The 142,508-nt window shown below is 31.6% G+C and overlaps 16 protein-coding genes, 1 long non-coding RNA gene, 1 other non-coding gene and 1 pseudogene across 46 annotated transcripts; 14 read left to right on the top strand and 5 right to left on the bottom strand.

Annotated features, from left to right (window-relative positions):
• Window positions 1–2,909: 2,909 nt before the first annotated feature.
• Window positions 2,910–6,372, top strand: LOC100810992 (pterin-4-alpha-carbinolamine dehydratase 2, mitochondrial). Of its 5 annotated transcripts, none has more exons than XM_006597403.3 (7): window positions 2,910–3,168; window positions 3,246–3,316; window positions 3,402–3,487; window positions 3,882–4,005; window positions 4,108–4,176; window positions 5,700–5,824; window positions 6,138–6,372. In XM_006597403.3, exons 1-6 carry the CDS (start codon window positions 3,065–3,067, stop codon window positions 5,786–5,788), a joined length of 543 nt encoding a protein of 180 aa, XP_006597466.1. In that variant the 5' UTR covers window positions 2,910–3,064; the 3' UTR covers window positions 5,789–5,824; window positions 6,138–6,372. The 5 variants fall into 5 exon arrangements, with proteins under 5 accessions (XP_006597466.1, XP_006597464.1, XP_006597465.1 ...); XM_006597401.3 differs by having other exon boundaries at window positions 5,964–6,372; XM_006597402.3 differs by having other exon boundaries at window positions 5,950–6,372.
• A 733-nt stretch (window positions 6,373–7,105) lies between these two features.
• LOC100777502 (uncharacterized) lies at window positions 7,106–9,311 on the top strand. Its single transcript, XR_005888863.1, has 3 exons — window positions 7,106–7,142; window positions 8,530–8,681; window positions 8,772–9,311. It is a non-coding gene; the product is annotated as an uncharacterized protein (transcript).
• Window positions 9,312–24,797: 15,486 nt separating this feature from the next.
• On the top strand, window positions 24,798–30,515 carry LOC100810458 (auxin response factor 3). Its single transcript, XM_041009939.1, has 11 exons — window positions 24,798–26,233; window positions 26,571–26,627; window positions 26,980–27,162; window positions 27,387–27,471; window positions 27,565–27,655; window positions 27,745–27,909; window positions 28,340–28,459; window positions 28,540–28,615; window positions 28,854–29,013; window positions 29,119–30,056; window positions 30,154–30,515. Exons 1-11 carry the CDS (start codon window positions 25,940–25,942, stop codon window positions 30,169–30,171), a joined length of 2,187 nt encoding a protein of 728 aa, XP_040865873.1. The 5' UTR covers window positions 24,798–25,939; the 3' UTR covers window positions 30,172–30,515.
• A 1,676-nt stretch (window positions 30,516–32,191) lies between these two features.
• On the top strand, window positions 32,192–36,937 carry LOC102668281 (MLO-like protein 2). Of its 14 annotated transcripts, none has more exons than XM_041009934.1 (10): window positions 32,192–32,531; window positions 32,650–32,800; window positions 33,563–33,648; window positions 34,066–34,154; window positions 34,257–34,331; window positions 34,448–34,536; window positions 34,634–34,683; window positions 34,778–34,850; window positions 34,941–35,036; window positions 35,983–36,937. In XM_041009934.1, coding segments are annotated over exons 2-9 (609 nt in total). In that variant the 5' UTR covers window positions 32,192–32,531; window positions 32,650–32,654; the 3' UTR covers window positions 34,942–35,036; window positions 35,983–36,937. The 14 variants fall into 14 exon arrangements, 10 of the variants coding, with proteins under 10 accessions (XP_040865868.1, XP_040865865.1, XP_040865867.1 ...); XM_041009931.1 differs by having other exon boundaries at window positions 34,941–35,122; window positions 35,983–36,929; XM_041009933.1 differs by lacking the exon at window positions 35,983–36,937 and adding an exon at window positions 35,654–35,941 and having other exon boundaries at window positions 34,941–35,122.
• Window positions 36,938–42,719: 5,782 nt separating this feature from the next.
• Window positions 42,720–44,046, top strand: LOC100809924 (glutaredoxin-C9). The gene has a single exon (XM_003545961.5). It carries the CDS (start codon window positions 43,354–43,356, stop codon window positions 43,753–43,755), a length of 402 nt encoding a protein of 133 aa, XP_003546009.1. The 5' UTR covers window positions 42,720–43,353; the 3' UTR covers window positions 43,756–44,046.
• Window positions 44,047–47,966: 3,920 nt separating this feature from the next.
• LOC100776442 (chromosome partition protein Smc-like) lies at window positions 47,967–53,553 on the top strand (annotated as a pseudogene).
• A 1,985-nt stretch (window positions 53,554–55,538) lies between these two features.
• Window positions 55,539–58,926, bottom strand: LOC100809389 (NAC domain-containing protein 73). The gene is made up of 4 exons (XM_003545960.4): window positions 58,774–58,926; window positions 58,378–58,632; window positions 58,027–58,216; window positions 55,539–56,723 (listed from the first exon to the last, which is right to left on the bottom strand). The coding sequence occupies exons 2-4, from the start codon at window positions 58,531–58,533 to the stop codon at window positions 56,101–56,103; spliced, it is 969 nt and encodes a 322-aa protein (XP_003546008.1). The 5' UTR covers window positions 58,534–58,632; window positions 58,774–58,926; the 3' UTR covers window positions 55,539–56,100.
• A 7,355-nt stretch (window positions 58,927–66,281) lies between these two features.
• Window positions 66,282–67,977, bottom strand: LOC100808319 (serine/threonine-protein kinase-like protein ACR4). The gene has a single exon (XM_014768343.3). The coding sequence runs from the start codon at window positions 67,881–67,883 to the stop codon at window positions 66,870–66,872; it is 1,014 nt and encodes a 337-aa protein (XP_014623829.1). The 5' UTR covers window positions 67,884–67,977; the 3' UTR covers window positions 66,282–66,869.
• A 7,222-nt stretch (window positions 67,978–75,199) lies between these two features.
• Window positions 75,200–77,748, top strand: LOC102665775 (tRNA (adenine(58)-N(1))-methyltransferase catalytic subunit TRMT61A). 2 transcript variants are annotated; one of them, XM_006597399.4, is made up of 4 exons: window positions 75,242–75,692; window positions 75,783–76,278; window positions 76,855–77,099; window positions 77,247–77,748. In XM_006597399.4, exons 2-4 carry the CDS (start codon window positions 75,830–75,832, stop codon window positions 77,477–77,479), a joined length of 927 nt encoding a protein of 308 aa, XP_006597462.1. In that variant the 5' UTR covers window positions 75,242–75,692; window positions 75,783–75,829; the 3' UTR covers window positions 77,480–77,748. The 2 variants fall into 2 exon arrangements, with proteins under 2 accessions (XP_006597461.1, XP_006597462.1); XM_006597398.4 differs by having other exon boundaries at window positions 75,200–76,278.
• Window positions 77,749–79,998: 2,250 nt separating this feature from the next.
• On the top strand, window positions 79,999–83,229 carry LOC100804763 (dnaJ protein homolog 1). The gene is made up of 3 exons (XM_003545952.5): window positions 79,999–80,322; window positions 80,969–81,411; window positions 82,590–83,229. Exons 1-3 carry the CDS (start codon window positions 80,164–80,166, stop codon window positions 82,996–82,998), a joined length of 1,011 nt encoding a protein of 336 aa, XP_003546000.1. The 5' UTR covers window positions 79,999–80,163; the 3' UTR covers window positions 82,999–83,229.
• Window positions 83,230–83,406: 177 nt separating this feature from the next.
• LOC102665424 (homeobox-DDT domain protein RLT1-like) lies at window positions 83,407–85,214 on the bottom strand. Of its 2 annotated transcripts, XR_418302.4 has the most exons (5): window positions 85,121–85,213; window positions 84,873–84,977; window positions 84,670–84,777; window positions 84,510–84,598; window positions 83,407–84,221 (listed from the first exon to the last, which is right to left on the bottom strand). XR_418302.4 is itself a non-coding variant. In XM_006597397.4 (4 exons), exons 1-3 carry the CDS (start codon window positions 85,124–85,126, stop codon window positions 84,535–84,537), a joined length of 354 nt encoding a protein of 117 aa, XP_006597460.1. In that variant the 5' UTR covers window positions 85,127–85,214; the 3' UTR covers window positions 83,407–84,221; window positions 84,510–84,534. The 2 variants fall into 2 exon arrangements, 1 of the variants encoding a protein (XP_006597460.1); XM_006597397.4 differs by having other exon boundaries at window positions 84,510–84,777; window positions 85,121–85,214.
• A 1,656-nt stretch (window positions 85,215–86,870) lies between these two features.
• LOC100804236 (glutamic acid-rich protein) lies at window positions 86,871–91,343 on the top strand. 3 transcript variants are annotated; one of them, XM_006597396.4, is made up of 10 exons: window positions 86,880–87,022; window positions 87,154–87,299; window positions 87,679–87,827; window positions 87,910–88,039; window positions 88,124–88,237; window positions 88,346–88,399; window positions 88,799–88,845; window positions 89,768–89,878; window positions 90,882–90,936; window positions 91,074–91,343. In XM_006597396.4, the coding sequence occupies exons 3-10, from the start codon at window positions 87,729–87,731 to the stop codon at window positions 91,088–91,090; spliced, it is 627 nt and encodes a 208-aa protein (XP_006597459.1). In that variant the 5' UTR covers window positions 86,880–87,022; window positions 87,154–87,299; window positions 87,679–87,728; the 3' UTR covers window positions 91,091–91,343. The 3 variants fall into 3 exon arrangements, with proteins under 3 accessions (XP_014623587.1, XP_014623588.1, XP_006597459.1); XM_014768101.3 differs by lacking the exons at window positions 90,882–90,936; window positions 91,074–91,343 and having other exon boundaries at window positions 86,871–87,022; window positions 89,361–89,781; XM_014768102.3 differs by lacking the exons at window positions 90,882–90,936; window positions 91,074–91,343 and having other exon boundaries at window positions 86,871–87,022; window positions 87,154–87,412; window positions 89,361–89,781.
• Window positions 91,344–91,565: 222 nt separating this feature from the next.
• On the bottom strand, window positions 91,566–93,579 carry LOC100775897 (dnaJ protein homolog 1). Its single transcript, XM_003547110.5, has 3 exons — window positions 93,201–93,579; window positions 92,533–92,948; window positions 91,566–92,145 (listed from the first exon to the last, which is right to left on the bottom strand). The coding sequence occupies exons 1-3, from the start codon at window positions 93,363–93,365 to the stop codon at window positions 91,707–91,709; spliced, it is 1,020 nt and encodes a 339-aa protein (XP_003547158.1). The 5' UTR covers window positions 93,366–93,579; the 3' UTR covers window positions 91,566–91,706.
• Window positions 93,580–103,497: 9,918 nt separating this feature from the next.
• On the top strand, window positions 103,498–104,693 carry LOC100805659 (protein E6). The gene has a single exon (XM_014768100.3). The coding sequence runs from the start codon at window positions 103,595–103,597 to the stop codon at window positions 104,405–104,407; it is 813 nt and encodes a 270-aa protein (XP_014623586.1). The 5' UTR covers window positions 103,498–103,594; the 3' UTR covers window positions 104,408–104,693.
• Window positions 104,694–111,040: 6,347 nt separating this feature from the next.
• On the top strand, window positions 111,041–115,251 carry LOC100807787 (uncharacterized). Of its 2 annotated transcripts, XM_003545958.5 has the most exons (4): window positions 111,041–111,117; window positions 111,794–111,822; window positions 114,140–114,298; window positions 114,774–115,251. In XM_003545958.5, the coding sequence occupies exons 2-4, from the start codon at window positions 111,811–111,813 to the stop codon at window positions 115,008–115,010; spliced, it is 408 nt and encodes a 135-aa protein (XP_003546006.1). In that variant the 5' UTR covers window positions 111,041–111,117; window positions 111,794–111,810; the 3' UTR covers window positions 115,011–115,251. The 2 variants fall into 2 exon arrangements, with proteins under 2 accessions (XP_003546006.1, XP_006597458.1); XM_006597395.4 differs by lacking the exons at window positions 111,041–111,117; window positions 111,794–111,822 and adding an exon at window positions 113,351–113,544.
• Window positions 115,252–116,042: 791 nt separating this feature from the next.
• LOC100806196 (protein NUCLEAR FUSION DEFECTIVE 6, mitochondrial) lies at window positions 116,043–118,811 on the top strand. Of its 7 annotated transcripts, XR_418301.4 has the most exons (5): window positions 116,093–116,343; window positions 116,414–116,535; window positions 117,589–117,659; window positions 118,332–118,377; window positions 118,569–118,694. XR_418301.4 is itself a non-coding variant. In XM_026125888.2 (4 exons), the coding sequence occupies exons 1-3, from the start codon at window positions 116,201–116,203 to the stop codon at window positions 117,164–117,166; spliced, it is 285 nt and encodes a 94-aa protein (XP_025981673.1). In that variant the 5' UTR covers window positions 116,091–116,200; the 3' UTR covers window positions 117,167–117,214; window positions 117,253–117,417. The 7 variants fall into 7 exon arrangements, 6 of the variants coding, with proteins under 6 accessions (XP_003546003.1, XP_025981673.1, XP_006597457.1 ...); XM_026125888.2 differs by lacking the exons at window positions 117,589–117,659; window positions 118,332–118,377; window positions 118,569–118,694 and adding exons at window positions 117,147–117,214; window positions 117,253–117,417 and having other exon boundaries at window positions 116,091–116,343; XM_006597394.4 differs by lacking the exon at window positions 117,589–117,659.
• Window positions 118,812–120,966: 2,155 nt separating this feature from the next.
• On the bottom strand, window positions 120,967–123,596 carry LOC100305527 (uncharacterized). The gene is made up of 2 exons (NM_001249680.2): window positions 123,168–123,596; window positions 120,967–121,435 (listed from the first exon to the last, which is right to left on the bottom strand). The coding sequence occupies exons 1-2, from the start codon at window positions 123,415–123,417 to the stop codon at window positions 121,245–121,247; spliced, it is 441 nt and encodes a 146-aa protein (NP_001236609.1). The 5' UTR covers window positions 123,418–123,596; the 3' UTR covers window positions 120,967–121,244.
• A 3,662-nt stretch (window positions 123,597–127,258) lies between these two features.
• On the top strand, window positions 127,259–127,879 carry LOC100803709 (uncharacterized). The gene is made up of 2 exons (XR_418299.4): window positions 127,259–127,622; window positions 127,701–127,879. It is a non-coding gene; the product is annotated as an uncharacterized lncRNA (long non-coding RNA).
• A 12,517-nt stretch (window positions 127,880–140,396) lies between these two features.
• Window positions 140,397–141,496, top strand: LOC100803173 (ethylene-responsive transcription factor 4). Its single transcript, XM_003545949.5, has one exon. The coding sequence runs from the start codon at window positions 140,528–140,530 to the stop codon at window positions 141,185–141,187; it is 660 nt and encodes a 219-aa protein (XP_003545997.1). The 5' UTR covers window positions 140,397–140,527; the 3' UTR covers window positions 141,188–141,496.
• The last annotated feature ends 1,012 nt before the right edge of the window (window positions 141,497–142,508 follow it).

The following is a 142,508-nucleotide window of genomic DNA, read 5'->3' as shown; positions in this document are numbered from 1 at the left end:
TCAAAAAAAAAAAAACACCTCACCACTTGTTATCTCTCCTTTCCTTTCAATTAAATGTCCCATAAAAAAAGTGTGTCAAAAATTCTTTATCCTATGTGAAATTGTATAAGATTACTTGTTAGTGAAATTTATCCGATGCATGGTGAATATCCTAAAATTCCTCGGATGTTCTACACCGATTGGCCTTCATTTTGTGCGTGATTTTGTGGCTAAAGATGTCTCATTTCCGTAACTTACTTCGACAGGTAATGCCGTAATGGACTTGTAACCTTACACAGAGCACAATTTCAATTCTAATGATTTTTTATTATCTACTATGTTACCAATTTGAATTTATCTGTTATGTTACCAATTTGAATTTATCTTCATATTTCTAGACAGAATAACAGGATCTCAAAGATCATGTGCCATCAATTGTAACAGATTATCTATTACTATCCATGTTAACATATACTCATTTCTACTGATTAAATAAAAACGCATCTCTTACTAAGTCTCAACTTTCTTGAATAAAAAGACAATCATCCACTTCTAAATTTTTGTACATCACTAGTTAATCTAATGAGTTCTTTTGCACTACTGCAAAATCAACCTGCTGGCCAGTGGCTAGGGCTGGAAAAGAGGGGTTATAGAGAAGAAGAAAACACAAGTTTTCATAGACATATCCAACCTTAGCAAACAATATAGCATTGAAAGTGTAAAAATCTTTTATATTCTCATTTAATTACAAATTATTGTATAAAAACTATTTATGATGGATTAATAGTGTAATTTCTTTTATAATGATGATACATTTGTAATATACTCTATAAGCATTTTCCTCCTCCATCGAATTTAGATCTTCTATATTGTTTTCTTCACTACTCAAGAGGTTTTTGTCTAAAATGAAATTAAAGTGAAAAAAATGCTGAGAAAAACAAAGTATGAGACATTGAGTTCTTAATCTACGCATAAAATTAAGTTACTTTCTAATTGTATATGAAGTGAAGAAGTTACAAAGACATGCATATATACAAATTCCAAATAAGTAAAATTTAAAAGAAAAATTAAAATACTTTTCGTACTTTTGTTTTTGGTTCTAAGGTTTCGGCCTGCCTTCCAAGCAAAAAGAAATGGAAATAAAAATTAGGGGTTGTTGTTGGCTCCAACCACATTATTTTGATCTCTTACCAACATTCTCAAATTCTAAATATAACCTTCTCCACAACGTACAATGAAAACACACTTCTTGCTACACTAGTGAAAGTGAGAAAAACTTTATACAATGGAATTACGATTTCAATGTGTAATGTATAATAAAATTCTGGTTTTGTTGTATTATTTTTTTCCTACCCCACTTGTTCATCGGAAGTGCATTTCACTATGTAGCTAGGTGTTTTAAAAAAGTATGCAGCAAAATCACAATTTTATTGTGCAAATAAGATCAATTAAGAAAATACAATGAAAGTATCATTCCACTGTACATTTTTTTTTTAAAAAAAAAAACACAACAGAAAGTATGATTCGAGATTACATAAATTGTTACACAATGAAATCATGATTTTATTATGTTATAATTTAGTAACACAACGGAATTATGACACAATAAATTTGTAATTCTATTGATTTGTTAGAAAGGGTGGGATAGGTGCAAATATGGGAGAGGAAGTAGCAAAACAACATTTTGATATTTGCCCATTCATAATAAGGGCCCAAACAATTTTAAACGAACCACCACCAATTCTCAAAAAAATTGAACCTAATATGTTGGCCCATAAACTGAAGCCATTAACCCATAGCTCATACCCAAGGAGGGTTGAATTCCCATACAAAGAGTAGTCTCCGGCTTCTTCTTTGTTCTTTCTTTCTTTTTCTTTTTCTTTTTTTAACAAAACCAAAGCATATACACAATTATAGAATTATTTGAAGATGTCAACATGTATCAATTGCAATCGTTTTACCTTCAATTTTTACACTTGTGAATTTGGTTTACTCTTTCCAAATTAGTTCTTTTTTTATCTGAATAATTTTCCCAGTAATTAACTAGTGATGCCAAAAACAGAGTATAGCCAGTGATTAAACTTAATTAATTAAGCATTACACTTATAAAGTCTATCTCAATTTCCATTCTTAAAGATTTAATCCCTCACACGCCATGAAAAAATAGATCTAATTCCTTGAGAACTTGCCAAGAAAACCTTCAACTTGGCCATGGTTACAACTTACTTACAAGAGATACTACAAACACTATAAGATAAATTTCACCTAATTCTTTCTAGTAGTATTTGCCACTTCCAATGCTATACCATATTGCTTAATGCAAAAACTTTATAAGTTATTTTATATTTACCATTGTGTTGGGAAGTAAGGAGCTTGTTGCTATATTATAGGGAAGGAATAAGGTAATATTATAATTGGATAAAAATGTAAAATTAATTTAAGATTATATTTTGTAAGAAATTTTAATTAATTTTTAATTTATTTTATTAGCTGAAAAAATTATTTAATTGTTTGATAAACAAGTTTTTTTTATAATTTTTAGTATGTTTTGAAATACTAAATGAGATAGATCTTTTAAAATGATAATTTTTAGCATTTTATATTTTCTTTTCTTTTATTCTTAGTATATTTATTGAATTTATTGATTATCTTTAAAAAATAATTATTTTTTTGTTTTATATTATTTTAAACATTTTAATTATTTCAATATTAATTTTACCAAACACTTATTGATTAATATTCTCAATAAGATATTAGATTTTATCAGTATTAAAAGATTTAATAATATAGCTTAAGAGGTCTATCTCAATTAACTGGACACTAAGTGAGTTAAAATAGATTTTCATCTCTAATTTTCAATTGATAAAAAAAAGTTAATAATATATTTATTGAAATTAAAAAAATATATTTTAATAAAATTGTTCGTAACAAAATGCTTTTGTATTTTCTATTGAAAACTCTCCCGAGAATGAGAAAAAATGCAGCGCTTCAACTCATACGGAGTCCTCAGCTCAAAACATAGTGGGACACAACTGAATACTTCAAAATTCAAATTAGGCCTCCTTCTCTGTGCAGCTTCCACCAAATGAATCGCCTTCTTCTTGTTCGTCACCCTCTACTAGCTTTATCCAAGCTACCACCACTATCACCCTTTTCCCAAACCTATTATTATTCATACACACCCACACGGTAATTTCCTCTATATCTGTTTCTTCGCTTTCTATCATTGTTCCCTTCATTCACTGATTTCACTCTGTTGCATTTAGGATAAATTCTCAAATATATAAGATTAAGGACCCTCCTCGCACAAGCGCTGCATTTTGCACTACCAACAAAGGTGCGTCTACCTACAACATCTTTCACTGTAGGCGTTTGATAAAACTTATTCCTACTATCAATTTTTTTCTTTCTTTCTATTTTAGAGTTGTCATCTAAGAAGTGTGTACCGTGCAATACAAAGGACTTGCAACCCATGACTGAGGATGCAGCAGGCACTCTGCTTTCCCAGGTTTATGTTATCTTTAAAAATAATCAACTCAGATGTTTTAAGTCCCGGATAGCAGCGAGTCCAAAAACACTATAGCGGGATAGCAGAATAGCAGCTATTTTTTAATTTTTTTTTTGCATTTTAAATAATGTATACTATATATATGTACAAATTCTCAAATGATAAAAATTACTCAAAATTAATGACTTTTATATGTATACATAGCTCTGCTCACGGTCCTAATTATTCAGCCCGCTATATGGTTTGCTATGACCGCCACAGTAAACCACTCTGCTACGGCAGCCCCTGTTTCGGATAGGGGTGGCTAGGCTGCTATAGTGCACTATTTAAAACCCTGATTCAACTTATGTCTATTTAAGAATCGGTGTTTTTGCTATTAACATTAACTGATCAGATTGCCCAGTGGAATTTGGTAAACGAGGGTGGTGTGTTGAAATTGAGGAGATCATGGAAAGTAAAGACTTTTACCAAAGGATTGGAATTTTTCAGGATAATAGCTGATCTTGCTGATGCGGAAGGTATTATTTTCTGCTTGTGTTTCTACTTCTTTCACCCCCACCCCCCTATCTATTGATGTTATGGGAAAAATAGAAAGTATAACAAAGATGTTTATAACGTAGGTCATCATCCTGATCTTCACCTTGTTGCCTGGAATAATGTTACTATAGAGATTTGTACACATTCTGTAGGTATGAATATTTCATTATTCAAATTATTTAATCATAGTTGGTTTTATCAGAAGATTATGTTTTAGCCAAAATTGATCTATAATGAAATGAAAAGCTTTTTATGGGCTTAAACAAGCCCCCAGGTCTTGTTTTTCAGTAACTGTGCCCTGCTCTTCATTCTTTTGACTTTATAGCAGCCAAGAGTGACCCTTCTCTCTTCATCCTATACAGCTCTACATTCGTGACATTCATTTTATGTTGACAATATTGTAACTGGAAGTTCCAGTTTAGAAATCTGTCAACTTATCTTGCAGCTTCATTCCAAATTTGCATTAAAATACCTTGGACCTCTACACTACTTGGGTATTGAGGTCATTCCTACATCTATGGATGGTCTCCTACTATTGTAGACCAAATACATTTGTGAATTGCTTCAAAGAGATAATATGGCTGATTCTAAGCCCCTGCCTACACCCATGGTTCCTGGTCTATAGCTATTAGCTTAGGGTACAAATGCAGTGCCTGATCCTTCTCTTTACTGATTTATTGTTGATCTCTCTAAAATGTTACAATCACTTGACCTAGCGTATACTTCTCTGTTAGCTTAATCAAGTAACTGCTTCATATTATGGTATCTTCAAGGAACTGCTTCATATGGTGTCCAGATTGATTCCATTTTATTTGTCATTATACACCCATGTATCAAATTAAGTTCAATATATAGTATATTTTAGCCCATATATTTAAGGGATAGACAAAAAGTACTTAAGGGGTTCTGATGTTACTGTTTAGTTTCTCTGGAAAGCCAAAGAATTTCATTTCTTACCTTTTTGGAGAGAAAAGAAAACTGCAAGCTCCTTGACTTTTATAGAGATTGTCTCGATTTTTAAGTTTGGGCACAAACTATTTTTTTTTTTTGGGGGGAGTGGGGGTGAATTCAAGCTGTGTATTATATCATTTACATGGGTCCCTCCAGCAGCCTCCACCCACCATATTCACATCAGTTGGTATTGTGGTACTGCTAGGAAAAGTAGTGCAGAAGAGGAATGGTCGTCTTAGGTTTCAGATTATGATTGACTGGATAGAAATTACGAAGAAATAAATACTCTCTCTGGGTATTGTGTGTTAAATCTTTTAATTAAATAGTTTATTAGTTAATCACAGTCATTTTGTTGGTCCACTGCATTTCCTTCTCAGTTTTTTATATGCATGCACATATTAAAGAAAAAAAAGGGCTTAGCTACATATTCAACCTTATTTGCATCTGTCTTAAAAAAAAGAAATTGCATCTGTAATATTAGTAGCATGTATAGTATTTTTTTTAGTAGTATAAGTTAACCAACAATATTTCATGATTCACGGTGAATCGCGCTGGCTGAGTCTAGCTTGGACAGCATCATTGCTTCTTTCCTACTGTGTTTAACTTCGCCCTAAGTTCCCCCTTCGTTGGTATTTAATGTTATTTTTCTTGATTTTTTTACATCATACTTCATTTGTTTATATCCACATATGGGCATTAACTGAAGTAATCCATGTTTTTGTAGGTGGGCTGACGCAGAATGACTTCATTCTAGCTGCTAAGATCAATGAGCTTAATTTGCATGACTTGCTAAGACGGAAGGCTTCTGACTGAATTATCAAACAAGAAATTGAAGAAATCCAAGTGTTGGTAAGGTTTTTTGTTTTCCTTTATAACTAGGCCATGAGCTATCCTTCTAATGATTTGGAAGCTCTAGTTCGATCTATTAATTTTCTTCTACCATCATCTGAGATTTCAATAACATCCAACATTAGCATGAAATCTACAGAATGGTAATTGTCAAAGAGAACCATTGACCAAAGTAAGGTATTCCAAGCTTCTGTTGGGCATGAACTCGTAAACAAGTATTTCTCTTTTTGCTGAATGCAACAGCCAAGAAGCTTTACATGATTGGTGCTGAAATTTGGCTATTATCTGAACTTCAGTTTTGAACCTCCTGCAGCCCTTGCTCAGAGTTCTTGGAAAGCCTCTTAACAGTGATCTCTGTCCCATTGGAAATTACACTTTGTTTGGATTATAGAGAATGTGAACAATATAATACTTTGGTGTAAAATAATCATGTCAGTAACACAGTTTCAAAGCCATCTTCTCCCAATTTGTTGTGTCTGTAAGAGCCATTAGTGGCATAAAATACGGTTGATTAATCAATTACTGGAATGTCAATGTCTTCCATCTCCCTTCTGCGAATGCATTCCTTCACACAGATTATTTTCAATATCCCTGGAAAAAAATTTACTGGGAATGATTAAAAATATATCAGAATTCCAAGCATTTGGAGGGAATTCTCATCAGCAGTGGGATAAGTACCTAGACTGATTAGGTTACCTGGGTAGAATAGGTTTTCCAAGTCTCTCAATGAGGCACATTTAAATCTTATTGTGAGGTTCGTCTTGGAATTGAGGTTTTTTTTTATATGTGGTTGGTGCCTGTTTGAACTCCAGTAAGGAATTGAGGTTTTTTTTTATTGGCAAATGTTAGTTTATTAGTTTTGTTAAAAATATCAATCGGGAAATTTGAACCCACAACCTCTCCCCCTACCTTCTCCCTTTATCCTTCTCCAACCACTGGACTAACCTTATATCTCCTTGAGGTGTTTTGTTGACCTCACTGGGGTTCCAGTTGCTAGTACTTTTATGGGTCTAGGTGTTTATCCCACTCCACTGCTGATGAGAATTACCTCCAAATGCTTTGGATGCATGGAACTGTTTATGCTAATTATGCTGTGCATAGGTGTGTTCTTTTGCTTGTATTTGAGCTAAGGTTTGATGACTGTCACTGAGAAGGTTGAGGCTTTTGCTAGTAGAGCTATTTTGTTCACACTGATATTGATTCAGCTGAGATTTGTACGATCAAGCAACCACACGTGTCGGGTTGTGCAGATTTGAAGTTTTGAAACGGAGTAATCATATAATGGAGAGCGGAGGGATTGGGGTTAAAATAGCACACGGTGTGCATGAAACATTTAATTGTGAATATGTTGATAAGTGAAGTAACTAAAATGGGAAACATGCTTTCAAGATATAGGGTGGATCATGCCATCCCTTCCTCCAATTCCCTAGACAGAAAGGGGATTATGAATAAGTTGTAGACCGTTTGATTGAAGACGGTGAGCCTCTAATTCTTAAGCCCTAATACATTAGTTTTGAGAGGGTATAATCATTGAATAGGCGTGGTAAGTCTTTTAACATGCCATAGAAGTTCATCAGTGTTTCTTAACTTCGTATCAAACTTTTGGACTCTCCGTTCTCTAATGTGAACATGTTGACATGTTATTAATCATGAGTATAAAGAATCACTTCATTCTACGGAGAAATCCTCCCAGTGGTTACGAGAGTGGAGAGACCCCTCCTCTCAAATAGTTTTCACTATGGGTTTGTTCTATTTTCAGTACCAAAACTGTCAACTTTATTACTAAATTTAGAATGGTAGCATTTATTCTAATTTGTTTTAGTAGGTTTTACCTCCGTGCTCCATCATATACTTCCTTATTTTTAACACTCCTACAACCTGGGATTGGGGCAAAGAGGTGTGGCCGTGTGGGCTGAGGAACAGGACCCAACTTGTGTAAATATCAATCATGGAATTTTTCGTGATGTCTTGATCAAATAATTTGTTATACTGTTGTATTCGAATAAAATTTTGTAAATGATTAGCAATTCAACCCATCTTAAACCAATCTGGCTTCAGGGGCACAAGGTGATCAATTGTATATCTTATTGTTCATATTGGATTAAGTGTTATTCAATTGAGTTTTATGTAGTATTTTTTTTTAATCACGTTATTTAATTTTTAAATTTAAGTAGAAAAATTTTTTTTATGCTGGTAGTTAAAAAAAATACTGCGTAGTTATAAGAATTAATGAAGTTCATATTCAAATAATAATAATAATATACTTATAATAATATATTTAATTTAATTATATATTACATGTTGCCTCCGCTATTTAGGCAGCCCTTGTGCAGATCAATGGTTTATCCTTTTCAGATTCGAACATTTTGGAATAAAAAACTTGTTTCTTCTTGGCAACGCCTTTTGTTCCCCTTAAGTCATTTTCTTTCTTCCTTTTATTAGTGTTGGAGCTGTACTAATCAATAACTCCAAGGATTTCTAATAAAATAGGGTGGGAAAATTTAGCAAGTTGCTATTGGTTGTCAAATCACTGAAAGGTCAATGATCCCTTGAAGCAAATTCAATGCTAATTGGAAAGATGGCCAAGGAATTCCACCTAGTGTAGTTGTTTATAACTGAAGGCTTTGATAATAAAAACCCAATCCTCCACAACTTCTTAATTAGGACTCCTAGAAAGGAACAACATAAATATGAAGTTCCATAAGGAGTAGCTGGACTTGATATTGATCACTTCCGGATTGCTGATCATGTTTGCTTATCACCTCTTCCTGCTTTACAAATATGTCATCAGCCTCACACTACAGTCATGGGCTTTGAGAACAATGATAAAAGAATTTGGGTTGAAAGAATTATGCAGGCAAGTATAATATCCATATGATCCTTTCTTTTATTTGATTGAAAACCCCTTTTAATTATTTTCCTTGTTTTTAACATTGCTTATGACCAGGCATACAAAAGGGATGTTAGCATAGCTCTGTCTGTTATTCAATCCAACACTACAACTGCTACATTCTTGGCCTCAGTCTCTTTAACTCTTTGTTCCCTTATTGGAGCTTGGATTGCCAATATATCCAACATTTTCTTCCAGAGTCAATTAATCTATTGTGACACTAGTCCAAACACTATTTCCATCAAGTACATTTGTCTTCTAACCAGCTTCCTCGTTGCTTTCTCATGCTTTGTTCAATCAGCAAGGCACTTTGTTCATGCAAACTATTTGATAAGCACCCCAGATAGTTTTATCCCTGTGAGTAGTGTGGAAATAGCAGTCATAAGGGGAGGTGATTTTTGGTCACTTGGTCGTCGTGCCCTCTATTTTGCTCTTGATTTGCTGCTTTGGTTCTTTGGGCCAATACCCATGTTTATTTGTTCAGTGGTTATGGTGCTGGTCTTCCATTATCTTGATTCCGATTCAAGGCCTTTGCATTCTAATCAGTATCGGTGAAACCAGTTTCAGATGGGAAAGAGAGGAGGCTATAATTTGTGAAGGAATACTTAAGCTAGCAAGGAACAAAGAATGGTTGATAATGAAGCAAAAAAATCAATTTGATGTATGAATGCAATTTAGCTTCAGAGTAAATATACACCCTTTTTCTTGGTATTATGTGGGTGGAAAGAAAAAAAAAACAAAGAGAAAATAATAAACGTGACAAATGATAATGATTAAAAAATAGAATGAAAGTAAGATGAAAGAAAAAGTGAATATATGTCAAATATTTTGCTTATCTTCATGATGAAGTAGCGCCTATTGTAGAGAGATGGTGGAAAATAGACTTAGGTGGTTTGGGCATGTAGAGGAAGACCCAAAAAGACTATAAGAGAGGTTATCAAGAAGGATCTCGAACTTAATGATTTGGATAGAAATATGTTACTTTATAGAACATTATGGCGGAAGTTGATCCATGTAGCCGACCCCACCTAGCAGGATAAGGCGTTGTTGTTGTTGTATCTTCATGATGAAGTAATATATAATACTAGATTAGCAAAAAAAAAAAAAGGAAAAGTGACTGGAATTATGTTACAAATTATATAACTACAATCCTAAAATACCAAATACTAAATAGTCTAAATCACATTTTAAAAACCAGTGGAGAATATATCAGATGAGTGCAATTTATATGTACACAAATTTACACCGACTATCAATCGGAAATATAGTATGGTTTTTAAGATAATTAGACTAAAAACTAACCAGCTCATCATGTATACCAATTAACAATATAAAGCTCTTTTATACTATTTGATGTACAATTTATTCTATACACAATTCAAATTCAAAAGATATATGTTAACCTGAAGTGCAAGAAGGAATGTGCAACGCATGCTAGGTTGTAACAAAATTGGTTGGTTTACCTAATCAGATGGTTATCCAACATTAATTGGTAAAGATAGAAATAGATTGCTACTCAAGCAAACTTTACACAACCCTAAGAATTCAACAATAATTCCAAGCTTTTTAAGGACTTTATCTAATTATTATCCTCTATTTTAACTTATATGAGCAATTATGATTTTTTTCCAAAGAAAAAAAATGCCAATCAGACTCAGACAGTTGAATAACAAGGAATAGTTTTCTTACAAGCAATGCTTTGTTTTTGACTTATAATTTGCAAATGACAATAGCGTGTGGCAGCTGGATCTAAAGTCCTGAATGCCACATATATGTCTAATTGCCTAATTGTTTTTGTGCGTGTTTGGATATGGGTTTGTAGAATTGATTTTAAATTAATGTGATATTATAAAATTGATTTTAAAGAAACGTGATTATAAAAAATTGTGGTTTTTGTTTGGATATTTGTATTTAAAAATTGATTTCCATATTTAATATTGTTTGAAAACTTGTTTTCAAAATTAATTTTGAATGTGTAAATTACTAAAATTGACATTAATTGTTTGAAAAAGTATTTTGTATTAAATATATTTTAAATAGTTAAAAATAAAACATAATTGGGGATATTTTGTATTAGATACATAAAAATTGAACACTAAATATATATATATATATATATATATATTAATAATTTAAAAATAAATAATTAAATTTATATCATATTTAAGTAAAATTTAAGTTGATATTCTTTTTTTGGGATAAAGTGCAGCACGTTTCCTAATAATAACTTATTGTTATATTTATTAGTGAAAGAGTATTTAGTGCATGGGTAGGTTGGTGAGAGAGGTATAAATGCTAAAATGAAAATATATTATTTTTGTTGACTATTCAAAAGCAAAAGAAAGAAGGATAAAATCAGAAATAATAAAAAATATTCACAAAAATTGATTTTGTTGGATCCATAAGCTACTTTGAACAGCTTCAACATGAACGCACGTCTCTCGAACATAATCAATTACGATGCAAAATTCAAACATCTTGGTCAACATCAATATTCATGTTTGACCAATATTAACGTAAGTGAAAACTAACGCGATTCCAAACATACACTATTAGCGTGTCTCTTGTTGCGTCTTACCGTCTAACTCAATGACGGTGTAATTAATTAATTATAATAAGCTTAGGTTAGTTATATTTATTAAATCTAAACTGATTTATTTGAGTTTACTTAATTAGAAAGTTGAGGCTTTAAGCTGTTGAAAATCTTTTAACTTTATTAAGTCAACTTATATAAGTAAATAATAATAATAGTGATAAATTGAAAATGATGAATATATCTATAATAATATAATTATTGTTGTATTAAATTTATATTATAATGTATTGAAATAAATTATATATTCAGTACTCTATTTAAATACTTAAGTTTGTTAACCTACACATAATTTTAGGTCATTAGTTTATTTGTAACTTTTTTTACCTATTTAAGAGATTTCACTATTAAATAGATTTTTAGGCTATGTTGAACTTTTAAAGATCTTTATCTGATAAAAAAAAAAAGGCATGAGATTTAGATTAAAAAAGCAGATCTGGCTCAAACTTTATATAGTCTAACCACCCTTTATGTTTTAAAATAGCATGTTTGGTTATCACTGTGTCACAAATATTAGAGTTTAAATAGTCACATATAAAAATGTCGGTACAAGAAATTTAATATTTAGATTTTTTGACTAAGGTTTAGAGTTTAACTCTTTACTTAGAAATAGAACTGTAACTAGAAACTAGAAGTATTATTTTATTCAAAAAAATAGGTCAACCTAACAGGAGGAAGACTTATCGATTACACACACACAAAAAATACATTAAACTTACATGCATTACTGTATTAGTTTTTCTTATTTTTTTCAATTTTGACTGTCAAATCAATTTCTTAAACATCTACAAGATCATTACATCAACTTTTAAATAATTTAAGTGGAAAATTAGTTTTTCAAAAATTTAAAATGATCATATTCATTATTGTAAGAGAAGTAAAGTATAGTCACACAAAAATGACAAATTTGATAACACAATATATTGAATTTAGTGATGAAATAAATTTTCCAGGACCAAATTTTATGGTCACAACTTTTTAAAATAATGCAAGAGGAAATATAATGTATGATAAATTTATTTAATTTTATAATAATTATTTTAAAAATTATATAAATAAAGATTTATGATTAAACGATAATATGAAATTACTATATACTTACCGTCCATGACTATCAAACTCATAATTAAAAATATTTATTTGCGTGTTATAAATATAGATAAGTTGGACTATATAACCCATACCAAAATAAACTAGACCTATATATTATTAGGTTTCTTTGGGTGTTTAAGAATGGGTTTTAATCCAAAAATTGTCCTTATCAAAATTTAAAGTCAAGTAAGAGACGAGTATAATTCATCTTACAAACGTCCACACCCATTTAAAGTCAAGGACAAATTAAGACAGGTTTTGAAAAGATAAAACTCTCTCACAGCCTATTTTTTATTCTCAAGACTTAAATTAAAGAAAATTTTAAGTTATTTATCATTTGGACCACCCAACATTAATGACATTAATTTATGTTAAACAAACATGACACCACATTTAATCAGAAATGTAGAACAAAACTATGGTATTTCCACCCATAATTGCGCTGTGGAACTCCTTCTAAAGTCTAAACCAAATACCCCATTGAGTCCTTGCCTGCCTAGCTAGTGCCTAGTCATTATGGGCCTTGTCTCTCTATTCTGCAGTTCAAATGTCATCTCACTGGCTTTCACAGTTTGGGCTAAATGAGTAATGTAATATTGACCTGCTTTTCCAAGTAACCGGATTAATACTATATTTGATTTAGCTTAAACTTAACCATTTATGCTCTTTTAAAAATTACTATCCCATAAAATTAACAAAAACAAGTGATAGTTTTCTAAAATAAATCCAGCCAAACACACGTTATCATGAAAGAAGTCGTTATCACTCTAAAATAATTTTGATAAGAACAAGCATGCATTTGGTATAGTGACTCCAGCCATTTTTTTCCATGTTTAAACTTTGAGATGTTTTGGTGTCTAAAATTTTTCTTGTTTAACACGATGTTCCGATACCGAGTCATGTATAACAATTTTCCTTTCGTAGCTAAATGTCTTCTTAAGAATGAACGATTACATGCACGAGTAAGATAACTTATTCATTAATTAAAGGATATAATTATTTTCGAATATTCGATTTGTCTTAAGATTGACAATTCTTTACTAGCTAGAGACATAACTAATATAAGATTTTTTACATATTTAATGTACAATATCTAGGAGGAAGATAATGGGTAAGATACGGTGATGATACTCTTTATATTTAGAAAAAATATCACGTACTTCATTTATAAGCCAATACTTCCATGGTCCATAGCTTCGAAAGAAGTGAGGCAGCCTATGATCATATAGAACCCCTATCCAGACATGCGTGTGACGTAGACTACTCAAGTTCCACAAACACAAATTAATAATTATAGTTCTGATGACTGCAAAAGCTCAACGAGTCCATTGAAAACGACATATTCTGTTCCTCAGAAAAATTTAACAACATAACAATAACACAAGTGCCACTGCGAGGGGGACCAGCACCACAAACCAATTGGGAGAAAAACTGAGATTCGAGGGTGGGGCAAAAGAAAGAAAAGAAATGCAACAACGTCATATGATCATTTTTTTTATACGGTTAAGCTATGAATCAATCCATGAGTTCATAAAATTCAAGCAGCAAAATGGACTGAACATAATTAAAATTCCCCAAAAGACATATATCTGTTTGTAACTTCACAAAAACTTTACCAGCAATTTTTTTCTCAATTTTATTGGCCTAAATCAATTTGTACGTCGCAGACCATCTCATGTAAAGTGTATGAAGAAAAAATCATGCACGTTTATATAAAAAATAATAATTCATTCTCTGATCTGACGCAGTACTTTACAAAACGGAAACTGGATTATGTTTTCAATCTCGATCAATTTTATCCTCCATTACTTTCTTCGGCACCCCACATCACTGTAAATTTATGAGTGTGTTTAATTTAGAGGAAAGAAATAGAATAAATAAAAGTAAAAGAGACATAATTCAAAAAGAGATAAATAAAATAGAAATGAAAAGATGTTTTATTATATGGTTCAAGAGAAATAGGGTAGGAATATTTTGTGTAAAAAAAAAATCAATTTTTACAGTTGAAGATAATTTTTGTGAAGACAGAATTTGAAAAGTTAAACTCTTTTAAATCTTTGGACTCTCAATTTCGTCCGTGGAAACAAACACAACCTATATTCTTATCTATCACCAAAAATGAAAATGAATGAAATGTACGATAAAGTGAAATGAAATTTATATTTTTACATTTTATTTTGATTTAAAATTTTCATCTTAATTAACTTTCATTTTGTTCTATTTTAACAAACGCATTCTAACAAAAGGATATATATATACTCATTCTTTTCATCATCATTAATTTGAATGGAATTCACGTATTTTTAACTAGTCTAAAGTTCAAGTCTTATAAATCAATAAAAAATTAATTAAGAAAAAAAGATTCTATTAAATATGCTCAATTACTTTCTTATAATGAAAATTAATCACTAACAGAATTCATGATTATTTACATCAATAGCATAATGATCTAAATTAAAGAAGATAGGCTCACCTAGGTTATATGTTGAGTGATATTTTTGTTTACCTTATTGATTTATTAAAATAACTCATAAACTTACTTATTAATCACTAAGGTTGATCGGCTTAGTGGCAGGATTGAGATTGATGTATGGAGATTTAGATTTGATTCTTAGTGTTATCATTGTAAAAAAAAAAAAAACCTTATCATCGCGAACCCATAAATAAAATTAAAGAAGTAATAATTTGGAAGAGATATATGCATAGTTAATATAAATAAATAATATAGATTTAAGAATAAAAATAGGTTTTAATAAGTTAAAAAAATGAAATATAAGATACTGAGATTTTACATGAAAAATAGTATATAAAAAACTAGAAGTACTTAATTTGATAAAAATAAGATATTAAAATAATAACACAAAAATCAAATTGAATAATGATTTACTTTTTGAAATAAGTATTAAATAATAAAAAAGTTATGTCTTAAGAAAAATAAAGTAAAATAAAAACTATCTTTAAGGTTAAGATGGAAAGTTCAATTCATAATATAAATAAATACATAAATTTATTAATTAATGGATACTATGCATTACATATTCTCCATGAAATTCTCAGAAAAAAAAAAAGTAGATTTTTGTTGACTCTATAAGGACACTGACACATACTGTACATTAGTCAGAGATTCCAAAACTTGTTAAGAAATAGTGTTTGCCCTTTGTAAATCATGTTTTTCCAATTCAAGAGAAGAGAAAGATGAAGGCATTTGCTGTTTCTGCTTAACACAGGAACGAAACTGGCATTTTTTTTTCACAAAAAGGAATGCTAATTTTTCTTAAAATTTAACTGAATTATGTGAAGGAATTTTCTTATTTTAAAAGTTAATTCACTCTCTTTAAGGAAGTTTGTTTTAATTTTAATCACTTCTTCTAAAAAGAGGTCCCACCTATGCCGCTAGACCCCTAGCTGAGCCTTTGCATTGCAGTGTACTTCACTCTATTTTCCCTATTTGAACCAGCATTCAATCTTCTAAGACCAAAAGAAGAATATAACAGTCAAGAAAGAAATAAAAAAAATTCGTATATAATGAACCTCCTACTATTAGAATAGTAGTAATAAATTTTAAACACTGAATCTAGCGATAATAGCAAATATTTTAAATTTATCTTAATAAATTAATGAAATCAAATAGTTTTTCTAAAAAATAAAATAAATCAAATTCACACTAACAACTTCATACACACTAATGTTTTGCATGAAATAAAATAGAGGTAAAAATATGAATAAATAAACAAAAGAAGAAAAATATATATTATTTAGATGGATAGAAATTAAAAAAATGAATTCAAAAAACTTCTCTCTACTTGTATAGATGAATAAAAAAGAAAGTTAAAAGAAATAAATAAATTATACAAATATTTTTGTATTCACTAAAAAATATTTTTTTTATCTTTTTATTTTACTTAATATAAAATTATTTTTTATTTTATTTATAGATTTAAAAAAGTTAAATAAAAAAATAAAAAAAAGATAAATGTCATTTTTCTTCCCTTTTATGTTAATTTGGAGAAAAATAAGTCTTCCTTTTCCTATTTTCCTCTCATACAAACGGTGAAAATTAACTATTTTTAATTTATCTCATTTCTCTCATCAAATAGATAAGCAATAGCCCTTTATTTTCTACAACTGAAAAATAGAAGAAATTTTGAGTGGAATAAAAAGTTTGGAATATAGATCCCTTTTGTCATTTGGTTTATTTGATAACATGAGATGAAAGAAAGTTTTAGTTGGTTCTCAATAATTTTGGTTTCCCCCAATTAGAAGGAAAATAATAAAAAGAAGACTTTTCCTTTTCTAATGTCTAAGTTAATATTTTTTTTATCTTATTTCTCTTTTTTTTAGAATATTTAAATCAATATTGGTAAAAAAAATTCTTTTCATTGTTTATACATAAAAAATATTTTAATTTTCTTATTAAATAACTTAAAAGTTATTCCATTTCTATTTTTTTCTTCTACTTTCTCTTCTCACTTTCCTTTTTAAACCAAACATACAATTAAATATATGTTTAATTCACATTTTACATACCCATCCAATTAAACATTAAAAGCCTTCTATAGGTCTGGGTTGTAATAAATATTGATACAAGTTATGGCTTATATCTTTTGTGATATAAAAATTGAAATTTGATTAGCATTTAGATATAAAATAAATTATATTAAAAAAATATAGTTTCTAACAAAAATTAATGACAATTTTTAATAAAATTATCATTAAAAAAAACAACACAAAAGGATAAAAGAGGAGCAATGTGAAGCTGTATGAAGCAGAGGATACAGTGTCACGTAGCACAAAAAAAATCCATCCTTGGGGGGGGGGGTCTCTAGATTCCAGGTATCACAGAGAGATAAAGAGTGGGTGGGTCTCTTGGGCGAATCGTGACCGTCCAATCCAAACCCACTTGACGGTAGCTGACAGCCTCTGATGGAGACAAAGACCGGTCTAGTTCCTTTTGGTAACCCTCCAGCGGGGCCCACCCCCATTCAAAGTCCCGAAATGACGAAAGTAGCCTCTCTCTGACCGTTGGGGCGCGTGCAGAAGAGACGGATGACATGACTAAAGTACGATGAAAGGGGTGAGAGAGAGCACCCGCGTAAAAGTCGAGGGTTTCTGTACCCCCCAACCCCTGCAACTCTTTCTAAACTCTCTGCCCCTTTCCATCATGCCCTTCCTTTCTCTCCCCACCGCAGCATGTAGCGCGTGCGCTTCACGCGCCCCTCAAATTGTTGGGTGGTGGGCCTAAGGCCCTGTTTGGGTAGGATAAGAAAATCAAGTAGATTTTGGATGTTATATTATGGTCTAGGACTGCTTGGGAACCACACATATATATTAGGTGATGTGTTGTAATATCTTGCAGCCTTGCATTGATGGAGGAGCTAGTGGGGGTGGGGGTGGGGGTGTTTGCATTTGGATCATGTGTGTAATGTAGGAGACTTTTGGTTATCATGATGAGGGGCAATTTATATGGCATCACCCACATGCTCGGATAAAACAAGATTTATACTGATACATATATGGAATATCTATTCCCGGATTTAAAAGGATAGTTTTTAACATAGTGTTGAAATATCTATTCCAGAAAAGTCTGGTCCTTAAATTTGAAAAACTGCCAAGCCTTGCTCAATATTTTTTTTTACTATGGGTGTGAAATTTTTTCTATATGATAGTGAGCATAATGTTTTCGAGAATGTGTGTGAATTTTTTGGTATATGACAATGAGTTGATTGAATTTACCATTTGAAATGATTTTTATTTATGTTTAAAAGTTATCGATGACATAAATTAACATAACCCTCTCATGTTAAATTTCTTAGAGCGCATCCTTCTCCTTATATGCCGTTTAGGCCATATATTAATTTATTAAAGCCAATTGTAACGAAGTACTTGGGTCTTAAAACTCTAGACTTTTTTTATGACTTTCAAACTTTAAAGTTTTTTTTCCATGAAGGGTTTGTTAACAATTAACTCATAACTTGTAAGTCTTAAGTCTTTATTTTTCTATAATAGTATAAACTTTGGTTGTTTTTTTTTATGCAAGACACACTTCCTCATTTGGTGATAATTTCAAAATTTTCATATCGAATCAAATTAATGTTATGAAAGATAATATTGCAAAATTATAAATATTTACTACTTTCACCCTTTATAATTAAAAAAATAATATTGGTTATGAAAATCGTATACTGATGAACAAATTCAAATTCAGTCCTTATGGAAAATGAGCAAATAACCCAACTAATTAATGGTTGGTAGGGAACTGTTTTCTTGAACAATTTGATCAATAATGGAATAGATGGGCTGATGTTGATGCTTCAAATGAATCTTTTTTTTATACCCAAAATCAATTCTCACGTTCCTTTCTTTTATGGATTAGTAATGCCAAACAAAAAGTAAAATTTTAAAAATGTCAATTTATTGGAGTTCATACTATTTAGAGTGTGACATGATCAACATAGAGAAAAGTACCCTGTCCTAAGGAATACTCATGCGTACTTTTTCTATAAAAAAATTGTCATCCATACTTTCTTAGACATGTATAATTGATAGGATGTTAATGATTCATTTTCATCTTTATAACTGGAATTGTCCAAAAAATTTAATTGATATATATTGTAAAATTAAATTAATATTTTGAGAATGGATTCAGATCACATAATTCCGGCCTAATTTAATATCCTATATTTTTTAAGTAGTATATATGTTAAATTTATATATTAATATTAAGAAATTTTAACTTAATAAATACTTACATAATATTGTATTATATTATCTTACATGAATATATATATATATATATATATATATATATATATATATATATATATAAATGAAGCATTTTCCGACTTACAGATATTAAATAATACAATTTTAAAAAATTGTCTCAAGAAAATATCCAATCATACTACAGACTAAACATCTGCTAATCTTAGAATTATTTATTTATACTACACTCACTCGTATTAGTGTTTGTTAAACTATATATTCTAGGTTTTTAACAAGTTGTTTTTCTTACATAGTGGATATGCCACTAAAGCACGGCCTAGTAGCTACCAAGAAAAAACCAAAAAAAATACAGCCCAGTAGAGCAATCCAACTTACTAAATTAATTGGCTGTGTGGATCTAAGTTGTAGATATGGAACTATTTTTACAAGTTTCACTATAAAATGGAGAACGAATTTGAAAATAAAATCAAAAAATAAACTAATTACTTATTTTAATTTAAAAGTGTTTTAAATTTAATTCTGTTTGAACTAAACAAAATGTATATTTAAAAATTAAATGCAGAATCATTGCAAAAATTACTTAGTTTGATTTTTTGAATACTCTGGCTTGATGCAAACTAATATTAACGGACACTGGTTAGGTATGAAAAGGGTTATTATTTCTGACATGATTGAGTCTGATTGTTGAGGACAGGGAAATCTAGAAACGATAGAGCACATAATTAAGTTATTAATCTAAGGAGGAAGCAACACGTATGGAACATGGCTCTCTCTATTTTTGTCACCTTCCCAGTCCATTATTTTGCACCACCACCTAGAGAGGAGCGTGGAGTAGAAGGGGTTTGCAGTTTCCAGATTGGAAAAGTATTCATGGACATCTAATATATTATTTTACATCTAGTAAAAGAGAGAAAAAGTATTGACCAAGTATTTACAAAGTACGAGTGTATGAGTATTATTACTCTTTCATATTTGGATAAAGTAAGAGAGGCAATGGATTAACCGGATAGACAGTAGGTGGGGTTATCCAAGTGCTGCCTCTATTCTGCTGTGCTTGTGTTTGTGCCCGTGGGGTTGGCTTGGTTTTGTTTTGGGTTCTTCGCAATTGATGGTCACCTTCTGAAAAAGACTTTACCCTTTTCAGAACTGTCACTTTTAGGGTATAAGTGAAGTGATCTGAGTTTAATTTGATGAAAACTTTATCGAATCTACTTGAATCACTTGATTTGAGTTAGTTTTTAAACAAAAATATTTAAATTTTAAATCCAAATCAATATATTTGTGAATGATTTTGGTTTGATTAATAGGTTAAAATATTTATATTTTTATATTTTTTTTAAATTTAATATTTTTTATAAACTAAGATCTTTATTAAATAGAATACTAAATATATTATTGATAATTATTATACCGAATTAAATAGTAAAATAAAAGGCTAGGAAATAAATTATATTGTTGTTATATAATCAGATAAGCTAATATATTATGTTAAATATAATTAAAAAATTGAAATATAATAAATAAGTTCAAAAATCACACCTACAAAGTCTAAAAATTTAAAAATTAATATTATTGTAATATTTGAAAATTTTAATATTCTCAAATAGTCAAATGACTAATACAAATGAAAATTCAATTAAGTTTAAAATAGTTTAAAACAAAATAGATGTTATACAACATAGTTGAAACTCTAATTTTATAAGTGATTAAATGAAAGGGTGAGAATTGAGAACAAAAGAAATGATCTCTCTTAGTTATTAAATTTGATAATCATAATTAATATTTTAAATTTAAAAATATATATGTTATATATATATATATATATAATTTAATATAAATTAATAAGTCAACAAATCATATTAACATATCAACAAGTTCATATATTAAAATTTGTCACCCAGTCTAAAATTTAATAAATTTGAATGAATTGGATCAAGTTTGATCCAATCATAAAAAATATCTAACATACATTATATGTGTTGTTTGGGTTAACTTGAATTCAGAGATGATATATATCCCTGAACACTCCTAGCCACACGAACTACACACTCACCAATTTATGGATTTGCCCTCTCTTTTTCTATTTCTCCAAGGGAAAGTACCCAAACACTCAAGGACATTATGATAAATTTGCCAAATACCAACCATGCAATTCAATTTCTCTCCTCAGTTCGCTATTCTTTCATATTACTTGTGACGTCTCGAAATTCTACCAAGAATAAATATACATACATAACCATTCCTTACTCATGTCCTATATGACAGTCAGAGAGAGATGGAGAGATGAAAGACAGAGAGTTTATGTAGATATGATAATTGATATTTCTTTTGATTTTTCTTATAAGGAAAAAATGACATATTTTATATTTATTAAAAAATTAATTAATTTTATTAGATCATGTCATTTTTAATTAAAAATAAATATTTTTTAAAATTAATTTTCATTAAAATTTGATATTAAACATAAAAAAGTCTTGAATGTTATTAAATTAAGAGTATCCCGAAAATAGTTTAGTTTAATTAAATAAGACATAAATAATTAAGATTTGATTATATATGAGCAAAAAATAAAAGACTTTCGTTGTATATAATTTATGTTGTTATTTTTTTTAATGATATTTATAGACTTTAATAACATGAAGTATACGTAACATTTAATAAAATGTTATAAAAATATATTAGTAATATTTATTTTCTTTAAAACATTTATTAATAATTTGGTGCCATTTTTTTGAATGTTATGAAAGATTTTTAACATTATTTTTTATCAAGAAAAATATATTATTAAAGGTATATTACATGTGTAGAGTGACCATTACTTATTGTGATGATTATCGGTTGAAAATCCAAGAGTGATAAATTATGTCTCACAAAAAAAAGTACATATTTTTATAAATTAGTGTTTGTTATCTGCATATTCCAATAACCACTTGATTGTGTGATGTAGATATTAGATATATGTAATCATCTCTCCATAGATCATTTTCTTCCGTCTCTCCCTTTTATTCCTTTTTCACCACATAACGGAAACATTCCTTGCTAACTTATACAATGTTGACAAAAATGTAACGCGTGCAGTTGAAGAAATCTTAATAACACAACACTTGGACACGATTTTCTAATTCTTTCTTGATCAATAATTCCATCCAACAGTCATCCGAAGTTACTCCTTTGAATCTAAAGGGTTATTATCCAATTAGTGAGTAATATCATGTGTAACAAATTCTTTGATCAAATATCATGTAGGAAATTCTTTAACTAAATGTCCCGCAGACAATTCTTTAATAGGCTGATATGCATGATCGACCTTTGAAATTTCAGGCATATCACGAAGGGCTTGATTAGTAATATTTAAGTGTTACTGTCCTGTTATAATTATTTTAGAAATAAACACCATGTCGATAAATGCAAGTCAAGAAGAACCATGTTGATAATAGCCATCTGCTTTGAGTCTAAAGGGCAATTATCCCATTAGTAATTTATGTGCAACAAATTCTTTTAACAAATGTCATGTAGGTAATTCTTTAACTAAGGTGAATTTGTTTAAATTTTTAAAAAAGTGTTTTTTATATAAATATTTCTTAAAAGTAAATGAGATTTGTTTTTTAAAACAAGCAAGATTTTTTTAAATAGAAATATTATAGACTGTTGGGTTACAAGTGTGAGGTGAAGTCCCACATCGTGTAAAAGTGGAAAGGTTGAGCACCATCATATAAGTGAGGAGAAGACCCATAAACCTGAGCCTTAAGGTTTTGGGTTAGAGTGTGGTGCCAGGTCTCCTTATGTGGTGGCTCGTCCATAGGTGTACCCCTCGAATCTCCCTAACCATTGGTATCAGAGTCGATGGTTCAAATTGGCAACCGACTCACATGAGTATGCAAGTACTGCAAGTGGCCATGGCTATATGTCAGGTCTCGTTATGTGGTGGCTCCTAGTCCATTGGTGTACCCCTCGAATCTCTCCGACATAAAAAAATTATTTATTGAATTAAAATAAAATTTTATTTTAACAAATAAGTTTAAACAAATCAACAACCCTAAACATCTCATAAACAATTCTTCAATATGCATATGCATCACCTTTGAAATTTCAGGCATATCACTCATGGCTTGATGATTAATATTTAAGTGATATTTTCATATTATAGTTTTTTAAGAAATGAAAATTCTTGTTGATAAATAATAGTTCCTGTATATTCTATATAAACCAAAAAATAGTCTTATACGTTAAATTTAAATATAAATAAATCTAACTATTTTTTCATATTCAATATTATCATTTATAAAACATCTTTCATTTAATTTTAATTTTATTTTCAAAGACTCTCTTTTATGTATGACAGTAAATTTGAATAAAGAATATTTTAAAAATAACTTGATTTTTATATGAGATTTTAGAAAGATTAAATGATATTAATGAATATATAATTAGTTAATTTTAGTTATATATAATTCTATAAGAAAAGAAATTCTGTCACGATATATTTATTACTGAGGTAGTAGCTTAGTAAAGAGAAAATAAAGAACTTTTCTTCGCAAGTATGGAGACTAATGATCAAACTTCCAAACTCGCAAAGAGTGGCCTCAAAAGACTTTATGATCTAGGCTACAAAGCATAAAGCTGTTCATTAATTTACCGGTTGCATAATTGGTTAGCCAAAGTGATCTGGATTTGTCATTACTTTTTGTCCAAGAAAACAGCTAATAATGATGATAGGACCCTAATGGCAAAGTCAAAACTTGGGTAGGCAAAGTAATTGGCCGTTTCTAAAGCCTAAAGATGAATGCTTAAAATCATTATGCAACTTTCTATATAAAACCCCCTTTGTCTCTCACTTGTCTTTGTTTTTTTGGTTAATTGTCAACATTAACCACCAAAGCCTGCCAAACACGAGTAATAATAAGGTGCACCTATAATGATTCAGGCTCAACAGAAAGCAAGAAAAATGCTTTTTCAGTTATTCTACACCAATGGGATCTGAATGTTATTTACCAGATGAGTTTCACTGACTTTATATTCCTAGGTGATATTTTATCAAATATTTTTTTATTTGTAGTTTTTTTTATATACCTACTTTTAAATGCATTTTAAAATTCATTTTGCCTTTATAAAATGCATTTTGAAATAATCTTTTTCCATCTTTATCACTCATAGATATTTTAGTTTAATTCAATTTAAATACATTGATAATATTATTTTAACGTTATTACTTAAATATAAATTGTCATATGATAAAGATGATTGATTTTTGTAATATTTAGTTCAAAAACATATTTAAAATGATTTTAATTGATTCATAATATATTTTTTATTTAATAATATTTTAAAATTAAATTAAAAACATTTTCTAATTATTTATAGATTGTCGTTGAATATAAATCTGATTTAAATAAAACTAGACTGTATATTTTAAGTAATATCTCTTTAAGTAATGTTTCATATTTCATAAATGTAAAAAAAAAAGACAATTAAAAATGATCCATCAGGTTTATCTGCATCAACAAAACCACTAGGTCGAAATAAATGTCCCATATCATAGCATAAATTGGGGGAAACACTTCCAATTCCTATCAAATATATTAGATATGCTAATAGAAACCCACTTAAAGGATCATCAGATATGTTTGAACCGTAAACATATTCACCTAAATTACAACTGTTCAAAAGTTTCTAAGAGCCACGAAAGATTTCTTAAGAGACTTATCTACCAAACAAGATAAATGAGGTCACCAAACCCGTAGTTTTAGAGAAGAGGAGGTGGAAGTTCGTTTCTTATCCTTTCTTGTTCTTAACCAGTCGTGCTAACGCGTGTTTGATATCATTTTTGCATATGGCATAATGGAAAAAAAAAATGGTGCAATACTGGTATTTTGGCCTTTGAAATCCGCGTAAATTTTAACAATGTACGAAAGTGATTGGAGAATCTGCGTAGACAAGGAATTATATGGTGGTCAACAAACAAAATCTGGAGTAAAGTCATATGGGAAGTGAGATCTAGTAAAGCAAGCAAGTTGTAACATAACAGGATGATGAAAATTGAAACCTTGGTTTAGGAGAAGGAAGGAAAGGGAAGAGCATCAAGCAGAGGGGGATAGGTGTGAGATTTGGCCAAGTAGAAGGGGACAGAATAGACATCCTCCCGGAAATACAGGGATACCGTACAGACTTAAATACCTTTTATTCAGTTTGTGATATTTTTTTTTTTTTTTTGGTTTTTAACCTCACCAAGTGAGGCACTACCACTACTACAGTCTTTGTTCTTGTAGCCTTGTTTGTACCTCTCTCTCTCTTTCTGCCACACATCACACCCAACAGTCAGAGCATTGCAGCAACTCTGCACCACTGCTCCTGCTTCAGCTCTCAGACTAGCAAAAGGGCCCAAAGCACAAATAAAGTAAAACAAGAGGGGATACAAAGCTCCCATTTTTATGACTCCAACTTAAATCTCACTCTATGCTTGATTTGATGCTACCCCAAAATACACACCCTCTCTCCCCCAGCCATAACATAAAGTAAAAAAGAAAAGAACCCCCCCAAAAGAAACAAAAGCAAAAAAAAAAAAAAAGTTATACCAGAGAGAGTGATAACTCATTATAGGGTAGTGAGAGAAAGGGAGAGGACAGAGAAAGAGGGTCTCTTTCTTTTTGGAGTATTGGGTCACAGCCTCTTTTAGGAATGCCAAAGTTACTCAACAACACCTCACGCTCTCTGAAAATGCTGCAGGCATGAAACCGCTCATTCCAACCTTCACCTCCTTCTTCCAAACCTCTCCTTCACTTGTTAGATTTGTTCACATTGCAAAGGGAACTTTGTTGCTATGGGGTTGATCGATCTGAACACCACGGAGGATGATGAAGCTGCTCCATTATCTGCTTCTTCTTCTCACTCGGGGATAAGCACTTCTGCTTCAACCTTGGTTGTTTCTCCTCCTCCTTCTGTGTGCTTGGAACTGTGGCACGCGTGTGCGGGCCCTTTGATCTCTCTGCCTAAGAGAGGAAGTGTTGTTGTTTACTTGCCACAGGGACACTTTGAGCATGTTCAGGATTTTCCGGTCAATGCTTTTGATATCCCACCCCATGTGTTCTGTCGTGTTCTTGATGTCAAGCTCCATGTAAGTGTGCTCTTCCCTTTTTTTCCTTTCATCGGACTAAACAAAACCAATGTGTCGGCTCAGGATTTTCTCCTTTTCTCTTAAATTTGGTTCCTTTATGGGGTTTTGTATCTGTGCTTTTTGTTATGTCTGCGTGCTAAGAAAATTCATTTTTCCTTGTCAAGTTTTAACAATTTATGAATGAATGAATGAAGAAATGAACACTCCCCCCCCTCCCCCCATTTTGTTCCTAGTTCTGGTTCTTTTGGATTATTCATGTCTAAAAGGAAATATGGGGTGGTCTGTTTTGGACTTTACATAAATTTTAATGAGATGTGGTTGTGCTTTTTCTGAGCAGGCAGAGGAAGGGAGTGATGAAGTGTACTGCCAAGTGTTGTTGGTTCCTGAAAGTGAGGTGAGGCTTATCTATGGTGTTAATTTTACTTTGGTTCAGTTTGGGTTTGGGGGAAGCTTGCAGAAAGATATCTCAACCTATCTATGTCTTAAGGGTCAGATAAAATTTGACTAAACGGATTTGTTTGATTGAGCAGAATGTCATGGCTCTGGAAACCTAAGGAGACTAAAAATAGACTATGTGGTTAACTAAGTTTTGTTTTCTTTCTATATCCATGTTACTCGTCCTTTCCATATGATGTTATCTGGGAGAAATAGATGCACAGAAAGCTCTGTTACTTTTTATTGTAGGAATGAGTGTCTTTATTAGCTTATTTTAGTTTAAATTTGCTTGAACTTGGACTTGATTATAGCAAGTGGAGCATAGCTTGCGGGAAGGGGAAATTGTTGCTGATGGGGAAGAGGAGGATACTGGAGCTACGGTGAAGTCAACAACTCCCCATATGTTCTGCAAGACTCTCACAGCTTCAGACACCAGCACTCATGGTGGATTCTCAGTTCCCCGTCGGGCAGCTGAAGATTGCTTTCCTCCCCTGGTAAGTATGAATTATGATGCATTGATTTCTCGTCTAAGGAATTGTGTTCTAGTGTTTTTCTGTCTGTTCTAATTTGCTTTATCCTATTTTTGACATGCTAAATTCAAGCCTGATCTTGTGGATGCTTTGAAATATGTCTATGCCCATGATATCAGGCTCTTGGAAGTATGCTTTGGATATTTTTTTGGTAGCATTTTTAATTTATAGTCCAATGTTACTTTTAGGATTACAGTCAACAGAGACCTTCACAAGAACTTGTGGCAAAGGATCTTCATGGCCTGGAATGGAGGTTTCGTCATATATATAGGGGTATTTCACTTGCCAACATTAACATTAACATACTAGTACATAGCCAGTTGAATACTTGGAGTTTTAACTTTTTGGCTTTATGTGAGTGAGCAGGCCAACCACGGAGGCATTTGCTCACAACTGGGTGGAGTGCATTTGTGAACAAAAAGAAGCTTGTTTCTGGAGATGCTGTATTGTTTCTTAGGTAACATTGCCTGAATTCTTATCTAATATGAATATGAATTACTGAAGTAGTATTCCTAACTACAGCTAACATTTTATAATTTAAATCAGGGGCAATGATGGAGAACTGAGATTAGGGATTCGCAGGGCAGCTCAGTTGAAATGGGCTGGTTCCTTTGCAGTTCCCTCAGGTCAGCAATTGAATCCTGCAACTCTCATGGATGTTGTTAATGCATTATCTACAAGATGTGCATTTAGTGTTTGCTATAATCCAAGGTATTTTTCTCTTTATTCACTTGTACCTTCCCCAGGAGTTATTGAAGGAAATCTGTTAATGTCAGTTCCTGTGCACAGTTATTATGGAGTTTTTTCTGTTTGTATAAGATGGGGATGGGGATTCTGAATTCTGAAACATGTTTAGTCATAATGTCTAAATGAAAATTTCCCATTTCACCTCAGTCTTCTATTTTAAGGTGCTAGACTGGAGATTTGGTTTAATAGAAGAAAACAAACTGCATTGAAGTTCCTAGTTCCTTACCATTAATAATTGAATATTTTAATGATTTTTAAAATTTCCATTTTCTCTGTATGCATAGTATGTTTTAACAAGATTTGAGTTATAGAAAAAAAAAAAGAAGTCAAGCTAACAGTTCATCAATTACCATGGTATGTGATTGCAGTCTTATATTTCACTGTTCCTTTGTAGGTTCAGCTCTTCGGAATTCATCATACCTGTTCACAAATTCTTAGAGAGCCTTGACTGTTCTTATTCAGTTGGAATGAGGTTCAGGATGCGTTTTGAAACTGAAGATGCGGCAGATCGAAGGTTGATCAATTATCATGCTTGTTCCTGCTACAGATTGATTACCTATCAATAACTTATCTGGGTCTAACTTCTATTCGCAGATTCACTGGATTAATTGCTGGAATTAGTGATGTTGATCCTGTTAGATGGCCCGGATCAAAATGGAGATGCCTACTGGTATTGCAGCTTTGGGTCATTCTAACTTAAGATTGTTAATTCTGCTCAAGTTTCATGCACATTTTTGTTTTGTATGTCAACTTGTTAAACTACAAAAAATTCGATTGTATTCATTCATAATGGATGCAGCGGTTCCTATATGTCACTACCCTATTGTTTATTATGATTTATTCTGAGATTTCATTTCTATAGTACGATATAATTGAGTTCAGCAATATGTTCTTTATCATTTTTACAGGTAAGGTGGGATGACATAGAAGCTGCTAGGCACAATAGGGTTTCCCCATGGGAAATTGAGCCATCTGGTTCTGCTTCAAATTCCAGTAACTTGATGGCAGCTGGTTTGAAGAGGAACAGGATTGAAATGACTTCAGCAAAGCTGGAATTTCCCAATCCCAGTAAGTCACTAAACCTATGTTCTTAAAAGAGAATTTTTTTTTGAGCCATGCTTCCCAATTCAATAATATTGATAATTTCATTAATTTGTTACTCATGCATGGCAGATGGGATTCAAACATCAGACTTTGGGGAATCGTTAAGGTTCCGGAAGGTCTTGCAAGGTCAAGAAATTTTGGGTGTTAATACTCCCCCCTTTGATGGTATTAATGCTCAGAGTCCCTGGTTATACGAGTTAGGGAGGTGCTATCCTGGTTCAAACTGTTCTGGGATTCCTCCAACAGGAAATAACATCAGAGTGCCGCATCCGGCATCTGATTTTTCCTGCAATGGCATAGGCTTTAGTGAATCTTTCCGGTTCCAGAAGGTCTTGCAAGGTCAAGAAATTCTTCCAAGCCAACCATATGGAAGAGCCTTATCTATTGAGGAGGCTCGAGCAAATGGTCGCTATGGATTTTATGATGGCTGTCAGTTACTTAACTCCAGAAATGGATGGTCTGCACAGATGCATGACAATGCTTCACATTTGCATGCATCTGTTACACCTGCGCAAGTGTCATCTCCATCATCTGTGTTAATGTTCCAGCAAGCAGTTAATCCAGTTTCAAACTGTGATTATAACATTAACAAATGTAATAAGGAAATGGAGGGTAGAATCCATTATCAAGGCTTATACACATCTGAAATGAAAGGTAGAACATTGGCATCTTCCCCATCTGACGATCTTATTGTATCTAGGCGAGCTCCAGAGGGTGCTAGTTCTATAGGTATGTTTGATGTTCATAATCAGTTGGGTAGTTCACAGTTACATGAATCAGTGTCAGCATTGAGAAGCAGTCAAAAGTTGGTTTCCTCATGTAAAAGTAGTTGCAGACTCTTTGGTTTTTCATTGACTGAGGACACACATGTTGCAAATGAAGAGGTATCAGCCTCTACCATCACTTTACCATTGAGTTCTGGACCTTCGTTTACTAGACTTGTTGAAGATGAGTTCCATCCTGGCCATTCGCATCCGAGTAAGGCGGTTGGAAGTAACTGCACCAAGGTATGTGATCTGTTTATCATGTTCTTGACATGCAGGGTGTAATTGTTCATTTCATGGTTCACACTGATTGTGGATAAATTCTTCCTATTGTTTGTAGAGTGTATTGCAGTATTGAGCTTAGAATCATGATGTGTGCTGGCTATATGACACACTGGAATGAGATAAGCTGAAGAACGGGTCCATAGTTTGCTCTGGTTACGTGCTTTGCTATAATATCTTTGGATTTAAGTAAGGAGGAAAATTGTTATTATTTGTGCCATATTTGTTGGCTGACCAAGTTGAAGTGCTTGTGTATTAACGGTTTGCTCATGGGCAATATGACCTGTAAAAGATGCATACTCGAAGTAAAAACTATTGCTGTAATCTTAGGCATATTTATCCTCCATTTGGCACTTCTAAAGTTGAATGTATTTGTTAGACGCAAGAAGTTAAAATTTCAATGGAAAGGCCATCGACCCATCTTGAGGATCTCGAAACACTATAGCCTATAGGGTGAACGTTCTTCAACTGAACTTCTCAGTGATTTCTTGACACTGAAGTGGTTAGTATTCAATTGACACTGATTAGTTCGTTTTTTTCTCTTAAAAACTATTCCTCCCAAGTCCTAATATAATACATTGACTGGGCTTTAAGTTTGATTGTATAAATGAGTGAAACTCCAGTAATATATAGGAAAAATGTTAATTTTATTTGGGAATTTCCTGTTTTTGTCTTCCTTCATGTGTTGAACAAATGAAAAAATTGACTTCTGCAAGATAAAGGTCTTACAGGGCTTGTTCAAGTCCTCACTCCTAGTTAGGAGTGAGGTAACTAGGTAAGTGTTATTTTGGTTACCTTTCCCAACCTAAAAGTTTATGAACCGAAAAAGAAGAGAAAGTGAACGTAACAATTCTGGTCAAAAGAAGCAGCGCAACATCTCTAATAGTCTATCATATTGTACATGTAAGTAATGTAACCATAAACTGAATGGTGTACTATTAAGATGACGTGCATAACTTTCGGTTGGGACTTAGGACCATGTGTCATAAGTGTTGCAGTGATACCTCCCTTCCCTTTTTCTTTTCTCATCTATTTTTACTTCCTTAGAAACAGGAGACAAGTATAGTGATTAAAATAAGACATATAGAGATAAAAAATAAATGAATTTTAAAATTTAGTAAAAAAAAAAAGAAAAAGGATAACAATCTTTTTGGGTCCAAACTTTTTTTTAAAAAAAACACGTTCAGGTTTTGAAGTGAAGTTTTGAGGGCTGTTAGTTTCTGCACTCCGTAGGTGCTGGATAAAATTTGTAGGGTGTAAGAAGTAACCCCCAAATTTTGAGCTAAAGGAAAAATTAACGGCCTGCTAGGCCCAGGTCCTTTCTTCCCTCCACCTTTATTTTGTTTTATTGGCGCATGAAACATAAATAAAGTAAAGAATAAATTATAATTTTGATCCCACTATAAATCCTAATTTATGATTTTGGTCTCTTTGTTTTTATTTTAGCCATTTTGATTCCTTGTTTTAAAAAAATTATAATTTTGTTTCAATATTTAATTTTGCATACATTTTCTAAATATTTTAATTAGTTAAATTATTTTTATATGATGAGTGAATATGTTAAGTCTATGTTTTAATTAAACTAAAATAAAAGGAAAAAAATGTAAAATTAAAGATGGAACCAAAATTATAAAATTTTAAAATTGAGAAGACTAAAATCGTAAAAATAAATAATAAGGAGACTAAAATCGTAGATTAAGAATTATAGGAGAAACAAAAATTACAATTTAGTGTAAAGTAAATATGATAATTTATTCTTGTGAGTTTTGATCATGTTCTTTTCATAAAAAAATAGAAATTTTGCACGTACTTTACTTGTAATTTAAATTCAATACTGATAGAAAATTAATTGTCTCCTAGAAATAAATCGTTAAGATACAATAAAAATTATCATAATAAACATAAGTTGCAATATTATACGAATGTAGAATGAATTTAACCTGAATTTCATATTGATCCAGAATATGTTGATCATATACAGTAGTGAAGAATTTTTGGAGCTTTACGTTCAAGTTATCCCATTTGTCTTCGTTATATATATATATTTTTTAATCAGAAATATCTATGACTTCTTATTTTACACTCAACTACTTCTCCCTTGCGTGTCACTCCATTTTGAAATAACTCATTTTGGGATAAATTGGTTATATGATTTTCATTCCTAAAAAAGATGGGTGTGTTGACAAGTAATAAAGCCACTAATTATACTCCTGTGGTTGATTATTTTTATGTACCTTTTACTCTTCCGTAATTTTAATTTGTTGGATTACCCGTCTATTTACTCATCTAATTTCATGCTTATTTGATTTTCACCTATGCCAAGCATATAATAAAGGGTATATATGATCTAAGTAATTCTTTAATTTCGTGTACTTCAGTATTTCAAAAGGAAAAGGAGGCAGTCCCTCTCTGAGGCTCTTGAAAAGATTAGAACAGGTAAGCTTAATTTCCAGATCACATGCATGAAACTTAGAGAGAAATAAGTTGGTATTAGTTTTAATTTCTTTGACTCTTTTAAGATAAACAGAGTGATATTTACCTATTTTCCGTGTAGAATTGATGCTTCTGGGTTTCACATCTCTGCTGCTAACGGTGAGCGAAAAATCAATTGCAAATATTTGCATTCCAAAGGGTGCAGGCGAAACTCTTATTCCCTGTGCAAGCATAACTTTTGATGATGCCAAGAAACAAAATGTGCAGAGCAGGTATGTAAATATCTAAAGCATATATGTGTGTCAAGTGTGTGTGTGCATGTGTATCATCAAATTGGAGGTTGGCTTTCTAGTTTTCTACTTGATATGATGGAACTTCAGTTGGAAACTTAATTCAGAGAAAGGCACTCAAGTTAGAACATGCATATATGCATCACATAAGGCATGGTCATTGGAAGAGAAAACAGGGGAGCCAGGTTTGAGTACTTTTGTAAATATAAATTTTTTGCTTTATATATATAAACTCCTGAAAATTTTACAAATTCCAATCAGCCTTACATAGTTACATTTAGATATGTATATTTTAGGAGGAGTGCTAATTATTAACAATAATCTTGAGTGAAACCTATAACCAATAGTAAAATGTGTTTAAAAAAAAAAAAGTATATGATAAAATATGTTGGTGACATATTTCATATTTGAATGTTTCCACGGGGGAAAGTATCATTATTGTCGAGGGAAGGTGTAAGAGAGCAGCAATACTTCATCTTTTATCTGGCTAGGTGTCATGTTGTTTCCAGCTTCCTCACCTTTGGTCTTGGATTGGCGAAGGTGACTAATATTTCTTTCAACATTTCCTTTTCCTCCCTTCCCTTTACTTCTATAGCGCAAGTTGAGAGTTTAATTAAAGCTAGGAATTAATCTATAATAAGACCATACATTTAATACAAAGTGAACTAAGTTTATATCTCTGAGTCAATTCCTCACAATTAAGGGGATGTTGGACTTGTGTTTGACAAACTCACCTTTGGTTAGTGACCGTCCTTGGAAGCATATGCAGATTAGGCGTTCGGAGTCTTGGGAAGGAGAAACTAGAACATTGGAATATCAGTTTGCATATGGTAAGTCTTGGCTAGCTATCTCATTTCCTATGGAGTTCTCCATATTTTGGTTATGATTTGTCAAAAAAAAACGCTAAATCATGACATAATACACGATATAATATAACAAAGCAGTAAATAGCTTATTTAAGAGGTGTTTCAACTTTCAATATTCCAGCATTCAGTTCTTTTTCCATTATTTTTAATCATTTTTAACCATAGCACCATGATATTAAGACTAAAATAGAATGTTACTGTGAAAAATAAAAATACATAGTTATTTTTTGTCTTTATATTTTTTTAAAAATAAAAACCATTTATTTTCATAATTTATAAACACTATCTGTATAGAGCATAACTTCAAAGCATATTTATATTCTTTAAAATACAAAAAATCAGGAAACTTCATTAAGTTCATTACTTGCCTTGGATCTGTAGATCCACGGAGGTATCAGCTCACTGGTCAGACACCATTTGGAAAGCGGCATCTTAACTATTGGAGTAACAATTCTGTAATGTATTGGCCAGTAAGTTGACTAGCTAAGTTCAAATTTCTATTTTTTTTAGGGAACCAAGTTCAATTGTTGGAGTGTATTTTGTTTTTATCTTTACCCTTTTAATTTGCCAAGGTCTGTCTTGTTAGACAATTTTATAGATCTGTCCCCAGGGTTGATTACTTCACTCTTAGACATGGATTCATCATGGTAATGCAAATTTTTCAATAAACTAATTTGGGTTCATATCATGACTTTTTAGTAAGATTGATATTATAGGGTGAGATATCTAATTATTACATTTTGTTGCTATACTATTAACCTAGGCTCATTTTTCAGAAGAAAGTAACTTTGATTTCCAAAAATATATAGAACGGGCTCTGGAGAAAGATTTTGGAGTTGTCGTGGGATTACGGTACTAATTAACTACCTACAATGACTTCAATAAAAACGCGACTGAATCTTAACATTTATCAGAAATATAATCGTATTTTGTGAGCATATTGTTGCAGCTGGTGGATTTGGATCTTCTCTGTACTTTACATATTCTTCAATGCAAATGGTAAGTATTAAACTACTATATAATTATGATAAAAGAAGATTCCACGATACAAATTAATGAGCTACGTAATAACTAATTACTTTTTTATTTTCAGCCCGTTTTTGTTCTGCAGCATTCTACAGCCATTTCTGGCAGCCTTTTATTCCGCTAATGGTCAGAATAGCTTAGTATGTAATCTTTTTTTTAGTCATGGTACTTTTGTCATACATGGGATATAATATTAATAGGTGATATTTGGTTTTATGCTGTGCATGCAGGTGCTTTAATTGGTGGGAACAAAGCTACAAGGCATAATAACAGATATGTGTTTGGATAGTCATGACAAATCCCATATGATCAAAGGAACTTTGCTTGTGAGGCCTAGTGACCACTTTTTCTGGTTTGGATAATTGGATGTCCCAAGCTGCTACTTCATCTTATTAGCTTCATATTGTTTCAGGTTATTCTTTAACACCGTACAATTCTTGATTCTTATACTTGGAAAACATGTATTTAAACTCATTATTAGAGTATTTTGCATCATGCAGAATTTCTTTCAACTAGCATTTTTCACATGTACTTCCGTAAGTTCCCCATTTTATTCGCTTGGAAAATAACAATAATAAAAAAATTGGCAAATTTGTGTTCTCAAATATTTTTTTTTTTTTAAAAACGAGATGGAAAATAAAGAAAATGAAGAGAGAATGTTTTAAAGTAGAATGAAAATACTGTATAGCCCGAGCCTTTTTTTTTGTCAATTTTTTTCTTCCACAATGAGTTAGAATGAGTTGAGTATTGATCATTGGGTAAATAATTGGTAGTTACTATTCTAATTTATCTAACAAAGTCACAATTACCTTAGCTGTGTAGCTGTAATTAAAATAGGAAAAAAGAAATAGAGGAGAAGATAGCAAAAACAAATGGAGGATATGAAAATTTTTATTCTTTGTTTCGGTAACAAATATAACATATTGTTTTCTGTGAAGTACAGATCCGATTCGGCATCAGATCATGCTTTCATCAAGAAACTGAGAATATTATCATAAGGGTAGCTATGGTTGTTTCAGTACATATTCTTTGTGGCTATGTAACACTACCTCTTTATGCTTTGGTAACTCAGGCACACAATCAAACCGTAACTAATTATAACTCTGATCACTCGAAATAGTGCAATTAATTTCCGCAGCATCACATATTTATCTGTTTCTTAGAAATTCTATTACTACTACTTCTGTCAATTGATTAAAAAACACGACATTTCAAGTTGTTTGCATCGTATTTTGTACTAATATTTTGTTAATAACATGCAATGTGTAACAGATGGGTACCTCAATGAGGAAATCTGTGTTTACAGAAAATGTAATTAGAGGCATCCAAATTTGGCAGGATAAGGCCAAGAAGAAATAGTGAGTGAACAACAAGAATCCGAGAATCAGGAATCAAATCTAGGATCATTTCAAGGATTTGACCTGCAAAACACTGGAAAACCAAGGCAATTTTGATTAGCATTTATATGCTTTTCTAGCTGGTCATGATTATTAGAGATATAAATTAAGCTATACATATGTGAAAGTATTATATGGTCTTGGAATACTGGGTGTCTATATTCCCAATTTAACTCTATCTTAATCGATTTTTTTTTATTAAAAAAACTCGACTATTTTTTATATAGAAATTGATTGGATCATTTTTTTATAGACAAATATTAGTTATTAATTTTTAATAGATTTTGTTAGTAAAAGTTATTCGAACTCACTTCTTAAGCATTAACTCAATCTTATAATTTTAGAAATTTATATTGGATCATAAACAGGTGCTATCCTCCTCCATACGATACTTTTTAACCATTGTTACAACCGTAGCTCGTATTTTTTGTATTCTGTTCCAGCACCTCTTCTGCTCTTAATGAAATTGTTGTAGCCGACCAAAAAATTTCACCCTCTCAGAAGTGTTCTATCTTCTCCAAGTACCCTGACATGCTAGCAAACTTGGGTCATGCATGCTGCTTCCTTTCAATGGAGCATAGTATATAGGCAGGGTTCCGTCAATGTTGGGTTTACATATAACATACCCATGAGGATGCTATAAGGTGTAGAACCTCTTTTTTGATTCGTTAGCTTGTATTTTCCTCTTTCCCCATTCATTTTTTTTTTTTGGAAAGTTAGTTTTTAACATAGATAGTATTCATTGTAACTTGTTGGAGTTGTGCGGATTAATGATGTGACAAAATATAACCCTCCTCTTATAAATTGGTTTTGTGGGGTGAAATTATATTCAAATTCAAATTGTAAGTGATTAATTAGCTAAGTTTTCAAAAAGAATATAAACACACAAACCATTTTTTTAACAATAATTATTCAAAATTTATTCCATCAAAATTTAATTTAAATATATCTATATGTCCATAGTAGTTGATCTTAGTCAAACTAAAACTCCGAGTAAACTTTTCCTACAAGGCTGCAACCAAAAATATTAAGCTGCTATATTTCAGTAGACGACCCCATTCTAGTAACATTAATTGCTTTCTTATAAGTTATAAGTAAAAACGAACGAATGCAACTTAGTTGCATATAGGTACTAACATTGAATCAGCATAAAAAAGGTACTAAAATTGAAATTGATTTATATTGAATGTTTGTAATTAACATATTATGTATATTTATTCTAAGAAAGAGAAATCCATCTTTTCCTTCTCTTTTCGGTGTTACTGTTATATATATATATATATATATATATATATATATATATATATATATATATATATATATATATATATATATATTAAAACACCAAATTAATTTATAAATAAATGATAGTAGTTGAGGATAAATAAATTGATGCATGATACCAATTAAATTAACTTCAACGTATATATACTCAACATTTTCTTCTTTTTTTTGACAGACTCAACATTTTCTTCTTAATTTGTCTAATGTGGGAAAAAAAAAGAAATTTTCTTGTAATTAATTGTATATATGCGTATGTTATTATGTTTATTAAAAAAATGCTATTTTTTTATTAATTGGACAGAAAATCTATGAAACTCCAGTCTTCATAGTATCTAATAGAAGGCTTGGTACTTTAAATTCTGCATCTTTAGAATAGCCACCCACGTTCAATGCCGAAGAGCCAGGGCTTTGTGGCTGAAATAAAAACATCACAATTCACAAGCACTGGAGACGGAGAGAGAGAGAGAGTGGGGCAGAGTTTAGGTTTTAGGGTTCAAATTATTGTTCTCATAATAGAGTTAAAGAATTGAATTAGAAAATAGAAAGTGTCTGTGCGGCTGTGCCTCAAACAAAACTCTATCGTCTTATATAATATATCTACTGTGCATAAAAAAATACTACAGTACTTATGCGAAATTTGGATTGGTTTTCAAATCTCAAAATTGTGAATCGAATTGAATCGCATGGTTTGAAGAAAAAAAAACATAAAACAATGAATTTCAGTTTTGAATAGTTTGCGGTTTTAGGTCAGTTTTTAATTTTTATTTCGGTTTTCAAAATTAAAAGAAAATAACTAGAAACTATATATATATATATATATATATATATATATATATATATAAGTGAGAAAGACGTGAAAATATTGTACAGACAAAGCTAGGAATGACATTATTGGTGATATAATATGTAGAATTATAGATGGTGTTATGATTTATCAGCTTCCCTTTCAGGTAGTAAAATATTAAATGTATAATGGGAGACTTTTGTCACTGGATACGTCATCAACGTGCATTAAATGTGCAGACTATATGCAGCTAGGGTGGCAAAATGAGTCGGTCAGCTGGTTCCGTCACCAACCCATAAAATGTGTTCATTCTTTCCGTTTGGTATGATTCAAGGGTTAGTTCATCTCATTTTTATTGTAGTTATTCATCTGTCAAAATTAAAATATTAAAAAAAATAAATTATAAATATATTTTAATTAATTTTATTTTTTATAAATATTTACTAAAAAAAACTTGAATGTGTTATCTTAAATTTTAAATAATAATTTATTTAGACAAAAAATAAACTAATTAAAAATTAATATATATATATATATATAATAACAAAATAAATACTGAAATTATTTTTAATAAAAAAGAATTAACAGATTGATGCGTCCTATTTTTCTTTCAATCTATTTTTCAACGGATCAAAATAAAACTAATTGAAACATGTTGAAGGAATGAAAATCCTAACTCAACCCAAAAAAAAGCTCAAAATGGATTGATCCAACTGTCCAACCTGTTTTATAACCCCCTATATGTAATATGATTTGTGTGCACCACCTATTGGTGTATATTTTAGTGATTACTCGGTACCCATTTAAAAAACCATTGGAAAGTCAAATTTTGCGTACAAAGGAAATTTGGAATAATATGGATATTGGATTGTGTGGCCCCTTTGTAGATTCTTTATAAAACTATGGTGGTCGAGGGTAGCCTAGGTTGATCAGTACATGGTTTTAACTTTACATGGGGTGAAAGTGATTGAATGTGGAAGATAAGTGACAAATGATGAAATCCATAGACTATTTTATTTGTTTCCATGCTTTTGCTGGCTAAAGACTTGGAAAAGCATATAACGGTTGTCTAGCAAGAAATTCAATCAACTAGTTAGCAAGGACTTATCAACAACATTGATAATAGGAGCATCCATTGTGTCACCTAGCATTTCAGAGTGCAATAGTCAAAAGTTTTTTTTCTTGGTGAATAGTTGTTGATACATACATAAACCATACACTTGGAGGTTCCATTATTAAGAGCCAAGCTTATTTTTCATCATTAAAAAATGAAGTGATTTGGTTTAAATATTAACATTCCCTCTCACCAATTTTAATCAACTCTAATAATGATCATAATATGGCAACCTAGCTAAACTGTCATAAAAATCATTCAAAGCTCTTGAGTGAACTCAGTTTTATCATTTATAAATCACATGTGAAACATCATAAGATGAAAAAAGAAGTTCGGAAATTTTCCAGACAGAGATGGCATATATGTATTCAAGTGTCAGACATAAGAGTACAAAAAAGGGCCATAAGCTGCTCTGAAAAGGTAGATTAATCTTGCACACATGATAAATTAGTTTTTTTTATCAGCTTTTATATACTTACAATTTTACTTTTTCATCTAATAAATATAAAGATACTCGATTCCATACATATATATACAGAAAGTATTAAGTGATATTTTTTTGTTAAGAAATAAAAAAATATAAATATCTGAATCATATAATTACATGTAAATATTCAACAAAAAATAATGTTAATGGTCAAAATTAAAAATTATTAATTACATGACTACTTCAAAAGATCGTATGCATTTTCTTTTAAATTTAACTATTCAAATAGAATCTATAGCTATAGCTACTAATAATTCTTATTTTTCCATAATTTTTTTTCATTTGATGTCAGATAATAAAAAGTAATTATCATATTTTTGAATATTTCATTTTTTTATTTAACCTCTTCTTTTTTTTTTTCTCCATGTACATTTTTATTTCTTAGTAGTATATAATTTCCATCTTCTGTCTAAGTTTATTTTTATTTTAAAAAAATGTAAAGAGGCACATAATTTCTTCGAGTGTGTAATAAAGGGGTAAAGCATGGTGTCGTCACGCCAGGCGTGTAACATGAATGTAATAGTAGAATTAGCATCTACTTTAGACTAAATAGATATTTGACTTGACATTGCTTCCGATTCCCTTGTTATCTTCTCTTTTTGGTGCGTGGGGTATTTGATGTTTATTATGAAAGAAGAAAAGATATTTGCTTGTAATTTTTATTTCTGAGAAAATATTAATCATGAGAAAAATTTGTGTTTACTTGGATTCTGATACTGTACATTGCCAGCTTCTTTTGCCGCTCCTCTTTTTTATTTTATTGTAAAAATTATAAGTATTTTCAATTATTTAATCAATTAAGTTAGACTCTTTTAATCTAATTAATACTCTTTATTTTCCCAAAAAAAGAAAAAAAGGGATATACTCTTCATGCTTAAACGGGCAAGAAAACTATAAGTTTGATAAACAAAAGCAATCATACAAAGTTATAAAAATTAAGCTATTCCTTGTTTGGTAAAGAGAAAATACAATGGAGAGAAAAAAAAAAAGGAAAGGAAATAAATTAGGTTAGATTAAAAAATAAAACACTATTAAAAAATACAATAGATAGAACTGTCAAAATAGACCTAAATTTATAGGCTAATCTAACCCATCGCGGATTCAGGTTAGGCTAAGAAGTTGAAATTTTTTATAATTAATTATAAAACTTAATCCTAGATTGTACTCGTGATGAATTGGATTGACTCACTTAATCCATCTAAAAAATAAACTATTAGTATTTTATAATATTTTTTAAGACTTTAAAATATTTTGTTTATTTAACTAGAAATAGCGTAAAACTCACCCAAAATGTATTTTTAATATTTTTCTAATATTATTCAACATTATTTTATTTAGTGTTTTATTCAAGATTGTTTTTAAAATTTTTGATATTATAGTTCTAGACTTCTTAGTTGTAATAATATGTCTTGTTGGGATGTGTAAAAAATTTAATTTAACTAATATTTTCTAATTTATTCAAATTTTTTTTTTAAAAATTCTTCTTTTGGTGAATTTTTATTTTTAAAAATATATTTTTATTTTATTTTAAGTAAATTGGTAGAACAACCCATTTAATTCACAGCCTTCTATAGGCCTAGACAAATAACTTTTTTTTAATCAACTTTAAGTGAATTGAATTAAACTGAGTTGAGATGAGCCGGACAAACTAGTTTTCACAGTTCTAACAACAAACAACAAATCAAGTTTAAGCGTTGTTTTTTTTTTTTAAAAAAAAAACAGATTAAACTTATTTAAGAAAAATCTTGATAGCACTAACCTATTTTTTAAAATGGTCTCACTCTGGCAAGTGGCAATATAAAGACCCTGAAACTGTGTTGACAAAGACACGTGATTATATGAAAGGAAAAACAATAATTTTCTTATTTTTAAGTTTGAAGAAATGAATTTTGTTGTTAATTAAAGGCGATCGAATTAACACACCCGGCCTTAGCACAAATAATTTTGTAATTTTACTTACTAGTTAGATTCTCGGCATACTGTTTTTGTTTTTCTCCATTCTAAACCCATACTCATAAACGACATAAAATGTATATACATAGAATGGGACAACGTGAAGAGAGAGAGATATACATTGTATGACTAAAATACAAAACATCACGTTCAATTTTGGATTAAAAAAATATTAATGACAGAACAAGTTACTACTTAATAAAATATTTATATGATATCGGGTATCATTTGATTTTCACTTATCATAAGATCTAGTTAATCATATTTTTATTGTATATTTAGTTCAATGTCAGAAGTCTTCAAATGATAATTTGATCGAAGATTTTCTTTTTCCAAGTAAGTTCCAACATAACATGTTAATTATAAGGCTGTACAAACTTTCTGTTTGTGCAGTATAGAGAAAAATCTCAACCAAACAAAATGAGGTCACAACTAACTAATTAGCATCCGTATGCAGAGGGTGAAATTTATACTACACTGTCATTTTTTTTGCTAAGTACATTATATTTGAAGTCCATCAAGGGAAGAAAGGTGGGGAAAATTACAGTAACATTAATGAAGTTTATGTTGAAGTTCAAAGGAGAGTGACATATGCCTGCTTAGATAACACGGTGTTATAATTCAGTGACCCCATAACGTGTTAGAATTCATAAATGTTTGGTGAATGCCAAATGAATCGAACCTTATCGTCAAGTTCAACCGTGTGAGACCATTTTAGTATTTTATTTGTATTAAAAGAATAAAGAAGCTCAAGGAAAACGTGTAGTGGAGTGGAACCACCCACACACACTAGACCCAGTTTTCGAAAAACGACAGCTCCAGGACACGTGGACGGCGATGATCACTCTGGTTCTCGCAACCACGTGGCCAGCGAATGGAGTTCATGCGAATGGATAACGACGTAATCGGAACGTTGTCGTTTTGCTGCACCGTCCTTTCAGTGTGAGTAGAACAAGACTTGTCACCTGTACTAGCCGTGACTCTCATCATTCACTTACTCATTTAATCTTTGGAATTTCTTTTGCAGCCACCCACCACCATCCGAGAAGTTCAACATACTAAGTAGGAGAGTTAAAAATGGGTCTAGAGAGCCACTCTAGAATTTGAAAATAACACCTTTATATATATAATGATAGATAATGTTCAATTCTACTCATAATCTTATTGCTCTAATAAACAGTTACTCAAATGTCGCAGTCTCTGCACGTAAAGACTTCATCAACATTTATACGACTTCACTTTTTTTTTTTTTTGAAGGATTATACGACTTAATTCACTGAGTAGCTCGAGTGGTGGGGTAGCAATATATTGGACCAGAACATAACTCATGAATATACAAGCAAGTTAGCCGGCTCAAGTTCAAAATAAGAATTTTTACCATGATACTATGGGTCAAAACATAACAAGAGAGGGGAGCATCTCAGCTCAGGATTTCATGGATGTAACTTCCGGGAATGTGTTGACCGCGTCGGTGACGCAATACCGCGTCACCCACAATAACGGTGACGTACAATTGCGTAACTGGCGTTGACGTTACAGTCCCCACTCTTCCCCCTTATTTATATTTTCACCTCTATCCTCCACTAATCCTCTCCTCCCCCACACACGTCTTTCTCTCTCCACCATGCACCAAGCCATTCCCTACCGAACCTCCATCCTGACCGGAACATGTGACATGGCACACGCCGGAGGAATCAAAGAATTCAACCTCGCCAATCCATCCAACGTTGCCGCAATGGTTTCGGAGAGCGCAGTGGTAATCATTGGGAAACGGGGGTGCTGCATGTGCCACGTGGTCAAAAGGTTGTTGCAAGGTCTGGGAGTGAACCCTCCCGTGTACGAGGTCGACGAGGACCACGAAGCCGCCGTTGCTCGCCACCTGTTCCCGCAGGGCGCCGAAACGGTGCAGTTTCCGGCGGTGTTCCTCGCCGGCAAGTTGTTCGGAGGGTTGGAAAGAGTTATGGCAACTCATATCTCAGGTGAGTTGATTCCCATCTTGAAGGATGCTGGTGCTTTGTGGCTCTGACTCTCACTTTAGCTACCTACATCTGCTCTTTCTTTCTTTTTTTTAAACCTAATTTCTCGAGTGGGGAATTAATTATATAAAGCGATATTAATTTTCTTAGGTTCAATTCCCTCCTTTTTTGTGTTTTACTTTTCTATTCCTGCGTCTCTTAGCTGGGCAAGATGAGAAACTGCGTTGTTAATAACTCCGTTGTGCTGACAAGCCTGGATGAGAGATTTTGTACATTTTGTTTCAATTAGTTGATGTCGACGTACAAGTTCATCAATTGGATCTCAAGAATTTACTGCAAAATGATGTCAATTATGCTTCTAGAAATGTTTTTCTCTTCTTGATTATTTGTAAAGGGAAATTAAACTAGACGGAATTAGTGTATCAACAGGTAAAAAATGTGTTGGTGTTTTTTTTTTTAATTATTATAATGATTGTACTGAGATTTAAATATAAGGGTTCATACATATTATCCAAACTCTCCATCACTAGGTGGATCTTATGTGATTTATTAAAATTTAAAGTAAATTATACGAAATTTAAAGAAATTACACATCTTTTATTTTCTTTTAAAAAATATGTAAATTTTTCTTGAAATTTAAGAAAATTGTATATATCCTTATGAAATTTAAGGAAATTATACATATTTTTTTTTATTTTTAAAATTTACATAAATCCTCTAAATATTATGTAAGTATTTGACAATAATAAATACTTTGACAATTTTAATTAAAAAGATAGACTAAAAAAGTAATGTAAAAAAGTTAAAAAAATCTAATATTTTTTATAAGAATATTTGAAAAAAAAGTAACATTTAAATTTTACAAGTATAAAAAATAAATAATTTTTATCATAATAACGAATTTCGAACATTTTTATATTTATAAAAATAAAAAATATATTTGAGCTATTTTTAAACAAAATTGTCAATGTACATAATTTGTCACGGTTAAATGTTTAAATAACATTTAGAGGCTTTATATAGATTTTAAAAATAAAATATGTGCAATTTTCTTAAAACTCATGAGATACATATATAAATTTTATAAAAAAAAAACATGTGTAATTTCGTTAAACTCAAAGAAAATATGTGTAATTTACGTTAAAATTTATTAAAAATAATCTATCATCATGAATTTCACCTCTAAATCACCAAGAAAAACATTAAATAAAAAGTGAGACATACAAAAATGAGTAATTTTTAACAATTTTCACAATTATGAAATAATGTTTGATTTGCATTAAATAAAAAGTGAGACATACAAAAATGAGTATGGCTAGCGCACATTCTTGAGTAAATGTAATTGTGAAATTAAAAATAATGTGTTTTTTTTCACAATTTTCATATTAAATAAAAAGTGAGACATACAAAAATGAATGTGGCTAGCATTCTTGTGTAAATGTATTGTGAAATTAGAAATAATGTTTTTTTTTTCTCTTTCTTTTAATAATTTTTGGGATGCAATATGTTTCAATTAATTGATGAGGACAACAAGTTCATCTTTGATCTAAATCGCTTGGAAAACGTCTCCTCTCTCAGTTTGGAATGGTGAGGTGAGTTTCACGGTGTAGTTGTTAGAAACAGGTACATAGAAGATCCCTTCTTTTTTGTTTTCTATTTTTATTTCCGGTGGCAGGGAAGGGTGATATTTGGTTTTTCTAACTACTGTACGATTGGGAAAAATCACTTTAAAACACTATTATTTTTAACCAAAAATTTATAGTTAATTAGAAATGTATATGGCCATTATATATGAACGAATTTCTTTTTCAGAGAACTACGAAAATTGGAGAAAAATTAACAATATGTAAATTAGGAAAGGATACGTGAATTATTAAGGGATTCTAGTAAAATTGGTTAAACAGCTTATGTTTAATAGTAGAGTTTGACTCCACCTTTTTCAATAAAAAAAATGTCAATTAATAGATTGCATTAGCTAATTTTAAGTTTATGATGAAATCAATGTTTCCAAAAAATTGTGTACAACGAACTATTCCTCTCTTTTGAATCAATGACGATTTTTTTATTCACTTTTTGTATTTGTTTTCTTTTTGGTGGAACAGCCTTTGTTTAAAATGGTAAAAGTCTAAAAATATAAATAATTGGCATGTGAAGAACATCATCAATAGGGATAGAGGTGTCAACCTAGTTAAAATTTCTGTCCCTATTGTGATGTTAAATCATGCCTCCTTTTGATTAAAAGGAAAAAAGAAAAGAGTAATTTAATATAAAGACAACTATTTAACAGAGTTAGAAAATATATATATCTTATGTAAATATTATTATGGCTTGTTTTTGACACATTCAAGCCTTATTTTGTATTGAGTAAAGTTCTTTTAGCTTAAAAAAAAATCAAAGCATATGTTTAAAAAAAATACTAATTATGAAATTTTTTGAAAAAAATACAAGAAAATAACTTATTATAATTCTCTCTTTATTTTATAATTGTTTTTTTTTTCGTGCATGATCGTGATAGTGACATATGACAAGGTTTTCCTCAAACATGAAGGCAAGTGTAACATTGAGTTTTGAGATGTAACCCAATTTTCGCCACAAGTTGTGAAAAAAAAAAAGATCAAGAAAAAATGGTCTTTGGGAACACAAGCATGGGGACGATGATCTCTCATGCATGCACACCGACAACGGATTTCCTACGAGGGCAAGCACATCTTATGAGGCTACGCATATGGCAGTGATGAATTGCAGTGTAATTATAAGGGTTATAGTGCAAGAGAAGGTTTTCCAATGAGGCAAAAAGGGTTTTCATACCTTCTTTGTTTGCTCTCTATTGTGACTTTCTTGTTTTATTGTAGCAACCGTGAGTGATGATGAGAATCAAGGGATGAAAGCACATCCTTTTGCAAATTCCAAATGAATCTATTACAAGAACAGGAACAAAGATTCATGGAAGCATTAAAATGGATTTATTCAAGACATTTGGCCCAATCATAATCCTGTTCAATTTGAATTTGAGCTTAAACACATGCTTACACTAATTTGGGATAAAGATGGAGCTATTAGAGGAGTTTTGGGCCAAAATCACTCAAATTGAGGTCCTTGGGTTATTGACTATACATGTACTAGTTAAAATTGTGCTCAATTATGTTATTTTGGACTGAAGGAGTGCTTTTATGGTCAATTAATGTATTTTGATGAATTCAGAGTTGAATATGTTGTCTTTTCATTTACTTTGGTTCAATAAGAGTCTTTTTAGATTGGGGATAATAAATGTATTCAATTGTTGCATAAACAAACAAATTAAAGTGAGCATTTTGATTTGCCTAGTAATTGTGCTATTACATAGGCATTTAGTGCTAGTAATTACCTAGGTCAGCACTTATATTATACAAAGGCAAAAACTCACTGTATCCAACACCAAGTTGGATGAAGCAAATATTTTGAACGATTCATATTTTTGGGAGTTTTTCTCATTGGTTCTTTTTAGAACTTTTATGACTTAGGATGAATGCAATTCAAGTGTTCGTGAATTCAAAGGTTCTAAATTTTCTTGAGTTCACATCATTTTGTTATGAGAGCTTTTGTCCTAAAATTAGGTTATCTCCTTATTTAGTTTTATTCTTGCATGTTGTTTCCTTTGTCTTCTTTTGTCCTTTTTTATTGTTTGTTGATCTTCTTTATTTTTAAGTTTTTGTTGTCTATCTTCTTATTTAAAAAGTGAAAAAAAGAAAAGTAGAAAATAGCAAAAGAAAAAGCAAAAAATTAGCAGAAGAAAAATAAGTGAAAAAATAGTACGAAAAAAAAGAGAAGAAACTTTGCTGATTTTAAAGTATTTACAAATCATTGTCTCAAGTTCTAGTCATTATTTTTTCAGTTCTTTTGTATACATCCTTTTTGTACTGTCTTTTGTCCCTAGTCCTTACTATAAGTTTGTGTGATTAATTAGATCGTTAAGGTAAAATGACTTTGCGGTCCTAGCGGGGATAACACCTTAAAGGAACCATCAGAACAGTACAGGGCCAACGTGGTCATTTCAAAGTTTCCCTCCGCAAGTTTAAACTGTCTCTGTTCTTGTTTCCCCGGTTCTCAACACAAGATAGGGAACCAGAAGAACTAGAAGAAGATGATAAAGTATTTCAATTTCAATCGACGAAGGGACAACAGCGCCGATGCCTCACTGTAGGCGACGCCTTCTTCGTCGCCGGTGATTGATCCGGCGAGTCCAATTCGCCTTGTCTATTGCGACGAGAATGAACGGTTCCGCATGGACCCCGAAGCCGTCGCCACGCTCCAGCTCGTCAAGGAACTCGTTGGCGTGGTCTCTGTGTGCGGCCGTGCTCGCCAGGGCAAGAGTTTCATTCTGAATCAGCTGAATTTTCAATTGAAGTCAATGCATGATTCTTTCTTTGGAGTTTAGGGTTTAATAACTTTTATTTTAGTCATAGGCATTGTAGTATTGTACATTAGGATTGTGGAAGGGCGTTCCGTGCTGTTCGAGGCACTGAATACGTTTATTGGCTACAGTTTTTAACTCATGGATAGTGATTCAGAGATGTAATTTTAAGTTAATCACTTTTTTTTTTTTAGATTGGGGAGCGTTTTTGTCTACCTAATGAAATGCAGTGCGTAGTGGATGTGTCTGTGCTTTGTAGATTGTTATTGCCTATTGTTGTAGCCTATTATGGTGTGGAAGAGAAAAAGTTGGGAACTGTTTTTTCATGTCAGTTAAGCTCTTTGACATTGAGGATAAAGTGAAGAATAGTGATGGTTTTTATACAATTGGTTTGGAGTTTATGCTGCTATTCTGCCTGTTACTGTCATGAATGACATAAGATCAAGGAAAGAAACCTCTTGTCAAACCATTTTAGTGTGTTTTTTTTTAATCGGTATGACATATGACTTTTCTTCTGGCATTGCTTTCCCCTCCCCCCCTCTTGGATATGTTTATTAGAGTGAAATGCAACGAAAGAAACTAGCTAGTAACGGAGAGAAAGTGTTAGAAAGTAGAAGAAAATATTGGAGAGAATTTGAGAATGAAAAGTGTTTGATCTTATTAATCTGAAAAGTTGTCCATATATCATATAATGTTCTTATTTGTAAATCTGAGAGATTAACTTACTCTATTACACAATCTGACATGTCAGTTACAGTTGGCACGCCAACCAACTTTCTAATTAACAAGCCAAATAGTATACTAATTGCCAGTTGTCATGTATTAGACAGTGAAGGAATAGATGCTTATGATCAAATGGTTAGCTTGGGTTCTCTAAGTGATATACATATGCTTTCTTCTATTTTATGTCTGTTTGGTGTTCTAATCACCTTGGATTTTGGATATTGAAGCTAACTACTGTAGTAATACCATACTACTTTCTGTATTTAGTTTCTTGTGTGTATGTGCTAGCCCATTTCCAACCGTTGTAATGTCCTTTTCCTCTTTTTCTTTTTTTTCAATGTACAGGGAAACTTACAGCACCCAGATATTCTCATTAACTGTCCTTTTGTCTAGCAAGTTCATTTACAACCAGGTTGGGGAAGCTTATGGAAGCCTATATTTAGGCATAATTGAGTGTGCTTTTACTTCTATTATTTGATTTTGAGCGTTTAGTGAATCGTCCTCTACACCTTCTAACTATTTAAGCTACCCTTATTCCTACAACTCCAACAGTTCAACCACCTACTAGTCCTGTAAATATAGCTAATTTGTCTCATCTTTATTTCTACTGTCTTGAATCTTATTAAGGTGTCTTTTTTGTGTGTGGGGGGAAGGGGGCTAGGGGTTGGGTAACAAATTTTTCCCCATTATTTTGGACTGTACACCCCTGTTATCATTTTCTTATAATGCTAAAAAATTCATCTGTCTTCTGTAGGCAGCATATTGGGCATGTTTAAGCTTCTTTTTTTCTTAAAGCACTTTTTTAAAAAAATAAAATAAGCCTTTTCTGTTTTTTTGATGTGTTTGTCTAAACTACTTTAGCAGAAAATTGCTTTTTTTAAGAAGCAACTCCTATCTCTTAAAAAGTCACTTTTTTTAGAATCACTTTTTTTAAGTTTAAACAAACTGACTCATAATATATAACCAGGATATTTGATCTCTACTCTCTAGTTTTGTTGAGAAAACAATTTAGCTTCTCTAATTTAGAGAAGTTTTAATCTCTTTAAACTCATAAGCTACTTGGGCACATCTCCTGGCAAAATTGTAGCATGCTGCAGCTGCTCCTTATTGGACTAATTTTGAAGGATTTAGTGGGAGCCTGGCAGGGTTTCTGCTACTTTGCAATTAGAACCTTGAAGTAAATATGGTTGGGGCTGCATAGGATGCTTGTGTGGTTTCTGTTCTAAATAGAATATATCATATAGGGTGGATAAAGTTTTATTTTGGCTATATAATCCCGTTCTTAGTAGTCCTTCTTTTTTTATTTTAATCTGTAGAATTTGGAAACCAAGCAGTGGCTCAGTTTTGAAGAAGAAACCCTTACAAGGAGAATTCTCTCCTTTCCTGTCAATGAATCACCCAATCAAATTAGATTTCTACTTTCTTGTAAGTCTGTGACAGTCGTTTAGATTTATTTCCTTTTTTCTTATTGTCAAGCATCATTTGATGCTTACTGCTTCTATTAGAAATTTAAAGAATTATTAAAATGAATTCTGTTTTTGACTTTTGACTAACTTAACTTGACTATAATTCTTACACTAGTTATTTTTAATGGGTGTGCCTTTTTTCTGTTTGGGGAGTGGGCTAATATTGTATGTCATGCTTCTAATTTGTTGACTCTGGACATATATAGAAGCTGATCTACAATGCTCTAATGCCGTACAGTCTATGGAAAAGAGGCTAAGGGCGGCTTGTAATGCTTCCGATTCAAAGATAGATAATGTTGCCAAGGTAATTCTTCGGCTAGCTGCAAATATTGATGCTTGTAGGGTGGCTTTATTGAAATGACAAACTGACTTGATTATGTATATCTTGTGCAGGTTCTTGATGCTCTTTTATGTGAATATGAAAAATCCATTCAAGCTCCAGGGAAGTGGCAAAAACTTGCTGTCTTCTTACAACAAAGGTTTGTCTTCAGATACTGTTTTCAATTGTTTCTTTTCTTTTAAAATTGACTTTTAATAGTTTACTTGTTGGTGATACTAGTTTTGAAGGACCAGCACTAGACCTGACCTGGAGACTGATAAATAAAGTTGAATCTGACAAGAGTTCTCTCAGTTTAATTATCAATTGATTGAAGATAAGATGGCCATGCTTAGTAAGCAGTTGGAAACCAGTGAAAGTGAGAAGTCTGAGTATATTAAACGCTATGAGGATGCCATCAATGATAAGAAGCAGCTAACTGATGAATATATGAATCGCATAACTGATCTGCGGGCTAGCTGTCGCTTGCTGGATGAGAGATATTATAGCTTATCAAAAACATTGGATTCTACCAAGCAAGAATCCATGGATTGGAAAAGAAAATATGAACAAGTTTTATCAAGGCATAATCTGAGGAAGGCCAGGCTAGTTCTGAAATAGCAGCCCTCAAGTCACGCAGTGGTGCTGCTGAAGCAAGGTTGGCTGCAGCTAGGGAGCAATCTCAGTCTGCTCAGGAGGAGGCCGAAGAGTGGAAGCGGAAGCGGAAGTATGACATTGCTGTTAGAGAAGCAAAAGCTGCTCTAGAGAAGGCAGCAATTGTGCAGCATTACACAAACAAGCAAACACAATTGAGGGAAGATGCTTTAAGAGAGGAGTTTTCTGGTACTTTGGCTGAAAAGGTAAGCTCTCTGATGTTCCTGCTCTGCGCTTTTGCAAATCTCTCTGGTTGCCTAGAATTGTGTTGCATAAAGTTCAATGTGACACAAAGATAAGCTTATTAATGTTGTATATGATGAATGGGATGGGGAATGGAGTTCTTATTCATTTCTCCTTGTTGATCTATTCAGGAAGATAAAATAAAGGAGAAAACTGCCAAAATTGAGTATGTTGAGCAGTGTTTATCAACTTCTTTGAAATTGTAATTGAAGGTAAGATTCATGGCTGCTAAGATAATTCAAGAGAACTTTTTTATATACTCTTTTGCTTTCACTTCCACCTTCATATCTTTTTCATATGGTTAGTCAGATGGACTATTTGTACCACAGAGCACTTCATGGGCTCTCAGTAAGACAAGATTTATCTTGTGCATGTTTGTAATGAATTACGTTTTTTGTTTGATACTCCGACCTATCCCTTCCACCCCCACCAAAAGAAATAAAAAACGAACTAATGGTTGGAGTTGAGAGTATTAGGAATTATTAACTTGGTTCTGTGAAGTGCCATGGTTGGTGTTTTAACTGAGTAGCACTTAATTTAAACAACAATGCACACCAGAGAAACACTTTTGATACCTGAAGTCAATTTGGATACTAATGCAATTGATTTTTTTGTATTGTCTATTATACACATGTTGACCTTTTGGGTTTAAATACCATGTCTGATGCTAGAAATGTGTGCAGGCTGCTGAGTCAAAAATAAGAAATTATGAATCAGAGATATCACCACTGAGGCTTGAAATTAAAAAGTTGACTGAGAGATTGAAAATTGAAAATGCCAGGGCTCAGTCATATGAGAAGGATGTGATGGTAATTCAACAGGAGATTAAAGAAGTTCAGGAAAGATGTCAAAATGCTGGGGTACTGAAGTAGCTGACAAAGCTAGGGCTGAAGCCGACTAGGCTCAGAAGGAGAAGAGCGAGATGCAGAGGCTTGCAATGGAGAGACTGGCACATATTGAGAGGGCTGAGAGGAAAATTGAAAATTTGGAGAGGGAGAAAGATAATTTGGAAGATGAATTGCAAAGAGTGAGGGATTCAGAGAAAGATGTACTTGTTAGGGTTTCAACTCCAGAGAAAAAGGTGGAACAGAGAGAGAAGGATATAGATTCACTTTTGAAGATGGAACACACAGGCGAAATAGCACACAGATTCTTGATCAACTTTTGGAAACAGAACGTGAAGCATGTGCTTAGGCAAATAGCAGGTCTGACTCTCTCTCTCTCTCTCCAGTTACAGTCTGCACAAGCAAAAATTGATTCTCTACATCAAGAGCTGACCAAGTTTCGACTGAATGAAACAATATTGGACAGTGAGCTAAAAACTGCCTCTCGTGGAAAGCGTTTGAGGGTAGATGATGATATAGGTGTAGAATCTGTTCAGGACATATTCGAGCCCTACAATCTTAAGGGGAACTAAGAGATCTAAGAGTACATCTAATCCACTTAAGTTTACACGTCTGGAAGATGTTGGTTCCATTGAGGGTGATGAAGAAGACTATAGTCAACAAACCAACGAGGATGACTATAAAAAGTTTGCAATCAGAAGCTCAAGCAAGAGCTGACAAAACATAACTACGGTGATCAGCTGCTTGAGTTGAAGAATCCCAACAAGAAAGCTATCATTGCTCTGTACGAGAAATGTGTTCTTCAGAAGTCATAGGCATAGCAGTTCTGTAAAGACTTATACCAGAACGTAGCATGTAATCATGTCAACCAGTAGAGGCCTCTAACATGGGTGTGGGCCATACAAATTTCATTTATGCCATGGTGGCTCGCATCTGGACCAAAAGTGTTTTTGTTAATTCGATTTTTCAGTTTTAGTGCTTTATTATACTGTATGTGTTTAGTTGGCCTGCTAGTAGTGACATCGGGTTGGCAGAAGAGATGATGGCCTGATCTTTATTTGTTAAATCAAATTTAATGCTCGCTCGAGTTAGTTGTATTGAGTAGGTTTTCTATAGTTGTATTCGGTGTTTATTTGTAAGTTGGTGCTACTAACAATGGATATTAAATTAGTTTTGAACCATATAATTTAGATTAGCCTTTTGGTTGAGCATCCCTTTTGTTCCTGAAGAACGGATTAAAAAGGTGAGCAGTCACCGACAGATAAAATTGTATATATGATGGGCCTCCTTTTGCAAAGACTTTTGGTTGCATGTCTACGTGACACAGTACCAACATATGAATGGATGGTACCTGTCCTAAATTACATTTGTATGTGTTGTTTCATGCGGTAATTATGTGCGTGGTCTCTTCACAGTAAGCAACTTCCATTGGACAAGCTCACAAAGTAGCAATTGCAAAGAGTCTAGCCAAAACTACAATATTAAAAAAAGAACCGCAGTCAACAAGTTTCATTCCTTTCTACCATTATGCCAGATTAGGAAGTCTTAACTAAGTTGAAAAGTATTCATATTAAGAATTTAAGATTGTAACTACCGACACTGTTAGTTTTCATACATGTTTACAACTTATAATCAACTAACTTTACTCATAAAAGAAAATAGATGATAACGCATAATGAGAGGATTTTTAAGTATCATTATGTAGACCGAATCCCAACAGAGACAATGTTATAGGTAATCCGTATATCTCATTATTAAGTGTAAGAAAGTTACACATTCTCATCTAATCATAATTTCATTTTCATACTATTATAAATTTATTAACTTTCATAATAATTATTTTAAAAATTATATTAATAGTATTTTCTGTTTAATTGACACTTTTTTTCTCCTACAGTGTATAGTTATTAAATCCAAAAACTAATGTAAGAAAAAAAGTAATATTAAATTGACAATGTATATCCAGTCAGAAAAGCGATGAGGACATGCTTATAATAAGTTTTTTGGATTAACATTCAAATTAAGAAAGAGAAATTATATTTGCATAATAAAAATAGATAGAAACACAAATAAATTAAAATAATGATACTTTCAAAAAATATTACGTAAAATTTATTGTATACGTAATATAATTCATTAAGAAAACTTTTTGGTTTTTTGAAGAACATTAAGAAAACCTTGAACTTCTGCAATGAAATGATTTCTTTTGCCCCTTAGTTTGTAATTATTTAATTTGTATAGATTGATTTATTCTCGTTAGACGTACACGTACGTAGTAACGTAGGGGATAAGCGATAATGGATATGATCCTTGAGGCAGGCGCTTTCCAATCGCATTTGTACGTAATGAAATCAGATTAAAACCGCGACGAAACCTTAACAACTTTCTATTCCCTTTTTTTGTCAAGGAAAGATAAAGATTCTGATTTTAATATCTTCTATTCTAACTCCCAATTGTCAATAGTTGAATGGGTATATCATATGAGATGTTGGAAATATCAAATCTTAAAATAAACACTTAAATATATTTTTAATCCTTTAAATTTAAATAATTATCTTTTTATCCTTCAAAATTAAAATTGTTTTTATTAGTACTTTAAAGTTTTGAAAAATTATTTTTAATCCCTTTTTGTTAATTATATTTATGATTTCATAATTTCTGTTAAAATAAATATTTTTAATTTAATTTTTTTAAAAGTAATTTTTTATGATTTTAAATCCTCAAAATATTTTACTCATGGATTGGTGACCATTTTTTTCCACATATTTTGATGGGTTTAAAAAATAAAAATAATTACAATAATTTTTATATATTCTAACGAATTTAATGATCATAAATTAGTTTCAAAGAAATTAAATTAAAAAATATTCTAATGATAAAAAATTATCACAAATTATGATATCATTAACGCAAAAGAAATAAATGGACTAAAAATAACTTTTTAAAAATTTGAGGGACTAATAAAGTTTTATTTTTAAGGATTAAAAACCAATTATTTAAATTTAAAGGATTAAAAATATATTTAAGTCTAAAATAAATAAAAGGTTAAGTTATCTTATATAAAAAATAGATATATCAATAATTATAAAATTCTTTTTTTATATTAAGTGGGCAAACATATAATAATTTTAAGTCATAGTAGCTGCAATCCGCATCACTAATTGGAAAGAGGGAGAAAAACTACAAGGAACCGCAATTTAGAACCATAAATAAGATAAATCTACTGTCTTCACCTTATTTTACAATCGACCTTTCAAAGAAAACAGGGGGGAAAACTACAAGGGACAAACTTCCCAGCAAATTAAGTAGCTGACACGCATAATATAATAATAATGAAACATCTCAGCATTTTTTTCAGGATTGAGGGGGTGCAAAATTCAATTCTAGACAAAATACAGTATATAGACTGACTATAGTTCTGAAGAGTAGTCAATAAACGATATCCCTGCTACTATTGTAATATCTATAAGCACATTTTACGAATATACATGTACCCTAAAATTAAAATCAAACTACAGTACCGCAAATATATATACCTAACTTGCTTGTCTCTCAACTTCAACCAGGGTCAATTATGGGAAATTAAGTCCACCATGCCTGCACCATATTGATCTTAATAAGGAAGCCAACTTATTTTTCCAACCCTTGAAATTCCTTCATTCTAATCCCACATATAAATAATGTTACGTACTGATCAATTAGTAAAGGAAACAATATGGAGAACATTTATATGCAAGTCTTTGTCATTGCTGCTCTGCCTAGAATCTCTTCCCAGTGTTACTTTCAAATCTTGCTTTCTTTGCATCCATTGTTAAGCGAATATAAGAGCCATCAACTTGAACAACCGAGCTGGGAATAATTAGTTGTGAGGAACTTTCCCTGTTATGACTCACATGGACGTGATCATAATCTATGTAAGGAGCAGTGTAGCAATCCAAAAGAGTTGCAGTAGTTTTAGGTATTAATGATATATTAATGTTGTCTTGGCCACTTCCATCATTCAACATTTTTTCGTATGAATCCTTTATTATAATGGGATTGCCACATTGTCTAGGTTGTGTCTGATAGAAGACCTTTGAAACAACTAATTCTCCATCTTTCTCTTCTTCAGTACTGCCAAGATGGTATTGATGCATCACCCAATTAGTTTTCTCAGGCTTCTTTTGTCTTCCATAGTTGGTGTAGAGTACTAGTATTTTCTTAAAACCTTTTACTGCACCACCGGCTGCTGCAAAAACTGCTCTAGTTTTTCCCGTTTTGTGCCATCTTGTTTCACTTCCTTCATCATCAGTGTGAACTTTTCTTCTTTTCCTCGTTCCAGTTGTGTATGCTTTTGAGGGCCTGTGAAAGAAGTGGCGGATCTGTCCATCTTTGCTAACACCTGCATTGTTTCATTGAACAATTTCTCATATCTCTCGCATTGCATAATCTAGCTATCATATCTTTCATTTCTCTCTCTCTTGATCTCTACATCTCTCTTCATTCCACCAATTCCACATCCCACAAGGGATGCCAGGAAAAAGTTACCCTTTTTAATTTGTGAATGATGTTTGGGAAGTGAATCTCATAAAAAAGGTGGGTATTATCCGGTAGGAAAAATTTAATATATATATATATATATATATATATATATATATATATATATATATATATATATATATATATATATATATATATATATATATATATATATATAAGAAAAGGTAAGGAGAACAAAATAGATATAATAAATGATATGTTAGTAAAAAAAGAGATAAAATTAAAGAAAATGTGATGCAAATGAAATATAAGAGAAAATGAATGTATATTTGTAAAAGTTGAATCGAGTAAGAAATTGAGAAAGCTCCCCATTAAGAGTAAAAAGGCAGCAACCTCATTTTTCTTTTGTTGATACAATTAGCCGACGACAATCCTCTATTTGGTATCATGTTGAAATATGACATAAAATATAAAAAAATATTGCTGAAAATTAAGGGATGACAATTACATTTCTCTTGCTACATGGCTAATGGAAGATAAGATGCCACTTTTGATGAGTTTGGTAGTCATTGCTAACTTAAGAACTTTCTTGCAACATATATAGTTGAACAAGAAGTTGGTTATATAAAAGAGCTGCATGCTTCTCCCATGTGCATCTTTCTTTGAACATATATTAAGAATGACACATACAAGGAGTACTGGACGGAAAGTTTTCTTTGCTACGTTACAATTGCAAGAACGACGAATGAAGAAATGCATGATTGTGTAGACTTGTAATTTTTTTTTATTTCAGGTTATCCGTTTATATTTATCCCCAATTTCTCATACTAGCTAGAATTTCTAGCTCATATTAAAATCTTTAGTATCTCTAAAAATATGAAGAAAATTTAATTTTAAACCAAAAACATTTTCTCATAAGTTAATTTTTGAGATCTCATTTTATAGAGTGCATAAAATGTTCTGCTGTCATTTTCAAATTTGAACCGCCTTATGATTAGAGATCCTTTTCAAAGAAAAAAAAAATCATTTCATTGCTAAAACAATTAATTTCATGCATGCGGTATCGTGCACATCAAGACGTGTCTCCCAATAAATGAGAATTCAATGATGTGTATATGCAATAAGTATTCTAAAACACGAAACTATACTAATTAATTAGACAAAAAATAATTAAAATAAAATAAATTAAGTAAAACATGAAGCACCTGGTAGCTTTTCTGGGTGTGTATAACAGATCCCATTTTCGCCTTCAAGCGTTGGTATGAACTCGTCAATAAGGGGATGAAGCTTGCATGCATCAGACGCCACTTTTGCCTCCAAATGTTCTAATATTTCTTGGTCATTTGGGTCAAACTTCACTCCAGCTGGTAACCCCGGCAAGTCATGGATTCCACCCTAATATTTCACCTCGCACGTACAACACAAACTAATTAAAGATTGGCCCATATATAAACAAAAGCAACTACTTAAAAAAGAGAAAAGCACAAACATGTATAGGTTAAGGAAACATATAAAACTATGTGGGGTTTAGAAACCTATATTTATATAATAAGTACCTGATCTTTGAATTCAATGTTATGGCCGCACGAGGGGCATGTTATGGTTCTAATTTCTTCGGTGAGCTTTATGCCATCAGTGTTAGGAGTAATAGTTATTGTTGGCGTCGTTGATTCAATAACCCTATCCTCATCAGAGTCATTGCACCATGTCATCTTTTTGTGTTAATTTCCTATGCACTTGCACATATATGTATATATATCTCAAAACAAAATTCTTTTTCTTCCAAACCCTCCTTCAATATCAGCTCCTCCCTAATAAAATACAAAAAAAAATAAAAATATAGAGATGAAAAGGGGTGAAGAAAGGTAGAGCTAGTAGCTTTGTCTCTTTGGGGACTCGTTTCTTCTGAATCAACTTCTCTATTTGCAGAAAGAGAGAGAATTTAATCGTACCAGGGTGCCACTTTTCCTTCTTCTGTATGTGTTTATGCTAAGATTCAATGATTGAGCTGTGCTTGATTTCCCTAACGGCTGGCTGGGTCTTGTTCAGAGAGAGAGAGAGAGAGAGAGGATATAAAAAAAAAGGTAAGAAATAAAGGGTGGGTCTAGATATAGGGAAGGTTGCTTGGAGGTCACGTTTGGCTACGCTCTCGTATATACGCTTTTACCACGGAATAAGTGCGTCCTAGCTATTTAGGAAGACTTTTTTCGGATACAACAACTAATTGCACCTGACCTAATTAAGTAATTAATTAAAAAGGGTATCGTTATTATACATGGATTAATATTAAAACTTTACTAGCAAAAGGAAAGATAAAGCACAATTATAATTAATCATTATATATAACCCAAGTTAAAAAGATGGAGGAAAAGGTAGTGGTAGCAAAGAGTGGAGACGGGGCAACCTGATTCTTCTTAAGACGTTTCACCACTCTAGAGTGTATATGTGTTTTGCGCGTGTTGGGAGTTCATTAGCTGCAGCATCAAATTTGAGTGCAGTTAAAGATATGTGAAAATTCATACACATCAGAAGAGACATGTACATACTAACCGATCAAGAATGTAACCCGAGGAATACATTTGTTTATTTAGTTAACTTTCATAGAAATTCATATTTAACTCTTTCAAAAGTTGAAATGCATGAGTTAATTTTAATTTAATTTAAGAGAGAAGTTGAATTTCTTTTCGTAAGTATATTCCTGTTACTCGCCTTTTTCACGTAGATTCCATGTTTAGGCAATTATTCCACGTCTATTGTCCTCTGAACACAACGAAAATATGTTCAAAGTTTCACGCAGAACATGTTACAATATTCAGAGAATTTCGTAAAGAATTTTGTTTACCATGGTCTTAAACACAATAATTAAAAGATTAAAAAAGACAACATTTAATATTAATAAGGAATTGTTACATTTTGCTAACTAGACGATCGAAGTGGTTTCATTTTATGGTGTTACCACTTATTTTCACATGTGGAGGGAGACATGCAACCCTCGTTGAATTAGGATCAGTTGCTCTTTAAATGCTCGATTTGTTGCATTTACATACTTTTGAACGTGTTTATGCTAGTATATCTCAATTAGCCCAGGCTAGGGGCACGGATTTTAGCATCTTATTACTATTTTCCATCAAACAAGAGATATGATTATGGTATGGTACAGTAGAAGACACTTGCTGCCAAAGTCATTGACGTTTCGACGTTGGGTTGGAGGGATGTTTTTGTCAATTTGCATTGAATTGTATAAATCGATTTGGAACAATATAAGTATCATCTGGTTTCGATGTCGACTTCAAAGTATGAAAAATAGACACGGACACAGAAAAGCACAACCATTTATTATGTTTTTCCACGTGGCATCCGCCGACACGTTTTTGTGAGCTTCTCCAAGAAAACACGCAAGAGAAACTTAGGCATTAAGCTTCTTGTTGTTTTTTTTTTTGGACGAGGAGGATGTTTTCCGCAGAATACCGTATAGTATACGCACAAGGGATTGGGAACGAGTGACTACGAATATTTTGAGCTTTCGATTCTCGGTGGGGTTAGATTAAGTTTACTGAAAAGAATATAACTAATTTGATTAAACGTAAGTTGTCGAGTTCGCATTTTTATTTTTAAATTTATGAAAGAAAATATTTTAAAATAAAATCATTTAGATAAAAGAATGATTATTTTTAGAATGACTATTTTAACAAATTATAACTTTCATGAGATCATTATACTTTAACAGGTGGTTTCAAAAATGATTTTTTTATCGGTATGAATTGAATATAATGTCAGATAAATTTACAATAATTCACATATTTTATTTAATTAATTAAGTTAGACTTTCTTAATTCAAAATTTATAAATATATAGTTGTATTAAGATAATTTTTATTTAAAAAATACACGTCAGTAAATCCTATAATGATTTGTTAACCTATATTAACTCATTTTTTTTAGAAAGAGAAATAATTTTAGCAACTTATAACTTTAATTTTTTAATGTAATATAAACTAAAAAGGTGTAGTTTGCTAAGACATTATTTGTAAAACAAAACAAACGAGTGTAAGTTAGTAAGTCTTATATTTTATATATTTAATTTAATTTTTCAAAAAATATAAAAAAGGAGAAAAAGAAAAAAGTTAAGATACTTAAAGAATAGACATGAGAGTACTTCACCATCTAATACATTATATGTCCTTCTTTGCATCATGTTTTATATTTGTTTTGCATGTATTTTGTGTTAGATTTAGGTTTCATTCTATTGTTATTTGCTTAATTTATAGAGCTATCAAAATGAATTGGTCTAGTCTATTTTAACTCATTCTATAAATGAGTCATTATAGTCCGACTCACTTGAAATTGAGTCTTGAAAGAATTGATCCAATTGATCCGTCATGAGTTAATAGGTTAAATGGATTGATTTATCAATTCACCTAAAATTGAAAAGGTTATTTTAAAAAAAATAACAAAAAATTATTTTTAGAAAAATAAATTCAAATAAATTAGAAAAATTCTTTTTTAGTTAATTTAAATCTTCCACTATTCACACACTATACCTACAACAATACATATTATTACAGGCTAGAATTATAATAACAAAAATTTAGAAAAATGACAAACTTAGCCTAAAATAAAATAGTTTTGAACAAGATACTAAATAAATAAAATTAAAGTCTAAAACTTTGAAGTTTAAAAATAATATTACAAAATACTAAAATAATAAAATAGACTTGTGATAATGTGTAAATTTTTAGGTTGATTGATGAATTAATCTAATCCACTAGGGGTTCAACTTGGACGGATCAGGTTTAATTTTCAAGTTAATAATATATTTTATTTCTTTTAGTGATCCAATCCAGCTTGAACTGGCAGTGAGTCATGTTAGCCCGTGAATTTAGTCTCGTTTTAACACTCTATTAAGTTATGTGGTTTAGGAATTTTTTTCTGAACTAAGTTATGTTTTTATGAGTTTAATTAAGAAAGATTATTTGTGGAATGAACTACAGCAAGAAAAACTAAAGCATTCATAACTTAAGCTCCAATAATGTGAATAAGGTTATCTTGGGGTCTATGAAAAACTTAGACAAAGATTTTCCATGAGAAAACTTTGATTGAATTATGAACGGAACATAGAGGAAATTAGTTATATATCTAGACAAGTTGAAATAAGTACAGTATTTTAAACATACCTTAAGTTATAAAAATTAAAACGACATAAGAATAATGTCTAAGGATAAATTTTTATCTATAATTTTCGTGACAACAGAGACGTGCAGTCAAGTACTCTATTTTTCAGTGTTGGGTTTGGGTCCTTTTAACCCTAGGTATTAAATACTTCTTTTAGGGATAGTTTGAAGGAGTCGAAACCTAAGAAATAAGAGCGTCCATGAGGATCAAGTCGAAGGTAATGTATCTCTTTCTTCTTCTTGCTAATTTGAATGTTCTTGTTTCATCTTTTTTTTTTTCCATGTCTATGAAAATGTTTGACTATACCTTTTATTTCTAGGATTGGACATAACCCTTGACCTTTATAGATTTATAAATTGTTATTTTCTATGTTTAATTCTCTCTACGTAAGATTTAAAGTGAGTCTCATATATAAACAAAACTTTCGATAAACATAAAAAATAATGTTACAAACTGTTGTATATATATATGAAATGTTGTGCGTATACATATCTCTATGTTAATTAGATTGAATTTGATTACCCCAAATTGTCAATTATTGTTTGAATAGAAAGAAAGTAGCACAAAAGGAATGAACACGCACGAAGAAACTTAAGATACGAAAACGTCGACATTAGTATCGAAAAAACAAAAAAAAAACCGTTGACATTTGATGTCTGAACCTAACACTTGTATATGGGAAGCTACACAATGATATAATATGTCAACGCGTACTTCTACTAGGGAGATTTTTGATTTATTATTATGTTTTAAGATCGACAAAAATTATGATTATTAATGAAATTTTTAATAAATATAGAAATATATTTTTAATTAGTATTTCGCTTAACTAATTAAACAAAGACGTGGTATACGTACAACAATTTAAAATCATCTTATTTTCCTGTGATTTTAACATCTCAGATTTTCTAGGAAGTGGCTGAGTGGTTGTTATGCAGCAATTAGTCTAGATATGACTGACTGTTCATATAGGATGAAAATGGGTAGGATTTTCGAAGGAACGCATTATACCCAAACTATGGTTCTATTTCACTCATAACAATGTCATAACATAGCGTTCACGCTTTGACATTTCCATAACATGCGTTGTAACAAGGAAATACGCTTTTGTTGAATTAGGGTAACTCATAATTGATTTTCAAATTAAGAGATTAAAATCATAAATCAATTGCAACATTTTTGTTTTAGTTTAATCAAATGCATATGAGATTTCTTATTTGATTCTTAACTAATTCTTTCCAACTAAGTTAATCCATTTTTGGATAAAACATATCTCTAGTTGCAATTCATATTTAAGTCGTAGATTGAATCTCAAACCTTGATCAAGACACCTAAATATCAAATTATTTATGCCAACAATTTTTTGTATCAATTAGTTCTAGCAAATACGTACTAATCTTTACATTAATTGATATAATATCCTTGAAGGAAAAAAAAGTGTTTCAACCAGAGCACAAAAGGGATCTATTTTTTATCTAAATTATATTTAAATAGATGATATATTAAATGTGTATCTATTGATGAGTCTCTAAACATAATTTTTTTCCCAATAATGTGAAGATTTCACATGTATTCATATTGAGACTAACTTCTATTCATCGATAAATTTGATAGGTGAAATTGGTATTATGAGAGAATGAGAAGAAAAGTGATAACCAGTATGGTTATATTTATAGCATGTGGAAGATAACAAATTTGTGATAAGATCGAAACAACCATTACCGTCAAACTCTTTTTTGAGTTAACTTATAATAACTTAAGAAACTCATTCCTTCTTTCATTTAATTTTTCTGCCCATGATATAATTTTATTCATAGATCTCAAACTCATTACCAATAATTGATGGATTCTTTATTGATTAATCATTAATTCTACAGGTATTTAATATTCATTCAATAATCGCTTTAAAACATTAGGTGTCCGGAATCAAAACATAATAAATAACCTGTTAATTATTCTGACAATCTCATGTCAAAGAAAACGGTTAAACTTCTCTTTGAGAATTTTCTATTGACCGTTTATGGTAAATTTAACAATTAGAAAATCTCAATTGAGTCAGTTCAACGATGACATTCACATATACATTATTTATATATGCAATTTAATAAATGAGATTTATTAATCTTCATTAAATAAAGACTATTATATATATTAATCTATGTGGATTATTGATGTCCTATTCACAATAATCCTACTATCAAGAACAATTTATATTAAAATTATAAAGGAGTTGTTTCTCATTATCATAATTTCTATCATGATAACAAGCCTCTAATTTTATTCAAGGATTTAGTTAAATTAATAATTTAATAAAACAATAAATATGATAATAAAAAAAAATTATTTACTAAAATTAATAACATGATGAATTCGATCTTGTGCATACATATTTATTCCCAGAATTATGTTAAATGTTAAAAGAAAGATTTTTATCATCAATAATAATTTTATGGCCAAGGTATATTATAAAAAAAGAATTACATATATATGTTGTCTTTTTTGTCTTCAATAATAATTTAAGTTTTAGCTCACAAGTAGTGTTATATTATCCAACAAATCTTCTCACTACTTTACAAAGAAAATATTAAATAATAAATACATTTAATGTTCTAAGAATATATAAAACATTCAATGTCATACAAAGAAAGTAAGAGGATTTAAAATTATTATAAAACTCATACAATTTCATAAGTATTTTTGGTGTTTTTCTTCTATAAGAATTGAAGTTTTACCTTAATAATTCACATAATAAATTTTTATATGAAAGGTTAGCATAGGTTTTCAAAATAGAACTTTAATTCTAATTAAAAAAATTGATAACACTTAACGAACTGTATTTAAATTTTATACTTAAAAATTATTCTTCAGCTCGGTAATTCACCTAATAAAATTTTTACATTGAAGATTTCTGTAAATTAAGAAGAATAAACTCTAATTATCATCAACGGTACAAAAAGCACGCAATTACTTGCATTTAAGTTTTGTCCCCAGCAAAATATTTAATTTGAGTCACTGGATCTGCGTTGCACACCTCACCGCATGGCCCAAACATATACCCAAGGCCCAAAACCTTGAGTATTGTTCCAACCTTTGACGTGGAAGACCCAATTGCTAAAAAGGTTGGCCCATGGCTCCATTTAACCGAAGTAGATGCATGTGGGAAGCAACCGGCTAATGTTTAAAAAAAAAAAAATCCATTTCTATTGTTTATTTTGTACAAAAAGGCTTAAGTGAGTGGAATTTATTATTATTATTATTTATAATAGTCATGCTGAAGTTTAAATTTATGACCTTGTACATATTATTCAAATTTTTCCTATTTTGCCGACCTTAGTGGTTCTATGAGTGAAAATTCTTTCAATTAGGAAAAGATTTCTCCTATAATGGGATACATAAATCTAGATGTGCATATGTGTATTTGTTCACAAAACTGTACTTAAACAGATATTATTTAGCTTATTTCATACCCTCACTTATCTAATATATTAATTTTATTTTAATAACTTGATCTTTGATGTTAAAATTAAAAATTCTAACATTTTACTGTTGTGGTCAAGTATCTTTATCATTGTAATTGTAGTGCAATATTATTGTTTCTTAGTTGGTCAATTCTGTAAAATAAAGTTTGTTGGTCAAGAAGTATCCTTAGTCAACTATATAATAGCTTTAATTTCATAATTATGATATTCAATACTACCAACATTTTTGTTTAATTAATAAGAGTAATTGGTTGAGAAATGCTGGTATGAGCAGGTACCTATAAGATGCAATGATGAAATATGAGTACTTTATGTTAAACAATTTTGTTCAACCCAAAAATATTTACAATATGATGAAGTTAATTATTTTATCAAAAAATTTATTTACACATGAACCTCAATTAAAATCTTACTTAGAGAGAATCAAACATATAAAATATAAAATTCACGTGATCAATTGACACTAATTGTATACTTTTAATTGAGGTCCTAAAAAATAGTTTGTTATTGATATTTAACTAGTGAAATAGTAAACACAAATATCTAATACAAATAATACGTAAGATGATATTAATATTGTCTATTTGAATTAGTTAAACCGGTTAAACTGCAAAGTTATGATATCAGAGTTTAATTTCTTACAATCTATTTTTTTTTTATAAAGATCACAAGTATTTAATAATCACTAAGATAGCAATAAATTCTTCAAAATATTTTATTTCAAGACTTCAACATGAGACTACTAATTGTTGTAATTTTTTTTATAAGGGCTGTTATAAAGCTTTCTATAAACTTAAAAACGACATTAAGTTCTCAAAATCTAAAACTCTGTATGGCTAAGTAATCACAAGCTGGAAAAAATAGGTACATAACTAACTACATATACACACATTAAAAGCTGATGGAAACTAAGATTGAAAAATAAAAATGAAAGAGATAATTGAGAAGGTCACTTTCATTAGCAAAAGGATCCCCATGCCACACGGAACCAGAGATTAATATTCACCGTCCTAACGACAACGGCACCGTCCCACCTTTCTCTTTCAAAATTCCCCACCAAAAATGATTCTCTGACTCCTTAGCCTGTCACAACATAGGGGATAAGCCATAAGGCCCCTCCCTCATCAAAAACCCACCAATTTTCTTACCAATTACTGCCATCCGATGAATGTCAATCTCACCTAACTTACCTCACTAATATTGTCCTCGATCTTCATTTCAATCAATTTGGTAACTAATCATATGATAAGAGTCATAAGACCAAGTTTTTTTTTCTGACTAGAACACATGCCTTTTTTATACCAATTATTGGTAATTGGTCAGACCCCATTTTTTTGGTACAAAATTGGAAGGCAATTTGTTCAATCAAATTGACTTTTGACTGCATCATCATGAAGATCAGAGACACACTTCCGTTTCTAAGTTGTTCAAAATGGTTGCCACTTGAGCCATCGAAGGCCTACATTTGCGTGAATTACCAACACATGCTGAAGCAACTTTGGCTAATCTAACCAAAGGCTTCATGTCAGAAGGAATCACCAACCTAGGATCCAAAAGTTCACTAAAACTCGTTTCCCTTATCAAAGGCAAAGCCCACTTCACCAACATTCCTCCCTCACACCCTTTCCCACTTAAAAGCTCCAACAAAACCACCCCTAACCCATAAACATCACTTTCCTTGGTAGCTACACCACCACCCCTTCTTTCACTCCAATACTCATCATCCACATACCCCACTATCCCCCTCTTTTCCACAGGTGCCAAAAAGTTAAGCCCATAATCACAAATCCTAGCACAAAAGTTAACATCAATTAGAATATTAGAGGACTTAACACATCCATGTACTATGTTTGGTGCCACCACTTCATGCAGGTATTGAAGCCCTCTAGCTGCTCCAGCAGCAATCCTGAACCTCTTGTTCCAATCCAAAAGCGAAGCCCCATCTTGGTTTTGGTGCAAGTAGAAGTCCAAGCTTGCCATGTGCACAAACTCCATCAAAACAACTCTCTCACCGGGTGCTTCTGAGAACCCTGTGATTGGAACCACGTTGGGGTGTTGAGCCAAGGAGAGCCACTTCAACACGGATGAGAAACCAAACCCTGCATTGCTCAACACAAGAAAGGGGTGAATACGCTTCACGGCTACAAGTTGTTGTTCTTCTTGCTCTAGTGTCCCTGCATACACGGTTCCTAAGCGACCCTGGCCAATGATTCTCCTGTGGTTGAAGCCATCTGTGGCAGCATCGATTTCCATCAAGGGGTATGCACGAGCACAAAGCTTCACGGGAAGTGTTTCTTCGGATTCAACGGGCTTCTTCTTGCAAGCAAGGAAGAGGATGATGGCAAGAACGATGAGAGATATGGATAGAGTGATCATGACCATGTCATAAGCGATATGCTCAACATGGTTCATTTTTTACTGTTGTGATCTTTTCAATTGAATGGCTTTGGCTAGGATGGGTTATTGGATGGTTTGTCAAAGACGTGTGTGGAAAGAAGGTTATATATATATATATATATATATATATATATATATATATATATATATATATATATATGTGAGTACGATGGGGAGATATCAAACACAGTTGGAAGATAAGTTGAAAATGAAAAAAGAGGGCATAAGCTTGACAAAATGGGTGGATGGAACGATAGATTGGTCAGATTAGTTGTGGTAGTTGATAGCTGGCACCCCTACCTCTATATATTACTTGACAAATTGTATTTGTATACTTTATATATATAAAAGAGTTTGGTTGATAAATGCTTTTCGGATATTCATTAAAAAATTAAAAAAATATTTATTATATAAATTATATAATAATATTAAAAATTTATAGATAATACAATTTTTTATTTTAAATTTCTTAACCAATGACGTAGAAAACTTAGATGATTTTTATGTAAAAATTGTATAGTTGTATGTAAGAAAGAAGAGAGAGAAGATAGTTAATGAAAAAGAGAAACATAAAAGAAATAATTTAAATTTAAAATGTGCCGTATATTATGAATATAATCTAACTATGTTTATATGAGAAACTGTTAAAATGATATGTTGAAGTAAAAGAGTACGGATATCCATTTTTGTACTCTAACACAACTAATGCTTTTAGCACACATGCATTCTTAACTTGTAAAGGGTAACATAAACATGCACTTATGTTAACATTTAATTGAAAGGTTGTTTAACACATTATTATCCTCGCAACTAACCAAAAAATATCTCTCACATTAATTAAAATGCTAGTGTATCTATAAAATTAGAGAATTTGTTACATTGCGGTCTCTTGCATTCCGTAATAATTTAAAGTAACCCTAATTGGTTTATTAAATAATAATGGAGTCATTGATCTATTCTTATTTTTGTGAGATACATCCACTGACTATGGATTCCTAGTTTGTGCTGAGGTGGGATGGCAGCATGATCACATTTTAAATTATATCATAGTACTAATCTAAAAGCATTTTGGTTACCCTAATAGTAGTAGTATTTTTAGCTTATATACCAATTGTTTGTGTACACGTAATCAGTAGTGTTGATTGTTGATGGGACAATATCCATGGGTTCTGTAGTGCTTTTAAATTAGACTATTTCCACCAAAATTTGCTCTTTGTGTAGGAATCTATATTTTCCTCCTTTCTTTTACATTTTGTCTTGGAGTAAGTATTATTTATGTAACATTTTGTGTACGAACTTCGTTATTCTGCATAGAACAGGGGTACTGGACGTGTGGCGGTGCGATACGATAGAGCTATATCTAAAGACTGTCTAATTAGAGACAGCTTACGGAGTTGCTTGTTTCCATATATTTGTTCTTTGAGTCAGTCTTATGAAAATGCTTAGAATCTTGTAATCTTTATAATAAGATATTATTATGATTTAAAATTGAACATTTTAAACTAAAAATTAGGGAAATTAATGACGCGTGTCATTTTCAAGGAAACAAAAATATTATATGAAATTAAGTAATTTTAAAAACTAATACTCTATTTTAATGTATAAAAGTAGATGTAAATAAATTAGTTTAAGGCTATAAGCGATTAATACTTGAAGAAAAAGACAAATTTGTAATATTAATAATTCTAAAAGTAACTAATTTTGAGTGTTTTTAAAAAATCTACAAATTGATTTCAATGATAAAGATACTTATGTTTCAAGAATAAGAATTATATTTTATTGTCCAAAAAATCTATCAGAATCAAATATTATTATTTTTATATTTAATTGAGAAATTTATAAATTAAAAAATTATTAAATAACTTAAATACTATATACGCACTATACCAAAAGGAAAAAAAAATACTAATACCAATGAAGAAAATCTCAACTCTTTCAAATTCAACAGTAATAATAATTGAAGCAAATCATAATAACAATAGCAACAAAAGAAGAGCCTTATTTAAAATGCATAATTGAAACTGATAATAGAATAACAATAATAAGAGGAGAAAGCATCTCTGTTTCCTATCAATTGAATTGATGGAAATGAGCAGAGAACATTGCGAACTGCGCTGGAATCTGCACAAAACCAAGTAATTTCCCTCCATAAACATAGCTATACGGCTACAGGTTACTAATGGAAACCACAAAAATGCATGAGAAAATAGTATTGGGGCCCTTGTTCTCTTCATGATGATGCTGGGCTTGGCTGCTAGCGAGAAGGCCCACCAATTAATGCCATGAGATATAATAAATCTTCACCTTATTTGTAATATATCAGACAACTAAGGATCTGATTGCTGGATTTGGTGGAAGGATATGTTGAGTGTTCTTATAGAAAGAAAGAAAGAAGTGCTAGTATTGCTCAAGTAGCTGTCATCACATCATGGTCTATTTCGAAAAGCAAAAATCCAACGTCTTCAAATATAACATACATGATATGGTCATATAAGTATAGTCAAAGTTCAAGGACGAATCTCTAGTGTGCAACACATCCTGCCCAATTCTGAAAGGAAGGAACCTCTGATTCATGCTCATATCTTGTTACTGTGATATAATTAACGTAAAACTCAAATCGTGGTGTAAGAGCTAAAAGGGCTTGCCTTCGGCTTCATGTATCCAGTTTCTTTCATGGCAGCTAAAGAATCTTCATATGATAAGCCACCAGTGTTGACAGCCCCAACTGTAGATATTATCATATTCCCCCTTAACCATATTTTAACGATCCTTAATATATTGTCCCGTGGAAACATGATGAATAGAGGCCGGAAAACATGTGAAATAAATTGTACAATAAAATATACAACTTCCAAAGAGTTAAGTACGGAAGAGGCCAAAAAGAAGATTCAATCTTGGAGCACCAATGAATAATTGCTTGTTGGCAAAATCTATGAATACATTAGAGGTGTCAAGCCTACTGTTAGTTGGTGTTCTGTTATATGGAACCCATCAATCCTCCCTAAGATGTCTTTTATTTTGTGGCTTACTAAAAGGAATCGACTGCTTACTCTTGACAAAGTTGCTTTTTTGAAAAAGGGTTCCCTCTGCCCTTTATGTTCAAATGAACGTGAGTCATAAATACTCATTTGTTCTTTTCTTGCAGGAAATCTCTCCAAGTTTGGGCTCACATTTGTGATTTGGCTCTTTTCCGCAGACGTTTCACTTATTTACAACGCATTACTGACTCTTTAATTAGGGACAGATCCACATCAGGTATTCAAGGAAAATTACGTTGTCTAGCTATAGCAATTACAGTCTGCATCTGGCTGTCTAAGAACAAGCTGATTTTTGAAGATTATCAATTTTCTTTAATAGAGATTTTTAGCAAAATTAAGTTTCTTATGTATAGACAAGCGCACCTGTTGCATTTGTTTTAACATCTTGATATAAGTCTTCTTGTATTAGGGAGACTTTTGATTTTCTTTAACGGTGGGGTATGCCCCGTTTATTATTGTATCATTTTGGGTTTAATATAATTTACATTTTTCCAAAAAAAAATACAAAATATAATGTTATATAAATTATTCTACTTACTTAAACAACTGTATTATAGAGCTATAAGGTTTTTGAATTTAGGTCATTAATCACAATCGCGGCAGCAATACTAATACTAAGGTTTTGGAAGTCTTCACAGTAAGATATCCCTCATGTGAGTAATAGAAAAAATATGACTTTTAAAAAATATCTTTAATTGTTTAATGGAGACAATATATATAAAAGAACATATAAAAAGTATCATTGGTTAGAGTGAAAATTTTACATCCATTATATGATCAATGTAGATTCCACCAATGTAAAATGTAATTAAATCTTAAACTAACATAAAAAATACTTTCTACATCAATTATTGAAGTTAATCTATTACGTACCTCAAGCATTACAAAACTCTTATTAGTATGATAGTAACTATGATGCTTGCATAAGAATTAAGAAATGTAAACTTTGTATTCAACATTGAACCAAACCTTTCCCTCCATAAGTTGGTCTAGGACAATCTCCACAAATACTCCTGCAAACTTAGTCCCTTGACGTGTCAATAGTTTTTGAAACAAACCTAAATGGTCGTCCCACTACTGACACTAGTGACAAGAGGTCACTTTCATCATAATACTGTATACTAGGACTAGGAAAATGCATGTGAATCAAGGTTCTATTAATCGTTACATTTGGCAAAACGAAATTTGGGACCCTTTTTCTAACTACAATATAGTGGAAAGTAAAAAAAATCCCAAGCCCCATACCTATGACTTGTCTCCATCTTTAGCCAAATCAAATTTAACAATGTAGAAATCATTTTCTACATCGACTACATCAATTCCATCCCATCGATCTCACACAGGAAGAAAACCCCAGAAGCATCATTATCACGAATGTCCTTTCATGATAGACATAACTCATATAACATATCGTCATCAGTATAACATCAAGGCTATGGCCTATCTCCATCCACGAGTTCTATCTTGAGCAAAATACTCCCAACATGATCCTTTTTGTGGTAAAAGATGTTGTGAATTTGGTAATTAACCTATCATGGAAGCAACCTTTACGATGGTTGGTCCATTTTCATCTAGCAGCTTTAATGGACGAGGGTGATTCGAGGGGGTGTAGTTCTTTCTCTCAGGGCATGACATTTTTTTCACCTAGGTTAAAAAACTTAAACACTCACAAAAAATATTTCATGGGTTTAATATATTTTGTTTGAAATGCTTTTAACTTTATCTTTCTGTTAAATTTAAAATACCCTTAATATTTGTTAGGTTTTAATAGGGTGGTAACAAGTTATATTAGATTGGATTAGTTCGGGTAAGGTTTATTTTTTTAAGACAATTAGAATCAAACTAATTCAATTAAGATCATATTAGTTTTGTTCAAGTTATCGGATTGTAATTAAAAAATATATTATTATATTTTTTTCAAATTTTTATCTCTACTCAATAAATATTTTATATAAATATTGAATTTTATGTTAACGAAAGCTAAAAATAGATTTTCAATAAATAATTAATCATCTATTATATGAAAAAATTATAGTTATTTACTGTTTGTGTATCACTAATTTCTGTTTCCAATATATAGTGAAAAAATGCATAATAAACATGACCAATTTATGACATTTGGTAACACTAAATAAAATCATAAAAAAAGAAAGAAAACAGAAAATTTGAAGAAAGATTAAGCTCTAAAGTCTAAAACGTATTAATATTAAAAGTTATTTTTTCTTATCAATCTAGACTTTAGAAGCACTTGATTGAATTCTTGAATGAGACACTAAATATAAAACACTTGTGTCAACAAGAATTTAAATATTTAACCTATTTTATTTAATTGACCGAAGATCGACAACAATGTCCAAATTAAAAAGACGATATATATTAATTGAGTAAATAGATATTTTGATTTCTAATTTTTGACTCCTTTTGTAAATTAGATCCTATCTTTTTGAAATGTAAAAAATAGTCTTTACCTTTGCATAAATTTTGCAACATAGTTTTTGCCGTTAAATTTAAAAGTAACGCCGTTAGTGAAGTGTATTGTTTTCAATTTTAGTGTCACATAGACTATCCAACGTGACAAATTATCCCAGATTATGACAAATAAATTAGACTTTGATGCAAAATTTAAAAAGTTCTTAAATATTTTCTTGATTTTTGCTGTTGTTGAAAAATTGAAACTCTTTTCAAAGACTGAATGTATGTTGCATGTCCAGTAGCAAATTGAGTTCTTTGCTCAACAACCTGTTTGATGAATCACTTTCTATCTTTGCAAAGCTTAACTGCCTCTTCATCATCCAAATTTGATTGAGAACATCCCATCTCTTTACTATGCCTTTCCTATGAATATCTATCTCAAGCTTGCATTGAAATGGTTGATATCAAAGGATAGTTTTTCATTTATCACAAATCTGCCCACAGAAACAGTAAAGTTCAACATATAAATTGAATGCCATAAAAATTGAATTGGAATGAGAAAAAAGAAAAGTAAATTAAACATTACAAACCAAACGAAATGTATCAAGGTTAATAAAGTTAGATGCTTTTCTTTGTATTCAAGTCTAAGAAGGGAAACGTAAATAGAGACTTGGCCAAGGCAAACAAATAATTGAGATTCCTTTATGTTTTTCATAAGACCAAACTATGCCGAATCACAACGCGGAGACATTAAGAAAGAATAGAACTTTTGATTTGGGATTTTTTGTTTTTGACAAAGATGAGAAACCGCAACTCGAAATTTCCACCAAAAACACATTTAGAAGTGAAATTAATAAAGGGGCAACATTAAAACAATATAAAGATAACAGAGTAGGTGAATGGTACCCATTTTATAAAAAAAACTGAATGCAGCCTCACTCACTCTGTTGCAGTAAAGAGTTGACAAATAAACTAAATACTGAGAGTAGGAGAAGGAGAATAAGAAAAGGAAGAAAGAGAACTAAGCGTCTGGTTTTGATCAAGAATGAATGAACATGAACAGTGAAGCGTGGAATGGAGAAGCGTAACTCACAATGGGGTGTTGATTTGAGAAAGAGACGTTGAGAAAAAGTAGCGTTTCATGGACTACCTAGACGAGGAGCAGCGTCGCGCCATCACGATGAAGAGCTCCTTCATCCTTCTCTGCTACGCCGGTTGCTACCCCTTTTGAAAATAATATTAGAGACTTTTACATACTAATAATATTGGAGGAGAGAAGTTTTAGAATCTCTAATTTGAGAAAAAAGAAATAATTAAAGAAAAAAATATTAGACAACTTTTTAAATTTTACAATTTATATGTTACAATCTAAGATAATTTATCATGATGGATAATTTATGTGACACTAAAATTATCAATAATACATCTCACTAATGATGTTAGTTTTAAATTTAACACAATGACTATTTTGTAAAACTTATACAAAAGATAAAAATTATTTTTTACATTTAAAAAAGATAACATATATTATGTAAAAGAGATTAAAAGTCATCTTATTTAATCTGAACGAAAATAAGCATCCAACTCCTTTCGATTTCGATATAGATGGATGTTGACAACATAAATGACGTTACTTTTGTTGTTATAATTTTATACAAGAAATTCATTATATCAACAGAATTCCCGTAAAATCATGCCATTGGATAAATTCTTGTAGCATGATTAGTGACATTGATACATCCTACATTAATTGTTTTAAGAGTCATGACTCAACTTATGTACAACCAAATTAATTCACAAAAAAAAATCATTTTACTTTAAGCAGTTAAAATTTTAAAATATTACTACTAATCTAACAATGAATGAAAAAGAAGAAGAAGAAGGAAGATGATCGTGCCCAAAGGGCACCAGCAAAAAAAAAAAAAAGCAGAGAAAATAACAAGAAGAGAAAAACAAAGTCGTATCATATTCATAATATAACCCATAGATCCTCTTCCTGTCTCTTCATAGTTCGCATCCCCAGTCCCAATAATTAAAAAATAAATAAAAAGAAGAAAAAGAAAGAGAAAGAAGCGCAAAGCAATTACTTCCACTTCGTCTGTAGTAAAACCCTAATACCTTCGACCCTTTATTATTTATTTTCCTGTTTCTCTCTCTAAAACCCAACTTTCTCTCTCAAGAACCATCAAATCTCGATCCTCCCCTCTCCCTGCAAGATCCGGTGGTGGTTCCGATTGCGCAGTAGGGTTTGGTCTAGGGTCGGCCAAGGCTGGCGAGTATTTGGGTGAAGTAAATGGCGGATTCGAGTGGTGCGAGCGTGGTGTTGCGGCAGCGGCGGCGGCGTTGATAGTGTTACAGTGCGGTGGCGATTAATGTTGTCTTCAATTTTAATTTTGATTTGAGTGCTATACTCCCACTGCAGATCACATATATGTCATTGGTTTCTCTCTTTTTTGGTTATCAGATAATTGTTCCTTTTGACTAAGCTGAAAGACTTGAGGACTTCTAAAGATGTTGTCCCTTCATCCTGCAAAAAAGTTATCATTTAATCGATCAATTAGTAATGGCGATTTAGTTATTGTTTATGAAAGGCATGACATCATGAAGGCTGTAACAGTGTGTGAGGGTTCAGTCCTGCAAAATCGTTTTGGTGTATTTAAGCATTCAGACTGGATAGGAAAGCCTTTTGGATCTAAAGTATTCAGCTGTAAGGGTGGCTTTGTGTACTTGTTAGCTCCCACACCAGAATTGTGGACTCTGGTATTGAACCACAGGACTCAGATTCTCTATATTGCGGATATTAGCTTTGTTATCATGTACTTGGAGATTGTTCCTGGTTGCGTGGTTCTTGAATCTGGAACTGGCAGTGGATCGTTGACTTCTTCGCTTGCAAGGGCAGTTGCTCCTTCAGGACACGTCTATACCTTTGATTTCCACGAACAAAGGGCTGCATCGGCTAGGTAACTTACTAGGAAGAAATATTGTGATTTGTATTTGACATAATTAATATGGTGTTTAGCATATTTGTATGTAGTTCTCTCCTGCGTCTTCTGGTTTACTTTTATGGATTTCCACTATCATCCAATCATGTATTGTCAAATCATTGAAAGAAATTTGACTATGACAACTTATTACTGGGAAGTCCAAACTCTTTAAATGATGTGCTAGTGTATGATTACATGATAACATAAAAAACAGGACTTTTGACGAGGATAAAATTTAAACTATTGTTTATTATCTTTGCCTCTTGGTTTTATTATTCTTATCAAACTGTGGGCAAGATATCCGGTGATCAGGTACTCCATGATTCAAAATGCTTGCTTCTGTTCTGTATTGCTTGATATACTAGTACTCTGCTATGTTCTTCATGTTAGGATTCCTCAACAGGATTTAGCTTTCTAGGATGTCTGGGGAAAAAATGGATCTAGAAACCAGTTCATAATGTTGCCGTGTACATTACTCTCTTTTTAGTAGGTTATGTAGAATATCAAATCATTCCTATGTCGTATAATTACTTTATTTTTTCTTCCCTGTAGGGCTGATTTTGAGAGGACAGGTCTAAGCAGCTTAGTCACTGTTCAAGTTAGGGACATTCAGGGTGAAGGATTTCCTGATGACTTGACTGGCATGGCTGACTCTGTATTTTTGGATCTACCTCAACCTTGGCTTGCCATCCCTGCAGCTGCAAAAGTATTAAGACATGATGGCACACTGTGCTCTTTCTCTCCTTGTATTGAACAAGTACAACGAACATGTGAAACACTCCGAACCCGGTTCACAGGTAGTTTTGTGTTTTTCTTCTTTCTGCCCCTTCTATATATTCTGATATTCATTATCTATGTACTATTTCTTTCTCTTTAGTGTAATATATATGCAACTTGCATTAGACTGAGAGAATTCCCTTGTAAATTTTTGCCTGTGTAAAAAGACACAAGGACATTTGAGGTACTCTTACGCACGTATGAAGTTCGGGAAGAGAAAATGCAAAGCTTATGTGGGGATAGCAATGGTTCTGTTCCTAGCAAGAGGAAACAATGCTCTGGTGGAAGCTATGTACTAGGCAGCAGTCCATCTACTTCTTCTGTCATGGCTAGACCTTGTGGTGAAGCTCGAGGACACACGGGCTATTTGACATTTGCAAGAGTTAAATCACTCTCATGAAGAGTGCTATCATATCCATCACATTCGTGAATCTCCTTTCGATTTGAGCCTCATGCAGTAGGTTGTTGTCGTTTGTTACAATACAGCATGCCTATGATCCATACCTTGCTACAAGAAGCAAGGCCTGCCTCTTTTTTGCAGATTAGTAATCATTGATAAATATTTTGTGGTGCTTCATATTATTTACAAATATTTAGAGGGATCAAGTTTCTTAACCTGTTTGTATTGCTTCAACAAAATGGTAAGAGGTCTCTGTCATTATTGATTTATTTTCTGACTCCCATTACGTTAAGAATTTCATGTTTGGCCATTGTCTTCTATAGTTTTATACATTATGCTGAAAGTAAAAAACTGAACACTTTGACATTCCCTTTTAAGATAACATTTTCCATTAAAGTTTTGAATTTGCAGAATTAGGAATAGAGGCCAGAATGTTGTGATATTTACAGTTATACGTTTTTTTTTTTTTTTAGGGTAAACAACCGCTAAAATCTTTGTACATCCGCCAAAAGGATCGTTCGATTTTTTGTTCTCTCAAAATGCATCCAATCTTGGAAGCATTGAAGATTTGATGCATATTACTTCATTCCTTGGTTCTTTACTTAAAAAAAAAAAAATTGTGCAGAGTCCTTAATCCTAATTTTGGTCTTTTTACTTTAATAGTATATTTTGGTTAAGAGGCAAAAAAAAGAGAGGTTTTAATTCCCTCTAATATTTTTTAATTAAACTAAGTAAAAAATAAAATCTTCCTCCGTTTCCTTAAAACCAAACACAATTATTAAATTGTGACATCCTCCCGTTTCCTTTAAACCGAACACAACGGAAATTAAACTGCCTTACAAGTTAGAACCATAAATGATTCCTAGAAACGGGAGGCAGGTTTCAGGTCCGAGGTGGTTCAGACTAAACGAAGTTTACTTGCCAACTCAAGAAGTCTATGTTCAGTTTGGACCCACAAAGTTCAATGAGCAGTGTGCTAATTTGACTCCAGAGATTACAAAATTTGATCACTTTCCCTAGCCGGCTGTTGGTCTTAATATCAGTAAAATATTATCTTGGTCATGGACAAACTTTCTGCGTGTTTGGTTACGTTATAATAGAGGCTACCACTGATAACTTCTGCATTGGATCTACGTGTTTAAAGTGATTTTGTTTAAAAATATCGACTATATAATTATATGCTAACAAACATTTAATTTATCTTAAGAGGACGTTTGGTTGGGAGAAGATTTTTATATGCAAGAATCATGAATCCTGAAAATATTGATTAATGGAAATCATGATTTTTTAGAAATATATAAAATATGTTTGATTGATCTTAATTTATTTCTTGAAAATTAAAAATTCATTGAAATATATCACTAAAATTTTTCATTCATTCAAAAAAGTTAGATTCTTATCTTTCTCCTTGGAAATATTTTTATGGAAAAGTCAGTTAAAATTAATTTCGTAAATCATTTATTAATTACATATCAAATATGAGAATCATAGTTTTTCAACCTAGAATTTCTGAGAAAGTAAAAACTTCTCTCAATGAAGGGAATATTGAATATTTTACTCACATGAAATAATAATCTTCTCTCAATGAGTAAAATACACATATACTCTCCTTATTATTCACTATCTCACTATCTTCTTAATACTCCATTCATGTGCATATTGTATTTTTTTCTTATTCTCATATATTTTGTTCCTAGGCCAATTTTGATTTAGTGTCAATTTCAGGTATGTTTTTTTTCTTTCCCTCCAATCCTCCTCTTTTAATAGACAATTTCAACGTTTAAATAATAGTGTATTTATTGTTCTTATTATCCAATGTTGATCTTATAAGTAGTAAAATATTTCTAATGCTCCTCTTCTAATAGACAATTTCAACGGTTTGAATAATATAGTATGTATTGCTCTTATTCAATATTTGATCTTATAATTGAGAGAAAATATTTCATGGTTTATGTTATATTTAATTTTTTTTGCATACTTATGTTAATTAACAAATATTTAAATTTGTTGGAGTAACAAAGTGTTTGGGAGACTCTAAATTTATTAGAATCTCATTTTGTCAATTACATCCGTGAAGTGTACTACAAAAATATTTTAATAATTATTATATATACTCTTAGAAAAAAAAAGTCAGCCAAACACATATTTTAACTATTCCAAAACAGGTAAAAATATTTCAACCATTTTTAATAATTAACTAAACATATTTTTTAAATATATACCTGCGACTAAAATAATTACCGTAAAACAAACGCGGCCTAGTATTTAATATTGGCTTGATAGCCCCGTAGAACACGTCTTTATCTAAATTATTATTACGGTTATACCCTTCTGGTTTGATGGTGCATTATTGCACACCATACACACAGTTAATTCCTTCTCATTCTCTATACAGTGTATACCTTGTTGTAAATCAGTCTCATACGATCTTTTCAGCTCGTGCATCGCATGGAGATATATTATAAAAATAAATATTAATAAACATAATTAAAATTATAATAAAATAATGTATTAAAAAACATTAATTTCTTGAACTGAATTGATGTATATGGATCAAAAGTAAAAAAAAAACATTGTTACACACTAAATTTCTTATCTTGAAATTTCGCAAAGTTTCTGATTTAGAATTGTTGATCAGAAAGGTTGAGGGTGAAGAAAGAGAGGAGTGAAAAGCAAGTATTGGGATGGACTACTATGGGATTTTGGAGGTTGACAGGAATGCCTCAGATGAAGAGTTGAAGAGAGCCTACAGAAAGCTTGCAATGAAATGGCACCCTGATAAGAACCGAACCAATAAGAAAGAGGCTGAGATTCAATTCAAACAGATATCTGAATCCTACGAGGTAACATCATGGTCCTTGATTTGTTGTGTCGGTGTGCTCAAGATGTTAGATACTATGCTTAATTTTGGTCATTATTACTTTGCCATGGTCGGTGTACTCAAGATGCTGATCCTTCCTTTCAGTTCATGGATAAGCCTCTGGACCTTGGTTTTAGCCTCTCCCTTTGGTAGTTAAGCCTCAGTCATGGTTTGACTTCATCTTGAGGAAGCTATTGGGAGGCTTGTAATCTATAGAGCCCCAATTTCAGTTCATTTCATTTTATGATAATCTTGCCAATATGATTATTGCTTGATTTAGATGGTTGATTGATAATTCAAGTGGTATTTTTCATATTATTATGCATCCTCTAGCTTGCCGGGGCTATTACCGTAGTTTGTGATCGATGTTTGATTAGATAAATTATAATTTATTAGTTAGAATAGTTTGCCGAGCCGTTTAGTTGATTGCCACTCAGATACACTGGCTTGTTCTACATAATTCACATGATTGCTTGGTTACAAACTGCGTGTTTGTTCACATACTAAGTTGTGGTATCCTTATTTTTGTTTCAATTTCTCTCCCTATGTCTGTTTTTTTTGTGGGGCTGTGTGAACTTCGAAATGAATATAGAATGTGACTTGGAATATATTGGTTTGGTTTCATGTAGGTTCTTAGTGATCCCCAGAAGAGAGCAATTTTTGATCGGTATGGAGAAGGTGGCCTTAAAGGTGGAATGCCAACACCGGATGAAGGTGTGGCTTCATTCTTCCGAACTGGGGATGGTCCAACAGCATTTAGGTTCAATCCCAGAAACGCAAACAACATTTTTGCAGAAGTGTTTGGGTGTTCAAGCCCATTTGGAGGAATGGGAATGGGGTTTGGCTGCGGTGGCAGAGGCAGAGGCATGGGCATGGGGGGTGGGTCGTGGGTGTCAAGGTCCTTTGGTGGAATGTTTGGCAATGACATGTTTAGAGAAGGCAGACCAATGAATCAAGTTCCGCGCCGCAAGGCACCTCCCATTGAAAATACATTGCTTTGCAGCCTTGAGGAGCTCTACAAGGGGAGTACCAGAAAGATGAAAATCTCAAGGGAAATTACACATGCAAGTGGGTAAGTGCTCTTGGCCTGGTATTTCAATTTACAACAATTTGTACTTAAACCTTCTTATAACCAAATATCGTGAACAGAATGAGTTCTTTTGTTGGATTCGTTAGAACTAAAATTTTGTTATGTTTCCGTCTTATTTATCTAAGCCAAAAAAATTGATTTCTACTTTAGATAGTTGTTGGTTAGATGTCCGATTTGTTGGATTTCCTTCTTATATATTATTGTTGCATGGATAATCAGTTGAAACTACAAATTTTAGCAATCTGCTCATTTTCTCCTCCTCCTACCCTCCCCTTTTTCTTTGGGTCAATGAGTTTTCATGGTTGGATAAGGATTGGTGTACAGACTCATCTGATCCAATCTTTATATGGTCACTGCATTTGTGCCATTGCTCATTTTTGGCTCAGGAGTTGCTACTGATTGAACATTAATTAGGTGAGATCTAGGAATGAAAATAGGCTAAATGAGGTCAGGCCTTGCCAAGCTTGGCTCAACCTGCTTTATAATCTCCCGACCCAAGTCTGGCCAGTTAGCATTTTTTAGCTTTGGTTTGGCCTGACTTATTAGTCTGTATAAACTTTAAAGGCCTATTTCATAGTAAGTTTTAAATAGGTTGATCAGTCTATCCTAAACAGATTAATTGGCTTACAAGTTAATAGACTATACTAAACAAGTCAATAATCAGCTTACTAGTTAGCAAACATACGAAAACAGATTGCATTTTATAGCCATTGCAACCAGCTCAAGTCTGAAACAAAATGCTTTAGTTGATAAAATAATGATATAATATTACATGTTAAATATTAAAACGATATAATATTACATGTTAAATATCAAAATGATATTATTTACAAATAAGTCAGTTCGTTAAGCCCAACAGGTTTTCTTAAAAGTTCACAACTTGACCTGCTTAACCAGTGTGGGTGGTCAGTGTTTTTAACTTTTAATTTATCACTCAACTGTGCAAAATGTGCATACTTGACTCCCTCGGCTACCTTTCTTCTGGTTATTGCGTTTACACTTTACACTTTACATAGATGACTTTTCTAGGCTGTTTGAGCTTTGCAAATTTTTCTCCATGAAAAGGAGCAAAAGTTCATTCTTTCACATGTTATGTTTGCCTGTATAAGCACATCCACGTACATTGATATAATTTCTCTCCTCTACATTTATGTTTGCAGGAGAATTTTTCTGGTGGAGGAAATATTAAACATTGAAATCCATCCGGGCTGGAAAAAGGGAACCAAAATCACTTTCCCGGAGAAAGGAAATGAGCAGCCAAATGTCATTGCTGCAGATCTTGTGTTTATTATTGATGAGAAACCTCACAGTGTATTTACAAGAGATGGTAATGATTTGGTTGTGACACAAAAGATATCACTTACAGAAGCTGAAGCTCTAACTGGCTACACCATTCAACTTACAACTCTAGATGGCAGGGGTCTGAACATCGTCGTAAAGAATGTGACTAATCCAGATTATGAAGAAGTGATCACCGGGGAAGGCATGCCAATTTCCAAAGATCCTACAAAGAAGGGTAACCTTAGAATCAAATTCAACATCGAAATCCCTGACATAGTTGGTGCCTGAGTGGAAAGCCAGAGAATTAAGAAGTTTCTGGCACCATAAGAGTGACAAGCGTTGCAGAGTGTATCTAGTGTATAATAAAATACTCTTTGGTTTTGTCCCCATTCTTCGCTTCATTTTTCCACTTTTTTTAGATGGATGTGACTTGCATAGTTTGTGTTATGCGTTAACAATATCATTGGCGCAAATAACATCCGACATATTAGATTGAGGTATAAAAAAAAAATTAAATTACGGGTGACAGAGTACTTCAATTGTGTGGTATTAGTGTGCGTTACTTAGTTAAATTCTTAACAACTAATTCCTCTGTTAAGCACCTCTTAAAATGGTTGATATATTTGAGGATTGATTTTTAATTGCTTCACATTTCAGAGCGAATCATCATTTATCAGTTCCAAATAGTCCAACCAATAAGGTATAATAAAAATTTATTAATTAATGAGTATCTATTACAAGGAGAGGTTAAAAAAATACAAAAACAAAATGAGGTTGGCTAAAAATACAAGGCTCCATTTTGCATGGATAATATACACTAAATCTACTCAACCACAAACTCTTCAAGCCATGACATGACTTGGAGCTCAGGTGTTTGTAAAGCTGCAATATAAAAAATGGAATGCAGTCTTCAGGTGCAAATCCCTTCATTGACCAATTAAAATGGATGAATCAGAAGAATATTCAGACAAAGCCGAGTCTGAGCCTTCAACATTTACTACCCTATTTGGGATCCCATCTGAACCCTCACTCATAACATCTGCTTCTGAATCCTCCTCTTCATTCTCCTCAATGCCATTGTCATTATCATCTTCATCACTCATTCCAACCAAACCCCTACTCCATCTGTTGGGGGGAAGACCATTAAAACCTGCCTCCTAGTTTCCTTGATCATATTCCACAGCTTGAGCATTGTCGTCATCAGACTCCACCTCTTCAGCACTGTTATATTGTCAGCAGCAACCCCAATGACTGGCCGTCGTATGGCCAAGCAACAAATCTTCAACAGCTCTCTTTCCCACTCTCCGCTTCCTTACTGTTCGGCGACCTCGCCCAGCACCTTGTCCTTGTGTTCCTCGTGCCTGCCCTTCATTCGTCCATCGGCCACGTTTATTGCCACTTCGTACAATTTTCTTATGAACAGATTTATCTTTAGTGAATTCATCATGGACAAATTCTTCTGGTTCAACCTCCCTATTAGATTTCATGTGAGTATATCTTGATGGAAGCTTCTGCAAAAAGCAAGTTAGATGCATTAATGTTACATAAAAATATCATGAAAATTTTCCAGATAAAAGACCCAGACGCTCAAAATATGACAAAAGGAACACAAGTTTAAGGGGAACTTAGCACCCAATCTGCTTCTAGTCTATTAGACACAACAGCTCAGCCTCAGCTTTTTTCAGTTTAAAATGAAAAGTTGCAGCGCAGCTTATGCGTAGCAAACCTTTCATGATAACATCAAATCCTGTTACTTAAGACTAAAAACACTCTACTATAAAAGGAAAAATGAGACTCACTATGTATTCTCTTGCTTCTTTCTCCTCACAAGGCTCGACCAAGTCTTTTAAGCTTTACATAGCTGATAGATGAATCAATCTCCAAAAGCCTGAGAGACAAAGCTGCAGTCGTTAGTGGAACCCATGGAAGCACAGCAACAGATTCAGGATCAGTTAAAACCTGCACAGAACGTTCTGACATACTGCTTGATCCCAACAATTTATCTGTTGTAGAGAAGTTCGATGACAGAAAATCTCTCCGTAGTGATCTCTCAAATAGGGTCAATATCTGCAAAATGGGTTGTTTAATTCATACATGTCTGAGTAGGCACATGATGCACGGATATAGAAGCTAGAACTTTAAGAGTTGAAAGGGCACGAAACCTGCAAAAGTTCCTCAACAGAAGATGATTTGCTCAACTTTATGCCCCAGTGCTTCCTAACATCATCGGTCCAATTTGTTTCAGATGCTTCAGATAGAACAGATACCTGTAAATCAAAATGTGAATACAATATACTCCTCAATAGTCAAACTAACGGGAAAAAAAAAAAAGAAAGAGGGCACGAAATAACAGTTTAAAATTTACTAGAAAACAATGTTCAAGGTGAAAGCAGAGTTGCCATTAACTCACCTCCATACAAGCCAACAGAACCTTCAGCAATCTTGTCCGCAAGGGAAGAGAATATTCCAAAATACAATTATCTTTGGATAACTTGTCTCGACATTGAAATGCATGTTTCAAAAAATTAAATCCATTATTTGAGGGAAAAGTCCGGTGGCAGGAATTGTTGGTAAATATTTGTGTTTTAATTTAAAATTTATAAATATATATTAATTCTATTTTATAAAATAAAATATTTATTTTAGATTTTCTTAAGATTTTGTTTTAATGAGTCAACTAATTTGTTATGTTTGTTGTGACAACTGTAGGTTGGTTTTCCAACGGTCATATTTTGTTGTTGCAAAATGCCTATATATTCTTTTTCCTCCTTTCTAAAAAGAGGACAGAACTACAGTCTCCCAAAATTTTCTATTTCTTTTCTTATAAAATAATTTATTTCTTAAGAGTAAGAGCATTGGTGTTCATAAGATTCAGGGATCCTTTCGCTGCACACGATCGGAACCAACGGGTTGTCGTATCTTGGGAGAGGAGCGCAATCAAATTTTCCTACCAGTGCAGTGGGCCGTTTTCTCTCTAAGGATAGCGTTTACGCGCTTCAACCCAGGCTATATCTTTCTTCCCTTAATTTTTTTTTCTTGTGTTTATTGTATGTTATAATGCATTACTTATGTGTTGTCAATTAAATTTATTTTACTACTGTTATTTTGTTATTTAATTCAAGACTGTGCATTTTCTTCGTATTTATTTTCTTTCATTTTTATTTTATTTTCCAACAGGAATTGCAATGGGAGTCTTCAAAAAAGCAAAGATTGAGACATGTATCACAAATGTCCATCTTAGGTTTGCATCTCTTTATCCCACATTTCATTGCACATAAAACGGATGAATTATAGCATTCTTTCCAATACCACTTCTGAAAATCTTGACACCTTCTCAGTGCAACTTTCTTCTCACTATCAGTTTTCCCAAGCTATTTTCAACCGCTATTTAAGCTCGTTATTTTCAATCGACCTTGGTCAAGATTATTTTCGATCGATCTTAGTTAGGGTATTTTGGACCTATCTCAACTAAGGCAATTTGGATTGACATCAGCCCATATATTTTTAGACCAACATCAACCAAAACTATAATCATATTTAAAGTGAATTTGAATTTGAATATGAAATTAGACCATTTAAATGAATTTCAAGTGGATTGGATTAGATTAGATTGATTTTATATATTTGGATTTCTTTTTACAGCCCCCTCATGGATGGTACTTCTAGAACCGTCAGATTCAGCATTGTGGTCAGGGATAAAATTAAAACATGTCTCATTAGCTTCAATTTTAATAGAAACTTCACCTTTGCTTCCATTTAAAAATTTTAATTTAATCCATTGTGTCTTTAAAGTGATTTAAAATGGTTATTTCAAAACAATAATCATATTTAATTTTGGAATACGATTTTCAATCTTTTTTTACTGATTACACAACAAAAATGTGTTTTGATTGTATATGTATTTGAAATGCACAATAAAAAAACACTTTAAGTATGTATGTACAACAAAAATGCATTTCTGGTGTGTTAGGGAGTGCACCCTCCACACATTTCCTTTAGGGGTATTTTCAGGAAAAAAAAGTAACAAACAAAATTTGGGTGGAAATAGCAGCCCCCTAACAGGGCCGGTTTATGAGTTGCCCAAAAGTTAAGAAATATAGCCCACGCGTGGTGGCAGTCCATTACAAGCGGTTGAGACAACTTTTCTGCGGGAACAGCAAGAATAGAAAACGAAGCAAAAAAAATAATTAAATAAATAGAGCAGTGGCAGGTTCGTAGTGATGCATGGTCTAAGTTTTGTAGCCTCGTTCGCCACTCTCTTCATGACAATGATGCAAGTAACGATAACGATGTTGCACTCCCAAAAAACAAGGTAACATGCTATCCTTATTGAGTTTTCGGAGATCTTGCTATATTTCCGTTTAAAATATTTGAAACACAGATTTTTATTTATTTATTGTCTAAATTTTACTTTTGAATGGTTTCATTTCAATTCAATCTTAGTTAACACTGTTCGCGGATGTGAGACTCGATGGTTCATATGCATCCTATTGCAGAAGACCTATTCGACGAAATGCGTAAGAGTAAAACAAACTCCGATATTGCAGCCAGCTACCTTGTGAGGACATAGCGTTGGAAGTTTCATAAACGTATACCATTTTTAAGTATTTATTATCATATAAATTGGAGTTGGTATTGTTCTGTATCTTTGAAACCACTTGTGTTGCTGCTTCCTTTACTAGGCTAACGTATAAATTAAAAGGTTGGTGAGGGTTTCTTTTAAATTTTGATAAAAATTATTTCAATTTCTTTTAAAAAAATTAATTTAAATATATTTAAAACTAAATTAAACAAAATTAAATTCTTGTCTGTTAATTATAGTTTTTTATAATATATTTTACTAATCATATTGTTTAAACAATTGAAAAATCTAATTAAACTTTTAATAATTAAAAAAAATCAATTAAACTTTAAACTATATTTAAGAGACGAAACGCATAATTAATTTTATTTATTTTCGGGTACAAGGGGCTAAAGCTCCAAACCTCCAAAGAACAAAGATCCAAACTTGAGTGGAGATGTCAGGCAGAGGGCGGGGACGGGGAGGATGGGGATGGGGACGAGGAGGTGGATTTAATACATTTGCCTCTCAAGTTCCATTTGATCTTTTTCCTGAGGTACCTATCTTCATCCCTCAAATTCTCCATTCTCTGTTTCATTTCCAAATCACACTCTAATAAGTTTCATCGCTTGTTGCAGGCTGTTACTTTGCCTGATGTTAACCTTGATGATATTCATGATGATACCAAAAAGTTGCTTCGTTGGGATAGTCACCTTCAAAATTATTGGGAAGCCTCTCCTTATTTTCTCGAGGACAAAACCTCCAAGAGTAACCATTCTCTCATTATCTTTTTATTTATTTATTATTTCGCTGTCTTTTAAACCTTCATTACAAGATTTGTTTTGTCATCAGAGAGGCAAAGTATGCACATAGCTAAATTCTCTGACAGGAAGAAGAACGATTTCACTCGTGACTCTCTCTCACAAGTTTTAATGTTCAATGATTTCCCTCAGGAGTTAGTTCAAGGTATTAATAATGGAACGGCCTGTCAAGGGAGTGGTTATGTTTTTTAGTTATGCATTTTGTGGTTCCCATTGACAAATGATTTAAACTTAAATAAATTGGTGTTTTCAGGTGCATCTAAGCGTGCGTCGAGAAGAAAAAAGTTTCGATGGAACCCAGAGTCAGGTTTAATCATTTCATATGACCTTTCTCCTTTTATGTGGTATTAGCTTTGGTTAAATTTCTATTGTGAGTACGTTTTGAGTTTAGCACAAAATAAGCTTAATCTTCCTAAATAACTTCCCCTCTTTTGAAAGAAATTTATGAAATTCTCATTACTTAAAAATTGCATAATATGCTGTTTTATTGAGCAGTATATGTGCATATGGATGCAACATTCCATTCTAGATTGTAATATTTTTGTATAAATGCTTGATAGCTTCAGATGCTGAAACTATTTTTTATTTGATTGTTGAACTTGGTATTTTATCCATGTCTACAAAGTGGATCATTGTATACTTATAATAATGATGATCGGCCTTAGATTTGTCTTTAGACTGATTAATTAAGATGCTTTTGTGACAGAGATGAAGAAACTTGATTTCTTTGAACAACAAGAGAAAACAAACCAGGTAGAGCACCTATGTTTGAAACTCCTTCCTTTATGTGTGTGTGATAACAAGACACTAACACTTCCATTCATTTCATTATGGAACATATTTATTAAATACAATTCAATTTGATTTAAATTACTAAGTTCAATATTTATTGTTACTATATGGGGATAGGGTTTTAAGTTGTGGCAGATGTCCTGGTTGCAATGAAGGTAGATGTTATCTGCAATTGCTGCCACATGCAGTTGTGGCCACCACAACATAGATGGGACTTTCTGTACACTTTAAGGTTCTTTGTGGCACATAGAATGGAAATTGAAGCTACAATTTTTAATTTCAGGCTTAGTATATCTTTTAAAATTAGAATTTTAATTCCTAATAACATTTTAAAGGAACTGAGCTATAACTAGCTGAAGATATTCTCAATTCTTAATCTAGATCCTAAGATTTGTAATTGAAAGAAGCCAAAATTAATAAGAGGCGGTCTCTAACCCACACATATAGTAAGGTGGAATAAGTTACTGCAACCTCAGATTGATACTTCAACAACCTCCTCTGCTGCTTTCATCATCACCACTATTTATTGCCACTGTCATTGTGAACACTACCACAACCTTTGCCACTCCACTGATGCCATTATTGTTTTCACCACCAGTGCTAATCCCGTTAGTATTGCCTCCACCACCGTTGCCGTCAATTTTATTATCACTACATCCAGTATCATTGCATTGTTACTACCACCATCACCATAACTACCATTGCAGCAACTCTCCATTAGCAAACTTCAAGGAATGTTGAGCACTAGATCATTAGTTTTGGGAGTAAGATTGCATTTGGTATTTTGGTCCAAATGAATATTGTATTTCTTTTTCAGATTCTAGTGTTGGGCAATCTTTACTTTTCCAATGAAATTCTATTTTGATGATTCTTTCACATGCAGGGCAAAGAGGAAAATGATGAAAATGAAAAGAAAGATGGAGAAGATGGAGACGAGGATGAAAATGCACAAGAGGAGGATGAAGAAGATATTAGTGATGATGATTATAATCAGGTTCCACTATAACCTCTACTTTAATGTGTTAATTTTGCCATTCTAGGACTCGAGATGGTTCTTTCTCATTCTCATCTTTATGATGTAGTAATAATACATTTTATTCTCAAAAACTTATCCTGCAAAATTTTCAAATTGAAGTTAAAGAAGCTATAAACTAAACCTTCCAGCTCTATGGTTTACTGTGTCTAAATTAAAACCATTTTGTTGAAATATGTCAAGGGTTGAGCATGACCTTTAAAATTTTAAATTTTAAAAGAGATATACTGAAAACACCTTTAATTTTTAAGTTGATAATGGAGGCAAGTTTCTTATAGCATCTTGATCTTTCCCCCTTCTTTATAGGAGAAATTAAGTGTCTCTCGTTAACATATATAACCTTGGCAAATTGGGCTTTGTGATTGTTCAAGATCCTGCAGACCCAACTGATGATTCATTAGCTATCCACAATTGTACTGCCCCTTCTGACCCGAAACCAAAATATAAAATTGAAAAAGATAAAAAGAGTAGGTTTGGAGAAGAAAATAGAATTAGTCTATCTTTTGTTTTGTTAGGTTTCTTTGAAATTTTAAGTGGATTCCATATCAAACTTGGCACTTAGATGACGAAAATTGTGATGTTTGGTTTATCTTGTTCTTGCTCTGAGATTTGTTAGGTTTCTTTTAAATTGCAAAAGTGAATTCTATATTAAACGTGGCATTTGCTTAATTGTTGCATACACATATTGCACTTTCTTCCTTTGACAACAGGTGGTGGTATGAACTTTTTTCAGCATTCAATGAAATTGTTAGTAAAATTGGATTTTTTTTGAAGTTGCTTAATTTGACCTGGTGTTAGTAGTTTGAACTTTGAAGAGTTATTTTACCGTTTTCCCTTTCTTGTTACGGTTGTATGTTTTGTTTTATTTTATGAAGCATACTGTTGCTAAGCTTTGTTTTTTCGTTTCCCTATTTAAATAAAAAAACTAAAAATTTAAGTGCCTAACTCAATTAAAATCTTGCAGAATATAGATTTTGATGACGATGAAGATGATTATAATGATGTAGATGACGGGGATGGTATTGTCACTTTACTTTTCCAATGCATTTCTCATTTTTCATTCACTTCAATCATCTTAATCCAAATTCAACAACTGTGGCAAGTTTGTTCAACTTATCAATTCTTCTGCTCAACTACTATTTTTCCTTTATCACAGATGAACCTACCTATTAGATATCAGTATGGAGAATGTTCTTCTGCTCATCCCGTGACAGCTATACAAGCATGGACTGTTGCTCCTTTAATTTTACAGTTTGGAAGTTAAAATTGTTCGTTAGCCTTATTTGGCTTTTACTTTGTCACTATTTTAACTTGTTCAATTACTAACCGATGTTTTCCTTCTTGTAAATGTTTAGATTAAAGAAGTATACCGCTTGACGAGAAAGAAAATATGGTTATAGAAAACTTGAAAGAAATATCTTTTTTAGTGATGTGTTATTTTTCAATCCATTAGACGAATTGGGAAGGGAATAACCAATTGGAACACGTAATTTTAATCCTGTTCTAGTAGTTTGCTGTGAACAAAATCAACGTCACATTTTGCATATTATGCAGTCAACCCATTTTCAGAATCATATAGCTATTACGTCCAAAGTTTAACTATCAACACATCCTACCACAATTTTAAGTATACCATCAAAATCAACCGTTTTTCAAAATGTCATACCATTGCCTCTCCCAACTCTAAACATATTACACGCAAACTACACAAACGAAAGCCACCTAAAATAAAAGAGGAGACAGAGAAGAATGAGAGCAAATTGGAAGACTATACACAACAAGATACAGTTCAATACGGCAGAAGTTTCTTAATTCCGGCTTGCTGCTCTGACGTCAACTTTGCTGGGAATTTGATGTTGAATTTGATCCTAAGATTACCTCTCTTCGAAGGGTCTTTTGGAATTGGCATACCTTCTCTGGGGACCACCTCTTCATAGGTTGGATGAATAACATTGTTTATGGGAATTTTGAGAACCCTGCCATTAAGTGTTGTAAGATGGACAATGTGGCCCGTTAGAGCTTCCTCAAGTGACACCTTTTGTGTCACAACCAAATCATTACCATCTCTGGTAAACACAGGGTGGGGTTTCTCGTCAATAACAAACACAAGATCCGAAGCAATAACATTTGGCTGCTCATTTCCTTTTTCAGGGAATGTGATCTTTGTCCCCTTTTTCCACCCGGGTTTAATGTCAATGGTCAAGATTTCTTCCACCGGCAAAGTTTTCCTGCAAACAAGAAAAGAAATCCAAAACATAGTAGCATATGTTAGTAAAAACTATTTGTAATGTATTAAAACAATCGACCTGACTAGAGATGGGTCAATTATTTCATTTCTATGTCAACTTCTTAATATACAATAGCCATAGCCATGAATTATATGAATGTATTTGATATATATACCAACTTAGTCATTTAGGTACATCTTTTGTGAGTGCATGGATCAATGTAATAGTTCTAACTAAATATTTATGAGGTGTTTTTGGGTTTAGAGCAACAAGTCATGAACGTATTAAAACTTTAACCGAATCCACCAGCATAATTCATGAAATTGAGCTTATAGTATATAATATTGAAATGGCAAGCAAGGCAAACAAAGAAGAGGACTTAATTACCCGCTTGCATCAGCAATTTCCCTAGAGATCTTCATTTTTTTCGTAGTGCCCTTATAGAGTTCCTCAAGGGTGCAAGGCAATGTCTTTTCGATGGGATGTGCCTTGCGTGGACCTTGCTGACTCATGGTCCTTCCTTCTCCAAATGAACTAAATATATCATCACCAAAAATTCCACCGAAGGAACCACCCCTCATGCCATTGCCGCCGCCGCCACCACCACCACCAAACGGGCTCGAGAACCCGAAAAACTCAGCAAAAATGTCATCTGCGTTTCTTGGATTGAACCTGAACGTTGTTGGGCCATCTCCAGTTTGGAAGAATGTATGGCCACCGGCATCTGGAGGTGGCACTTGCCCTTTAAGCCCTTCTTCTCCGTATTCATCATAGATTGCTCTCTTCTGGGGATCACTCAGAACCTGCACTAAACCAATACACTAACTTAGATTCTATATTAGAGAAAGCGATCATGCAATAAAAGGTGTCAAATATAGTTTTAGTACAAGACAATGTTAGCTTCCAATCCTTCAAAAATAAATCAATGTCTTTTTAATTTCTCTTGTATGAAATTGTGTTATATATATAAATGAGAGACTAAAAATTTACAATTTTTTTCTTATGAAAGGAAAAAAGGACCTCAAATAGGGTGAAAGAAGGAATATATAACCGACCTCATAAGCTTCGGATATCTGCTTGAACTTAGTCTCAGCCTCTTTCTTATTGGTTGGATTCTTATCGGGGTGCCATTTCATTGCAAGCTTTCTGTAAGCTTTCTTCAACTCTTCATCGGTGGCATGCTTGTCAACCTGCAAAATCTTATAGTAATCTACTCCCATACTCCTTCACTATGGAATGGGATTTTGGGGATGGCCTAGGTTCAAGCTTCTGAACTCCTTTTGGTGGATTAGATTATAGGTAATGGTTGGAATATTTGATCAAACTTTAATACTACACTGAATATAGTAATTATTAGTATAGAGAATGAGAACGAAAAAGATTTGTCTAGAAGGACGCCAACAAGACCAGATGAGTGTAGAACCTTCGGTAAGTGATTCCATGATACATGCATTTTTGGACAAACTTTATAATCAGGTGCCACCTGTATTTTAATGGACTTACACGTAGTTCCTTACTTAAGCGATTTAGTAAAGCAATATATTTACCAGAGTAAGTACACGAATTTACTCCTTAAAATAATCAGCATGATTTAGTGCTTTTGAGGTTAAGTCATTTCCATTCAAACAAGGTTAAATTATTAAGGGTTAAAAGTGTTCATAAAACTTAGTTTATAATCGATCAGTACAAATTTTTTATTGGGTAACTTGTTTGAATTTAAATTTCACCTGACTATTGAACTAAAAAAACGAAAGAAAAAAACCTCCAAGAACAAAATAGCATGTGAGATAAGATTTCAATTTTATTTATTAACATAGCATATAAATTTTAATATTATTTATAACTAAGTCGTAAAATGAAAAGGTATAAATTAAAATTGAAGTCTATTTTATAATATATAACATTTGGACAAATTACACCAGAATGATGAGGAGATTATATATATAGGTATACACTTTGATGATAACTTAAATGAATTAGTTGATATAAATGCTTATATATCAAATTAAATAATGAATATAAATTTAATATTATGTTAAAAAAATATTATTAATTAAATTAATAAGTCCTATTATTAATAAATAATACATAAATATTAAAAAAGTGTAAATTTTAAAATAATACGTGACAAGGGATTGGGTTAAAATTAAAACAATCTAAAATATTACTCAAACTCGTTTTTTTTTGGTACATAACGGAAAAGCAAAAAAATTAAATAGCTAACAAAGAATATTTTCCTACAATTGAAATTAATTTCTTCATAAAATTAAAATTAGCCGATGCATAAGTTAAAGAATTTTATATGAGTTTAAAGTTGTTATTTCATTTCTAAGCCACTAAAGAGATGTTGTGAGAATTCAATTATAGTGTTTATGAATAAGAATAACAAATGAGGTTGGCAAAGCAAGGACATCAACATTACATATCAAGCCATAAGGGTGTGAATTAAGATAGATAAAGGATCAAAATTTTATTTTAGTCTAACATATAGTAACAGATCCATAAATGTTTTTTAGCGGCAACAATAAATAATTTATACATAAGCATAAATTTTAAGGATTAAATTTCAAGCACTATTACCATGCCAGGCTTAATTAATTTTTTTTATGATAATTTATCAAGTTTTTATTTTATTTTATAACGATGGCAAAGAGAATCAAACTTAAATATTCGTGTATCCCAACTCTTTATTATTAGGTTGACTCTAGTGAATTGATAATATGCCACGTTTAATTTATCACACAATTAATGAATGAAATTTAACATAAAAATAATTATTACACTTTGGATAAATGAAGTATGATTTTTCTTCTCGACCATAACTCATGTCATCATATTAATCTCATTAAAAAAACACAGATATAAGTTATAAAATTTTGCTTATTACTTGTCTTGATAAACAATTATAACTATATTAAATGTTTTGAGAAATAATTTTGATGTCTATAGCAGGTTAAACAGAATTACTTCCGAGTAAGACCAACATGAATCAAAAAAGAACATATATTCAAATTTTTTGAAGTAAGAGGTGTAACATTCTCTATCTCATATATATATATATATACTAATAATAAAATAAAAATAAATTATAATTAATTAAAAGTTTTTAAAACACATTTAAATAAAAAAATTTCAAAAGGATAAAAGGTTTACATTCACTTTTTTTTCGCATCATAATAAAACTTGTTCAAATAAATAACAAAATCATCTCGGCTCAAACAAGGTCGTTCAAGACTTCATGCAATTAATCTAGAAATATATACCACAATGTCACATCCTATCAGAGCATTGTGTTCCCGCATCTTCTAGCATGAGGTTCTCCATAGTCATTCACCTAATCATCTCCTCCCACGAACACAAAGTTCGAGATTATCATAGGATCCAAACACAAATAACACACGGGGAGTGAGTTATCACATTCCTAACTAATAGAGAGAAACTGTACAATTAGATATACATATCATATAAATGAGATACAACTTACTTAAACATAACTCACGTAATTCTACCACTTTGTCACGTAATATCACATCACAACACAACATGTCTCATTCTTTTTCACATCATTCACGTACTCAAAGATCAAAACACAATATCACTAAATCAATCAATATCAATAAATATACAAGTGTTATGCAACAGATACACTAAGACTCAAGCCTATATGCAATGTGGTACCATATAAGTGAAAAACCACCTTGAGGCGCTTAGAAGTACATAACAAGGCACACCACACAATGGATATGTCAGGTCACTCTCACTAAGTAAAATCATAAGGTGACCAGTGAAGGTCACTCCGTTTTGTGAGAATGCTCTAACCATATGAGATTAACATAGGCTTAAAGGAGTACTTAAACCGAGTGTCTTTACCCCCAAGACTTAGACTCCGAAGAATCCGTTAGGGCCTCATCTTCCTGATTTAGGTTCAACCCCTAAAACATTTTTTTTACACACAGAAACTGCTTGTGAATTATACAATACTCATGACCTCACACTCATGTTTCAAACACATTTAACAAATTGTACTACAACTTAACATTGGTTCCTAACAAGGAAACCTACATATTTCCTTTAACACTGTGCATAAACATTTTTCTCAAGGTAAACACTGATCGGATTATTGTATAATTCATAGCTCACAACACAAGTATTTTCACATTAAGTGCTAATCACACACTTATTCACAACTAAATCTCATGTTCACAATTTCATGTGAATGTATGAATACATGAATTTTGATAATGCCAAAGAAGAATCAAGTCTGCTTCAAAGAATAAGCATTTGCTTCAAGATTAATTCAAGAATGCTTCAACAAATAAAACCTTGTTTCAAGATTCACTAAATATCAAGCTTTGCCTCAAAACAAAGGATTTCAAAGTCATGCAAGACTCTGGTAATCGATTACCAGGAAGTGTAATCGATTACCGGAAGGGAAGAATGAAAAAGAGCTGTTGAAAAGGGTTTTGAATTTGAATTTTGAACATGTAATCAATTATTATATGTTTGTAATCGATTACAAGCAATGAAACTTTGGAAATTCAAATTCAAAAGTTATAACCCTTCAAATTATAACTGTGTAATCGATTACACAAACATTGTAATCGATTATCAGTGGAGAGTTTTCAGAAAATCTGCCAACAATCACATCTTTTGATTGGATTTGTGAATGGCCATCAAAGGTCTATAAATAGGTAACTTGGGCACGAATTTTGAAGAGAGAGTTTTACTTGTTCAAAATGTTTTATCCTCTCAAAAGGAAATGAGAGAGATTCCAAGAGAATTTCATTGCCAAATGTTCTCTCAAAAGAAATTCTTGAGCAAACACTTGCAAATTCATTAAGAGTTTCTCCATGGACTTCAATTGTAATATCCTTCTCTTTAAGAGAGAATTCTTCTTTCTTTCTTCTCATTCAAAGAGATTGATTAAGGGGCTGAGGGTCTCTTAAGTTGTAAGGATTCCTGAACATAAGGGATGGGTTGTCCCTATGTGGTTCAGACTTTGTAAACGAATTTTTACAAAGGGAGTGAAAAATTTTAAGAGGGTTGCTTGAGTACTGGACGTAGGCACGAACTTTAAGAAAAACTTATAGAACATTATTAAATTCATTGTTGCTTCTTCTGCATTCTAAGCCTATCCCTCTTAAGTTATTGAGACCGCTGGTCCAACATTTCACATCTCATAATGTCACAATCCATCATTACATGTTTACGTGTATCTCACAAATTAACACATATTCAACTTTGCACTTATACTCAATCTCAATAACAATATTATAATTTCAAAGTAACATGTTATCCCACAATTCATCACATATTTAATTTATCACTTATACACAATTTCAATCATAATTTCATGATCCCAATATAATTATTTATCACGTTAATCCTATAAAAAAACACAAAAAATTATACAAAAATGCTTTTCAATCCACGGGGAGTAAAAACCCTCAAACAATTTCACATAATCATAGAGGAAGAATTTTAATACAATAAACATCCCAAAATAAACCTCAATTTGATCCTCTAAGGATTCCTACACATGTTCATTCTAACTCCAATTGTGATAAACTCATCACTTACCTCTAACTAGGCTCACGTGTGTTCCGACATCGATAGCGGAATCTCTAATGGTTCTCTGACATTCCTCAAGCTTTTTCTTTAGTTATTCTAATAAGGTTTCCAAATGTTAGAGAGAAGAAGAAGAGATTGAAGCCTTCATTCCACTGTCTGCGTGCAATGAGTATTTATCCCTCCCCAAACATTAGTTTGTAAATCCCAATGGTAAAAATATGAGAAAATGAATTGCAAACTTGGTGTCCAAATTTCACAATGATCCAACGGTTAACGAGTCCGGGATCATAATTTTACTAGGACATGTTTTGGGTCTCTACGAGAAAAGAGAAGGTTACGATACGAAGGGAATTTCTATCACCTCCGACATTTTTTGCAATTTCTAACGGTGGGAATTGTTCAGAAACAAGTTATAAATCTGGTGCTCAAATTTCACGACGATCCAACAGTTAATAAGTCTGAAATCATCAATTTACTGAAATAGGTTTGAGTGTATGCGAGAAAAAGAAAGAGTTTTGGGAGGAGGAGAAGAAAAAATGGAATTAAGAGAAAAAGAAAGTGCAGAGACTATCATCAGTCTAACAACTGACCTAACATGTCTCTATTTATAACTAGGTACTCTTAGTCTATTATTTAGGTTATTTTTTTTTTATTTTATAAAAAAAATATTTTATTTCTTATTAAATAAATAAATAAAATATTTATTTTTTTTCTTCAAACTATTATTTTAATTAATAATATTATTTATTCTTATTTATTTAATTATAAAAAACTCAACATTTTTTTTAAACTACATTTATTTTTAAATAAATTATTTTTAATTTATTTACGAAAAATAAAATGTTACATGCAAAATAATATTAGCTGTGTTGTTGAAGGTCGGGCACCATAACGGAACTAAACCCTTTATTTTTTGCTTTCTCCATGGGATAAAAAACACCTTATCTTGTGCCATGGAAGAAACAAGGTGGGAACAGAGGCTGCAAGCTTTAACCCACATCGCCACCCAAATCCCCTGCTACCTCAACTGGGACTACCCTCCATTCCTCTGCCACAACAACCCTCAGCTCCTCAAACCGAAGGGCTTATGTTAGGAAGAGAATGGCTAGGAAACCTCGCAGAAATGTTAACCCTTTTTTACCAGTTCTAATACCCAATCTTTTGTTGTTGTCCTTTATGATTTGGAACCCGCTTAACTCTCAAGATTGACACACGCACCCTTTCATCTTTTATTTCTTTCTGTCACATCTTTTTTTCTCTTGTCTTTCTTAATTATGTGTTGTTAGATTAGATCCTATGTAGGAACAAAACAAAATGTCTGACTAATAGTGTGAGCACATTTCACAAAAAAAAAACAAACTTGTAATAATTAATTAAGGTGATAAAGAGATAGACAAAGTTGTACAAATTATTTACAAGCAAATGACAACCAACACTTCATATTTGCCACAATGGAACAAATACAAGCTCCAAGTGAAACCTTTTTTTGCCGTCATCAAGCGCTGGGATTAAGACGGAAAAAGTCAAAGTCTGTGAAATGGATCCTGTTTCTCTTGGACTAATTCATCAATCATCTTCTCTTAATGGAACGTGTTTCACTTCATCAACTTCCACTCTTGTTTCTGTTTTTTATTTTCTTCTGGAAAGGCCATGAAAGTATTTTCTTGACCACATGTTGAAAATATAGCATCAGAACTTACTAATTTTTAGTTTATTGTTTTTTACACTTCAATTGAATTCTTATTTATTGACCATAACAAAATTCATTTTGTTAATTTTTACACTTTGATAGAATTATTAGTTGAAAATATACTGTTAGAACTTACTTTTTCTCTCTCATTATCCACCTCAATTAAAATACATTAAAAAAATGCTTTGAAATATATATCATCTTGTAAACAGATATTTCAAACAACTTTGCTCAATCAAACCAGTTTTCTTTCTTATTATGGTACAGGATTTAACGGTCTAACCATTTTACTTTTTTTAGAGGGGGGGGGGGGGGGGGGGGGGGGGGGGGGTCTTTAGACTAGTACAGTAACAGAACTTTAACACTTTTGCTTTATAAAATTAAAAATCCATGAATGATTGTAGGAGCCCTTCTTCTTCCACCCTTGTGGGGTAATCTAATAACCAAATAAAAAATAAATTTTGGGCAGAGGAAGGCACAGATCTCAGATCTGGACACAAATGCTACACGGAAACTTCTTTGTCATAAATTTCTCACTTTATTGTTCATTTCATTCCACTCTTTCTTTGCGTGCACCTGCTTATGATGGTTCTCCTAATTGCTTTCACCAATAAAAAAAAACCTCTGATTTGGATTTTATTTTCATATGTTGAAACTTCCACCTATTCAAGGCTTTTTTTTTTCTTGTTTGTGCTTAATGCAACCAATTCAGTTACATGTAGATCCCACCTCTTTCCCACTCCTTCATTACATTTACCTACATCAAGAAAATTTAGTAACATCAACATCCCTAATTATTTCATCTGGGTGGCCCCAAAGTAGTTGGCATGCATTACAAACAATTGCACCCTTAAAATGTACAAGAGCAGGTTAGTAAATAAAAAAACCTAACCAAAAATGAGATTTAAAAAAATAAGGCTAAATTCTACTCCACCCCACCTGACACCTGACAGTCACAAAGTGTCCTGCTACTCCTGTATCTTACCAACACCATGCACTTGGATTTGCATAATGATCTGAAGTAGTATAATGCAAAAGTGTGCTTATTTAGGTTAAGGAACCCATTTTGTTTTGTCACAGTTTGGAGTAGTACTAAGATCCTTGAAAGCAAATTTCACCCTTATTTCATCTATCTAAAGAGTCTTCATTCCTGATATTAAATTTAAGCAAAATCATTAATTTTAAGGGTTTTACTAACCATAATGACAATGTGAGGATTATTAATAATATTTTCTGGCCAGAACTATACTTACTTTTGATTCCTTAAGTAATCTTACCATTTGTCTAATTTTAAAGCGTAGTAGTCTGAAACATTGGCAAAGTTTGATTGATCAACTTAGATTTCAGCACCTATTGTACCACTAACTGATATGGAAAGAAAAAAAAAATTCAAATTTAATCTTTAAATGTACAAAAATATAAAATTTAATAACAAATCAATCTCTAAACTTTACAACTTAATGTCAAATTAATCTTAAAAAATATAATTTATTATCAAATTGATTTTTAAATATTATAACTTAGTGATAAAATGATTTCACAAAATTAATGATAAGATTAATTTGTTACATATTTTAACATTCAAGAACTAATTTATATTTTTTATCTTTTAAAGATAGATTTATTATCGCATTACACTTAACTATTATCCAATTTTTTCCAATAGTACTCATCAATTTTTTATCCATACATTAACTCTCCTTGATTGTTTAAAAAACATCAAAATACTTTTAATTGTTTGAAAATATTACACCATATAATCCTATAAAGAAGTTGATGTAAATGTTTAAAATTATTTTTTTAAAAACTTTCAAAACAACTTCATTTTTTTAAAAGAAATTATAACATATGATACTTTCAAATGAAAATTATTTTTTATTATTATCAAATTTATGCACATTATATTTTTTTATTCAATGGTACTAGGATATTATATTAATTTTTTTAAAAAATTATTAAAACTATTCCGCCCTAATTAAATGATTGATCCTTGACCAAATATCTTCATCTGTTCACTAACAGAACCGGTTCCGAGAACATTGCGCATAATTACTTGCCCAGGCATTCCCTTGTCTCATTCTTGTTTTCATTCTTTCCCTGTTGCCCCCTTATCTTCTTCCAAGCTTCAACTTTTTTAGAACATTTTCCTATCTCTCTTATATAAGTCTTTGATTAATTTTGCAACTGAGTTTGATTTTTGGACTAAACCGTAATCAATCACCGTATTTTAATTGGTGGGCATACAATGATCGATGGAGTTATGATATAAGATGTCTATACGTAATACGTCCAAAACGACTAAAATGTGAAAGCTAATTTTGGCATCTATTTAACGCTAATCAATAGGTCAGGTCTATATATATATATATATATATATATATATATATATATATATATATATATATATATATATCACATTAGGTTTAAGAAAAACTTATACATATCTTTCCTCGTGTTTAATAAAATTAAATATATTTTTTAAGCTTACACAAAATTCCTAAATATCATTTAAGATTGAAAGTAACAAATAATATACGATAACAATTTTGATTAAAAACATTAAAATATATTTTTCATCTTCATAAATATAAAATATTATAAACTATGAAAAATAGATTAAGTTTTTCTACGGCTATAAATTTTAAATATTTTTATATTTATAATATGAAAAATATATCTTAACTTTTTTTAATTAAAATTATTAATATACGTGACTTGTTATGTCAATGTTTAGATGATATTTAAGAAGTTTATGTAGATTTTAAAAATAGAAAAGATATATGTATAATTTTCTTAAATCTTAAAGGATATATATATATATATATATATATATATATATATATATATATATATATATATATATATATATATATATATTTATTTATTTATTTATATAAAAAGAAGATAAATATATATAATTTTCTTAAACTTAAAAAAAAACATGTGTAATTTATTCTTTATTTTATTTAAATAAGACTTGAATAGGAGGTCCTCAAAGAATAAATATTTACACGTAATAAGTTGAGTCTTTAAAAATGAGATATATTTCAGTTGGAAAAACATAAAATTATAACTACTAATATTTAAAACTATCAAAAGATTACATTTTAATAGTTTTATATATACTACGTTATATGTTTTGCATGTATCTTTTATAACAATTCGAACGATTGATTTTAGAACCAAAATCTTTATTCGAGTGGATAGAGTTTGATTGTATCATTTTAGCCATCCTTTTTTGACAATTGATAGCACCATTTTTGCTATACAAACAATTGATAGCACCATCAATACACTTTTTAGTGTGTTTATGGACCGCTCTAGATATGAATGCAAATCAAACAAAGAACCTTCTCGAGGCTGGAATCCAACGGTATGAAAACTACCACCTACGAATGCAATGGTTGCGTCATAATCTATGGTGCAACTACTAGCCCATAAAGTGTTAGCTTACAATAAAGGAAACATGAAAGACGCTAATTAAATGTTAAGCTCCCTTAGGACGAGGCTAAGAGAAAGCTGTGAATCTATCTAATTATTGACTAGACTTTTGCACTTGCTGCTTTCCATAACGATACAAGCAGAGTCCTCAGTCTCACAATATTACATAATATGATTAACAAAATGAATGGAGGAAGAAGGACCCATTTTACTTTGAGAACTGCTATCAACACATTATTCAACTCTCAACACCTCTTTTATATTGAAAATTATAAAACCATGTGTATGAATCATTAAATAAAAAATAAAAATTTCATAATCTTATAATTTTTAATAAATTTTAATTGATAAATAGTATATTTTTGAATTATCATTCTCCATCTTGTGTTTATTTATATTTCTCAATGAAAATTTGTCATTATTTTTAATAAAAATAACTTCTTACTAATATCACGTTGAGAAAAAAAAATCCTCCTATCAACAAATTACCACCTCAAAATACAACAAAATCATCTAGCAGTTACTTGATGACATCCTATATGGATGGAATCCAAATACATGGTTAATCAGCTAAAGTTTCTTTCAGAGGACCACAACCATCCAACTTCGTCCCATTTACACCTAATAAGTGGGAAAATTTTGAAAGGAGAAAAGAAAACCAAGGGTTTAAGAACCTCTATATAAAGATAGTTAGGCAATCACAGCTTCTCATCAGTATAGACCACCTTCCCCTCTCTTCTGTTACCAATGGCTCCCTCATCAAACTACATTTCTTTCCTTTTCCTCACTACGCTTTTGTTTGCTCTTCAAATCACTGCTAGAGACAGCCAGTTCTTCAGCAAAGTCACCCATTTCGACAAAGACAATGCCAAAGTGACAGAACTTCCCAACAAAGAAGCACCAGAAGTAAACAAGCCAGAGCAACAACCACCTTTCATTCCCGAGACTGAAAACAGCTATGGCCTATATGGTCATCATGATGAGTCTAACCAAGTCCCCTCCACCACCCCGACTTCTTACCACCCCTACAAGACCAAGTTTGAGAACTCCAACAACAAGTACTACAACAATGATGCCTATAACACAAGGTTCTCCGAAACCAGTTACAACAACAACAACAACAAGTATTACAACAAGGATTCTTATGAGGGTAACCAATATGAGTTAAGTGACACAAAGTACACAGAAGAAGGATACAACAACAAGTATCACAACTCCTATCAGAACAACTACAACAACGATGCTGCCAATGACAAATACTCCTACAACAACAACAACAACAACAAAAATTACAATGCTCACAATAACAGGTACAATACTTACAACAACAATGCTGTTAGCAGGTACAATGGTGAGAGGCAAGGAATGAGTGACACAAGGTTTTTGGAGGGTGGAAAGTACTTTTATGACGTTGGCGCGGAGAAGTACAATCCAACAAACTATGGTGACTCGTCTAGGGAAGTGAACACTAACAATTGGTACAACAACAGAGGTGTCAACTACAATGGATACCAGAACCAGGAGGAGTTTGAAGATGAGCATAAGAACTTTGAGCCATGAGCTTGGATCACTGGCAAAGTGAAGAATTCACCATACTTAATTTTGAGTATCCACTATGGGTGTTTAATGTTTTTATTGTGCTTTAGATTCAAGAAAACACAAAGTTAAAGGATATGTTAACTATGAAAGGCTTTTATTTTATTTTTTACTTAGTAGTACTTCTATTAAGTCTTGCTTCCGGATTGCAGTGTCGCTGTTATGATCTGGAAATACCATTGCGAGAGCATGAGTAATTTTTGCTTATAACATATTAATAAGTTGTATAATATTGTGAAGTAAGCTTGTATGTTTCTTGCTCTCATTTTTATTTCTTTTATGTTCCCCTTTTTTTTGGTAAGTTATACCTTTTTGGTTCGTTTGTTTCTTTGTCTTTCAAAGCAGCACAATACGAGGGTAGACTAGGCACACAGACAAAACAGCAATTACAAGATAATAGTTTCAAAAATCCCATTTTTCCTTACCTACTCTATCTACCCTGAAATTCAGATGGATACCATTTTTAATTTGAACATTGTATACTGAAGTTGAGTGGTATACACCCTTTCCGAGACCAACTGTTCAAGTGGGTTCATTCATTCATTCATTTCATTGAAGTATTTTCCCCTTTTTAACTTATCTGAATTGGGCAGTTCAGTTTTACCAGCAGCTGAATTTGCTAAAAATACAAATCCGGTCACTCGAAACTGTAATTTGGTGCATTACTATCTAGTTATATGCAAATAAGGTAGAACAAGCTAGATTTGAGCATCTTCATAGAGAGTACATAATATGTCCCACTAAATTGAGATAATCTTGTGGCTTACTTTTAGGAGGGCTGATGCAAATTACTTGTAGGTGGAAAATTTGTGAGAATAAATTTGTGCAACTACTATATTAATGTGGCAAGAAACAAATGTGAAAAGCTATGTCTACCTTGCGGATTAATTATTCACAACGGCTGTATTGCTTGGTATCTGTCTTTATCTGCTGCCTCATAAATTGTACTGTACTGAGCAACCATTTGACAAAATAATTTAGAAACTAAACTTTCCTTACAGAAGAGGATACATTAAAAGCACAAGTTATGAACTTATGACTTTGAAACAAATCAACTTATTTATTTTAAAAAATTGCTTGTTTGCATAAGTCCTAACTGTAGGCCTGATGCCAATGAATTCAAGAGGTCACCATTATTTTGAACTTAGAAGGGGGCAGCTATTGACTTTTTCACATAAGTCACACGTCTTCTTTATTTATTAAATAATCTTATACATACACAAATTAGTAATTTAAAAATCGTTTAATGTTAATTTAATATTTACATATAATTCATAATCATGTACGGTTATGTGATAAGACTACGTTATGTTTTCAATGTAACAGCGTTATAGTAGTATTCGTGTAGATTGTAGAATAATTAAGTTTATAAATTTGTTTTGATAAAATATACTTTTTATTACTAAAAATATCTCAAAATTTGATTTTAGTTTCTATTAAAAAACTTAATATGTATTTTACTTTGTATATTTGTTTTAAGTTAATTGATTTTAGTCTTGAATGAGTGACTGAAAACATGTGTTTCGGTTAAATTATATTAACTAAAACCATATTAAAAAATATAAAGAATAAAATTGATTTTTGAGATATTCTAAGAAATCAAATATCCATTTGACCCAAATTTTTTCCATAAAAAAAGCATGAAAATGCCCTAACACGATTGAAAATTAATTAATCAGAATAGAGAAGATCAAAAGTCTTGAGGTAGGCATCTTGTAATTAATTAATCAGAATAGAGCATGTTAATTGAATATAACCCAAATAACAAAATAACCATTTCAATTCAGATTAGAGAAGATCAAAAGAGAGAGTGGGGTGATGAAATAGAAAGTGTTAGGTTTCATATGAATTGACCGGTAACCTAAAACACCTAACTCCTCTTTAGTCAAAACCTGAGACACTAGTGAGTTACCAAAATGGCTGGAATGGTAAATTTATGAGTACGGAGACCCGTATCATAAAATAACATGATTTGGGTAGAGTAATCTGGAAATTCATCAATGGTACCATCGAATCACGTAGAGGAAAATTGTCACTCCCACCTACTTGTTCTCCCTGGCAAAATCAATTTTGCATATGGCCATATCAGTGTTCATTAACTTCTTGCGTATTACAGGAAAGAAGAAACAACCCAAAAAAAAAACTAGAAATCTTTATATATTAAAAAGTAGTCAATATTGTGTTTGTCCTAGAAGCAATTTTTTTTCCTGCCTAAATAAAGGGCATTTCAGATATTTTCACCTTTAGTTGACTCATTGTGTTCTACCAAATATGATTATCTCAAAACGTGTTCTATATTTACACGATTAAAAAACAAAATCCTAAGATTCTTTTAATATACATGTCTGAACATGTAACATATTTATACATGAGTCTATTTTATTTCTTAAACCAACCTTTTGTAGAACAATATTGCAAATCAGAACATATATTTACATAGAGGAATTTTTTTACCAGAACGTACAAATTAGAAGCAAAAGCATCTCCTCCAACATCATTAATTTTGATGATTTATTCAGCCTTATATAATGTCTCACACAGGAAACATTGAGACTCGACAACCAGACATTCCAACAAGGTGTACATATTAGAGGAAGAAGAGGAAGAAGACCTGCGATTTTATGTTATGGATTTTATTTTGTATCTACAGAATTGTTTCACTGTTTTTGTAATTTGTGTTATTTCATGTTTTGTTATGTTATACTTATTTTGTAACCTTTCATTCTCACCTATTTTATATATTTCATTTCATGATATGTTAAACTTATTTCGTACAACTATATTCACTTATCTTCTCTTGTGTTAACTTATTTAAATAAGCCAATTAACACTTTACTCGTATCAATAATGGTATTGATACACGTTAACAAGTGCTGATATTGGTAATTGGTGAAAGGAATGATTGATATATAGGTTTACCGGTGAAGGGGGTGTTTGAAATCCACAATATAAAATAGAAATAGGCTTTTTGTTGAGTATGGTGAATTCACATTCCTTAACTAAACGAAAACAATTTTAAGTTGTATATTGACCATTACAAAAATTGAGGGAGTGTGGCTCAAGTGATTGAATAAAGTGTATGAATTATTATAAATTTAATAGTATCTTTGTTCCTGTTTATAAGACGTTTTTTACTTTATTATTTGTCCTCTTCTAATTTTTTTGGTAAATTAATTATTTGTTTCCTATAATACCCTAATTAATTACACTCTCTCTTATTATGATTGAAGAATACAAGAAATCACGTTAATTAATTAAGTCAGAAGAAATTAAGTAAAGAGAAAAATAAAGGATAATCTTTAAAAAATAGTATAAAATATTGATATATTTAATATGATTAACTATTATTCTTGAAGAATGTAAATTATTTAAAAAAAATCTTATATATAAGGACAGAAGTAAGTTAGCAAAAAGGCGGGAGAGAATAGGAAAGCCCATGGTCCAGTTGAGACGACCTTGCCCATTGATCCTTTGACACCAATATGATGCACATATGACTGATTTAAACCATTGACCGGTATTACTACAATACTACTTACGTAGTTAGTCGTTGATTTTGATTTTAATGTGGGTATACTTTATATACATAATGTCAATTGCGTTAAGCACTTAAGCTACTTATTAAATGATTCAAAATATATGTTCACAATTTATTGAATTAAAACACATCAACATTTCTGTAAAAAAAAAAAAACATTGATATATATGTATAGAGAGAGAGAGAAAATTATAATTGTAAAATAAAATATACAACTAAAAGGAAGAGAGAGAGAAAATGAAGATAAATTTAAATTTGAAATGTAATAAATGATGTGATGAAAGAGAGATAGAAAAAAATATAACAATGTATAGATTGTTGTATGTAGGATGGATATTTTTATATAGACTATGAATCAGTTTGTTAATCCTCCATACTGAACGAATAATGAGCATCTTTTTTAAAAATTTATATAGTTATATTGAGTTTTTGAATTCACTCATTAATCTCATAGACCTAATGGACTTTATTCACATATTATCCCGTTTAATCAGTCTAAGTCCAATGTATAGATATTATTAATTTATTGTGTTAAGATTTTGATATTTTATTTAGGTTATTATTGTTATTTTGTTATGTTTTAAATATTAGTATATTTTAGAGCGTTAGATTTTAGCTTAAAGAATGTAGTTAATTTTTTTTAATTTTATACATTTTTCACTTTTTAAAAAATATTTTTTTTCAAATTAATATTTAGATTCACAGCTGAGTTCGTTTATCCACAGACTTTTACGAACCGGATATGAACCTTAAAAAAAAGTTTATTTATTTTATGAACCGGATATGAGCCTTGAGAAAAAAGTTTATTTATTTTACGAATCAGACTTATCCGGTATACTTAAAATACAAGCTTTGCAAGTTGGGTCTTAAATGATCTAGATTGATCCATATATTCAGCCCTAGTTGTAAGTATATCACTTGTAATCATTTATTAAATCTCAAATTCAAATTTATCTTCTTTTTCTCTATTAAAAGAATCTAAAATATATTTTTTTCCATAAAAAAGGTTGAAATTGCAAAATCTAATAAGCGTCTTAGCCTGTTGGACTACGGAACCAAGTCCAAAACGACATTTAAATAGTGGCCCAAATCTGCACTTAATTATAGTTTATGCTCTATACACAATATCTATTTATCTCCTTATGGCTTTTGTTTTCTTTATTATTTTTATTAAAATATATGATTAAGTTATTTTCCCGAGTAAACAATCACATTAGTCCTTTGAAAGTGGTGAACATTGTTAATTAACTCCTGAAACTAAGAAAATATTAAATAAGTTACTGGAACGTCAAATAAAACCTTATAATTAATTATTTATTGTTATTTTAGAATAAGTTGTCACGATCTACTTAAATAAATAAATAATATATTTTATTTGTGTAAAATATATTTCACAAAAAAATCAAATGATCATAAAGAAATACAATTATCCAAAACCAGCTTAGTTAGAGAAATTCGGAGGAGAAAAATATAAATAAGCAAATCATATATCATTAGCATAAACAAGTTTCATGGATATGATATTGAATCCATGACTAACAAATCATATAAATAAACAAGTAAGTCTCAAGGTTAAACTCTATTCATTGTTGAATTATATTTTTCGAAACCAATGTTGAACCACAGTCAATTGAGCGTGCCACTTTCTAAAATTAAAAACAAGTCAAAATTGAAAACATCAATACACAATAAAGAATGGGAAACTTTAAACATTACGACAAAGTGATAATCGATAAGGTTTTTTTTTTTTTACCAATTCAATAAGGTATTCTAGATTCTACAATAAGTAAGAGACTCATAATTATCTATTTTTATATATTATTTAAGCATAAACTAATTTAGTTGTTACATTGTTACTATGATTTATTAATTAGTCTATTCATTTTATTTTTAAGTAAAAGTTTTGAAATATTTATGTTTTAATATTTTTTTTGGATGTGCTTGTGTTTCACTACTTATGCAAACATTGTATAAACTTTTTATAATATAAATATTTTACATTCTGGCAAGTTTTACTTGATAGAAAAATATTAAAGCATTATAGAAAAACTTAATAATTAAATATTATTAAAATAAATGTGATAACTTGTGCATTAGGAATGATATAAAACTAGTTATTTTAAAATATAAAACTCTAATAGTGGACGATATTCGACATAAGAAACTCATAGCAACAGCATGCTCCTTTTTTATAGCTTAATTATTTTATTGAAATCGTGATGGTATCAGTCTCAGACAGGTGGAATGACCATTTTAAGTATCATTACAAAATTAAAGAATAAAAAAATGACTAAATTGAGAATTACTAAAAACATAAAGGATAAAAGAATATTTTAGTCATTTTTTATGTAGAGATTATAATTATCTATAATTTTTTTAAAAATGATATTAAATACAAGGATAAAAAATCAATCAGGTCTAATTGATAAAGAAGAATTCATATTTAAAAGTACATAAGTTTGATTTATGTTAGTGTGCGGAATTCAATTTATCTATTTTTTTATGTAAAAAACCAATTATTATTTTGACAAATTACCACAATTAATTTTTAAACATGATTTCGTATAAGAATTACAATGTAATTTTTTCAAGTAAAAACTAAAACAAAAAATAAGATTAAACGTAGAAATCAATTTTTAATTTAACATAAAATTTATAGAAATTTAAAATACAAATAACCAACAATAGAACACTATAGTGTCACATTCAGAAAAAAAAATAAAAAATCACTATAGTGTCGCACCAAACAGTATCCAAACTCCAGAGTAAACAACTTTCAATTACGTGTAACGTTGAACATAAATTTCACTTGCGTCTTGCAATAAGCAACCACCGATCATAACAGCGAAGTAATTTGTTCGTCGTTGTTGACCTGCTACTTAAGCGCTTTTTTACCAATCAATGGCGACAGAAAATGTTTAAAAAATCAATCACTTTTGCAAATTAAGCCAAACATCGCATAGATCAGATATATCTTCCCAACCGTTTTGATGTCTACTTCTCCACCAAACTCAAAATCTAAATGCCCCATAAAGGAATAACACCTCTTCACTTCTCTTGTATCACTTATCAATTACTACACTCCTTTTCTTTTTCTCAAGACCTAAGAAAGTTAAAATATGGCCCTAAATTAAAGGTTTATTCCAATTATATGTTGCTCTATTTGTTATTATTATTATCTCTCTTATTCTTTATCACTATGTTAACTCTTTGCTTTGATTTTACTTATCAAAATTTGAATTCTTACGATAAAAACTAAAGGGTTGTATTATAATATTATTCATTTAATACCTTTTGTAGGATTATTTTTTTTCTTGGTTTCTTTCTATCAGATAAATCCTCTTATGGTACATTTCTTTCTCTTCGTTGTGTGTTTTATTTTACTTATTGTACAAACAAATTATATGCATAAAGTTTCTCAAAAGAAAAAGGTCAGCTCAGGTAACGAAAGAATTAGACCAGTGATGTAAGGTTTCGCATTATTCACATGAGAGTGTGAACAATAGAATTTGTGTTCAATTTTTATCTTGTATAAAATTCTTTTGAGCTAGTAATAATCCCACACCCCGAGTCAGATTAATCTATGATGTAATGGGTTAAGAAACAGGCATGATATATCTGACTAAGAGGAAAAAAAAAGTTTAGCTCAAGTAATGCAGGTTCGGTGGGACCAGATTCTTAAATGTCTGATGATTAAGGAAGAATACTAGTTAGGAGACACGTAAATTCCCCATTGGTTTCCTCAAAACATTTTTCTTTTTACTTTGCTCTCAGTTTTCTCTCTGATCACCATTTTCCCATAAACTTCTCAGGGGAGGGCAGAGACACCATGCTTGCAGAGGTACTAATTCTGTGTTTTCCTTGTATTTTTTTGCACTATTAATAAGGTTTTCTCACATTGTGCCTTCTTGTTCCATTTTCTTCTGGCATTCAGCATCTCTTGTCCCCATCTACTACCTTTTCAGCATGTTTATCAGTTGTTTCACTGTTTTGTCAGTGAAGGATCAAGACATCTTTTAGGGTCTGTTTAATGCGAATTGATCCACAAATGTCAATATGTTTGGACTGTTAAGTGTTTCAACTGTAATGAAACTGAACCTTTGTTGTGCCTCTGGTTTTTCCCTCTGCGAATGCTTAGTCTATTTCCTGCAGTAGATAAGCATCTCTTGTTCTATCTTGTTAATTATTACTATTCTTGATTGTCAGATTTTATGAAATGTGAATTGAATTCCTGCTATTTTGTTAGTGTGTTGTTGGTTCTAGGATTTGACATGTTTTGTGAATAGTTTTATGAAAAGTAATGTTGCATGTCATCCAAGTATGCAAAGTTGGTATTTTCCGAATGGATTGATATGAAGAAAAGATAACCTGTCCACGAATGTGCATGACATTTGAATTTTCCAGATGGACTGACAAGTAAAGACCCTATTAGTGTCTTTGGTTAGCACCATAATGTTAATAGTTGTTGAATCGGTAGTCACATGAATTAACGTTTCATTAAAACCATCAAAGTTTATTGTCCAAACTTAATTGTTGGAATGTAACTTGAACTGATACACCAGTCCTAATTATATCAACATGTTCTCTTTTTAAATGTAGTACAGAAAACGGGGTAAAAAAATACCGGTGCCCTATCAGGATGTTAATAATTTTAGTTGCTAAGGAGTTATAGCCAGGAGAGAGGCTAATCAAATTGTTCATTTTGAGCATAACATGTCATAATTAGATGCTGTAGGCGCAGTTTCACCGAAATGTCTGTCTCAATGGAAAAATTATATATTAAGTCTGAGTGAGTTGCACATGAAGTGGGCCAAATCTAAAAGCAGGAGGGAACAAAACAAGAAACAGTTTAAGATGTACAACGGGAGTGAAAAATATATTTGAAAATATCTGAAAAATGAGCCCATATAGATCACTGAATCGTAATATTACATTTTTAAACATATGCTGAACACCAATCATTTGCTAATTTTTCCGACAGTTCAATCTCCATCACTTTTTTCCCAACCTTATATCCCTTATTAGTTCCGGAATATTTTTCTTTGACCATTTCAGAGTGGAAAATTAGCCTCAGTTAGGCATTATGCTGATAGAAAAACTAATGTAAGTATAAGAAACAAACTAAATTTGTTGTACCAATAATTATCCTTGTAAAGTTGTAAAAAACACTTGAAGCTTTAGTTGTGACTTGTGAGGATGCTTTAAATACGTATAGGAACAAGGATTAGAATGCGATAGAATTTACCGAGATGGAGCCTACACACGCAATTGATCAGAATGAGTTGTCTGAACCTTGGAATCTAAAGACACAAATATCTTGCCGACTTTACCCCTGTCTGTGATTCGTCTGATGGATATACTTCATTATTAGAAAAGCTTATGATGGACTTTAGGAAAATAATTTTAAGACTGCCCACTTCTGCTTTGCATTGCCATATCAACTAGATTCATATAGCGAAGAATAGATACTTCTACCACGAGGAGGATAGTAATAGAACTCCAACAATGTAAGAATGTGAGACAGTTTCTCTCACTTTACCCTTACTGAAAAGTGGCAGCAATGGTACCTTCCTTATTGCTCTACTTTTTTTGTTAGCTTTCTATCCATTGAATAAAAACATCACTATAATTTCTCCAATTCAGTACAGCTTCCTTTCCTCCTTATCTTTTCTTAGATCAATTGTCATTATTTTTTTTTTCTTTTCATTATTAGGAGAAACCTACGCCATCCTAATCATATTTATAAAGATGCTCTATTTGACATTTGTCAAGTTTTTGGTTGTACTTTCCCTACCCGTTTTGTTATTCCTTCAATTTAGAGAATGTGATAGTGATAACCATTATCTTTAGTGAGATCAGCTTGATTCATGTTCAGGAATTGAAATAATTCAGTATAATGAAATAACGAGCATAGCATAATACGTGTTATATTCTGATAATATCTATTGCATGTTTTTAAATGTTCCAAGAGAAGAGAGGACATATCATTTTATTCATCATAAATTTAAATTTTGACTTGTTCTTTTGAAAATTCTTGTAATGAAGGCATTGATGGTTTCTGTACATGCATATCTTTTTTTACTGAAATTATGTAACCTTTCATTTTATTCATCATTCTTGTAATTAGTGTTGCTAATTTCTCTGTCATATCTTCTCAGAATGATGACATGCCTATTGGTTGGCCATTTGGGCTTGGCTTCTTGAACATGAGACTTAGAGTTGGGGAATCCCTCCCAGCAGCTTCAGTGGCACCATACCAACTGCACGTGCCATCCACCAGTTTCTCTTCATTTTCATCCTCTAACCTTGATACTGAGGTGTTTTATTCGTATTCCTTTCTCACCGTTGGTTTCATATACGCTTTTACTCATTGTCATTGAATAAATATCACTTTGGAACATAAATAATGTCCAACTGTCCAAGGCAAGTGTGTACAAACGAACTAGTGACAACTTAATTTCTAGTACCTAAGACTTGAGAGTTGAGAGTTTCCCCGTTATTGATGGAAAGAAATCCTGTGACACCCACATGTAGCTGGCATTTATTTCCCCATTTTCCCAAAGATGAGAATAAGCTCTCTTGTCATCAATATCACTGAACAAATTTTTAGAATTTAAAGTAAATTCAAGGGTAATCTCAAAAACTAGGAAAAGATAATCATACAGGCCTAGTGTCATAATTTCCTGGAGCATTGAATTTCTTTCTTTTCTTTTTCCCAACAATACTACTTCCTATAATAATTGGATCTAAAGTCAAAACTAGTAATTACTCTTCTTGTGTTGCAACAAGCAGTCTACAGCATCGTTTTTCCAAGACAACAGTGTATCCCTTGCGCAGCTAATTGGAATTAGACCAGGTGACAGAGGGCGCCTGTATTATCCAAACTCATTGAGGTTTGAAGAAAGGAAGAAGAAATTAGCAAAGAGTTCCGGTTCTGATGGCTCTAAAGTACAAGGAATGGATACGTCTCGAGTCATTTGCATACCCTTGCTAAAGATTAGAAAGAGTAAGAAGAGTTCAAGGAACTAGAACATGATTGTACCATTGAGAGAACACGAATTAATGATTCTATTGTTGCCCCTTGTCAAAATTCACTTATGCTTTCGAGTTATTTCAACCAGTTTTTCTTACATGGCCCGTTTTAACTTTCCCCAAGCTTGTTCTGTCTTTGTTTTACTTCATAGTTCATACTATGGGAATATAATAAAAGAAGGTTACTTGTATTTTCTTACTAGAATCCAAGTTTAATTGCATTTTCTGTTTTACCTTTTGACTATAGTATTACATTTTACTATTTTCACTTGTGGTGCCACCATTTAAATTTGGGGTTAGTTGGAAAATAACACAAACCCAAGCAAACTATCCTTCTAAATTCTGGTGTCTTAAAAAGTTCAAACAAGGGCAGGACATGATAAAGTATGATTTGGAGTATTGCTAAAAGCGTATTCGTGGGGGATCCAAATTTGTAGGGCCTGGAATCTGACAGATACGGGTACGTATATATATATATATGATGAATATTAGTCATATCAGCACTGAAGTCAAAATATGGAAGCTGGATCCCATATGAGAAAGTACGTGCATGACCCACTCCACTTAGGTGTAGATACATTCACTACAATCTCAACGCACCAGTCGCTATTGCCCTTTCTACTTTCTATAACAATATCATTGGATTTTTCCGCTCGGATTTCACTTCTAAAGTGAAATGGTAAGAGTTAAATTAAAGTAGTACTCCATAATTTCAACTAATTTTGAAGTAATAATAGAGACATTTATATTTTTTTCACTTTATACATTTGACCATACTGAGGTATTTAAATATGTAAAACTGGGGATAATACATACTTTTTTAATTGACAGCAAATATAAGATTAATTTGGTGATAAAAGGGTGAGGAAAGAGAGAGATAAGTGGTGAAATTGAATCTTCCGTTAACAAAAACTTACCACTAACATTTGCCTATTGACAAATTTACTTTAATAATTTATTTATTTTTTTCTTCAAATAAACAGCAAATGATTATTTAAGCAGTGAAAGTCACAGAAGAAGCACTGGATGTAAATAGGCCCAAGGAAGTCCAATATAGCAGCAACCCAAAAAGAGAATCCAAACCCATAGCTCCTGAGCAAAATTAAAAACAAACAAAAAAAATTGTAAAAAAGAAAAAGCAAAACCTCAGTAAGGCAAAACCCCTTGGTACTGTTTCCTCATTCACGATGTCCGCCGCCAGGTGTTTGCTTCGCTCCGCCGCCTCCCGAGCAGCCGGTGCGGCCAATCTGGCTGCCGGAGCTAGACCGAGACCGGCACGATCTCCGTTTCGGCTCCCAAAGCAAACCTCAATCTCCAATCGCGTTTTTAGGTAACGCCGCTCCTCTACGCATTTTCTCAAACATTTTCAATTTGATTTTATTAAAACATTTTATTTATAGGTTACCGGTCGAAGCGAGTTTCTGCGTGGAATCGATGCTTCCTTATCACAGTGCTACTGCTTCCGCATTGCTGAATTCGATGCTCTCTGTGTCTCGCCACTCCTATGGTTGGACCCCTGAAGGTATTTCCTCCCTTTTCTCTTCCCTTCCATTTTATGAAATGAGACATGATTGATACAAGAGCTAAGTTTATGAAATGCATACATTGGATTCTGAAATGAATTGTTATTCTAACTTATCGAACCTACCTGATTGTCTGCAAACATGCTAAATATTTTACTAGTAATTGTGATTTCTTTTCTTTATCGATGGATGGGTTTTGTCTTGAATCTAATGGGTGAATGATTTTTTTTATGTCATTTTGATTTCTGTAATGGATTATACATTCTGAAAATTGAATTTTGCTAACCTATGAAAGTCTGGCATAGTACTTTCATTGCTAATCAAGGCGATAGTGCAATATTGGCTTCACTTCCTTGTCTGTTTTTTTTTTCTGTTGCACACAAATAGGGTGTAAACTTTTTTTTTACTAGATAAAAAATGTTTTCTTGTCTTTTTTCTATTTACCCTTTCTGGACGGGTAAGGAAGGTTTGTGTTAAAGTGTTGGGTTGGGTGCATATGGCCAGCTACTTTTGCTGTTCAAACATTTCAATTTTTTTTTTGGGGGGGGGGGATTTAGGTTCTCTCTCTTGCTCTCACAATGAAAGGATGTATATTTTTTCCTCTTTGTAGGGCAAGAGAAGACTAGATGAAGATCAAGCATCAAAGATGGTGTCACATGGATTTGTTTCTAATTTTGGGTTTTGAAGCTTTGAGAACTTGACCTCTGTAGATTAGGGGGAACATGGAATTTCTAAATTGATTGTATAATGAGATACTGAAAACCATACCTCATGAAAACTAGTGTGGGGCTATGGTGCAATTCAATGCTATTTCTAAGTAGTTCCCCAATTACATTAATTTATCTGCAACAACATCTCATAACAAAGAACTTTCACTTTGAGTTATCGAGCAATTCTCCTCTTTATCTCTTTTTCTTTTTCTTAAAAAGAAGTATTATGGATTGTCTTATTTAGTGCATCCCATTTTTTAAAATGCGTAGACCTCTATATTAATTAACATTCACTTAGAGATAATCACGTGAAGATCATACTGATTGATTGTATTCACTCAGATTGCAATGATGATGTATGATGAATGACAGAGGGTTCGAGCAACGTTTTATGTAGATGCGCTTGAAAAAAGGTGGCCAAGTAAATTTTTTCTTTTGGGATTTTCTTGAATTGTTAATGTACGCCGTAATGTCAAAACAAGTATTTGCGGAAAGTAAATAAATGACCCTAAATTGGCAACAATTAGTTTCTTTTTTAAAATTGCATTTTGATATTAATTTCTAGATACTATTTGTATTTATACTGTATGCATATCGATTTCTTACTCAAGCTTGTGGAATTTATGTATGATAATGGGAATGTGCATGCATGAAATTTAATGTCATCCATTAACCACACTTATGCAAACTATCACACTCATTAATAATACATATATTTTGAAATTAACCTCGACGCACAATGTCAGAGTTATTCTTATTTGGTTTACTGCAGTAGGAAAAACATTATTATGATGTTGCAGCGTCACTATGTCAAACTTAAGATTCAAATTGTTTGCAAAATGCCACTTAAGAATTGCAATTCTTGTTGACTTGGATACTGTTAATAATCTCAGGGGTGATGCTGAATGCCATAATTTCTGGTCTGTAAGCTCGTGATTTGGAATTTATTAAATTTAACACGTCTGTGTAAAATGGGCAATGTGTTGAGATCGCATACTTTTAAATATACTGCCACTACAAAGTTTTTTATACATTTAGACGTTGTTTGCAACTCTTTATTTTGACATGGCTGTTTTCTTGTTTAGGGTCGTGATCATTTGCTCTTTGGCTTTAGGCTTGAGGACTAGCCATGTAATGTTTCGTCGTCATTTCCATTTTGCTTTGCTTTCCCTTACCTCGATGGATTTATGTTTTGTATCTAAATAATTTGCATTTTAAAATTTACTACTGTGCATAAGTATGATTAATATTATGTTGACCTTTTGGTTCTGATTTTGTATGGTATTTGAATTTTCTCAAGTTATTGTCTTCTTGAATTCTAGATGGATGATTGCTGTTTGTGGGTGCGGTGCATCTGCGCATACTTTGCATGGATTTCAGTTTACTTTGTTAGGCCTGCTTAGAGATTTTTCTCCTTGGTTGAATATGAAACCTGAAAGACTTGTAAATTGAACGAGCATCCAGAGCTGGTACCATGCTTAGGTATGATGACTCTTTTAGAACATTATTGCAACATTTCCATTACTTGCGATATACAATGATTTACTTCACCCTGTTCATGGAAATGGTTTTACTCCAAGTGTTAGCAAACATTCCCAAATTTTAAATGTTACACGAGCATGTTTTAGACCAATGTCGGTAATACTCCAGCTAGCACAATGAATTAAAGCCGTCAGTCGATTACTTTGGATGGAGATTCAGATGAGGAACCATGTTGCAATTTTTCAGTAACTTGCATCAGAATGGGTTTTTTCTTTTGACTGAGTGGAATTATGATCGCGAACGAAATGCAACGCATCAGATTTTGCTAAATATACTTAAAAGAGCAAATAAGCAGTGAAATTAGAAACCATAAAGATGGCCTGGGGAGCCTTTACACGCCAATGTTTGTCTACCTTGCTATACCATCTTACGCAGAATCCTTTTGTCGCATACACCTTGTATAAAACTAGCAATGAACTAGTCCTTCATAGTCACACACATAATGCATTAATGAGAACAAAATTATCACATTTCACTTTACGTGTCTTCATGACAGTTGATTAATGAAAAATACAACCCAATCTCTTACGCTTCTCTAGCTTCATAAAGAGGACATAGGTCATCCCTTTAAATCAATTTAAATATTCTAACTTTTGAAACAAAAACTTTACACTTTTCCTATTTACAAAGCATATACTTGCATCCAAATACACCTTGCAATGGTGCGTCGACCTTTCCACCCATCTAGACTTTTTACACGGCCATTTACAATGCTTCAATGCCATGCTAATTTGCATCCAAATAAAAAACATAATTTTTAATAATATAAATATAATTTTGGCTTAATTACTGTTTTATTCCCTGAATTTGGGGATGTGTTTTTTTTAGTCCCAAAAATTTAAATGTTTTTTTTAGTCCCGTAATTTTTAAGTACTTTATGGTAGGTTTGTTTAGTACTTTGTGATAATTTATAAATGTAAATTCAAGTGGCTAAAAAATAAAAATTAATTTTAGACCGTTAAAAGTCGTTACAAAATATCAATTTATTATATCAGGTACTAAAAAATGTAATTTTCAAAATTTAGAGACTAAGAAACATTTTTAAATTTCAGAGACTAAAAAAATACATACATCAAATTCAAATTCAAGGACTAAAACTGTAGTACTACACAACGGTTGAGAAGATGGAAGAAATCAGCTTTGGTTTAACACTTGGAGGAGAAGGCACGGTTATGTTTCTTTGTTGGTGATGAAGATGGATTTTCATAAACTCATAAGCAATATAAAAGTTTAATTTAGAGGTTAAATTGATGCAACATTTTTATGATTGGTGCATATTAAAGACATTTTTGTATTTTAGGTTGAAATGGAGAATAAATAAGCTTTGAAATTTTAGAAATGATATAGACAAGTAATTTGTGCATTTTAGTACTACAAACAATTAACAGTATACTTGGTTTTTTCTTTATCCAAATGACTGAAATGAGAAGAAAATTCAAGGCACAAGTGACTAAGGGAGTCTAAAAACTAGCGAAAGCAACAGACCCATTGAATCTGCAGGATGCAAATGTGATACCTTAAAAAATGGGGTATGTACAAAAGACGAGGAACAACTCTTGCTAGTTCATCTTGTGGTTTGCTGATTGGGGTACATTAATCAATCGGTAAGGATTCAAATAAACATCTACAATAGAAAGATAAGCACCTCTGCTTCCATGCTTTTAAAGTCAAACCAATAAATTTCGATGATATATACGTTAATTTTTCTGACAATAAAATTTTTAATGTTCTGGTAATCCGTAGGACTCTAATCCTATTCACAGACTTCATATCTAGTAGCCTAACGAATTTATGAGAATTTAATTTTCAATTGCCTCTTAACGTTTCGAATTCAAGACTTAAAGAACAAAATTCCTTATCATACGAGCCAACTCCATCTGTAATATGAAATGGAAAAAAAATTATATATATATATATAGAGAGAGAGAGAGATAACATACGAAATGAAAAATTATTCATTATTTATGAACATGAAGATACAGTGACCTTGGAATTTCATTTGCCAAAACAGAATTTATGGACTGTTAATTTTAACCCAATTATTTAACAACTATCTTTTCTTCTTAATTGAGGCAATTTATGGACTGATAATGATACGCTACTACATTAGCGTAAACACAGCTCGTACCTACGTATCTCAATACACAAAAAGGGTGCTGGTCAAAACACAAGAAACATATGGTTGATAAGGATAATTATATTATCAAAATATTATACTTTTCTTAAGTTCATTGAATACAGTTGCTGATGAAGATAATAGCAAATATTGATTGCTTGACACAAGATTGTTCAAGTGACATAAACTTAACTCAAAATGTCAAGCATGTTAAAGGGGAAATACAGGCTAATTAAAGTGAGAATGTATACCAACCATCCATCACCCGTTAAGTTTACCTTTAGGGTATCCATTGCACCATAAACAAATCATAAAGCTATTTTTGCACTCTTCTGTGGGATTATTCTTCAACCACGTTCACCAATTCATATTCAACCAGAGATAGGTTGTTGTCCTCTTTAACTTCAAAATCTGCAGGATCAGTTACCTCAACACGGCCCCATTTGTCAACAGCCATCCTCATTGATCCCTTGAACATGTCAATCTTTGCATTGCGAAGAATTACTGTAGCTCCAGCCTTCATCATATCAACTGCACAGAAGAGATTAGAACATAAATATGAGCTTTGTATCTTCTGCCTGTACATATATCAATAGATTCAATATGCAAATTACCTACCTTGGAAATACATCTGAGGTAATTTCCATTAAAAAAATCAACTGACACTATTCCCTCAATGCACAAATGCTTATACAGAGTATGAGATCTTCAATAAAGAGAAAAAGGATTATGCATTGATAGTATAAAAAGTTTTACACAGTCATTCAATCATAACTCACCATGGATGGTAAGTTTGTTGACTTTTAAAATAATTATCTTAAAACAATTCAAATGGTAATTTGTGATTAGATGACGATGTAAAATTGTTTCACATTATCAATGCATGGACATTAAACTCATAGACTAAACCCATTAATCAAGGTTTTACTTGGTGAAAATGGAAAGAATGAGAAAAGGAGTGAAAACAAGCAAATGTCACATAAATATCTTGTCTATATGCATTAAACTTTCATAACCCTGCTCCCTTTCCCTTCCTCCCATTGTTCCTAACAAAGTCTAAAGATATCATCACCATTTTCTAACTCACCATGGACATTAATATCTTGTCTATATGCATTAAACTTTCATAACCCTGCTCCCTTTCCCTTTCTCCCATTGTTCCTAACAAAGTCTAAAGATATCATCACCATTTTCTAACCCCCGAGATCCTATTATCAAAAAATAATAAATTTACCACACTACAATATAAAAAATAATAAAATAGAAGGCACTAACAAAGTACAAAACCAAAACCACAACCAAGACGTTGTTCATCACTGTAGACACAGTAAAATATAAGACAAAGTCCACGTGTTTCAAAGAAGCAAAAATGAATCTTTCAGAGATGAAAGGGGCATTCCTGGTTATGCAATCCCATGAACATTAGAGATCACGAAATAACTAGAGAAATAATAACAAAAAGTTAGACACAGGTAAAAATAATTAAATGGGTGCAAACGAGCATGAACTATAAACTTCGATAAAAGTAGTTTGGATTTGGAATATAAAATTAGAATTAAGACGCCTAATCTCGTTAGTGTCACCTTCTGACAAGACTTTTTTCCATCACAAAACACATGAAATGGAACCATGTTACCACTCTCCAATTACCACAATCACACTTTCATTCCCACAATAAGGTTCACCCAGACTATCATATCAGACTCATAGTTCACATCAACACCTTGACTCCATGAGGGGACATACAATCAAAATTCATCCTTAAACACGAGCAGAACAAGAGGCACAGGGATATACCAATTCTGTGCTGGTTAACACATTACATAACTGAACCAAACCCCTTGATTCAAGATCAATAAAGCAGAAGAAAGAGATTTCATGCGAATGATTCGGATTAAAAACTATCAAGGTAACATGCTTTCCAGGCAAAAATATTTGGGAATGAAAGCTTATATTATCTCTTGAATCAGCCACTTAAGAACCACTCACCAGTCACCACCATGATAGGCCCAGATGCAGAATTGAAAACAAAACACCTTTTTCCCAATCCCACTTTCAAATGCATCATAGAAAATGAAACAGTAATCTCACAAACCCCAGAACAATGCACAGATCGAAAAGAGAAAACCCCAAAAAGGAAAACACTCAAAATTGAGACAAATATAACAGTGCTCACATGGAAATTTTTGGTTTTGATAAATGGGAACTTAATATAACTCGAAAAAATACTTTTCACGAAGATGGGTAGGTGAAATTGGAGTACCTTGTTCGTTGCGAGCGGTGAAGACGATGGTTCCGGTGTCGTCGCCGATGAGGCACTCGGCGATGACAGTGGGTTTGAGGTTGTGTGCGGAAGAGGGTCTCGGTTTGTGTACGACGGTGTCGGAGGACAAGACCTTAGCCACCAACGTGTGACCGTTGGTTCCAGGTTTGAGCTGATCCACTTTGGTGAACACGGGTTTTCTCTTTGCGGGTTTGTTCCCTTCTTGCTGAGTCGAATTGGATGATGCCATTGAAATTGATTGATTAGAGCTTATCCCAATTATCACACACACACACTCTTCTCTGTAAGACTCTATCACAACACAAGCCCTACCCAGAAGAACCAGATTGATGCACTTCTTTCGCACGTTCCACTGCACTTCCCTTCAAATTGAAGCGACACGTCGTTTCCACTCCTATCGTCACACTCACGTGACTATGTTTCTAACATTGCTTTTTTAGGGTAAAATGTATTTTAAGTTTCTCATTTTTTTTCATAAAAATTAGTTTTGATTTCAATACTTTAGAAATCACCATTTTAGTTTTCATAGTTTCTTATAAGAGATTAATGGATATTCATTTCCAATGTGAAAATTTTTACATTTCAACCAATTAAAAATTAATTTTGGTGCAACTTTTAGAATTATTATTTAAATTTACAAAATTTATCATATACCATAATTTTGCGAGTAGACGATGGTAAAAAAATGTTAACTGCAAGTGTATATCCTTACTTCTTTTGTATGGTCAATTTTATTCATTTTTATAAAACTTAGTGGTTCATATATCGAATTTGAATATAAAATAGATTATGTTAGAAAAAAAAATATTACCTTCTATGTTTTACGAAAATTAGGACCAATACCATAGTCACTAAAAAATAAAAATGAGAGAGAATTCACAAATTATAAAAATATGAAAACTAAAATTATAATTTTTAAAATATTGAGATTACGACAAATTATGACTTAAAATGGAAATTTGAGAAAAATAAAACAAAATTTTACCTTTATTTTATTTTTCTTTAATGTACTTAAAATTAGTACTTTTTTTTGTGAGAATCAGAAACAAAATATATTGGGAAACTGAAATCCATTTATAAGGGATTGATCTTGAATTCTTGATCCTTCCCAACAACTAAAGTTTACTAAAGTCGTAGATGCGTATTGCGAATGCTGCACAGAAGTTAAGATTGCCTTTGAATTGATATATGCATATATAATTTTGGTCCCTCGGGAGACGAGGTTTTATGCAGGATTTAATTGTTTCTTTCTATGTTGTTACTTAACGAAATTGGGAAGTTGCCTAAATATATTTAGATCAATCCTTATCCTTAGGAATCTTGACGAAGGTGCATATTCGACAATCCTATATTAGTCCTTTACTCTTTCTACGTTGCCTAAATCTCTTTTATAGAAAATAATTATTTTGATTTTGAAAATTTTATCATGAAATTTATAAAACTAAATAACCTGTTTTCTTTTCAAAAAACTAAACGTACACTTAATATAGTTTGACTTGCAATTATCATATATTTGTTTCCATGGTAAGAGTTGCGAAATCGTTAATTAAAACCCACTCGGTACAACTATTGACGTTTCTTTATGTATATTCACCATGAGAAATAATGGGGATTCTTTTGGTTCTGATCATCTTTTTTGGTTAAATGATTGACAGATGCAGAAACCTACAAAATGAAAAGGACATAATTCACTTGATATGCTGGCTACAATAGTTTAGAAGAACATCAATGTAAGGACAAAAATGAAGAGAGATAAAAGAAATTACGTGATATGGAACATCTTTTCAGTGAATTATGTCCTTTTTAATTCGATTGATATGACTGTTATCTCATTTTTATTTTATTTCTAATTCACTTGATATGCATTAATTTAAAAAATAACATACTTTTAAAAACCAATATATCTGAATCGTATATATTAATGAGTTTAATTTTCATATATTAATTAAGATGAAAACAATTATACTGTCAATAAACTTATAATTTTACATATATATTAATTATTTTTATATAATTTTTAACATAATTATTATAAAAATTAACAAATTTTTTTGTATACAGAGATTCACAATTGAACAACAATGTAAATATCATTTACATTGTTAATTAATGTACTGTGCTAAAGTTGTATATTAATTATGTTTTTTTAAAATATTTAACATTATTTATAATTTAATTAGAATGTAAGTGTAAAAAAAATTATTATCATCTAATTATAAACTGTCATGATAAATTATTTTAAAATTAATTTAGTTTTTAATCCTTTAACTTTTTACATTATAATTTTTATCCTTCAAAATATTTATGACAACTTTAGTCATTCATTAATTTCTTGTTATCATTTTTAGTTCTTCTAAAATTTTTTGTCCCTTTTTAGTTTTTCATCTATTTTATTACTCAAAAGTAATATCAAATATAAAATAATCAAGTAATTAAAAATTGGATAAATAAGAAATAATTTTGAACAATAAAAATAAACAAGAAATTAAAAATAGACAAAAAATTTAAAAGAACTAAAACTACTGATGGAAAATTAATAAAAGACCAAAAGTTGTATAAATTTTTTTGAAGAACTAAAAATTAAAATCTGAAAAAATTGAAATACTAAAAACTTAATTAATCCATTATTTTATCGTTATAATAACTACTTAAAAAGTTATGTCTCAAATGATTTTTAATTTTTTTATAAATAAAATTTAGTTAGTTGGATTATACTGTATAAAAAAGTTACGCTATTGATGTGTATAATTTATCATGTACATATTTTTACATTGTCAATGTAAGTTTTTTCACTTTCAATCATTAAAAATCTATTCATCTTTTAATCATCATTATTATTATATACTATTTTTTTTATAAATTATTATATATTATTATTCAACTATGTATAGATCCGTGTATTGCTAGAGTGTTGTGCAAAGTTTCTAAGTTTAAAATTGTTGTTTGTATTCCGTCAAATGAAATTGTTATTTGTATATTGAATGAGTTGGTCATTATTTTGATTGATTGATAATTGTTATTAAGAATAACCACTAACTCCTTAATTAGATAAATTTAAGTAAGATGTTGAAAGGAATTCTCATCTTCATATGAGTGGAAAGTGAGGAACTGGATTAGAAAAATAATGAGGTTTCCATGACATCTAAGAGAGACAAAAAAAAAAGTAAAATGAAGGACAAATAAAAGGCTTGAAATTGTTGTTTGCACATTAAATGAGTTGAGAGTTATTTTGAGGATTAATAGGTGTTATCAAGAATGCAACTGCCGAGTCCCATTAATTGGAAAAATTTAAGCAAATTCCAATATTCCATGCATGTTGGTGAAAATAATTTCCCTTCCCCATAAGAGTAGAAAGAGAGGAAATGAATTAGAAGTTGATATCAAAGCAAAAGTGTTTATGCGGCAAAAGAATATATATATATATATATATATATATATATATATATATATATATATATATATATATATATATATATATATATATATATATATATATAGATTAATTGGTGTAGATTGTTTTAATTTATATAATCTATAATTTTAAATTTGAGTCATGATATATAATTCTGTTAAATATTTGATGAAGAATTGTGTCACCCAAAAAATACCTATACTCTCAAAGCAGAAGATAAATAAATAAATTTATTATGTGTCATCATAACATTAATATAAATATAACGTATTAATCATTTTTATTCTAATTATATTTTTTCATCTAAGATACTTAAATTTGAGACGTTTCTTAAATACTAGTATATGAATTCAATCCTACTCTAAACAATTCCATGTTGATATTAACAAACTTACCACTCCATGCATATACATTGTCTGTATTTATTTATTTGTTTTTATGTTTCTATTTAAGGTATCGCGTGGGTAACTTAAACCTAAGAGGTAGTTTGGTTGTGTTAAACAGAAATGAATGGAAAAGAAATATAAAAAAATATTTAAATTAAAGTAAAAGAGAAAGGGCTGTGCACCTATACATTTTTTTTTTAAAATTCCTCTCCTTTAATTTGTTTATCATTTGGACACAACCAAACCACCCTAAATCACAAGTAAAGCTTTGGCAATAATTGAGAATTGAGAATATAGCTAACTGTTAGACAACATTTATTTTAGTTTATTACTTTTGGTGAATGAATGGTTGTTAGACAATGATGGTGTATAAAATATTGAGGAAGGAGCGGTGCACTGAACCGACCTTTTCCTCTTAAAATGATTGAATCCACACAATAAAATCATTTGATTATGTTTTGTTAAGTGTCAACCATAACCCTTGTCTGATAAGCTTTGTTTGAAGTGTGGAAATTAAAGAAAGATGATGGAAGTGTTGGTGTTAGGTTGCACAGGAGTGGTGGTATTCCTTCACGGTGCCCATTTCTTTTTCCATGCTCTCACCCAACACATTGCTCTCCGCTCTCTCTCTCTCAGGTACATATACTCATTTTTCTTCATTCTGCAAATTAATTAATGGCCAGCTCTTATTTTGCTTCCGTGTTGCATATGCAGTTTCTTGGGGTTCGTTGGGTGGTAGAGTAGAGTCGTGAGGAGAACCAAAAACAATTGGATGCGCGCAAAGTTCATATTATTTTACTTTTACTTTTACTTTTTAGCGTAGGAATGAATAGGATGGACCACAATGGTATGTAATAAATAAATTGAAGCTCTGAATATCTCCTTCACCCAAATGAATGTTTTATTCTTGTAATATTTTATTTCTTGCATCAACAAAAAATTCAGCTTGATTTTATTTTATCAGAATGAATTAATGTTAATGTCAATTTATATATTTCTCTCAACTTGCCAATGCCAACCATCTACGGTGACTGCTGTGCAAGTACAAATACCATGATCTTGTGACATATATGCTGTGAGTTTGGGAAATGGGGCACTAGTTTCCTACATGTGACAAATCGTGATATGTTCAAATTCAAGAATTTGTAACATTAAGTATTGGTAGAATTTGGGGTGGTGAAGAACTCTGCTATCTTCCATTGGTTCCTTCGCTTCCTCTTTAACCAGCTTCCGTCTGACGGGAATGAAGTTGAAAGTTGAATTACTTTTGTTTTTTCCCCTCCGTCCTTATTCATTTTGGATTTTTTGCAATTTGGTCACAGGAAAGCAACAAGTAATGCGGTAAACTAGTATAAGCTTATGAGAAAAGGTTCAATCTAAGAATCTATATCAATGTGGAGGAGGAATACTTGGTGAATGGTTTTGTAGTAATCTACTTCAATGAGTAGACTATCAAAGACAATTGATAAGCACGAGGGTTAGTTCTTCTGAAACCTAAAGTGGATGGAGTGAACCTTTAATTTAGATGAACCATGGATTTATAAACAACATCTATCTTAAAGAAAGAGGAGGGGGTAGATCATTTGCATCACACAACGGAAAGTACAGAACTATCTTGATTTTATGCCTTTCTTCCTAGAATTCTTTGACCATACTTTTTTTATTTATTATTCTAATTCTTTGAGCACACTGTTTCAATGCGAACTGTGCTTTCCATTTTCATTTCCAGGCCCTGGTGTTTTGTACACCTATGCTCTTATACGCAATAATGTACACTACACCATTAAGGAGTTGTGATAATAGTTAGCATTAGCAGCCACTTAGTACATGTTTAAATAGACATTGGCATGGCTCAAACCCCATGTTTGCAATTGCAACACTAAACGTGCCTTCGGCCATTTTTCAAGATGTTTGGTTATACTTTTGCATCCTGTCTCAAACAGGATTTTTCAACTCTAAAATCGGTGTTGCGCTAAAGTTTTGCTACAAAACTTTATTTCAAGATAAAAACTGTATCAATGTACTCTTTGGCTTGATTTGACACACTTGTATTAAGTCTTGTCTTACAATTATTGATAATATTCGTTTTGCCTATTCTATACATAAATTACTTCAGTTCAAACTTAATTTAACCCATCAATTATACACAATCAATATTATCCATAATCAAATTTGCAATACATCTAATCACATACACAGTGAGGTTGGAAGTGATTTTGTATAATTGCATAAAAGAAGTACTTTGAGAAGGGGGAAACAATGTCTGGTGTCAATTGTCGACACAGAAAATCTATATTGTTTTCTTTAATAGTAAGCTTTAGAAACACTCGAAATGCTTTTAAATCCCAATGCAGAATACTTGTATGTAAGGCTAGATTAATTTTTGGCACTTTTAGTATGTTTTTGTGTTTGATACAAAAGCAAAACTATTAGAATGGGCCTAGGCCCCGCCCAATTAGTTTAACTTTATCATATAGTGGATTCCTTGTTCATAGCTTTGAAGTTTAACTTGAACTTGATATAGACTTCTTTTTTTTAGCTTGAACTCAACTCAATTTATGTTTGGGAACAACCCTCGAATCTATGAACCAAGAGTCAAATTTAAATTTTTTAAATGTATAAACATTTAAAAAAAAAATCTAAATCCATCCATCATCCATGTTGCGGGCCTTGTAAAAGCCACCCTAATGAGGCAAGATTTGTTTTTATGTGGGTAGCCCGTCATGATAGCTCTGCTTATGTAAACACACAAGCGGATCAAGTTAATGCCCCCCAAAACTATTTTTTTTAATTACTTAACGTAAGGATATTAATAGTTTGTATAAGTTTACTTATGAGTGGTTGACTCATCTAGCTACTATATTAAGTGTTTGGTCTAATCATACTTTTTATAACGATTTTTTTTATTTTACTTAATATTGATATAAAGTATTCACCAAGTTTATTAAAAACTAATTTTTATCACAACAACGTGTAAAGTGAATAAATAACATGTATGCCATCAATTAGATGTGGATTATATGTTGCTATTACGATGAATTATGACATCTTAAGGGTATGAGGAAAGCGTGTGCCTAAGAATAGTGTTTGAGATCTTAGTTGGACAAGAGTAGTTGTAAGCAAGAAAGAGGAAAGGCAAGCTTTATCCCATTGTAATAAGAGATCGGTATGACTTTTGGGAGAGGAATGGAACAATATATAGTGAGAGTATTCTAAGTTTATAAATGTTTTTTCGTGTACGTGATTCGAATTTAAGATTTTACTTATAAGAGTAAAGTTTAATCTCACTTAAATTAAGCACATGTTGATATATTAAAACATTTTAATTAAGTATGTACAAGCAAATACTTCTTTTAACCACCGAACATAAAAATCAATAAGAATAAGTAAATTAAGATCTTAAATTTGAATCATAAATATGCAGTTACGTTAAATATTAAAAAAATAATTATCTATAAGGATCCCTTATTCCTTCCGGTTCATGTGGAGAATAATTATGGTCCATAAAAAAACTTTTTTTAGGACACAAACAAATTCTTTTTTATCCAAATTAATTGAGGCTGATTTAAAATAAAAATTACATTTACAGTAATGATTCTTTTCTGTAGCTAACTCAATCAATAAATTTCTTTAGTCATGCAGGTTTCAGAAGGAAAAAAAAAAATATTGTAATAAAGGATTTATACTTTCCTGTCTTCCTCGTGTTTAAGGCGATGCACGGTTACTATTAAGTCCACTCAAACAATTTTGTCTACCTAATTTAGATTCTTTTAAGGCTACTCTTAACGAACAGTTTTATGTTAAAAACATATGGGGGGAAATTAACAAAAAAAGGAATAAAGAAAACTGCCTTTACCAAATTTTATTCAATTAGGGTGTGCTTCTTTAACTTATCTAAGAGTCATTATTTCGCGTTGGGTTTATATGTTTGTCAGGTCAATTTCTTTTATTTTCCCGGCAAGTGCAAGCCTAGATAGCATATTCACGATGTGCACTCGTTCTGAGATACATGTTGTAAGAAATACAAGTTGGTTGAATGATTAAGAAAGAAAAAAAAAATATGGATTTAATTTTTTCTACTGAAAAAATAATAAATTAATAATTAATATTTATTGATAAAAAAAAGTATGTTAACTCTAAATTTTTAACATGATTTTGCCCTTCAAGGTAGCAAACTTTAATTTTTTTCGTTTTGTAGCGTAATTCGTACTCGTTTTATTTTTCACATTTAGCTTCGCTGAGATATCAAGCATACATGAATAATGAAGAAGTTTTGAAGACCACTAGAATAATCGGGGAATGGTGATTTTTGTTCTTGCGGAACTAAGTCAGTTTAATTCTTGCTTGTTCAACCAGATATGCCAAAGGAATAGATTATAAATGCCTAGTGCCGACAAATTAGGGAAAAAAAAAACAATTTCATGTCAAGGTTCGGTGCCAATTTATTATGGAGTCAAAGGTTCACATTTGGATACGCAGTTCGCTTTAGTCGTAAATTTACAATAATATTCATGCAGTTGAAATTGTGGTTAGTTTAAGGAACACAAGGGAATAGAATTTAAGAAGATCAAACCTCTCACCACGAATCAGGAAAGTCCCAACGTATACAAGTTGAATTAATTAAACTTGGCCGGCCAGCAGGTTTCAATAGAAAAAATAATAATATCAATTGCTTATGGTTAACTTAAAATTGATTCTTTTGAAGGTATTGATATGCTGCTCGTAAATTTTGATTGGGGGCGCAGGGGCAGTTAACTTTATGAATTGTATGGTATGTTTGGTTGTGAGTAGAGTAATAAAATAGGTAGAAATAAAAGAAAAATAATCAAAGAAAAGAGAAATAAGAGAGGAATAAAATGAAATTATGAGTTATTTGGTTTAAGAGAAATAGATGAAAAAATATAATAAAAATTGAATAAATTTGTTAAAATGTTATATTATCCTTAAAATCCGAGAGAATTTGTTTCACTTCATATAGTAAACTCTTATCATTAGTTGCAAGCAAAATGTCATTTACATATAAGACAAGAAAGCAAATTTTACTCCCACTCACCTTTTGATATATACATTGATCCACAATGTTCTTTTGAAAGTCAAATGAAGTGATGACATCATGAAACTTCAGATACCATTAGCGGGAGGCTTGTTTCAATCCATAGATTGATTTATTAAGCTTGCAAAATAAATGCTCACCTTTAGTAGAGGAGAATCCTCCAAGCTATTTCATGTAAACCTCTTCCTCTAGATGACCATTAAGGAATTTCGTTTTCACATTCATTTGATATAACTCAAAGTCAAAATGAGCTACTAATGCCACAATTACTCAGAATGAATCTTTATTAGATACAGGAGAAAAAAAAATCTTTGTGTAATCAATTCATTCTCTTTGAGTGAACCCTTTGGCAACAAGTCTTGCCTTATGTCTCTCAATGTTGCCTTGTGAGTCTTTCTTGATTTTAAAAATTCATCTACATCCAATGACTTTTACACCACTAGGCAATTGTATGAGATCCCAGACTTGGTTAAACGCCATAGAATCCATCTCATCTTTCATGGCATTGTGCCACAAGTTTGATTCTTTAGAACTCATGGCCAATGAAAACGTTTTAGGATCATTTGCAGTTCCAATGTTGTAGTCCGATCCTTGCTGATACACTACATAATCACTAGGAATTACTGACCTTTTGACTCTAGTAGATCTTTTTAATGTTACCTCATCACTTTCTTGAGAAACTTGTTGCTCAACTGGTTGTTCAACATTATCTTGATATTCCTCATCAATAATTTGATCTGTATGATTGTTTCCAATAATTTGTGGATTTTCAATCATTGGTTGTCTAACACCTGTTTGTATTTAAGGGGTGTGAATGACAATCAATCTGTCACTTGAGCTAGAGGGTTGAGCTTCAAAAGCAATGTCCTGAAATTGATCACTCCCACTAATCAAGTCATTCTCAAGAAATTTTGTGTTTCTTGATTCCATAATCCTAGTGTTATGTGATGGACATTAGAATCTATACCCTCTGGACTTTTCAGCATATCCAATGAAATACTCACTAATAGTCCTTGGGTCTAGTTTCTTCTCTTGTGGGTTATAAACTCTCACTTCAGATGGGCATCCCAAAACGCGTATATGTCGCAAACTCGATTTCCCTTTGAATAACTCGAAAGGTGTCTTTAAGACAGCCTTGGTTGGAACTCGATTTAATATATACACAGCCGCCTTTAATGCTTCAATCCACAAGAATTGAGGAAGTTTTCTGTTACTTCTTATACTTCTTATCATGTCCATTAAAGTTCAGTTTCTTCTTTCTGTCACACCATTCTGATTCGGAGAACCAGACATAGTGTACTGAGCAACAATCTCATGCTTCTGAAGAAACTTCGCAAATAGACCAGGTGCTTGTCCATTCTCCGTGTATCTATCATAGTACTGTCCACCTCGATCAGATCTCACGATCTTAATTGCTTTTCACATTGTTTCTCGACTTCAGCCTTAAAAATTTTAAAGGCATCCAAAGCTTCATCCTTAGTACGAAGTAAGTAGAGATACATATATTGTGAATAATTGTCTATAAAGGTGATAAAGTATTTTGGACTACTTGCATCCATATCTGGATAACAAATATTTGTATGTATGATGTACAAAAATTAATCATTTTCAATAAATTTAACCAATAAAAAAATATATCTACAATAGTGTGTTCTTAAAATTTCTCAAAAAAAAAAAAAAACAATAGAAACAAATTATTCAGGCAAGTATTAAAACCTTTTTAACATTGAAAAAAATATAAGTTGAGTCACATTAACATAGCCTAATCTCTCAAGGTATTAAGAATCCTCTAAGAAGTGATACTTTTCAACAAATATTCTTCTATACACATGAAATTTAGGATTAAACATCTAACTAAATATTTAAGAAATATGATCATCTGTGTAACATTCCGAACGAATCATACCAGAATGAAATGAATACACGTATGAAACTATACAATTGAGAATGACTTAAAGAAATTAATTGATATTATCTATACCAACAAGATGCATCTACTTTTCATTAGTCTATCACTTAAGGATTTTACAGTTAAACGTGCTTGACTTAAAGTAGTTATGAGATGAGTGACTTTTCAACAAGTTTCCTAAAAAGCATGTGATTGAAGACAATCAATGATCTTGAGAACAATCGAGTAGTGTCAAAACTGGTTGTCGAATCTTGAGTGAAATATCATCGTATAAGGTGTTGTAGTGTGAGAGTTATCGAAAAATTAACAATAAAAAACGTTATAATTTGTCAATCATGTTAAATTAAAAAAATTAAGAGAGGTTATTATACTCTTTATAAAAAAATTCAAAAAGGAGAACTAAGCGCAGATATATATTATGATGATTCAAAAATAAAGGAATTTAATTAACTCCTCCAAACTTGAAAAAAAATACCAGATTTATGAAAAATATATATTATTATACCAATTTGTTTTTCTCGAAAAAAATCCTATTTAATAACTGTTTTTAACAATTATGTTTTATTTTAAAATTAAAAAAACAAAAATATTTGTTTTAGAAACTTCTTTTTAAAAAATAATTTTCAAACTTATTTTTATTTAGTTTATTTTTTAAAATTAAAAATTGAAAATTGTTCATGCTAAAAAAAACATGGTTGCCTATGGAGGAGTCCTTGAGTCGAAGTAACCCAGAAAGACTTTCGCAAGTTGTTTGTCTTACTCGTGAACCTGCAATGAAGGTGGTGACCCTTCTATTTATAGTGGGTGTTCCCTAACGGTTTTGAGGTAATCCCTTTTGTCTTTATATCACAAGCCAAGTGTCTAATACATATGGGTGCTACATCTGTGATTCCTGCGTGACAGCGTCGATCAACCCTTATGATATATTAGGACAGTGTTGCTTCGTCTCCCTAACATGTCAGAATGCGATGTTCCCTTTGCCTCGTTGCCACATTCCCATACACTGACTGATGATGTTGTCTATTTTGTCAAGTGTCAGATAATGTGTGGGGAATATCTTAATCACCAAGTCATTCTATAATTGCATCTCTTAGTCTATTGTCATTAATCTTTTATGTCTGTCATCCTAGTTACTTTCATTCTTTCAATCATATAGGCCAATAAGTTAGCTCTCATATATGGAGCCCAAGGCGTGGATACCCTTTAACCAATTATCCTTCCTTCATAGTAACGATTGATCATTTTGATCGAACAATGCATTATTTTTCAAATGTTAAGCCTAAAAGACATAAGCGTGTTTCGTGATAATTGTCGATCATTCTAAAAACCAAAACATTTATAAATTATTTCTATTTTTATTATGTTTTTCTTACCACAACATACAATTAAGCAAACAAGAAAAACGTAAAAAAGAATACTTTCGAAACAAAGTTATCAAATTAATACTTAACAAAAGACTTTTTTGTTTTATTTTAAAAAAAAATGTACTTCAAAATAATTTATAAAATGACTTTTAAATAAATAAAAACAAAACACAATTAAAGAGGTGCTAGGTTTAGATACATGGACTCGATCCCTTTCGAGTAAGCTACAATCTCTCCTTTTACGTATTCGTTTCGACATGGATCTGACACGGAATTACCTTACCGGCTTAAAGAAAAAAAGCACTTCTCTACTGGTCCGCAGCAGCGTCTAAAGAATTGCCAATCGGTCAATTCATACGCTCTTGAGTTGTTTAGGTTCTGGAATTCCATGGAGAGTTGGGGGGTTTCGGTTCGAAGGTTATAAAATGCGGTGCGGGTTCATCTCTCTGGACCAGTTCAGGTTCAAGGGAAGGGTGACCGAGAGGTTTCTGCATGAAACTAAAGCTTATTATATTGATAAATATGTTAAGTTCATCCGTTAGCACGTTTAATGAAGACGGTAGTGTGCGTTTGACACGAAGGAGCCCAGTTAGCACGTAGCAGCCATTGTTGATGTTTTTTTCTTGTAAAATGCTAAATCCTTGTCTTTCTTCTGATTTCATTTTAATATAATAAAAAATTTGTTTCGTCTCACACTATTTATTAATATTTAGTAATAATTATATAAGTTATTAGTAGTATTATAAATATTTTTTTAAAATTTAAAAACGTTAAATTGCAGTAGAAAATTTATTTAAATATTTAGATAAAATAATTAGTATTGCTTGGTTTTTAAAGCCATAAATAACTGTGTTGAGTTGAGTTAAAAAATGGGAAAAGGGAAGACGTGTCAGTCACGTGTTCAATGTTGTGAGACCAATGACCGAAGGTTGTTAATGGGTTGTCCGTTGTCGACACGTGTTGGACATGTCCTTATGGATGCTGCTAAGTGCAACTAAAATAACAGTACGGTTAAAGATAGAGAAATTCTTGTATCCAGAACAGAACACGCAAGAATTTCACGTCAAAACCCAACTGTGGACCCCACATTTCGCCCCAAATGTTCTGTGGCCGTGTGGGACAACCCACATATATGTATGTATATGATATGACATAATCTCGGATCAACAACATATTCCAACCACTCTGGAAATTATTACTAATATTTTGCAAAACAAATTTTATTGTAATCGTTAATGAACGTCCTTAGATTTAAAATCCCATCCATGGATAAATTATAATGGAAGATATTTTGGTAGTGAATATATGTTGAGCTTGATTTTTAATTTATTTTTTTAATATATTTTTTTATAAGAGTAAGTCCTTTAATTCATAAAAAGTTTCTTAATTGATATAAAAAAAAAAACTTGAAAGTTCAAACCTGAAATCACCATTCACTCCTGGCTCCCTTCTAGAGGTAATATAGTGGATCACTTGACTCTGTCTTCACAAGTTCCCCTTTTTCTTCAAACACAATCAAAATAGTTTTCCTTGTATCTCCTTTAATTATTTTTCTTTGTTAAGAATCTCAATTAAATAAATATATATATATATATATAGACAGAGAGAGACAGGGTCCCAAGTGCCAGATTTAGTAAAATAAAATGTTTAATTTTTTTTTCAATGTAAAATGTATCAATTTATTTTTTCAATCAATTTCAACACAGACTAGAATAAATAGTTTTTATATAAGAATATTAGTTAAATTCTGCTCTACGTATTCTATTAAATTCTTTAACTACTTGAAAAATAATTACTAAATAATGTTTTTATTTTATTTTATTTTATGTATTAGGTGCAGTTGTTTAGAAAACAAAAATAACAATTTTAATCGGAGACAGATATATTTCTTACATTAAAATATATCAAGTAATTATTTTTTTTTAACTGAAACAATTTTCAATAATGTCATTAACCGTGCTAATGTCTACGTTCACTAGTACTATGCTTGTATCACTTTAAAAATCAGACATCTCTCAGCCAAGTGAAATAAGAACATACTTTTTTACAAGGCATTAACTATTTTCAATGTTTAATGGTCGGTGCAAGAGGGCGCCAAAGAATATTAATAAGTTGAGTCATGAACACTTGTTAATTTGTTTGAATGGAAACAAATTTATGTATAGTCGTCAATTTTGTGCATTCATGTAACCAATTAAATCAAAGGAATTAAATAAAGAGGGAATAATTCAAAGTTTGAATTATTTTTTAGTCGAATTTATAAAATTAAAAATTTAGTCACTCTATTTCTAAAAAATAATAATCTGAAACAGAGCAGTTTTAAGATAATAATAGAATAAATTATTATAAAATATTTTTACAGTTTGATTTTGTTTTATAGTTTAATTTTGAATATTCGGAAGTGAAAATCGAACTAAAGTGTAAACAAAAAATATGAATTTCATTTTCAATTTTTAAACTAACAATTTAATTTATTTTCAATTTTTTGAAATCAGTTATACGGTGAGTAAGTTCTTAGACATCTAGCCCTATGATTGATTATATTGAAATAACATAAGCAAATAAAAAGAAAGGATATGTGATAATAAATGAAAAAAATAATTGTTTTTTTATACGAAAAATAATATTTTTTTTTTGTGGAACCACCAAAAAATATTTATTCTCAGATTGACAGTAAAATGAGAGAAAAAATCTCTCTCTCTCTCTCTTCTTGTATTATCTTGTTTTAATTTATTAAAAACATAAAAATATAATAAAATAATAAGTAATTTTATGTCGAGAAAAATACATAGAGTAAAGGATGATATTGTTTTATTTGGTATATAAATATTTTTCTGTATAAGTTATTTATTTTTTACTCTCTATTTCATTTATCTAAATTCATAGATATTACCACTTCTTTTCTTTCTGTTCCTATAAATTCAAACATTTTTTCACTTTAATTCATTCTTTATCTATCTTTTTATTTTATTGCATTGTTAGGCTCACTGAATTAATTTGAGAGATTACCTCACTAAAAAATAATGAACACGTGAGACTTTTTTTTAAAAAAAATTGAAGTGTAAGTATATAAAATCTTTATTTATATATTACTTCTATTCCAAATAAAAACATTTTTTTGTTGTTGGTAAAATTAGCTTGTTTTCATTCCTAAAACAGGTCACAATCTCACATGAATCAATATCAATCGGCAAGAATCCCTGTGAATTTCCCCTCTAAGGTATCTGTGTAAATAATGGCCAGCGGTTCTGTCACTTATTAATGGAGCCTGTCTATTTCTTGCTTTGTGTTTGTGGGTTTTTATTACTCCAATAGCTTGCGTGTTCACTTGGTGGAGAACAGAGAAATTATTGCCGTTTCATAGCAAACGAAGTTTGACTATATGCTTCTATGTTCTTACTTCGTTTTCACCTTGTTTGACACTATAAACACATGCTCCTCTGCTTCAACTCGGATCTGTAGTTCTTGTAAACGACTCAGCCACAATATATATGGACTTGTAGATGGTAGACGTGGACCTATAATTGCGTAAACATTGAATTAAACGTATATTAATAAATTAACGTTCATTAATGCTAGCCGAAACCTACAAGGATTTTTTCTTATACACTGAGGTGCCATATGTTTGGTAAAAAATAATCTAACGTGATATGTTTGGTACAAAAGTTCCCATAAAGGAGAATAAAAATATTTTGCAGATATAAAATTAAGATTGTTAATTAAAAAATATGGATTTATGAGGGAGGTGAGAATGAAACATTTTCGTTTTCATAAAAAAATTATTAATAAATTCCTTTTTAAAAAAATATTGAAATTCAATATAGAAATAAAGATAAGATATGATAAATTGAAAGAGATAGGCCATTAAGAATTACCAACTGGGATTAGGTGTAGGGAAGAGGTTAGTTACAGCAGAATGTGGTAAATTAAGGTTCAATTTTCTGCTAAAAGGTGTACCTATATTTAATGTACTATTGTGCATCAAAGTAAACTATCTTGAAAGGAGGATATATGGGAGGAGAAAGAAAAGGACGGTCAAGATTGAAGATCAAATATACAGCTAAAGATTTTTTTTTTTTAAAAAAAGTAGGATGAGATGATTGAGACAATAATTTTTGCTATTTACATGAATAATGTGTGAAATGTTCTTTAAAAAGAAAAAAATAATAATAATAACGAGAATGCCTAACGGAGACAGTGTTGAAAATGAAACTCTAGAACTCTCTAAATTGTGTACGTCTCAAAAATATACGCATCACTTATTTGTCGTGTAAATTATTGATGAAATTTGAGATCAAAATAAGTCCATATGTTTAAACATTAGTTTATAGGAATTTTGAAACTCACACAAGAATAATTAAGTACACAGTCTATGCAGAAAAAATAATTTTATTTTACATAGAAAAATTAATTTTAAGCATTTTATTTGAATCCCTGTAATCATACATGAAAAACTCGTCCATAATTACGAGTAGTTATGTCAAAAACAAAATAATAATATCATCTAATGTACAACAGTTATGAAATAGTATTTTATTACAATTAAAAAAGTCGTCTGATCCGTCATTCTTCAAATTTCAAAATTTACATAATTTAATACCTCGTGAATTATGACTAAGTACTAAATAGGTGATCTGGGTAGCATAACTTGTTTTGACTAATTAAATAGATAATTATTCTCAGAGAAATTAAGCTAATAAAAAAAGGGAATAACATGAGGGGCGGGATGGTCGCAGGGGGCGCAGCGGGAACTAACAAGGAAAGGAGAAGGTGAGAGTGGTTAACACAACACAACATAACCTCACTAATTAAGTTACATTTGGATCTTAACAAATAAACCTGTTATATTTGTATCGCACCATGGAACAATGTATTTTAATAGAGTAGCATGTAAATATGAGACGATCTCAAACATAGGATGAAAATCAAATCAAATCCATCAAACAATAGTGAGGTTAAGGTGCAGACGCGTGTCCACATGATGATGCTCCTTTGTTTAGATTGGTTTGTCTTGGTCAACTTTTCTACGTATGTACTATCCCCTTCCTTATTTATCACGCTATTACAGTGTCGCCAATTAAAGAAAAAGAAAGCTGCCCATATTCCCACAAGTCAAACTTCATCCTTGACTCTTTCTTTCTTCGATTCCCATCTATAAAATGCCCACCTGCTCCCTCCCACTCTCACCCTCACCCTCTCCGTCTCTGCAATTACGATGGCGCCCAGGGACAAGACTAGTGCCGTTAAGCCTAGCGGTAACGCCGGGGTGAAGGACCTGCATTTTCGTGGAGTCAGGAAGAGACCGTGGGGGAGGTTCGCCGCCGAGATCAGAGATCCCGCCAAGAAGACCCGCGTCTGGCTCGGAACCTTCGACACCGCGGAGGAGGCGGCCCGTGCCTACGACGCCGCCGCGCGGGAGTTTCGCGGCCCTAAGGCGAAGACAAACTTCCCTCTCCCTTCGGAAAATTTTAAGAACGCGAGCCCTAGCCAAAGCAGCACGGTGGAGTCCTCCAGCCGCGACCGCGACGTCGCCGCCGATTCCTCTCCGCTCGACCTCAACCTCGCCCCCGTCGCCGTCTCCTCCGCTCGATTCCCCTTCCGGAACCAGTTCCCGGTTTTCCCCGGCGCGGTGCCGGCGGCGAACCAGGTTATGTACTTCGACGCCGTCCTACGCGCCGGCATGGCCGGTCCACGTGGCTTCGCGTTTGGCTACAATCCTCATCCCGTCGCGGCGAGTGAGTACCACGCGACGACGAGCGACTCGGACTCGTCCTCCGTTATCGATCTGAATCATAACGAAGGCGTTGTTAAGGGGAACGGTTCTAGAATGTTCGATCTCGACCTTAACCATCCTCCTCCACATGAGATCGCTTGATCCAGAATCTGACTCATGCCTTGAGTTTTTCTTTTTCTAATTTTGTTTTTTAAAGTAGAGAAAGTAGCAGCGTTCGATAAGGAAGGAAGGGAAGGGAAGGTAAAGAAATACTATGTGAATACGTAGTCGGTATGATTGTCTCTATTTTTTTGCGACAGAGGAACCACCAGTTTCATGCTGTTTTTTCTTAAATCACGAAGCGCTCATCCGGTTTTTCTTTCGTTTTGATTGATATTTTACTACGGTGTAATGTTTTTTGGTTGCAGCCATAATTTGGTTCAATGAAATTAACACGGAAAGTTTGAATTATTTTGATTGTGATATACATTTTCAATTAAATACGAATGGGGAAGGAAAGAAAAGCTGTGGGTGAAGCGTACTTGGTAGTAATGGTCGTTGTTGTTGGCGTTGATTTGATTGACAGGTGGCTCTTGTTACCTCTCCCTTCAAGGTGACTCCAACGTCCAATGGTGCGTGGGCTATGTAACTACACGACTGGTGGCACAGTGCCACATTCTCAATTCGCTCCCATCTTCATGATGAAAATGAATTTCATGGTAAAAAATTAACTAAAGTATGCAAAAGTCATTTAATTAGCCCTTTTCATTTCCTTAAACATGTGTTACCAAATCATGGATAAACTTGAAGATGTTAACGGTTTAATAGTCGATTATGTTAATCCTGATCATGTATCATACGTATCATGACAATTTAATGACAGTTTAATAGTCGTATTGCTTGTGTCTTTATGTAAATACCGCATTGTAAACAATTAAAGATGAAAAACAAGAATATCTTATACCTTGAAATTCACTCATCAAAATATTTATAAATCAACCAACAATTGAAATGTAGGCCTTAAAGCATTTATATATTCAAATATAATATAGCGACTCACAATTTAATGCTCGCATATTCAAGCAAATCTCATGATATCAAATGGTAAGTTATTAGTAGGTAACTACTCAAATATTCTATCCATCAATTGACTTTTAGAGGTAGAATAGAATAATCAGAATCATAGTGCTTATTAAACATTATATTAGCTACTAGTTATATGGAATAGAAACCAATGTATAACCATACTATCTCTTCAAATTAAATTTAGAATATCAAATTAAGATTTAGATCAAACTTTAACCGATGGAAGTATCAATCTAGTAGTACCTTAGAATTTCTTCCTGGTCTCAATCTATGCTGTAACTTTCCTGGCCATCTATCTCTAGTGCCACCAGCACCATGGGCATAAAATTTACTCTTAAAAAAATGTCAGCCATGTAGCCTTTCTAGTATTAATTAATTAATAAGTTTAGGGTTCAAG

Source organism: Glycine max, chromosome 15 (genome assembly GCF_000004515.6).
Source record: "Glycine max cultivar Williams 82 chromosome 15, Glycine_max_v4.0, whole genome shotgun sequence".
Taxonomy (NCBI): Eukaryota; Viridiplantae; Streptophyta; class Magnoliopsida; order Fabales; family Fabaceae; genus Glycine; species Glycine max.
The sequence above is the reverse complement of the archived record's forward strand: the minus strand, read 5'-3'. Positions and strand labels throughout refer to the sequence as shown.

Coding starts and splice junctions, on each gene's coding strand:
- LOC100775897 (XM_003547110.5), bottom strand. CDS start 93,365: ATGGGAGTAGATTACTATAAGATTTTGCAGGTTGACAAGCATGCCACC. Junction 92,949..93,200: donor AGATATCCGAAGCTTATGAG/GTCGGTTATATA, acceptor GGTTTAGTGCAG/GTTCTGAGTGATCCCCAGAA. Junction 92,146..92,532: donor GAAATTGCTGATGCAAGCGG/GTAATTAAGTCC, acceptor TCTTGTTTGCAG/GAAAACTTTGCCGGTGGAAG.
- LOC100808319 (XM_014768343.3), bottom strand. CDS start 67,883: ATGAACCATGTTGAGCATATCGCTTATGACATGGTCATGATCACTCTA.
- LOC100803173 (XM_003545949.5), top strand. CDS start 140,528: ATGGCGCCCAGGGACAAGACTAGTGCCGTTAAGCCTAGCGGTAACGCC.
- LOC102665775 (XM_006597398.4), top strand. CDS start 75,830: ATGTTGTCCCTTCATCCTGCAAAAAAGTTATCATTTAATCGATCAATT. Junction 76,279..76,854: donor CAAAGGGCTGCATCGGCTAG/GTAACTTACTAG, acceptor TCTTCCCTGTAG/GGCTGATTTTGAGAGGACAG. Junction 77,100..77,246: donor ACTCCGAACCCGGTTCACAG/GTAGTTTTGTGT, acceptor CTGTGTAAAAAG/ACACAAGGACATTTGAGGTA.
- LOC100305527 (NM_001249680.2), bottom strand. CDS start 123,417: ATGGCATCATCCAATTCGACTCAGCAAGAAGGGAACAAACCCGCAAAG. Junction 121,436..123,167: donor CACCGCTCGCAACGAACAAG/GTACTCCAATTT, acceptor TCTTCTGTGCAG/TTGATATGATGAAGGCTGGA.
- LOC100805659 (XM_014768100.3), top strand. CDS start 103,595: ATGGCTCCCTCATCAAACTACATTTCTTTCCTTTTCCTCACTACGCTT.
- LOC100807787 (XM_003545958.5), top strand. Junction 114,299..114,773: donor CCTCTAACCTTGATACTGAG/GTGTTTTATTCG, acceptor TGCAACAAGCAG/TCTACAGCATCGTTTTTCCA.
- LOC100809389 (XM_003545960.4), bottom strand. CDS start 58,533: ATGACATGGTGCAATGACTCTGATGAGGATAGGGTTATTGAATCAACG. Junction 58,217..58,377: donor ACATTGAATTCAAAGATCAG/GTACTTATTATA, acceptor GTGAAATATTAG/GGTGGAATCCATGACTTGCC. Junction 56,724..58,026: donor ACACCCAGAAAAGCTACCAG/GTGCTTCATGTT, acceptor GAAACAATGCAG/GTGTTAGCAAAGATGGACAG.
- LOC100804763 (XM_003545952.5), top strand. CDS start 80,164: ATGGACTACTATGGGATTTTGGAGGTTGACAGGAATGCCTCAGATGAA. Junction 80,323..80,968: donor AGATATCTGAATCCTACGAG/GTAACATCATGG, acceptor GGTTTCATGTAG/GTTCTTAGTGATCCCCAGAA. Junction 81,412..82,589: donor GAAATTACACATGCAAGTGG/GTAAGTGCTCTT, acceptor TTATGTTTGCAG/GAGAATTTTTCTGGTGGAGG.
- LOC100810458 (XM_041009939.1), top strand. CDS start 25,940: ATGGGGTTGATCGATCTGAACACCACGGAGGATGATGAAGCTGCTCCA. Junction 26,234..26,570: donor TTCTTGATGTCAAGCTCCAT/GTAAGTGTGCTC, acceptor TTTTCTGAGCAG/GCAGAGGAAGGGAGTGATGA. Junction 26,628..26,979: donor TGTTGGTTCCTGAAAGTGAG/GTGAGGCTTATC, acceptor ACTTGATTATAG/CAAGTGGAGCATAGCTTGCG.
- LOC100809924 (XM_003545961.5), top strand. CDS start 43,354: ATGCACCAAGCCATTCCCTACCGAACCTCCATCCTGACCGGAACATGT.
- LOC100806196 (XM_041009929.1), top strand. CDS start 116,201: ATGTCCGCCGCCAGGTGTTTGCTTCGCTCCGCCGCCTCCCGAGCAGCC. Junction 116,344..116,413: donor ATCTCCAATCGCGTTTTTAG/GTAACGCCGCTC, acceptor TTTTATTTATAG/GTTACCGGTCGAAGCGAGTT. Junction 116,536..117,588: donor CTATGGTTGGACCCCTGAAG/GTATTTCCTCCC, acceptor GTATTCACTCAG/ATTGCAATGATGATGTATGA.
- LOC102665424 (XM_006597397.4), bottom strand. Junction 84,778..84,872: donor CTGTTGAGGAACTTTTGCAG/GTTTCGTGCCCT, acceptor CCCATTTTGCAG/ATATTGACCCTATTTGAGAG.
- LOC100804236 (XM_014768101.3), top strand. CDS start 87,729: ATGTCAGGCAGAGGGCGGGGACGGGGAGGATGGGGATGGGGACGAGGA. Junction 88,040..88,123: donor CGAGGACAAAACCTCCAAGA/GTAACCATTCTC, acceptor TTTTGTCATCAG/AGAGGCAAAGTATGCACATA. Junction 88,238..88,345: donor CCCTCAGGAGTTAGTTCAAG/GTATTAATAATG, acceptor TGGTGTTTTCAG/GTGCATCTAAGCGTGCGTCG.
- LOC100810992 (XM_006597403.3), top strand. CDS start 3,065: ATGAATCGCCTTCTTCTTGTTCGTCACCCTCTACTAGCTTTATCCAAG. Junction 3,317..3,401: donor ATTTTGCACTACCAACAAAG/GTGCGTCTACCT, acceptor TTTCTATTTTAG/AGTTGTCATCTAAGAAGTGT. Junction 4,177..5,699: donor GATTTGTACACATTCTGTAG/GTATGAATATTT, acceptor ATGTTTTTGTAG/GTGGGCTGACGCAGAATGAC.
- LOC102668281 (XM_041009934.1), top strand. CDS start 32,655: ATGCTTCTGGGTTTCACATCTCTGCTGCTAACGGTGAGCGAAAAATCA. Junction 34,155..34,256: donor ATTCTGTAATGTATTGGCCA/GTAAGTTGACTA, acceptor TAATTTGCCAAG/GTCTGTCTTGTTAGACAATT. Junction 34,537..34,633: donor GGAGTTGTCGTGGGATTACG/GTACTAATTAAC, acceptor ATATTGTTGCAG/CTGGTGGATTTGGATCTTCT.